The sequence below is a fragment of the Adiantum capillus-veneris genome, chromosome 8, assembly GCF_014529385.1.
Source record: "Adiantum capillus-veneris isolate H3 chromosome 8, ASM1452938v2, whole genome shotgun sequence".
Taxonomy (NCBI): domain Eukaryota; kingdom Viridiplantae; phylum Streptophyta; class Polypodiopsida; order Polypodiales; family Pteridaceae; genus Adiantum; species Adiantum capillus-veneris.
In genome coordinates, this window is record NC_140938.1 from 49,221,952 (window position 1) to 49,366,130 (window position 144,179).

Consider the following 144,179-nt stretch of genomic DNA (forward strand, 5'->3'; position numbering starts at 1 on the left):
CTATGGATGATGGAATTAATGGTTATATTGTCTTGTGGGTGACTACTTTGGGTCTATACCTTGCACTTTCTTTCAAAGGTGAATTTGGGCTTATCTTGGATTCATTTAGGTTTACTCTATTATTGAAACATTCAATATAGTTGATGGGTGGCAGTGCCCTGCCACCCAAATGTTTTTACTCTCGGGCATCGCTATAAGTTTCTCTATATAAGGCTCTCCAACGTTGCTATGAGCGTTGCTATAGGAAACCTGCAACCGTCGCTATCTGTGTTGCTATCTGCATCGCTATATAGAGACGCGTATAGCGACGCAGCTAGCAAAGCGTATATCGACGTTCTCGTAGTGATGCTATTAGAGACGATCTTAGCGACTCCAGGGAGTATAAAAACCCAATGTATTTCCGTCACTAAAAATGTCACAAGTGCACAAAACCTCTTGTAGTGTGTGTGTATGTGTCAGAGAGAGAGAGAGAGAGAGAGAGAGAGAGAGAGAGAGAGAGAGAGAGAGAGAGAGAGAGAGAGAGAGAGAGAGAGAGAGAGAGAGAGAGAGAGAGAGAGAGAGCATGACATAGATAAGGTGAGAAAGAGCCAGCCCTCTTCTTCTCTATAGCACATGATAACACATTAGCTTGTGTGTGGCTCATAAATTGTATATTTATACAATTAAAGGCTAGCAGGCATCAGTTAGTGATGGATGGAGAACGCCCAACCTACATAGGCAACAACCCAACATTCTCCCACTTTATGGCTAATGTGGTAGGGTGTAAAACTATACAAGTTATATAATTAACAAACAATATTGCATCTTCAAATGATGCCCATCAACTAACAGCAATGCTAAAACTAATTGTTGGAGAGAATCTTAGTGAGTGCATCCACTGTGTTCTCTAATGTATGTATCTCCACCAAGTCAAGATTTTTTTTTCCATGCAATCGCTATTGAAGTGATAACACACATCAATATTTAAATCCTTGCATGAAACATTGGATTCTTAGCCAAGGCAATAGGATTTTGATTGCCACAATGAAGAAGTGGTATCTTCTGCTCTAGTCTAAGATATCCCACTAGATTAGTAAGCCATATAAATTTTTTGCATGCTTCACTCAAAGCAAGATACTCTCTCTATAGTGGAAATTGATGTACAATCTTGAAGAACCAATCTTCAAAAAATAGTAGAACAAGAAAAAGTGTAGATCCAACCAGTTGTTAATTTACGATTGGCGACATGTCTACATAATCACTAGCAACATATCCCCTAATGGATAACTCTCCATGACCATAGCATAATTGTTTATCCCTTGTGCCACTCAAGTATGGGAGAATCAATTTGAGAGCATCCCACTTCTTTCCACAATTGGACATATGTCTGTATGTCTGCTAAAAACTCCCACTACATGCACTATGTCAAGTCTCGTAGCCACCATGGGATACATGAGGCTGCCACAAGATGAAGCATAAGGAACCATATACATCATGGACTTTTACTCATCAAATTTGGGACAATCCTTCTTGTTGAGTTTCAAATAGGAAGGAAATGGAGTACTCTGTGACTTCCCCTTCTTCATATTTGAAACGTTCAAGCACTTCTTGCACATACTCTTTTTCAGACACGTACAACAATTTGTTTTTACGATCTTGAGTAATGCACATACCCAGAATATGGTTGGTATCACCTAAATCTTTCATGTAAATTGACTATGTACTTCCTCTTTAGGTCAGCAATGTCCTTTTTAGAATGACCAATAATGAGCATATCATCCACATAAAGAATAAGCACAATAAGATGTCCATTGTTTCTCTTCGCATAAAGACATGGACCTTGAGTACTACGCATAAATCCTTGGGACTTCATAAAAGTATCAAACTAATGATACCACTTCTTGGATGATTTCTTTCAACTATAAAGACTCTTCTTTAGTCTACACACCAAATGTTCTACACACATTCATCCCATCCTTGCCAATTTAAATCGTCTTCGTTGTTGGTAAAAAACTCCTTTTGGTACATGACTTGGAAATGCTACCAAGTTGTAGGTTTTTTGTATGTATTTAGTGACATCCACCACTTGTAAGCCTTGCCTTCCAGTGCCAAACTCGTTTCAAGAAGCAAAATACATGTGGGGTGTCTTGTAGCTGATGGATGTTTGTCAATTTGTTGTAAAAAATTGTCTATTGCATCTTTGTTGCGCTCGTTGATGGGGTTTAGATTGCACAAAATAAAACAGGTAGGGTTGTGCATCCATCGTGGCATTGCCTCATTTTCTTGCAAGTGGAGAGATTATTTTTGTTGGTGGACCATTGCGATTGCACGATGCAGCATAACAAGAACTCAAACCAACATAAATATGTCAATCCGAGGACGTAGCCGACCCAACTAGTGCATGGAAGTTTTGAATGCAATGCTCAAACAACGACTCACTAAGGAGAGAGGTTTCACTCTCAAGCAAGGAAGCAATTAAGTGGAAAATGCCTAGTCTCCCCTGCGATCTAACTAACGCTCAAATGGTCGTAGAGGGGTCAAATAATCTCCAAATGACATGAAACTTAAAATTTGGGGTCTCTAGGCTATAGGCAATAGATTTCCATCACAAGAACCTGCAAAAGTTACAATCGGATACGTGAGCAATGGCCACTATTTCCACCTCTCCACCTCACCAAAAATGACAAATGAGGAGTCGTTTGACTCCTCCTAAGGCCTACTTGTCCATGCTTAGATTGACTTAACACCATTAAAAACACAGAACAAGTACTTGTTAAACACACTAGGCAACCTAGCGCTAAAATTGCTCATTGAAGTGCGCGCACACGTGCACACACACACACACACACACACTCAAACATAGCACATTGAGTATGTACATTATGCCAAGATCATGACGAAGCAACACAAAGTTTCATTAGCAATGCTTACCCGTACATAAAGTAGTACCGAGCATGCAAGCGTAGATGTACTCTTCACTACGTGAGATCCAAAGTAAAAACACATCTTCCATAATTATAATTTTTGGCTTATATACATAAGGTAGAAAATTGGTCTATTTGGCTAGAAAAGGATAGTTCCTTTAAAGATTTGATGGGCTCTAGCATCTAGCCTCTTCATTAAGTACATAATGGTTCAAGAAATAATCAAACTCTTTTGAGTTCAACATTTACAATGCCGACTGGGAGGATCATTGACGCCAGACTTACATGCCTTTTTGGACTCACATTGGGCTGGTTGTTTTGACACGTGAGTGTCCACAAGTGGTTTTTATTTCATGATTGGAAATTCATGTATATCATGGTTGAGCAAGAAGCAATCTACTGTGGCCACTTCTAGTTGTGAGGCTGAGTACAGGAAAGCCTTCACGGCTATGGTTGAGTGTGTATGGCTCAGACGCTTTATGGATGATTTGGGTGTTGGATAGGACACTGCCAACACTATCTACACTGACAATCAGAGCGCATTGTAAGTTGCAAGGAACCCAATTTTTCATGCTCGCACAAAGCACATTCAGATACATTACCACTATGTCAGGGAGAGGCTCTCAATACGAGAGGTCGGCTTGGCTAATGTGCCAACACAAGACAACCTTGCAGATCTTTTCACAAAGGCATTGTCTTGTGAGAAGCTCAAAGATTTCCGCAAAGCTTTGGGCTTACTCCCCTTTGTGGACTGATCATGTCCTCAGGGCATGGCACTTCCCTTTACTCATGTGCCAGCTCTCGTTCACCGCATCACTCCAGGGGGGATTTGTTACCATATACATGTGGTAGTGATGTGTGTGAACACATTAGGACCGTTGGGGAATTTTTTCCCTCTTTAGGAGGTTTTTTACCCCGTGCATTGTATATACACCCATCACTCTAGGGCTATCTATCTTTCCATTGCACACTAAGTAATATACTCTCAGTTGTGTTCCTTGAGCTTCCTTTGTCTTCTCCAAGCTGTGTGTGTTTCTCTGCAACCCTAATTCCAACATTAATCTTGCATGCACTAAGCCAGTTAGACATCTTTTCTCCCTCTAATGTAGCAAGTTTGACAGCTCCACTTGGTGATAGATCTTTTCACACATGGACCCATACCTCGCCTTTTTAATTTCTTAGCATGTTGTCTCAGGGTATACACCAAGACGTAGTCCCCTATTTTGAAATGCTTTATTTCCACATTCTTATCAAAGAACTCTTGTTGTTGGATTTATTTCTCTAAGCTGGCCTTGATCATGTAGTACGGTACCACATCATAACCATCTTGATCACAAAATTTTGTAGTGGGACTCTCTTCAACAACACACACATCCAAGGTTGCCAGAATGTGTTCCCATCCTAAAGTCTCTAGTGCTTCTTCTGGAAAGGTCTCTGGGATGTAGTATTTGTCTTCTTAAACCCTTTCTATGATACACTCCTCACGCTTTAAGCTTCCACAAGCTGAAGCTCCACACATCCATAGTTGTTTTGAATTACCTAATCATTCTCGAAGTTCAGATCTTGCTAATGTAGTTGATCAAACTCCTCAACATGTGTTCTTGTTACATCCTTGTAACTATGGCCTTTTAGGTTTATCTTTGTTGTTGTATCCATGTTTCTTAGGTGCATATGGTCATAACCCCAATCTTGGACCATTTTTAATTGTCTCATGAATGGTCTTCCAAGTATGATGTAGTAGTTTTTCATCTTGCCAAAATCGACAATAGCAAATGTGTGCTCATATTCAATTCTACAAGAGGTGACAATTACTTTCACTAGAAGCCCTAGGGGTTTCTCCATATACCCATCTACAAGCTGTAGTTTCATTTGTGTTGCTTTTAAAGCCGGTTTCTCCCTTTTTCCATGTTTCTTTAATAGCAATGGCTACTCTTGCTCCATTGTCAAGAATTGCCATCATGGTGATACCCTGAAATTGAGATGAAATTGCTCTGAAAGAGTCATTTTTCCATCTTCTCCTTCACAGTACTCTCCAACTTTGTTTCACGATACATGTCTGGTGTTTAGGGTAGGCTTTTCAATTTCTCAGATTCCCTCTTGAAGATGAAGGATCCTTCACACCAAACTTTTCCAGATAGCTTTCTACCATCATCCACATACTTGATTGTATTCGTAACAGCTCAGCTAGCGTTATTGTGCATGTCACTAGCGTTGACAAAATGTCTATCAGCTCCTTAGAGGTGTTAAATTTTTGGAAGCAAGTCTGGGATGGGATTGCGACCACCTTTGATTTGGCTTCGTGCTCCCATATAAGATGGTAGTGTTCTTTGCGAATGGGGTTGGGTACCTTTGGTTTGAGTAGATCCTTGGTCTCCCCAATACGATTGCACTTCTAGATTCATTTGAGATCTAGACTCAAACTCCTCCATCGGTGGAAGAAACACCCCTCTTTCAGACTCAAATTCCTCCATCGGTGGAAGAAACACGCCTCTTCCATCACCAGTCTGATTTACATGTTTTCTTAGCTCACTAGCTTCTCTGACTTGTTTCCACAGTTCATCAAGACAATCTATTTCTCTACACTCCTCTAGTATACCTGGGTGGAATCCCTCAAAAGAATTATCTGTGGTATTCATCACTATCTTTGGTTCTTTTGCTAGGTCCTTGAGCTCTGGTCCATACTCGTGACTAGATTTTGGCTAGGATTATTGGTGCTGATGGGACAAGGATCGCATCCTCAGGTTTTCCAACTAGTGGTTCTAGTAAAGCTTGGGCGGTTTGAATCATTTTTTGGTACATTTCAAGCCTTTTCTTGTCTAGCTCCGCATATGGATACATCATCCACCTTTGTTCTTGAATTTGATTGTTTTTGAGTCGTGCATCATAGGATTTAAGGAGGGTGTCTTATGCTTCATTGACCTTTTCTACCAATATTTATCCTCTTGAACTAGCACTTTTGGGTACTATCTCAAGGGTTCCCTTTTCCTTGTTTGTTTTTACTTCTAGTTTTCTCAATTTTTCTCTTGTTTGTTTTAGCTCTTCGACTAAGGAAGTCTATTCATGTTCCTTCCTAGATTTCCTACCTTTTCACGATTTTTGATGACTTCTTTGTTCAATGCTAAGTGCATCGATCTTTGGTTCTTCTATGATGGGTTTATCTACTGCTTTTTTAGCTTGGGCTCTTGTGATCATGTGGATTGGTATCACATTTTTGTTTTCTGATCCACTACTAGATGGAATTGCCTCGAGTATATTTAAAGTTATTTTTTCTCCTTTGTTAGGGTTCTTTGGGCATTCAAAAATCAAATGAGTGATCTCACAATCAAGACAATATGCATTCACTCTTATGATCTCCATTTGAGGACAATATTTCATTAGGTGGTCACCACCACACTTATAACAAAGTCCCTTGGGTTGTTAGGAGCTCCTTGAGAAGCCCTCTACTTATAAGCATGTATCAATCTTGCTAATCCCCCATTTTCTATGAATAGCAATGTGCATTCATCCAAGCTGTATCTACCTTCTTCGGTAGCATGTGCAATAGTTGGTGGTCCAACTAATCCAATCATGCTCCATGGTTCCAGCACTTTCGGTTCTTCAGGTGGATAATATCCTATTTTGTTCATATATCCACTAGGATCTTTGTAATATGTAGGGATTGAAACTAGTGCTTGTTCCTCATGCTCTTCTACAATTGGTGTATATGTGACTCTTACATGTCCCGTTTTTGGAAGTGGAGGTTTTTTTCCTAAGACTGGTTGTGGTCTTTCAACTCCTATTGACCCTGGAAGAATTCCCATTGTGTATCTACACACTGGTGGTGTTTGTGCTTGTGCTACTTTGGCTTGGGGGACATACTAGCATTCTTTTACGTATCCCTTGTTGTTATAGCACTCTTCAGTCGTGTGATTTGTCCATTTGTGCTCTATCACACACCACTTTGGTTGCTTAACATGTGGTTTAGCAAACGGATTGATCCTCTTGAGCACCTCTTCAATGAGTTGTTCTTGATTTAGAGAAGATTTGGATTTTTGTTCTGACTTGACTGATTTGGATCCACTATGCTGTGATGAAGAATCATTGTCTAAATTCTTGTATTATCCTTGTAGACAACACAATTATCTACCAATTAGAGAGCCTCTTTCATCAACTCATTCAATGTGGGGGCTCTTTTTCGTGTGAAGGTCCCTCTGGAGATTTGCATTCCTCAGTCTTTGGATAAGAATGAGCATTAGCCTTGACCGGGTTGACATATCTTCTATTGGGTAAAACTTCATGTATCTTTTCAGCCTTAAGAATGCTTTCCGTATGGATTCTCCTTCTTTCTGCTTGAAGTTGTGGATTTGCGAGACGATGTTATAGGCTATCCCTCTTTGAGAGAATTCCTCGATAAATTTTTCAAACTCAAAATCTTGGCGTTCTACGAAACGAAACCAGGTGGCGGCATCCTCTTTATTCCAAACCCTGCAAACTGTGTTGGAAAGTCTAAGACTTCCTCAACTCTAATGACGCACACAAATGCTGCCACGTGATCCCTCAGATCTCTATTTCCGGAATATTTCTTGTTAACCCATTTTTGAACTTGAGATGGCCTAATCCTATGGTGGCCCATCAAGCTAAGCATAGCATCTCCCAATCCTCCTCTATGAGCCCTTTTAGGCCTACGGTATAGTAGGTGTTCTTCCCCAAAGGGTGCTCCTAATCCATAATTCCAGGTTGATCTAGCTGACAGTTGTTCCTCTCCTCAGACCCTTCTTTTTTCTCTTGTTCTCGTTCTCAATGTGGTGCTTCTGTTCTAATTGGATTTAAAGTTCTGGTTCTACTCTCATCCTAGTACTACTGATGGAGTGGTTTGGTGGTGCTCCTAGCCCTAACATGGCTTGATATCCACCTCTGTTTGTGTTCTGTTCTGGTGTTGCATGCAATGTTCGATCCATGCTTGAAATGATATCAGTGTGTCTTGCGAGTTTTGAGGGTTGGGCAATGACTGTCTATTTGTACGCGATGTGGTGTCATAAACATCTAAGAAGGGATTTGTAGACTTGCTAGGGGTTTGTATGGGCTTTTTCTTCTCTTCAAAAGCCTATGCTAACAATTCTGGATTATCACTCTTGCTACATCCTCTGGGTAGGTTCTTGTTGTAGAGTCTTATGAAAACAAGTACAAGACTTTGTCCTTGCTTAATTCATTCACATGGGGTTCCATGAAATGGCAGTAAGAGATGACTCTCCCCTCTTGTGCTTGTAAATCCCAATATTCTCCCACTCTTGTTGCTCTCTTATCATGAATGTAAAAGGCTCCAGGAAGGTTAAGTTTAGGAGGCAGTTCTTGGGTCTCCATAACCATCTTCCCTTTTTCCATGTTGTCTCCATAACGATTGTAATTTTTACGGTCCTTGACAACAAGGTAGTGGTTCCCCTCTTCCTTTCAGAATCTATCACCATTGTTGTTTACTAGGATTAATTATAATCCTTTAGTAGGCCGTTCTTCAATACAGATTCATTGTCGTCCTCTAACATCTGCATACACTAGGGCTCCATGGGCAATTATCGTGTATTTTGATGTGTTTAAAAGTTTTTGGGAGGTGCTAGTCCCTATAGTGTCTTGATGCTAAAAGCCTCCTAGTTACTACTAAAAGCGTTTGGGAGGTGCTACCCCCATAGTCCCTTGCTGCTAAAGGCTCCTAGTTGTTGGTTATCCACCCAATGATATGAATTGTCCGAAGAGGTTTCAGTATCATTGTCCTCCTCTATGATTGGTGCTAAGAGATCTATCTTGTCTTGATTTACACTCTCCTCAATTTATACTAGGATTCCTTGGTCCGTTGCTACACTACCTTCTTTTAGAAGATACCTACCCGGTCTCAAATACATAAAACAAGACAGATACTCTTTTGTAAAATCCCAACCTCTTACATGCAAGGTCAGCTAGCTCTTTGTGCCCTTTTGCATTTGATAACTTGGATACCTTTATACACAAGATCAAAAACTTTGCCTCTTGGCCTTTTGAGCGATTAGTCCAAATTTCTCTCTGGAGTCCTCACTGAAATTCAAAATTTGCAAAAAAATTGAAACCTGGGTCGAGAATTTGACAAATCAAAGCCTATCCTTGAAAAGATCTTTGAGAGTGATTTTGGAGTTTGTTTCATTCAACCAAGGTATTTCTAGAATCTTCACAAGGTTGGTAGGATCAAATTTCCCAGCTGGACTAGATGGTAGCTATCGTGATAGTTGACACTGGTGGAAATTTTGAATCTAGTCACTTTGTGATTGTTGATATTTACTTGGTGAGTCTTTTGACAACCTTTATGAAGTGTTTTGACACTTTTTGATGATTGTTGGGTCAATTATCAGAAGTTGTCCTTGGACATTCAATTTCTAGGTGATTAGAGGGAAGTTTACTGGTCCAAATGAGCCAACGAAGTATATTTGGGATCCTTGCACTGCTAGGAATCAAATGACACCAACTTGGTCGTAATTTGACATAGGTAGAAACTATCATGGCAGCTAGCTTTTGTAGAATTTTGGACTTTTGACACTTCTAGTGGCTTCCCAGTCACTTGTATAGTCTTTTGCACCTATGTGCCACTTGCAATCTTGGATTTTGACCTATCAAAAGGCAAGTTAACTCCCCGCGTTTGGTCACTTAAATTTTTTTGACCGTTTTACCCCATTTTTGAATCTTTTTGACTTGTGGAATGTGGATTTGGCAAGTATGGAGTTTGTGGGTCTTGTTGGTATGCCTTGGCTGTGAAAAAGTGATAGGTAAAAGAAATTGCAATAGTTACCACTAGGGTTTGATCTGGACCTAGTCACTTTCTCTGGTTTCCTTACCTCTGGGGCTTCCCCAATGATACCCTGCATGACTTAAAATGATTGCTTTTTGGGCTCTGCCCAAAGTTTCAAGTCCAACTTGGCCAATTATTGCAAAATCTGCTTTAACTCACAATTGATGACTCAAAGTTTAATTGAAATTTCTAGATATGATCCACTAGAGTGCATGCAAGTGTACAAGCAAGAATTCCTGAAACCACACAGTATGTTTTCAAGTTATGTACACTTCTTGCATGTTCAATCACTTTTGCCATCAAAAGTTGCAATATGGCATTCAAAAGAAACTTTGGCTCATCCAAGAAATACCAAAATGTAATGTTAACCTAGCTACTACTCCTACACCGAATCTAAACAACAAAACAACAAAATATAAAGAAAAAGAAAGTAAAGATAAGTGATAGCAGAATTTCTAAATCCCACCTCTACTTACCACAATTGCCTACCAAACACAATCTACAACAAGTCTCAAAGGCGGACCCAATGCACAATGCACTGAAATTGACGACTAAGGTCATCCTAACCTACAAAGCAGCCAAAAGAGAACAAACTTCTCTTCAGTCTTCCTGAGAAATCAACAAGCCTCACTGACCCTCCTACCTAAAGATAAATGTGATAAACTAACACTTGGGCACTGGATAAATAAGAACCTCACCGTGACCTCCTCTGCTAGTGTAAGTCCTATGTCCCCGCCGACAATGAACATCGCGATGTTGGCGGACCATCACGATCGAACAATGCGTCCTAGAGAGAACTCAAACCAGCATAAATATGCCAATCCGAGGATGTAGCCCACCCAACTAGTGCATGGAAATGTCAAATGCAATGCACAAACATCAAAGCATTGAGGAGAGAGATGTCACTCTCAAGCAAGGAAGCAACTAAGTGGAAAATGCCTAAGTCTCCCGTGAGGTCTAACTAACACTAAATGGTCGTAGAGGGGTCAAATGAACACCAAATGACATGAAACTTGAGATTTGCAATCTCTAGGCTATAGACAATAGGTTTCCATCACCAAAACCTACAAAATTCATAGTCGATGATGTTACCATATACATATGGTAGTGATGTGTGTGAACACACTAGGACCGCCGGGGCATTTTTTCCCTCTTTAGGAGGTTTTTTCCCCCGTGCATTGTATATACGCCCATCACTCTAGGGCTATCTATCTTTCCATTGCACACTAAGTAACACACTCTCTATTGTGTGCCTTGAGCTTCCTTCGTCTTCTCCAAGCTGTGTGTGTTTCTCTGCAACCCTAATTCCAACAATTGGTATCAGAGCAGGTCACGTCCTCCCGGGCTTAGTCGCCAGCTGCTCTAGCACACGCCTGCTCACTTTCTCCGATTTCAGTGAGCTTTGGCGAGCGTTTGCAGGTCGACAAATATTTTGGGAAAGCTCTAAGAGCTAGGTCTGCTCAGAATTTTGATTTGGGCTCATTTCGGCCTCCGTTTCCACTACGGGCAGTACTGCACAGGCTATTTCGTCATTTTGTGCAGATTTTCTGTTAGTGCCGTTTTTTGCATAACAGGTGCCTTATAGTCTTCTACGGTTTGTGCTATATAGCACAAGTTGTTCCCGCTCCATTTCTCCTATTTTCGGGCAATTTTCACATCAGGTGCAGCATTTACCATGGCTGACAACAACAACACAGATGTGTTCAAGATGTTTGCTGCTGAGGACAGGTTGGATGGGGACAACTACCCTATGTGGGCTTATATGATGCAACATGTTCTTGTGTCAAAAGGTGTCTGGAACATTGTGCAGGGCATTGATGTACGTCCTGGTTCTGAAGATGTAGGCGATATTGAGGATGTTGCAGGTCTTGCTGCAAGGATTGCAGCTGTTAGAGTTGTTTTGCCTACGACAGAACAAGCTCGTTGGGATATTAAGGATGCGCAGGCTCATGCATTGATTGCGTTGTCTGTGAAGCGCACCATTATTCCTCACATCCGTTCAGCAAAATCTGCAAAACAGGCTTGGGATATTCTAGCAGGTCTTTATGCAAGCCGCAATGAGGCTAAAATTGCTTTGCTGCGTAAAGAGCTAGAGTCAAAGATTATGCATGAGGAAGATGATATGGACACTTTCCTTGCTAGTGTCAAGGATATCAATGAGCAACTCATTTCTGCAGGTGAAGTCATTTCGGACAGTTCCCTTGTGCAGACTGTTCTTGATGCCTTACCAGATTCCTACCAGACTTTTGCTAGTACTTCGAGACTGATGACCCAAGGAAATCCTGAAGTTGTCAAGTTTGATGCATTATGCACATTGCTGTTGCAAGAGTCACTTTCTAGAAAAAACAGGACTAGGCAGCGTGCAGTTGAACAGGCTTTTATTGCTTCTCAAAGAAAGGGTGGTAACAGTAATGCAGCCACTTCTTATGGTTCTGCTGCGAGTGGCAAAAATTCTGTTCCTAATGCTTCTGCTGGCAGCACTTCGTCTGGCAATTCTGGTGATAAGGGCAAAAAGAAGATGCGTTGCCATTATTGTAAAGCCAATGATCACTTGATCAAGTCGTGTCCTAAGTTGAAGGCCAAAGAGGCTAAGAAGAAAGAGGGTGGTTCCACTGCAAATGCTGGTTCCACTACAAATGCAGCCATTGTTGAGTCTTCTGTGAAAGGAGATTGTGATGCTGATGTTGATGCAGAATGGGCTTTTAGCGCAGAGTGCACTTACAATCCTGCTGTCCATGATGCATGCTTGTCAGTTGCTGTAGATTCACATGTGTGGTATTTCGACAGTGGTGCTACAAAGCACATTACCTCACATCGTGAATTGTTTACCTCTCTCGAGTCTGTCCCTCATGGGAATTCAGTCACTTGTGCCAACAACGCCTCTTATCCAGTTCAGTGAGTTGGAAAGATTGTGCTCACTGCTGCTAATGGCAGTTCCTTCACACTTGTTGATGCACTTTATGTACCTGGGATCAAGAAGAATCTCTTGTCTGTATCCGCACTTGCTAGACTTGGACTTGTAGTCAAATTTGTGGATGACAGATGTACAGTTCATGATCTCAGTTTTGGTGATGAAATTGTTGCATCTGGGCTTTTGTGCCGTGGGCTGTATAAGCTCACTTTGTATGACAAGTGTGGACAAAATTTTGCAAATGCTGTTGCAGATTCAAGGGCTATTTCAGATGCAAAACTTTGGCATGCACGTTTTGGTCATCTGAATTTTGCCAGTTTGCTGCGTTTGCAGAAATCTGATATGGTTGATTCTTTGCCGCCTCTTGAAGCACCTGTCAAACATGTTTGTGAAGGCTGTATTCTGGGTAAAATGCAGCGTTCTAAGTTTCCAAAGGATGGTTTAGTTAGGGCCACATGCAGGTTGCAGCTTGTGCATAGTGATGTTTGTGGGCCCATGCAAACTCCGTCCTTGGGCAATTACCTGTACTTCGTGACTTTCATTGATGATTACTCCAGGCATGCATGGGTATTTCCGCTTAAAGCGAAGTCCGAAGTTTTTATGTGCTTTAAACAATTTTTGGCTATGGCTGAAAATGTCTCAAAATGTACTATGGGCACCCTCCGTTCCGATCGAGGGGGGGAGTATATGTCTCATGAATTTAATGCATTTCTGGCTAGTCGTGGGATAAAACACCAATGTACAGTGCCTTATACACCTCAGCAAAATGGTGTTGCTGAGAGGAAAAACAGGTCACTAACGGAAATGGCACGATGTATGGTCAAAAGTCAAGCTTTGCCGCATTCTTTTTGGCTTGAGGCCATTATGTGTGCCACTTATGTACTTAACATGTGTCCTACGAAAGCTTTGCAGTCTATTACTCCATATGAAGCATGGCATGATAGAAAGCCTTCTATTGAGCACATGCGTGTTTTTGGCTGTTTGGCATATGCTTTGGTGCCACAAGTGCAACGCAAAAAATTGGATGATAAGGCTGTCAAATGTATTTTTGTTGGTTATAGTGCTGAAAGCAAAGGTTACAGGTTGTATCATCCGCAAACAAAACGTATTCTGGTTTCACGGGATGTAGTGTTTGTGGAAGACTCTGTTCAGCCCTTGCTGTCATGTACTAGAGACAGTAATGTAAGCTCACAGGATATTTATGACACTTTGTTGCCTCTTTTCAGTGGTGGAAATACGAATGTAAGTTCCAATGAGACAAATGTACAGCCTATGGGGGTTTCTGAAAATGTTTTAGAACAGCCTATTACTGATGTAGATGTACATGATGTACTTGATGAGGAAAGGGCTGAAAATGAGCAGGCTAGAGGTATGCCAAAATGGCTGGTGCACACTTTGCGTGACAGTAAATTGGATGCACCTTTATCTAGTCGTACTCGTTCAGGCTCTCGCCATGCATCTTATGCATCAGATTGTTATGCTTTGGCTGTGTCTAGTTTACATGATGTTGAGGAGCCTCTGTCTTTTGATGAAGCACAGAATTCAGAAAATTGGATTGCTGCCATGAAATCAGAATATGATGCACTTATAGAGAATGACACATGGACTTTATGTGATTTGCCTCCTGGCAAAAAGGCCATTGGTACGCAGTGGGTTTACAAGTTGAAACGCAAGCCGGATGGTGAGATCGATCGCCATAAGGCTCGACTTGTTGCAAAGGGTTATGCACAGCAAAAAGGCATAGATTATGAAGAGACTTTTTCTCCCACTTGTCGTATGACTACTGTGCGTTTTCTATGTGCATTGGCAGCTCATTTTGGTTGGGATGTACATCAATCAGACATTGTTACTGCTTTCTTTAATGGTGACATATTTGAGGAAGTTTATGTAACGCAGCCTTGCGGTTTTGTCATAAAAGGACAAGAGGACAAAGTGTGCAAATGTAAGAAGGCTTTGTATGGGTTGAAGCAATCTCCTCGTGCTTGGTATGAGAAAGCTGACACTCATTTGGTTAAACGAGGCTTTTGTAACAGTCCAACAGAAAGCACATTGTATGTAAAGCGTGAGGATGATGTATTTCTCATTGTGGTTCTTTATGTTGATGATTTGCTGATCACTGGACCAAATGAGAGACATATTGCTGAATTTAAGGCTGATTTGAATGCTACTTTCAAGATGAAAGATTTGGGGCTGTTGCATCATTACTTGGGTATACAGTTTAAGAAGTGTGATGGTGGTATTGCCTTGTGTCAGAAAAGTTACATAGAGACATTGCTATGTAAGTTTGGACTTGAGGATTGCAAACCTATTGCCACTCCCATGGAAACAGGTTTGAAGTTGAGTCTACATGATGCTGGCGATCCTGCTGATGTCACTCTTTACCAAACTGCTGTTGGCTACCTCATTTATGTATGCAACACGAGGCCAGATATTCAGTTTGCAGTCTCACAGGTCAGCAGATTTATGCATTGCCCAGGGTCTAAGCATTGGCAGGCTGTCAAGAGGATTTTCCGCTACCTTAGTGGCACTTTACATCTTGGCTTGTTTTATCCCAAGGGGGGATCATTGCCGCCAGACTTACATGCTTTTTCGGACTCAGATTGGGCTGGTTGTTTTGACACGCGAGTGTCCACAAGTGGTTTTTGTTTCATGCTTGGCAGTTCATGTATATCATGGTTGAGCAAGAAGCAACCTACTGTGGCCACTTTGAGTTGTGAGGCTGAGTACAGGGCAGTCTTCACAGCTACGGTTGAGTGTGTATGGCTCAGACGCCTTATGGCTGACTTGGGTGTTGGACAGGACACTGCCAACACTATCTACACTGACAGTCAGAGCGCTTTGGCAGTTGCGAGGAACCCAGTTTTTCATGCTTGCACAAAGCACATTGAGGTGCATTACCACTATGTCAGGGAGAGGCTCTCAGCAGGAGAGATCAGCTTGGCTTATGTGCCAACACAGGACAACCTTGCAGATCTTTTCACAAAGGCATTGTCTCGTGAGAAGCTTGAAGCTTTCCGCAAAGCTTTGGGCTTACTCCCCTTTGTGGACTGATCCTGTCCTCAGGGCATGGCACTTCCCTTTACTCATGTGCCAGCTCTCGTTCACCGCATCACTCCAGGGGGGATTTGTTACCATATACATGTGGTAGTGATGTGTGTGAACACACTAGGACCGCCGGGGCATTTTTTCCCTCTTTAGGAGGTTTTTTCCCCCGTGCATTGTATATACGCCCATCACTCTAGGGCTATCTATCTTTCCATTGCACACTAAGTAACACACTCTCTATTGTGTGCCTTGAGCTTCCTTCATCTTCTCCAAGCTGTGTGTGTTTCTCTGTAACCCTAATTCCAACATATGAGAAACCACAATTGTTTCCACTTCTCAAATTCACCAAAAATGATGGATTAGGGATCATAAGGCCTACTTACCTGTGTCCATGCTTAATTTCACTTAAAACACCATTAACAACACAAAACGAGTACTTAAACACACTAGGCGACCTAGAGCTAAAATTGCTTATTGCATCTCTCTCTCTCTTTCTCTCTCTCTCTCTCTCTCTCTCTCTCTCTCTCTCTCTCTGTCTCTCTCTCTCACACACACACACACACACACACACACACACACACACACACACACACACACACACACACACACACACACACACACACACACACACACACACACACACACACACACACACACACACACACACACACTCAAACATATCACATTGAACATGTAAATGATTCCAAGAGCATGAGGAAGTAGCACATGAAGTTTCATTAGCAATACTTACCTGTACAAAGAGTAGTGAGCGTGCAAGCGTAGGTGTACTATTCACTATGTAAGCTCCAAAGTAAAAACAAATCTTTCTTAACTACAATTTTTGGCTTGATGTTTGTTGTGTATAAAAATGTATAAAACTATGGGGATATTGTATTGTATGTGGATTTGGGTGCATTAAATCACATCACCAGCCATTGTGAATGGTTTAAGGATCCTTAAACCATTCACAAGCATCTGTTTTCTCCCACTGACTCCATGAGGATCATCTCATGGAATGTGCAGGGATTAGGAGGGCCCCAGTATTAGCGTCAGCGGGGTCGGCTATGTCAGGAGCTTTAGAGATGCCTTGTGGGTGGTGAGATTGACATTCTTATGCTACAAGAGCATCATCTTTGTGAGAGTTGTGTTCAGCGGTGTGATCAAATTTTGTGTGGTTGCGCTATGAGCTGCCACAAACCTTAATCTGAGATCTTTGTGGAGTCCATCGCAAAGTATCCCGAATAGAATGCCTCCTCAAAGGTCTACATGTAGTGGCTAGGCAGGAACATGATCCTTTAGAATAATCCATAAATTACCTTCATCTTGGGGGTATCATTCAAATTGACTTTAGTGGCCTCTGTGTTCCTGGAAGTGTTGATGCATGCTGAGAGCATATAGCATATTTTTAGCATCATCTTGCATGTGATGTTTGGCTTTCCTTGAACCAGGATGATCATGCTGAGAGCATATAGCATATTTTTAGCATCATCTTGCATGTGATGTTTGGCTTTCCTTGAACCAGGATGATCATTTGCTTTATGGCCTTCCTCATGTAGGCGAGTGAAGGTGCCTCTTGTGGTTTGATATATACTGGGTAATTTAGCCATGTTGGGTGAGATATAAGCAACTGCTCCTTCTCCTCCTAATGATTGGACGATATGCTAGATCGATTTGAAGGTGGTTGGTAGCGAATGAATTTATTGTGATGGCTTGATTATTCTCCTCCATAAAATTTTCTTCCCATTCTGGTCTTGCTTCCTTGATTTATTTTGTGGTCCATTCTGAAAGGTCTACGTCTTTGTAGCTTCCCTTGGCATCTCACAAAATTGATGGCAGCAGTTCTTTCTTCTTCTCTGTTGTTAGCCATTTGAGTGGTGGATAGGGAAGTTCTGGCTGAAGAACCTCCTCTCGTAGCTACTATGGAGTGATGTACTTTAATAAATTTGATTTTAATAGATGGTGCTCATAGGGAGGTTCCTGGCCACAACTTCCAATGTTCTTCCGGTAGATGTGAGTAATCTTGAGTCAATTTGTGGGGTTCAGTTGAAGTACCCACATCTAGCGGGCCTTCAAGCTGCCTGTCCTCTTGCTCTGTTTCCTCTTCTATTTTCTCAAACTTAGGCCCTGCTCTAGAGTGATGTACTTTGATAAATCTGATTTTAATAGATGGTGCTTGTAGAGGAGGTTCCTGGCCACAAATTCCTTAGTCACTACCCAATGTCCCTCCAATAGATGTGAGTACTTTTGAGGCAATTTGTGGGGTTCAATTGAAGTACCCACATCTACCTGGCATTCGAACTACATGTCCTCTTTCTCTGTTTCCTCTTCTATTTTCTCAAACTCACACCTTGTTTCTAAGGGTCCTTTCTCTCTAGGTGCAAGGTTTTGAAATTGCTCTACCATTGATAGCTATTTTCTCAACTCCTCTACTTCCTTTATCAGTATCTCGATGCTCTCGCCCGTTGCTTTTTCCTCTTGTACTATGACTTTGCTCTTGGTGTGTAGGGCTTCTTCTAAAGTGATTCTCATTGTTTGAGAAACCTCCAAGGCATGTTACAATTCCGCTACCTACTTCTTGTAGATATCAGTCTGCTCAGAACTGCTTGTTGGGATGAGCAAAGGATCTTCCATGAATGCTTCTAGATGTCTGTTCTGATTAGCTATTTGGCTTTTTAGTACATCTAGTGAGATCCTTTGCTTCTTTAATTTAGAGACATAATGTCAACCCTTGCTTTAGGGAAGAAAGAGGAACCATTCACCTTGGAGGATGGTTATCTTCTCCATGGCAATAGGCTATGTGTTACACATTCCCTTAGTGAGAAAGTTATGCATGAATCCCATGCTCCTCCCTATGCGGGGCATATTCAACCTTCTCTTAGAGGAGTAGAGACATATTTCTATTGGCCTACCATGAAAGTAGACATATAAAAGTATGTTTCAAAATGTGTAGTATTCAAAAGATCAAGTATGATAGAGGGAAGCCGCACCTGGATTACTTCAGCCATTGCTTATCCCAAATTCACCATGGGAGAGTATATCCATGGATTTCATCTTTGGATTACCCAAGTCTATTGACGGGAATACGTGAATATGGACAATAGTCGACAGGTTTAGCAAGAAAGCACACTTTATTCCTATCAAAAAGACTATTAAGGCACACCAAATGGCAACTTTCTTCATATCATAGATTTTCAAACACCATGGATTACCAACATCCATTATGTCAAATAGAGATCCTAGAATGACCAATAATTTTTGGAAAGGTATCTTTGAAATTCTAGAAACAAGATTGAATTTCTCTTCGGCCTATCACCCACAAACGGATGGCCAAAGTGATATTTCCAATCTTATGATACTCGATCTACTCAAGCCTTATGTTATCGAAGTAGATCAACACTCACATGGGAAAAGTACTTGCCTCTTGTAGAGTATGCCTACAATAATATTGTACATACTTCTACTGAAAAATTACCTTTTGAGATTATTGAGGGAAGACCTAAAAGTCCCTTGTTACTCAAAGTACATGGGAAGATCTTTGTTGCCGATGAGTATTGCCGTTACCTACAAGAATCTTTTCAAAAGATTAAGGAGGCTATACCCATCTCTCAACAACGGAAAAAAGCTACTGCTGACAAGCATAGAAGGTCCTTAACGTTCAAAGAAAATTATTGGGTCTTACTTAAGTCTCCTAAGGCTCAATTAGGGAAAACGATGGGAAAAAACCTACGGGTCATCAAAAGTATTATGCTAAGAGAGCAAAAATATACTATGGTCCTTTCCAAATTTTGAAGCATATCAATGACATGGCCTACCAACTCAAGTTTCCCAACCATTGGCTCATACACAATGCTTTTCATGTGAGCCTACTCAAGCCCTACAAAGGAGAGCCACCAAGTGAACCAATTATTGAAGACCCTCCCGAAGTTGAAGACCCAAAAGAGGTGCTACAACCTGAAGCTATCCTTTGGCATGAAGACAAGGTACTAAGACATGGTAAGATTATCTGACGGTGTCTTATTAAGTTCAAAAATTATCCTTTTGAAGATGCTAAATGGATGTAAGGAATATAGCTTAACAATAGTATGAACCTTGTCAATGCTTACAATGCTACATTAGAGTAAGCAAATGTACAAATTTCTTTTAAATGACCTGTGTTTTTGTCTTATAAGACTAGTTCTCTTTTTAATTGTGCACAAATTTAAATAGTATGCATGCTTAGAATTGTGTTTGTGATGATGACGTCTCTCAAACACCAAGTAAAATTTGTCACTCTACTTTGGGAGAATGAAATGGACTACAGAGTAGACATGCTTGCAGCAGCTATGTCTCCCAAGCACCAAATGGGTTATTCATGCATCCTGGAAAGATGTCGTAGGGTAAAAAGGGATCCTCTACCCGCTTTATCTCTTCTACCTCATATTCAAGGATGACTATGATTATTCATGCATCTTGGAAAGATATCGTAGGGTGAAAAGGGATCCTCTACCCGCTTTATCTCTTCTACCTCATATTCGAGGATGACTATGATTTCAAGAGACAGGTAATGTCATAGAATCTAATATCTAACCAACCCAAATGATTTTCTCATTTCAAATTGATAATTTAATGTGAGAGAATAAATGGAAACAAGGGTTAAAATATAGACAAGTGCTTATAGATCTATCTCAACACGGGGCCAAGGTAAAGGGGCCCAAATGAGATATGGTCTATCAAAGAGCAAGGCTAATCAATGGAGCATAAGACCTTAGGGTAAGCTTCATTGAAGACCTCCAATAGCTAGTGTAAAAGTCCTTTGACTTTAGGTAGGCTAGGACTGAGCTTGAGGTGGGAACCCGGCCCAAGCTTAAGGTGCTTGTCGTGATTGATGACTAAGGTGCTTGAGAAGCTTGAGGTGCTTGATGAATGAGTTTCTTGAGATGCTTGAGGTGCTTGATGATTGAGATGATTGAAGTGTTTATCATGCTTGAGATGCTAGGGTTGTACTTGAGGTAAGAACCCAGCCTAATCTTGAGGGGCTTGAGGTGTCAAAAATTCAAGATCCAATCCCTAGAAGGAGGGGGCGATCCCTACATGAGGGGGGGATGAGAGAGAACACACACACACACACACACACACACACACTCACGCAAGGCATGCCTAGCACAAAGAAAGAAAAAGAGACACTTGTCAAGTTCCCCCTCATGTTTCCCTCATGGTGTGCGTGAAGCCTATTGGTTGGCCACCCAAGGGGTCCAATCATAATTTAGAAGATTTAATTAATTGTCTTTGCATTTATCAAGTCCTCTCTTTCAAGGGGGAAAGGGGGACACTTGTCCCAAGGCTACCCTTGCTGCTTGTAATGCCTCCTGCTTGTGATTGGCTAGGCCTAGAGGGGTCCAATGAGCTTCAAGCATGAGCTACAAGAGGGTGTCGACCAAAGTAAGATAGGGTTTTTTTGAGGGGTATACTCTCCTACACACACTCACACACACTCTCATTGTGCATTGTGCATGCTTCAATGCTTAAGCTTACCATCTTCTCCATATTAATTACTATGCTATTATGTATGCTAGCAAGAAGAGTGATGATAAGTGAGGAAATTAGTCTTTCTCATATGAAATGTTTCTTCTTCCTCTTCCCTACCCTCATTCCCTGCTAGCTCTCGACACCTTCGAAGGTGTTTCAGGTCTTGGGACTGAGGCTTGGGATAGTTAAAGCTTTCCACAAAGTTTATGTTATGATTGTGATGCATGAAGCTTTCCATCTTCATTGCATCACCTAGGTCACAAGGAACACAAAGATTTTATTGTAACAAGTCTCTCTTAATGGGAGAAATCATAATACAAATCCTATTGGAGTAGGGACCAGCTCCACATAAATCCGGTCCTCAATTGTTTTCATATTCTCTAAATTCTCTCTCTTGCAAAAGTATTGTTCAAGCCAAGTTATTTAATTGCTATGTCTATGTTGATATCTTCAATTATGATCACCCACTATGCTCACAAATTAATTTCTCAAAAGTACTCTCATTAATTTTCGCTACTCTCAAGTCATTAGGCCAATTACATTACATTAAAAAAGCCCTTTATATAGTCACAATTAAAGAGGGCACATTAGTGGACCAAGAATCACACATAAGTCCACGATTAAGACTCAAATAAGAAACGGGTCTACAAAAATCCTTAAATAGTTTAAGAGAGCGCATTAGTGTTCTAGAAAGTCTTTTTCATAGATTGATACTTTTATGAACATTCAAGGATTTATGCGTAGTACTCAAGATCCATGTCTTTACGTGAAGAGAACGCAGAATGGACATATTATTGTGCTTATTCTTTATGTGGATGATATGCTCATTGTTGGTCATTCTAAAAAGGACATTGCTGACCTAAAGAAGACGCTACATAGTCAATTTTACATGAAAGATTTAGGTGATGCTAACCATATTCTGGGTATGTGCATTACTCAAGATCGTATTCTCAAAATTTTATACATGTTTGAAAAAGAGTATATGCAAAAAGTGCTTGAACATTTCAATATGAAGAAGGGGAAGTCACAGAGTACTCCATTGCCTTCCTATTTGAAACTCAACAAGAATGATTGTCCCAAATTTGATGAGTAAAAATCCATGATGGATATGGTTCCTTATGCTTCATCTTGTGGCAGCCTTGTGTATCCCATGGTGGCTACAAGACTTGACATAGTGCATGTAGTGGGAGTTTTTAGCAGACATATGTCCAATTCTGGAAATGAGTGGGATGCTCTCAAATTGATTCTCCCATACTTGACTGGCACAAGGGATAGACAATTATGCTATGGTAATGGAGAGTTATCCATTAGGGGATATGTTGATAGTGATTACGTAGACCACGTCGCCAATCATAAATCAACAACTGGTTGGATCTACACTTTTGCTTGTTCTGCTATTTTTTGAAGATTGTTTCTTCAAGATTGTACATCAATTTCCACTATAGAGACAGAGTATCTTTCTTTGAGTGACGCATGCAAAAAAGTTATATGGCTTACTCATCTAGTGGGATATCTTAGACTAGAGCAGAAGATACCACTTCTTCATTGTGGCAATCAAAATCCTATTACCTTGGCTAAGAATCCAGTGTTTCATGCAAGGATTAAAAATATTGATGTGTGTTATCACTTCAGTCGCGATTGCATGGAAAAAAAAATCTTGACTTGGTGAAGATACATACATTAGAGCACACAGTGGATGCACTCACTAATATTCTCTCCAACAATTAGTTTTAGCATTGTTGTTAGTTGATGGGCATCATTTGAAGATGCAATATTCTTTGTTAATTAGACAAGTTGTATAGTTTTACACCCTACCACATTAACCATACAGTGGGAGAATGTTAGGTTGTTGGCTATGTAGGTTGGGCGTCCTCCATCCATCACTAAATTATGTCCACTAACCTTTAATTGTATAGATATAAAATTTATGAGCCACACACAAGCTAATGTGTTATCACGTGCTTCAGAGAAGAAGAGGGCTGGCTCTTTCTCACCATATCTATGTCATGCTCTCTCTCTCTCTCTCTAACTATCTATCTATCTAGCTTGCATGTATCCAACTCTACTCTTTTGCTTCCCTTTAGATATGTAGCCAAGCACTAAACCTATAAGAAAACCATCATATAGCCTTAGTCAAAGTGAAGCTAAAGAGTTGGAATTTCAACTAGCTAAGTATCACAATAAAGGTTTCATTAGACCTAGTTCTTCTCCATGTGCATCCCCACTACTTTTGGTAAAAAAGAAGGGTGATTATATGATGCATATGTGTGTAGATTCTCAAAGTCTCAACAAGGTTACCATAAAGAATAAATATCTCATGTTTGAAGTCGATGAGATTTTTGACCAACTATATGGGGTTGTATACTTTACAAAGATTGATTTATGATCATGATATCATCAGTTATGGATTAATACCAAGGATATTTCTAAAAAAACTTTCTAAACGTGGTTTTATTTTGAATTTCTTATGCTTATCTTTGGGTCAACCAATGCTTGAGCTTCATTCATGACACTTATGGAAATGGTCATATGAACTTATTGGGATAAATTTGTACGTGTTTTCTTAGACAAGATACTTGTTTACAAATATTCTAAGGAAGAACATTTAGATCACTTGAAATAGGTTTTTAATCTATTTAGGAAGCATAATTTTATGCTAAGAAGTGTAAATCTTCCTTTATGAAAATATAGGTGTAGTATCTTGGTCATATTATCTATGTTGAGGGTCTCAATATGGATAGTACCAAAGTCAAGGCTATTTTAAAATGGCTTTCTCCCAAAAATTTAAAAGAGCTTCAATTTTTTTAACGCATCATTGCCTATTTTCGCAAAATCATACAAAATTATGCAATGGTAGTTGTGCGTATGGCTGACCAATTGAAAGATTAGAGTGGTCAATTTACCTAGCAAGAAAAATAGTAGAGTAGCTTTGATAAGCTAAAGACCGCTTTAGCTACTGCTCCCATATTCCACATCACTAATCTAGCAAAACCTTTTGTTTTGAAGACTAGTGCCAACAATAAGTCTATTGGTGCATTACTACTTCAAGGGGGTAGACCAATTGCCTTTGAGAGTAAAACATTTGATGGTGTTGAACAAAATCACTTTCTGTATGAGTGCAAGTTGTATGCCATTATACATGCCCTTTAAATATGGAGGCATTATTTGTATGGTTTAGATTTTGAAATTTTATTTGACCACTAAAGCATTAAGTGGTTTTTTGATCAAATTCACTCAAAGGGTCACAAGGCTAGATGAGAAAAGATCCTTCAAGAGTATGACTGCTCTTTACAATATCGTAAAGGTCATTAAACATGGTAGCCAATGCTTTAAGATGCATGCTAAAGATTAGTGCTCTTTCTTTCATGGAAATTAGGAGTGAATTCTCTTTGAGGTAAGTGTGAGCATAATTGCTATATAGTACAATGTGGAGTCATGTAGAAATGAGAGATCTTTCTCACTCTCATTTGAGTGCACACCAGCAAACTGTACCCATAGTTCTACTTTTTCCCAAGCAAAACTACAACAACTGAAGAAATTTTTATATTGAGGATGGGTATCTGCTCCACAAGTTGAGAGTATGTGTACCCAAGGACTTAGACATTAAGAACCAATTTTTTTTTTGGTGTCACAATAGTCTAACTACGGGTCATTTTGGTATTCAAAACATATATGCATTAGTTAGGAGGTAACTTTATTGGCCAAGTTTACACAAGGATGTACAAAAGTGATGAATTTCCAAACATGTTACGTGAAAAAAGCTGAGAGTCTCAAGGTAGCAATCTGTTATAGCCATTAGAGACCCCAAACAAAAAACAAGAAATCATCTCTATGGATTTCATCATCTATATACCTATGATAGTTTGTGGCCACGACTCTATTTGGGTTGACCAACATGTGTAGATTTGTCACTACAAAGAATAGTACTGTCAAAGCTCCAAAATTAGCAAAGCTATTCACAAAAAATGTGTTTAAGTTATGTGGCCTTCTGTCTAATATTGTTAGCAACAAATACAAGAAATTTGATGGCTATTTTTGGAGAGCAATGTTCCATAAACTTGAGTATAACTGATCATCCTTAGAGAGATGGAGAAACTGAGCAAGCAAATCAAGTAGTAGATTTGAAAGACCATTTGCTGATTTTGAAGGTTGCTTACAAGCCTAATTATGGTCATATATGATTATCAACCTCGATATCTAGTGGCCATCAGACTTGCGAATGAACCCATACATTTGGCACAAGATTTCCTAAAGGAACATTTTAATATGCTGAACATTGCTAAGAGCAATGTTAAACAAGCTCAAGATCGTTATAAGAAGTTTGCAGATGAGAAAGACCACCAAGTCTCCTTCATGAAGGGAGAGTGGGTATTTCTCAAGGTTCTAGAGAAATCAAAAAGTTTCAAAATTGGGCCCACACCTAATCTTTCACCTAGGTATTGTTGTCCATTTTAGATTCTTAGGAAGATTGGCAAACATGCTTACAATTGAAACTTGGTAGCACAATCAAGAGTTCCTCTTGTATTCCGCATTAGCATAACTATTTGAAATATCATGAGAGTTACAAGGCAGAGGAAAGTCAAAAATTTATTCAATGGTGTTTGCAATATGTGTTTCCATATGTGTTATGTACTATCAAGGAAGTTCTTAAGGATATTTTTGACTTAGGACTTCTTGTCATAGAGATTTCTCGTGCCTTTTATAGCTACACAAGGGAGCATGCATGGTCAATCCAAGCTATAGATGTGGTGAGAACACTCCTTGCTTCATGGAGAGTTCAAACAGAAGAGTTGTTTGGCTCCAACTCATCTATGTTAGAGCATGTGGCATGTGTTATGTACTATCAAGGAAGTTCTTAAGGATATTTTTGACTTAGGACTTCTTGTCATAGAGATTTCTCGTGCCTTTTATAGCTACACAAGGGAGCATGCATGGTCAATCCAAGCTATAGATGTGGTGAGAACACTCCTTGCTTCATGGAGAGTTCAAACAGAAGAGTTGTTTGGCTCCAACTCATCTATGTTAGAGCATGTGGCATGTTTTGTTTGCAAGAGTAAGAGAGATTCTTGATGATATTATTCATCATGGAAGCCATGATATCCTATGGTGCTGTATCTTTGAGAGGATGGTCTCTACCGACTTCCGAGTGAGAACAAATCATAAGGAAGATGAGATGTGCTTCATGAATTATTACATGTGACTACTATTTACATGGGTATTCAAGCATGCACAATTAGAGAAAGATAGACTAATGCCAACTCAGAGGATACACACATATCTTCATAAGAGTCTTATAGCACCTGATGGCCACTTTGTTGACAATGAGAACTTACTACAATGTTTCTCTTGGCATAGTAACAATACTTTTAAAGTCTCTTCTCCAAAGAAAACTAAATCTTTATGGGCTTCTTTCACAAGATTGAAAGTGGTCTTTCACAACGTGGTTGTCTCTTGTAATAGAGATCATATTCTTGCACTATCTGTGGGACATTGGAAGGCTTGAATTCTAAATTTCTTTTCAATGGATCACAATGGACATTTAAGGATCTTCTTTGGAGCTAATAACTACCACCGGATGATCACTTCTATTGAAGACAAAGAGATTTTGCAAATAGATAGCACCACAAGTATGATTATCATACAACAAAAACCTATGCCTTATTCATGGGATTGTATAAGGACTATAGAGTCATTGCTTTACAAGTTTATTCCATTCTATTGTGGAAATCATATTATTGCATATGAGACAAATGAGTTGGAGCTTAGACAACAATTGATTGAGCCTGGGTGTATTGACTCTATTCCACCTCGGATTGAGGAGAATGAAGTATTTCTCTTGAAGCGAGATGTTGCTGTGTTATGCTTTTCTATCGAGATCTAGCGTTGCATGGCTCAAAAAAATTGTGGTGCACTCTAGAGAAAAGTGATGGAAGGTTGCAAAAGAAGATGAAGAGTGGAAGACTTGGTGGTTATTTCATGAGTACAAATGAGACTTGGGTAGTTCTGCAAAGAATAAGAATGATTATTGATGGATTACTTAAAGTTGTGCCCATGCTTTGGCAGTCACGACTATCTAGCATGTAAAAGTTTTACCTCCATTCCAAGTACTTTTTTTTATATAAAAATTCATAGCCTGATCTAAAGTGGGTTGCTTCATTGTATAGCTTGACCATGGATGGAATCACCTTGGAGAGCTTTGAAGCTTTGGTGAATAATCCACAAATGTTGGAGTTCTTAGAGGCCATGGTATCAAAAGCAAAGAGTGCACAAAATTATAGACAAGGTACATATTCGAATACTTGCACATTTTGGTATAAAGGTTCCATTTGGTAAACTCTTCTAAGATGTAGATGGATTTTATCTTTGCAATGTTTTGAGCAAAAAATCGAAGAAGTTGTAATTCCATAATGTCATCAGCTCATCTTGATTCCCCTATAGATGAAGATGGTAAATTTTATTAATGCTAGTGTAAGTGTTAGAGCTCCACCATATGTTGATATTTTTTCTCCTCAAAAGGAAAAGATAGAGATCCAAACAAGCTTTATGGGAAAGAGCTTTTAAAAAAGAAGTTCCCACCTCACTATCATGCCATAATGCTTGATAATTATCACACTGTGCATCGATGGTTCCGTAATGTCTCTTTGCTATTTCAACAAGAGGTAATCAATTTTATCTAAATGTAAGCGTGTTTTTTGGCAAGTCTAGTAAATATAATTGAGTTTTTTTACAATCATTATAGTTGGGTGACTTTACATTATGTGAAGATATTGAGAGGACACAAATTTTTAATGATAATATTGATATACTATTGCTAACCTTTTGTTCACTTTCAATTTAGTATATGTAGATAAAGTTGTCAGTTTACTTTTAAATAACATGACGATCTTGATAAAGGAAAGCAAGAGTACACACTCTTTGATGGCCTATTAGAAGTAAGTTCTATTCACTTTTGTTATGTGGTCTTTCTTTATATATTATTTTCATTATTCTTTAAAGTAATTTGTATTTTTTATGGTTTAGATTGACAAATTTGTAATGGAAATGAGGAGATTTGATGGGCTTCAAAGATACAAAGATGAGGTGTGTCATCAGGTGTGTTACAGGATGTGGATGCATTGGATAGTGATTTACAATTTTCCTATACGAAAATTTTACACAATGGTCAATCTAAGAGGGTCCAAGCAAATAAAGATATTTCGTCTTTGGATGAAGTTCCTGAATGTGATGAGGTATTTTAATTAGAGTTATGCTGGAAATGTTTGAGATTATTTAGATTGTTATGTTTTAATGTCTTTGGTTGCATAGTCACATAAAAGGAGTCTTGGGTTGTCTTATTACAGGGAATCTCATGTGCATGAAAGACCTCTAGGAAGAGGAAGGTAGACATACGATTATGTGCTTATCTTTTTAAGTGTTGGATAGAAGCTAAATTACAATGTTGTTTCAACCTCATAGTTCATATTTTTTTTGGATAGATGACTGAGAAAACAAAGTCGCTTTGCTTGATCGTGCTTGCAAAACCTCATCTTCAAAAGAAAAGGTACCATATCTATATTTGATAATGAATATATTTGAACATATTATCACTAGGCTTGTTCTAATTTTGATATTAGGCTGCATGCAAGCATGTAAACGATGCAAATAACGATGGTGATGAAATATTGAATGTAAGTAAAATGTACTAACGCGTGGTTTCTTTTTTTTGCACACTTAATGTCACTATAATTAAAGATCCGTCTTATAAGAATTATATATTTGTTGGCATAGGTGAATTCCTATAATGAGCAAGATATCGTGCTCCTCTACATGTCAAAAAAAACAGTGTAGTGATATGTAATTTTCACTCCGAAAGACCTATGTGCATTTGAAGAAGGAAGACAAGAATTTTTATAGCTTTTGCAAGGATTCAAAGAGTCCTAATAGCCTTTTGATGATTAAACGTACCTCATCATGGCTCATAGAAATGAAGAAGATAGTAGTGAAGGGTTGCACTCTTTTGAGTGAAAAAGATGTTGAACTTCTTTCTCTTTAGTACTTTGCAAATTTTTGTGCAACAAAAGACATGTTAGGTTTATGGATGCACGTACTCCTATATGAGTGGGAAGGATGTTCAACTTCTTGTTTTTAAAGACTTTTGATTCCAATGACATGTTAGGTTTGTGTTTGTGCTCAATGTGGAAACCATTTAGTCATTGATGATGGTTTGATTTCTTGGATACTAGAGGATATTGACTCTATTAATGGATTGCTTATTTGACTATATAGAGTAAGTCTTATTTAACTATTTGACTATATAGAGAGAATCTTATGTGGATTTGGGCCCTTATGAGATTGCCCAACTCAATCGGAATGGGGTCGGTGAGCTTCTTGTGTGACAAGTAGAGCTTTCCTAGCTCTAGAAAAATGATGCAAGTGCATGAAAAATTATCCGGTGATGAGAGTTTTGAAACGCCCGTCTCCATCACACCAAGTGGATTTGTGATCATTGCCTCCATCGGCACTCCTGCTGTCAGCTTCACATCCATCATAGACACAAGTAAGCCTTAATTATGAAATTGTATTTGGACATTAATTATGAAATTGTATTTTGTGATTGTTTTGGGCAACGATCTTTTGTGGAGCCAATGCCTTGTGAGCATTGCTACGAGCAGGACTCCAGCTCCATCTTTATGCAGTCCCATTCCTCCAACTACGAGCAAGCCCCATGCACCAACACTCTCTGTTCTGCTCTTTATCCAAGATCTAAGTGTAGTTGCTTGCCGATCGGCACCTGCTCCTACAGCTCCTTCTCCTACAACTACGGGGATCGGTCATTCATACTTGGGGAACTTTAGCCTGAGATAGATATCAGCCTCTGCATCCTAGGTAGCATCCACGTTGGCTTGGAGCAATGAATTTCATTGCTCAATTTTTCCTTGAGTCACTATGAGTAAAAAGTAGCCGAGCGTCCCCACCCATTTCAAAGGGAAAAGTAGTGGCACCTTACCCCTGGCATTGAAGACATGCCCAAAGCCTGGAGTGCAAATTGCATGGGCCTCTTCATTGTGCGCTGCTGACTCATGAGTCGCCCTACTGCATCCTATTTCATTGCAACAGGGTGAACTGTGGAGTCTGAAGGGCACTCCTCCTAACCCCCCCCCCCCCCCCCCCCTCTCTCTCTCTCTCTCTCTCTCTCTCTATGGAATCATGCCTCCTAGCCATACAAAATGGTTTCCGTGGGAAGAAGCCACATTGGGCCATCAAGGAGAATTCCAAGGCACAATTTAGCCATTTTGGAGAAAGCTCTCGTGGAATGGAAACTCCGACTATTGATGCAAATGAGCAAAGTGCGCATCCGAATTGCGAAGAACCCATTGTGGTTACGCCAATTGAGATTGGGATGGACAATGCTCGATGAGCAAGAGGCAAAGATCCAAGCGTGAGCAACCAAGCATGGCTTCGAGGGAAAATTCCAAGTTTGTCGCATGGCTTTGGGGCAAATTCGGATCCACTTGAGGTGGCATGGCTTTGAGGGAAAATTCCAAGTTCACCACACGGCTTTGGGGTGAATTCGGATCCACTTGAGGCGTCACGTTTTTGGGGCAAATTCCAAATTCGTAGGGAGAACAACGAGGTGTGTAATTTACTTCCTTGTTTCTTATGCGGGCATTCTTACATCGATTAAGTGTTAAGTGTGTGTGAGGAGTACGGTAGAAAATTCATGCATTAACACACTTTGGAATTGGGTATGTGTGATTGTAGGACATTTGAAAATGTAGTTGTCTGCCAATCCAATTTTTTGTAGAAAAGAAAGGGGATTTTTGAAGGGCTATGAGAGAGAAAAAGGGGATTTTCAGAGGGGTGTCATACAATTAACCATTAGGGTTTGTTTGTATGTGTGTGCGCGCACACACACACTAGAGGGGAGAGAGGGGGAGAGAGAGAGGGGGAGAGGATGCTAAAAGTGCAATTGGCCCAAGTTTTGGCCCTAATTTGAAGCATAAAATTTGCCAAGACTGTTTTGAATTTTCTTGCAATTGGAGCTTTGAGGTGGTTGAATTGTGCTAATGTTTAATGTTTTATGGAAGTAGAAACAAACACCCTAAATCTTTGATGATATTATGATTATTTTACTCTTGTGCTCTAAACATAGCCTCATGTTTTTTTGTATTAGCTTGAAAGAAGACTTGGTTATAATGGTGAGAATGTTGTAGTATTGACTTTCTTATTGCGATTAAGGGACGGTGCATTGGCGTGGGGTTGATTTCATGGTTCAAATTTCTGTGTGTCTATAAACCAAGCATCATGCTCATGGAGTTTTAATAAGTGCTCGTGCATGCTTACACATTATGTAAACCATACATTGCTCAATATCTTCATGATAAGTGAAGGATACGTTTTATTGTGTCTATGCAGTACAAGCAAATCGTGTACAAATCAAGAAATAAAAACTTTTTTTATTGCAAGCGATTTGAGTGCAAGGCTAAAAAAGCTAGGTTCCAAGGCATCATTGGCAGAGCAAGCATGGTATGCCACTTTGCTCAAGAACACAACACAGGGGTGTCAATTCCTTATTTGCTATGTAGGGAAGTGGTCTAGACGAGAGAACGATTTTCATGTGCAATGAGCTCGAAATGCTCTTTGCATGTATGATTCAAGTCTTCCTACTCACTCTAAATTTTCTCAATTCTTTGTGGCGGGATAAGCAAATTGAAGGTCCGAAGCTTGAAGGTAACCCCCCTTTCTTTCTATGTTGTGACTGTCTGTAAAGGCTTCTCTTTTAAATTTATGGTATATATATATAAAGGCTTCTCTTTTAAATTTATGATATATATTGTTCATTGTTCTTTTTGTATGGTGATATTAGACTTGGTGACTCCTCCTTCCAGAAAAGGTGTATGTGTTGAGGATGACCTAGTTAAACCTCTTTCCATGGACACGACGTACAAATTTGATAACGAGAACCACGACCAAGTCGCAAGTGATGGTATTAGGCAATCAAGTAGCAGGTGAAACCACAATATGTGATAACTCCAAGAGGAAATGCAAAATGCTTCAAAATATCAACGACATAGTGCCTCATAGGATATCTACTAGACTCAAAGACATTTATTTCAATGTAGCTTAAAGTTTCTCTTCTATGTCCACCAACCTTGTTATTCTTCTTTTGAATTCAAAGCAATTGTAACTCTCCTATTTTATGTATGGCTCCTAAATTAAACTGGAAAAGGAGTTCAAGCATGGTTCCCCGGCTTGCTCTTTTGATTAGAAAAGTGTGTGTGTGTGTTTTGGGTGGAGAGAGAGAGAAAGAAAGAGAGAGAGATTTTATGTGCCCAAAGTGTGTGTGTGTGTGTGTGTTTTGGGGAGAGAGGGAGAGAGAGAGAGAGAGAGAGGGAGAGCATTTTGCAGGGGGTTGTGATCCCCACTACTTGCAAGATTTATATGTCTATTGAATTCATAACAAAATAAAATTGGATGCAAGCAACACTTAAATAAAGGTAGACAATGGCACTATAGCCACTCACTCCATTTATATTTCATGTCAATATCTTTGGTACCAAGCTTAACTCCAATTATAAATTCCATGTGAGAGGAATATGTTACTCAAGTCATTAGATTTACTTTGGTAACATATTACTCTCACATGGAATTTATAATTGGAGTTAAGCTTGGTACCAAAGATATTGACATGAAATATAAATGGAGTGAGTGGCTATAGTGCCATTGTCTACCTTTATTTAAGTGTTGCTTGCATCCAATTTTATTTTGTTATGAATTCAATAGACATATAAATCTTGCAAGTAGTGGAGATCACAACCCCAACCCCCCCCCCCCCCCCCCCCCCCCCCCCCCCCCGCAAAATGCTCTCTCTCTCTCTCTCTCTCTCTCTCTCTCTCGGGGGGGGGGTGGAGTGTCTACAAAGGTGAGTTTACATACACAAAATGTAGGAGAGAAAGGGCACAATGAATTAATTGCAAAACTTGAACAAAAGATACTAGGGCAGTTTAGAAACAAATAAATTATAGGAGATTGCCACAAGCCAAGACCTCAAGACGATTCTACATTTGTGGTAAGCTTCTTGGCTTTTGCATCCAAATTTGATTTCATAGAGACTTTGTGTTGATTTTTTGTCTTTATGAAGGATTAGACAGTGGGGTCTTGGTGCTTTTTTCCATACTTCCTCTTAAAAAATGGTTGTGCACACCTGAGTGTGTTTCCAAAACCGTCCTCCATAGTGATGAATCCCACATTAGCTTCATCGTCCATCTTTTTGTGTGCCTTCACCAGGTGCACATGACCTAAGGTCCACTTTAGTCCTTCACATGCCTCCTTTATGAGTACCTTGTCCTCTCCCACTAGGTCAATCAACTCCTCAAAAAAATTCTTTGAAGTGATTGAATGCTTGTGGCGTGACATTTCCACCATACTAGGATCCCCTTCCAAGACATTTCAATCCATGGCAGGACTTGATGCCTCATGACCACTTTCTGTCCTTGTAAGTATGGCCATGTTTTGTATCGGCCTCGAAGACATGTTTAAAACACTATATATGAGCAAGCATTGTGCTATTAGTGATGAATGGTAATTGCCTTTTATAAGCATTACCTTGATTTGGTTCTTGCAAACGTTTTCTTGTTCAGCAATGCCCTTGCGTTGAAATACTCTGCACCAATGCAATACCTGAAGAAGAATCCATATGCTTAACATATCCATCAGGAATTCATAATGCTCGTTGGTAGGAGTTCTCAATGACATTCTCTATTGCATTGTTGCACTTGAAGCCATTTTATTTCACTTTTTGCATCAACCAATAAAAGGGTAGGCACGATATAGTTAGCTTGTGTAGAAGCCAATCAACTCTGTGTGCCAATAATCTCTTTGATGAGCCTAAAAACTTGTACTTGAGATGTCAATGGTACAACTCAATTGCACCGTTTGTGTCTTGCCCCGCATGTGGGAAATTGCGTGCTGCACGTACCACATGCCTCTGTGCAAAATCATGAATCTTATGAGACGGATACAATGACAGTACACAAAAAACAAATAAGAGGAAGTTTATTGTGTACCTATCTTTGACTCCCAATATGTTTTCAAGTACAGCGTGAACTCCTCCTCTTCCTTGTACTTTGAGTAGAAGGACTCCAACAAAAGCTTTGCATCCCCTTTTGTGGCATCTTTGATAAGGTAGGCTTTCACTCCTCCTCTTCCTTGTACTTTGAGTAGAAGGACTCCAACAAAAGCTTTGCATCGCCCTTTGTGGCATCTTTGATAAGGTAGGCTGACCATAATATTCATAATCAATCCCAATGCGCAAAAAATATTTTCCCTTGTTGGCCAATCCTTCACCTTCTTGATGATATGCTTTACCCAACACCTCTTGACATGCCATAAACATAACAAAATAGGTACATGTAATACAATCCTGCAAAAAGTATGTGCATACGTGAGACTTATAAATGGAATTGTGGTCATTTACATTGATTGTGACATAAAAGGTGGACATACCGTAAAGCACCAATTTCTATTTCAACATCGTCAAAGCCCCAGGCTCCCAAGACTTAAAGTGAACTAACATATGGTTTCTAAAGCTTGTGAGCCATGTACATGTTTTTTCAAATGTGCCCAAAGAAGTCAAAATCCATGCAATGAGAACGCCATTGCGATGACTATCAAAGACTAGTATAGTGTAGAGATAAAACTACAACACAAGAGTGCTTGCCAGTAGAATACAACAAACTACGTAGCGAACTTGATCAAGCATAATATGAAAATGCCAATAACACCCACCTTGTACTTATTTGTTCTGAAGGTTGCATCCATTGCTAGAAGATTTCCATTTTTGTACTTGTAGCAAATATCTCTTTGCCATGGAGTTTGGATTCCCAGCATAAACTCCACATTGTGCATTGGATCTTGTGATTGATATATGAATAGGTTGATCGTATTTTCATTGCACCAACGCCGCACACTTTCAACATCACTATCATGCATTTGATATTTCTCAATGGAGAGCTTGGTACCTATATTCATGATATCACATATGCACAAGAAGTCATCCCTCACCATTGTGTAATTATGATCCTTTTCCTTTTAGGTGTGTAGTGCTTGTATATGCTTCTCCATGACTTGTTGGGGAGAAAAACCACGATAAAGCATACTTGACACCCATATTTTTTTGTGCAACGAAATCCAAGGGGAGAACCTCGAAGATTCATCTGAATGAGAAGAACCATGACATACCTCATCCGCCCTATTGGTGTGATAGGGATGGATGTAAGATATCACACCTACATCTAGCTCATTAGCCAATTGCTTAACACTAAAATGGCACTCGCAACCTTTGAGAGTAAGCCTTTAGTGAGCGGGGCATGCCTCTTCCTTGTAGTAACGGGCACTGAACTTGACGAATCCCCAATGCGGTCTTCTCTTTCAACCTCACTTGGATGGTGTGGTGTTGTCTCCGATGAGTCTTTTGTCCATATGCACACCAGAACCTAAAATCACACACCAAAAAATGCATTAAATTTTCACACCAAAACCGCAACCAAATTGGAATTAAAACAATAGAAAAGTAAAATAAACTCACAATTTTCTCTCTATCCAAGTGTCGCCTATGATGAGCTTGAGTTAACGTGGAAGCGTACACTGATGGTGTGTGTATTTCTTGAAGGTCGTTCGATAATCGGTGGATTTGGCCTCCCCAACAATGAAATCGCTCACACGCAACCACCGAATTTGTGCTTCATAGACAATCTTGTATCTAGATTGATCATTACGTATGTGCAACCACTGAAGTGAATATGAATTAAAAATACCGGAGCTAAGAATTTGGAGATCCATGGTGTATCTTGGAAAATGGCGGCTACCTAATTAGCTCCATCAACATGCATCAAGCAAAGTTCAAGGAAGAGACCCATTGTGTGTGTGTTTCTGTCTTCCATACTATCAACATAAGCTTTTAGGCCAACATTATGTGGATATGTGAGAATGCTCAAAGAGAAGAGATCCATTGTTTGTGTGTGTGTGTGTGTGTGCGCACACGTGCGTGCGTGCGTGTGTTACCTTTTCAATACCATTAGCTTAATTGGTGGTTAAGCATTGAGGGAAAATCCATTGTGTGTGTGTGTGTTTTTTTTTTTTCTTAAAGCCACTTTCACAATTGTTGAATTTGTGGAAAAGCATTTTGTGGACACCCTTTTTCATTTTGTGTGTGAGTGTGTGGAGCTGCAATTTGAGAATGTATAAGATATATGTTTCTTTTTTTTTAAATCACCCACACCTTATAAGGAGTTCACATGAGTGGGTGAGTGTGAGTAAAGTCTTTTAAGCAAACTCCACTTGGACCCTTGAGGTTTAAACAAAAGGGTTGGAAGCTTTCTAAATTTAAATGCATAGCTTGGATGCTTCTAAAAGCAGCACTTGAGGACTCAGGAGCATTAAAATTAAAGAGAGAGAGAGGGGCATGCTCATTAAAATTGAAGGAAGAGAGCGAGAGGAGGCGTGATGGGCCCATTGTAAAATGGGCAAGGTAAAGAGTGCGTGCGATGAAAAATGTACGTGCACAAAATACAATTTCTCAAGCTCGTTCATGTGAATATGTGTGTATAATGTACCTAAGTGTGTATATGTATACGCATCTGCTAAAAACAACTCTCTTTCTCTTCTTGATTTGACCTTGTTGGAGAGCTTATGTGATTGCATTTGAAGAGACACCCTCACTTTACATCTGTTGAGAAACGCCCAGAGATCCTTGGTCCTGTCCAAGTTGGGTATATCTTGCAATCAGTGCATTCCAAGAGACAACTTCCCCAACAGAAAGCTCATTAAGAACTTTTTGTGCTTTATGAAGCGCACCACATTTGGCATACATGTTGACCAAGGTAATGCAAAGCATAAATTTTTCTTTTAACAACCCCTAACTAACACTATCATCGTGAATTTTTTTGCCCATATCACCATCTTTGTAATGCCACGTGCCTTCAAGGTGCAAGTGTATGTGATTGCATCTGGAGAGATTCCCTCTCTCTGCATCTACTGAAAACAGCTCTCTCTCTTCCTGACCTGACCCTATTGGACATATCCTGCAATCAATGTACTCTTTGAGCCAACATTGCATCTTGAGAGACACCCTCGCTTTGCATAAGCTAAAAACAACCCAAAGCGTATGTGATTGCATTTGAAGAGACACCTTTGCTTCGCATTCGTTGGAAAACGCTCATAGCCCCTTGGCCTTGTCCAAGTTGGGCATATCCCACAATCAGTGCATTCTAAGAGATGACATGCCGAATAGGAAGCTCCTCAAACATTTTTTGTGCTTTATGAAGTGCACCACATTTGGCAGACATGTCGACCAAGGCTGTGCGTGTGTGTGTGAGAGAGAGAGAGAGAGAGAGTGAGAGAGGGGAGGGGGGGGGATGGAGAGAGAGAGAGAGAAGATAGAGCATGTGTGTGTGTGTGTGTGAGAGAGAGAGAGAGAGAGAGAGAGAGAGAGAAAGAGAGAGAGAGTGAGTTACAAATGTCCTACAAACTAATCACTTCACCTACAATATTTAGTTGCAAATGCCAATACATGGATGCTTAGTCGAAAACCCATTATATAATTTAAAAACTACCCGTACAAAAAATAAAGACCTTTGCCAAATTGATGAACACCCAAGTATAAAAGTAGAAAAATCAAACAATATCGTTGAAATTTCTCAAAAATCAATAGAAAGAGCTACCTACAAAACACTAGCAAGGAACCATAAAAAAATACCTTGGGTGAATTGATGAAGATGCAAACCCCAAAATGGTGAGCCCTTCTATCGCGAATCAAAGACGAACCAAGGTAGAACTGAAAAGAAATTGAAAAATTGGTTCACATTCCGAGATCTTCAAGCTCTCTCTCTCTCTCTCTCTCTCTCTCTCTCTCTCACTCATTCTCATGATCTGCTTTTCTCTCTCTCTCTCTCTCTCTCTCTCTCTCTCTCTCTCTCTCATTCTCATGATCTACAGTCCTCAAGAAACGTGGAAGCGAGAACAAAATAACATCTTATTGGTATTAGCAACAATGCGTGACAAATAATTTCTTTGAAAAGCTTGAAAGACCTACTAAAGGTCCCACAACTTTAGAGGTAAATTACTACTATATTATATCTTGCACATCCCACATGGAAAGACTAATATTTTGCAATAGCGCTCAAAAAAAATTTTTCATACTAATGGCAGCACCAAGCATACACAATTTTGGTTTTGGGTTTTTTTTTGGTTTTCTTTTGTGTGGTTGGTGGTGTGGGGGAGGTGGGTTTGGAAAAAAAACTTTCTTCTAAAAACTTGAAAGACCTACATAAGCTTACATAATTTTAGGGGTAAAATTCTATTATATTGTATCGTGCGGTATCTCTCTCATGGAAATACTCATTTTATTCCTAGTAATGGAATCAACCTTTTTTTAAAATGTTCTTAAAAACCTTCAACAAAATGGTAGCACAGAGCAAACACAATTTAAGAGAGAGAAGGAGGGGGAGGGAGAGGGAGGGAGAGAGAGAGAGAGAGAGAGAGAGAGAGAGAGAAGAGAGAGGGCGATTTTGCATGGGAGGGGTCAATGTATGTAGGAGTCAAAAAGTGTTTGATTTTTGAGACAAAATCAACTATCCCTACCAACTCTCCCTTTGCGTCTTGCGCTTTCAAAACTACCAAGTATGTGTCCCCGATTTCGTAAGTAGGACACATTAAACGACATCTTGGGAGATCCTTTCGAGAATTTTGAAGTAAAATGGCGGGCAGCAACCAGGTGGAGGAGAGAGAAAATGGCGTGTCGGTAGGCTACGAGTCAGTCGAGCAGGGTGATATTTTTGCGTGTCGGCAGGGTGTGGAGGCAGTATTCGACTCCTGTGTTCAATGCGCCGGTGCAACTGAAGCGGGGTGCATTCAATGGGGTAGTGCAGTTGAAGCGGGCATAGATAGCCTGAGAGAGACAGAGAGAGACAGATCGAGCTTCACTTGCATGGGAACATGGTATTGAGAACATGGTGGCTTGACCACTATAGAATTTCTTGCTTTAACAATTGGCAAGTCTCACAAAATGAACCTTTTCTAGTGAGCATTGGAAATAAAGTACACCAGTAGGTAGCCAAAACGAGTTTTTTGCAAACCATTAAGTAATTAGGTTTTTTTTTTTTTTTTTTGGGTGGGGGGGGGGGGGGGGGGGGGGGGGGGGGGGGGGGCCCTAAGGGCAGCCAAGGCGAATAGCTTAGTGGTTAAGCTTGTCTTGCCCCTTGTCTCTCTTTTAGCTGTGCTCTTTTTCTCTTTCTAGTCCATGGTTGTTTGGTAGCCTTCAATTTTTGCCACCATAGCCTGATCTTCCTAATTAGTCTTCCACCATGGCCTTGCAGCTATAGCATAGTTGCTCCAACCCAACACACTCGCTTTTGGAGTTGGTCATGTGTCTCAATTGGCAAGTTCCAACATGCAAGTGGGTGTAAAGAAGTTTATTTGTTTAACACACGCCGTCTCTCTATGGCTTGCTAGTAGAGCCCTTCATGCTGATGTACCATGCACGTCATGCTTGTTACTGGTATCACACCTAGTGTAGCTCTTATAGCAATTGGTGTCGCACCAGGTCCAATAGTAATTGCCATAACCAACATGGCAATTGCCTTTGCTGGTTTACTTGCGATACCTAATTAATGTGTAGCTTAAAGGTTGTGGAGATGATGAGGATAGAGTTGCATGTGACATAACAGTACGTCGTATATGTTGCTAGTGTCAACATAGTTGTTATGGCTACTGCAATGGAAACCGCCTCAAGATGGTACTCTCTCTCTCTCTCTCTCTCTCTCTCTCGTCTTTGCCTCCCACAATTCACACTAAATAATGTGCCTCTTCACCTCTTCCTAGCCTGTAATGGCTCGTCTGAGTATCCTCGTGATTCACCCGCCCCTTCATAATGAAGTAGTATAGATTAGTGAATGCAATTGGCTTGTCCTCAATATCGATAGAATATTGGGTATCTTTGCTACTCCTAAGGCCAGTATAGTAATTGAAAATATGTATCATGGCATATCTTATCTAATGTAAGCTCTTGGTCCTTGCTAGAGATGGTGGGCCTAACATACATTGGAAACTCGTTTCCATATTGATGTAACTTCCCTTTTTCAATTGCCATAACAATTTAAGTGGAAGCTCCGAGCACACGGTATACAAATCTAAATATGTATCCCTTTTCCTCAACCATTTAGGAACCCAATAAAATTCAAAGTGAATAGGCAGCTAATACACAAAAACAACCAAGTACACATTCCAATTTTCCCTAGTTGCTCTCCGTATGCCTACCGCCTATTGGAAACTACCAAGTACTAAGAACATGGTGGCTTGACCACTAATTCATCACGATATTGAGAGAGTGGAGGCGACCATCACGATCATGAGTGCTCAGAGTTGCATTTCAATCCCCTAAATATAATCTCTTCACCTTTTGTAGGAGGGCCTCGCAATCACCAATCCTCTCTCTCTCTCTCTCTCTCTCTCTCTCTCTCTCTCTCTCTCTCTCTCTCTGGTGCATATTCATCTCCAGGAAATCTCCCTTGCTCTGCCTCCTGCTTGCACATGGTCCAACTATCGCCAAGCGCTTGCACTGTTGGCCACGTGGACAGCCTAAAAACCCTTTGGCTTAATAGAGTAATATAGAAATATAGATATAGATGGTGCTGAAAATTAGAGAGCCCTAAGCAAGGGGATAATCATCAACAACAAGGGTTGGAGAGGGTATATTCATGGACTAGTGCAGGAACATTGGGATTGGCACATGAGCAGTAGCACGAGGTGGTCGGGCTGGGTTACCTCCAAGAGGGACATCATCAACATGGGCTAGCTTAAAATCAGGGTATAGGCAAGGAGGGGCAACGTCATCAACATGGAGAGGAGAATACTGGCCATTGATACCATGTAGGAGTGAAAGGCAAGGAGGTCTCCCACTTCAGAGGCACAGGGAAGCATCACATGTGTGAGAGAGATTACTTTGTGTGTGTGTGTGTGTGTGTGTGTGTGTGTTACACAGAGAAAGTGAGCAAAAAGGGAGAGAGAGAGAGAGAGAGAGAGAGAGAGAGAGAGAGAGAGAGAGAGAGAGAGAGAGAGAGAGAGAGAGAGAGAGAGAGAGAGAGAGAGAATACACACAAAGATAGGTGGGTACATGGCTCGGGAAAAGACAGGCTCACTTTATCCAAAGCCTTTCAAAACGAAAAACGATCGGTTCAAATTTGAGCAAGAAGGTTCTCATGCCTATTCAAATCATGGAATTTTTAGTTATAATATGAGGATTTTAGTGTGATTATCCCTCTCAAATTAAGACTTAACCTACTCGTATGCATGTGAAAAGGTTCCAAGCCTGGTCCACAAAAAATGTTTTCGGAGTCCTGGGTGGGTAGGCGGTTGTATTGATGGCTGTGTTGAACGTGTTGATACAAGTTAGTTATGTAGGGTGATAATCAGGGATATGAACGGGTGCTCGTACTCTTTGGCTTCTTGAGGCATGACATCTGGCATAATTTATTTTATTCCAACACTATTGAGGTATGAGGAAAGCCCATGGTGATTGGCACATGCATTGCTGTTGTTCGTGCTTCTGTTGAGGCTCCATTCATATTGAAGAGAACCTATGTCTCTAAGGTCAAAGAGTGAGGGGATGGTGGGTCATGATGCAAGCGTGCACACAACAGAGAAATATCTCAACATTTTCAACTGCCCTATTGCAGTCGGAATGGATGAGCTCAACTCGTTGTGCCCTAGCCAAATCTCTTGTAGCTGTGTGCATACCGTGCACAATATTGTCGATAGGAATAGAATGCTCTGACAATGTACCTGCTCGACACGCAAGTGTCGCAAGTTGCAGCTATTTCTAGTAGTCAGGTGGCCGAATGGAGTCAGTAATCATGTTGTGCAAGCTACGTCTCAACAGAGCATCAGGGCAACCTCCTGCTTCCCATTTGATGGCCAAGCTCTAGCTAATTCCTTCGCGACGGCCTCACTGCTACTCTAATTTCAAGTACTGTTGGCGGCATCATGTTGTATCTCAATGAGTCATGGAGCAGTGAGCACGATTGCTGCACTTAGAAGGGAGTCACTATGGGAATGCGGGGAGCGCAGCCTCCCTTTGGAAGAGCGTACATGTGTGTGCTCCTCACATCGTGCACAGGTGAAGATGGCACATGCACACGCGAGCGAGCGAGAGAGAGAGAGAGAGAGAGAGAGAGAGAGAGAGAGAGAGAGAGAGAGCAACACAGAGAGGAGGAAGTGTGTTAGAATGACATGTTCATTAGGCGTCGGTTATGTAAGTAAGATTGTGAATTCACAAGGAACTTTAGTCCCATTCCTACATAGGAAAAAAAAAGATTTTCCTGCATACAAGTAGAGAAGTCCAAACCAGTAAAAAGGAACCTTTTCCTACATTGTTATCTAGCAAACTAAAAGTCTATACATATATATATTCTAGTGGACTCTAAGTGGACTTTTCTCAAAATGTATATATAAAAAATTTATTCTATATAGCAAAACAAACGTTATTTACTATGGAAGCTCTAATAGAAAAGGAAGTTTTGACTTAGAAAATCTTGTTTACTTACACAAACATGATTGACACCATTACATACCTACATTGGCAACTACAATTTCAAATGGAGCTGAAGATAAGAATCACATGCGACCAGAGTCGTTTGATCCTCCTTTGAATCAAGGTATATTAAGTCCACACTAACGTTTCCACTAAATAGTAAATATTGACTTGAGGATACCTACAACAACTTCACCATTGTGACAAGAAAGAAGATCCCGTAACCAAAATTTGCAAAAGATTGGACGATGAGGAACCCATCATGAAAATGTACATTTATGATGGAGAAAAATTGATGCAAAGAACATGGAAACAATGCAGACAACAGTATGAATTGGGGTAGATTAAGTCAATATCATGAGACATTGACATGTCAGCGCCATAAAATCAATTCTCAAACATTGGTGCACCCAAAGATTGTCGACCCAAGGAGAAGCGAGCGACACCTGTGTGAAAGTTAGCAGGTTGATGACTCAATGCTTGAGCAGCTACTAAATGCATGGTACAATAAGCACCATCAGGATGTGTATGCAAGATGTGGCGTTTAGCACGTCAAAGATGCTATTCCAACTCAACTGGTCGGAGAGATTGAAGGTACCAAGGGTCGATGGATTTATCTCCACAACGAGGCTTGGTATGTATGCAGAATGGGTGCTCCAATTTGGCAAGCTCGAGCTCTTTGGGTACTTGAGGGTTGATGGCTAGCAAGTCTCCACCTCGGACCTATATCAAGGAGTAGAAGCTTCACTCGATGGACGGTCGTAGCGGTCGTCGTCCCTTCTGGCTGAAAATTCATGACCTTCAAGGGGCACTTTAATGAGGTTGGCTATGTCCACAAGGGCTCTAAAGTTGGAGCAAGAAAAGCAAGCTTCGTTTTAGCAAACATGATGTCGACAGTGGGAAACGTGTGAAGTGGGGCTAAGCAAGATTTTTTAAAAGTAAAGGCTTGGAGTTAACAGCAAAAAAAATTAAAACAAATTCTCCTGCATGGTAAGGTTGATCTGCTTGACGAGCGCAGTTCTTGCCTGAAGCGAGCTGCAGTTCATGAGAGAGAGGGCCACCACTTGCAGACAAAGGAAGGCCAGTGCATGGGCCACATGCAGAAGAGGACGGGCCTTCAAGGGCGCTGCAGGAGGGCCTCTGACATGGGGGTCTAGGAGGTAAAGTGTTGCTTTGTGCTGCATGGGGGGGGCGTCAGTGTTTCGAAGACCAAGGATCTTGCTACAGTTGATGGTCGCTGGTGATGAGAGGTGTTGTAAGCTGCTGCAGAAGCAAAGGAGGCCGCCATATCAAAACGGAGTGCCAATTTCTCAAGAGGGGAGGCCGGGAGCCGCATGAGGAGGTCCAAGTAGCACTGCACAAGCAGAGTGGGGTGTGCTATCTGTAAAGAGGGACTAGCTGAGTTCAAAAAAGGGGGTTGGCAGCGCTGCATGCAGGGAAAAGATGCCGTGAGCTACAGATGTTGGGATAAGAGCTCCATTGGGGGCACTACATGAAGAGGGTGCCGCCTTGAGGTGAGCAAGGCCATGAGCAATCACAAGCAGAGCAAGGGCGACAGATTAGAGGCCAGGGCTCGAGAGACTTGTGCGACTTTGGTAACGCAGGGAGAAAGAACAAGGCCAATACTAGGACTGGTTGTGTGCAGGGCTGAAAAGTGTAGAGGGCGCCACGTCAAGGTGAGCAGGCTTGGGGAACTATTGGTGTGAAGGGGCGAAACAAGGGAAGGAGTAGAGGAAAGGGGCCAAGAGCTGCAGTCGGGAAGAGACAAAACATTGAGTTGATGTGCTTATATAGGGCCTCCAAAGAGGGGAGTTTGTATGCTAAAACCACTGCCACAGGAGGGCCCGGCGGTAACTGAGCAGGGAGTGCCAAAGAACTTACTATGAAGTAGAGCAGTTGTGCAGGAGTAAGGCTTGTGTTCCACCATCACCAACGGAAAAAAAGCATCATTCTAGACATCTCTAAAGCATAGCCAATTGCCTCGATATTGGCATAACTTCTATATTCTCGAGGTTTAAGTGGATATTTTTCCTTGTCTCTTTCTCTCGTGTTTTATGGTGTATCGAGTGTGTGTCCAAAGTGAAAATAGTGTGTGCAAAATAGATGTCGGATTAGAATCAAAGGGGATGCTCTTTTCTATGGTTGTGGTGGGTATCTTGAGCATGATAGCTAGCGGGAAAGTTTGAGTCTGTCGATGATCTTGGGTGTCTGCGAGTATCGGGTCTACCCATATGCGAGTGTATGGTGCTATCAAGGATCAGAGGTTGAGATAATTTATTGTATGCTTTGCGACCGAGTGTATACAGTTGGGGTTGATTGGGAACGGGCTTGGGCATTGATTGTTTGCAGATTGTGTATCGAGGTGTGTATTTACTAGGGGATAGGGGTGCTGTGGAATCACTGGGCTATAGAGAGGCAGGCATATTGTGTGCCGGGTGTTTTTCTCATCTCCCCCTTTCCAACGCCATCCTTAAGGGTAGTTGCTTGTTACAAGATTGCCTAAACTCAATGTTTACAATTGACGAGTTTCCAAGCGTCACCAGATATGCTTCTTGCGGCATCAACAAAAAGCCTTCATTAAAATCTACACTTCTTTGAAACATTTCTTTCCACATCAACAATCCATATAAGAGCACCAAAGAAGCTATATAATTCAAGATCAAATAGACAGGAACCTACTCACAAAGACATTTAATGAGTAACAAAGATGCAAAGAAGAGCTGTATCCAAAGCGCAACACAACTCTTCACTATGTCATCGGATAAAAGTGAAATCTCAAGCCACTTCCTCACCATGAAGATCTTGAAAAGTTTTTAAACAGCTGGAACACAAACAATTTAGATATTCACAAAGCTTTAAAAAACACATAATTGTTCACCCCAGAACACCCCTACATTTTTCGCTCACCTTAATTCAACTGCTATCTGCCACCCTTAGAGGGAGTGACATCTCCAAGCATGAAGAAAAAGTAAGCCATGCTCGGTCTTCCCCAAACTACAAACTATAAAAAATCAGCAAACATGTTCAACAACCAATGGGAAGGGCTCATCCATAGTTCTAAAAATCCTTTAAAAGAAAATCCAACCTCAAAACTGTAATTGAGAGCCGATAAATGTGATTGTAAGTGTGAGCCAGTACTTCATCAGTTTTCTAGAGCACAAATTGAAATACCTTAATATTTAAATTAATATATGCTTCAACAAAAAGCAGCATTTCAATAAATACAGGCTGCAACAAAAAGCAACAATAGTTCAGACGGTCTTGTTACCTTAGTGGCGGCGTAAAGACTTGCCGGGTGGTCCATCCTATCATCCCCAAAACAATGGGACCATAGATCAACATGATCAATTAAATGCCAATTTTCATGCAGAAGTGAGACAAGCCCACATAAGCACATGCCTACCTTTGAGTTCAGGCAATACACACTACCTGATGAGGCATACACAATGGTAGACTTCAAGTTGCTGGTCTACAAGATAAGAGAAAGCGCTAATATTAATTCTATTTTTGGAGCATGGCAGTGTCCAAACACAACAAGTGACAAACGATCATGTACTTAATCATGCCATTTCAAGCTTGACATTTGGTTCATTTGATGTGCACCAAAAGATATGGTTAATCAACTCCTATTGACCTTGCACTGTTCGAGCAGAGTGACAAAGCCACCCACGTTACTCCGACACCCCATGAATAAGAAGACATGCTACTGAATCCACGTGGATGAAAAACCTGTCTCACAGTAGCACCAAATGTTGTTCCACTTGCAATCCAATCCTCTACATAATTCAATAGTAATTGTAGGTCCATCAGCTTTTTGTCACAAATTTTCAAGTAAGACCTTAAAATAATTATTATGTTATGATCACCATCATTTTTCATAAACAAAAACTTTTTCATATCCAAACATTTGCATTCCATGAAAATATTACCGACTCTACCATCATGGCTTTGACATGACATGAAGTTAGATATCCCTCTTGGTCGTGGCTATCATTTATGTCCTTATTTCAACAACAAAGTGCTTTAGGAACGAGAAGATTGCTAAAAGAGATCATCGTAAACAAAAAAAAAAACAAAAAGACTTGCAGAAAATAAAAATCAAAACATGAGACGATTTTGTGCTACGATCAACAAGGAAATTGCAATTCTCTATCGTGTAGAAATTGCACAAAAAAGCCTTCAGTCAGCTATTCATAGTGTCTGCCGCATAATGTCAAACAAAAAAAAATCAAAACAAAAGCAAGCTTAGGTACGTACTGTGCTTACATAGCTCATGGTTTTGTAGATCATCCGATCACGATTAGCCATGTTGCAGGGCACTTTTGACCACTCTGAAAACCATTCTTTTCCACCATCATTTGGATTCGAAGGCTGTTACCGCTGTTGCTGCCATTTGTGGAGAAGCTAGGGATGGTGTGTGCCTCTGTATTTGCACTCAAAGCCCTATATGCTACCTCTACGGCTTGTGTGTTTTCTTCAAAATTAAAACTCTCAGTTTTTAGGCCAAACTTTTCCTAACGAAGGGCAAAATTAAAACTGTTTTCAGTTTTTATAAGAACAGATTTTGAAGAATATTCCCATATTACACTAAAGCCTCTCTGTGACACGTCCGCCTGGACGTGTGTGGAACTGAGATGGCACAAGGTGATTGCCTGAAGGTCATGTCCATTGGTCCACAAAAATGAAGTAGACCCCTCACCCATCTTCGCTTCATGGCGAACACGTTAAAAAAGCAACAGCGCAAAATGCACTTACTGGGGTGGATTAGACAACGTCATGAGTCAAAGAATAGTGCTTTACCATCTGTATTGCACCCATTCATTGAAAATATATTCTAAAAAATAAGGTTTTATTCTTTATCCGCCATATGTGATAGAAAATGCGCCCAAATTTCCCTATCAGAGCCTATCTGACACCGGTGTCTTATAGGGGCCTAAAACTTGCAAAATTTTGCTTGTTTTCTTCAAGGCAAGCTTAGAACCTAGCCAAGATTTTGAAATTTTAGCCCATTAAAAATACACTAAATATTTTGCAATTCACAAACGTTGAATTCTCCCGCTCATTGGTAGTGCTCTTGCAAAGACTATGCATAAAAGAGATGTTCTATGCGCTATGAATCCCATACCCTCTCTCGATGCTGCTTGCTATTGCCTACACGCTGCTTACTTATGATTTTTTTTTCCTTCACACTACAATCCCTCCTATCTTGCATTGGGTGGCCTTTAGCGTGCATAATACTCCCCATTTGGCATGCACATCGACCAAGGCATTGCCTTGCACGTCATTCATTTGTAGCAGCGCTTGCCTAAAAATATAACCGTGAATTTTTTTGCTCACTTCAATTTCTTGGATAGTGCCCCTTGCCTTCAGGATGCAAGTAAGTGATTGCATTTGGAGAAAGACCTTCCCTTTGCATTCGGTTGAGAACACTAGAGGTTCTTTGCCACAGCTTGGTCAGGCATATCTTGTAGCCAACGTTCTTCTAAGTGTGTCACCCCTAGCATAAATATATGCTAAAGCATTATCTTCGAGCTCCATTATTGCCAACCAAACACTACCAATCACCACATTAGCCATACATATCAACTACAGTAGTGCTGCTGGCAGTATACCCCATTTTTAATGCATTGTATGAGGTGAAATTCCGATCAAGATGCTCCTCGAGCACTTCCTACCCTCTACGCATTGCCAAGAATAACCTTTAGGGTACATCGCAACTAAATCATGATTGTTAAATTACCATATTTCTAGTCATAAAATATCATATCTAACCAACCCAAATGATTTTCTTATACTAAACTGATCATTCAATGTGGGAGAATAAATGGGACCAAGGGTTATAATATAGGCATGTGCTTATGGATCTGTCTCAACACGGGGCCAAGGTTAAAGGGGTCCAAATGAGAGATGGTATGATAAAGAGCAATGCTACCTAATGGAGCTTGAATACCTTAGGGTTAGCTTCATTCAAAACCTCCAAAAATTAGCGTTAAAAAGTCCTTTGACCTTAGGCAATCTAGGGATAACCTTGAGGTGGGAACCCTACCCAAGCATGAGGTGTTTATCGGCTTGCTAACTAAATTGCTTAAAGTGTTTGTGGGAACCTTGTCCAAACTTGAAGTGTTCAATTCAAAGATAGAGTCTCAAGAGGCATAAAAGGTTTCTATGCTTGATTGACTAAGTGCTTGAAGTGTTCAATTCAAACCAAATGATTTAAGAAGCATAAAAGACACATGTCCATTCCGAAGGGAATGGGGTATAGGAGGGCCTCTTTATTTGGCAGTTTAAGGAAATTCTTAAAGCTTAAGTCAAGTTTGACCAAGCCTAAAAGAGAGGGCAAAAAGGCCTATGCTGAGATTTTTAAAAGTACCATTTGTATATTTTGTATTTTGAAAATAGGCTACTTTAACACAAAAGAGAGGTGGGTAATTGAATTTTAAAATGTCTTTCCCCATCTCTCTCCTCTCTCTCTAACATATAAAACACTCTGTCTCACTTAGTTCTCATTAAAAGAAGCACTTTTCAGCCCCCTGCCAAAAAAGTAGACTTTGCATATTCTCTCTCTGTATTCTCTCTCTAAAATGTGAGCCAACTCTTTCTCTTTCCCCCCCTTTTCTCTCTTGTCACTTCCACCTTCCAATCATCAAGAGGACATTCTATGCTGCCTACATCTGACAGAAAGTGCAGATCCTCCAAGGCTGCAAATCTACTCTCTCTCTCATTCTCTTTCTTTATGTCTTTCTCTCTCTCTCTCTCTCTCTCTCTCTCTCTCTCTCTCTCTCTCTCTCTCTCTCAGGCTCTCTCTCCTCCTATTCCAGCTTCAAGTGAGAGCAATGGAGAAGTCCATCACCTCTGTGTGCAGCTACATTTCTCTGTCTAAATTCCTCATGATCAATATTTTGGATTCAAAAGAGATTGATCTACACTCCCTCTCTTTCTTCCCTCCACAACATAATCCTTCTCTACTATCTCTGAGAACCTTCCACTTTTTCCCTCCATAGCCAGATTTTCCTGCTTGCAGCAGTCACCATTACACATTCTCTCACTATTTTTCTTGATTAGCTAACAAACATGTCATCCAATCTCCCTCCACTGCAAGACATTACTAACATGCCAAAATGATATCGATTAAACGTTGATTTGGAGTAGGAGTATACTACTGTGCGACTTGGCACATCAAATCCCAATGCTGTAGATCGGCTACAAAGCATTGTGTGCAAGGAAATCAGCTTATGGGTTGATGGCCACATTTACCCAAGTGATCCAACAACTAATGCACCACTACCCTTTTGTAATGTCACTGAGCTTCTGCATTTTATTGGAGATGGAAGAGGTGGACTGTTTGGCCAACTGCTGGAGATTGTATTCAGCTTTTGTCAATGAAAGGGAAGCAAGTAAACATCTCTTGGCTGCCTATTGATCACTACAAGAGAAGTCTGCGAAAGATCTACAACAAGTTAGAGAGGAAGCCAATAACAAGATGAAGCAACTGAACGATGAGATGGCGAATCTCAATGAAAAAGTACAGCAACAAAAAAAAGAGCAGGAGCGTCGACTAGACGATTATGTTCAACTACAAGACACTTCACGCAATATGCATCAGCAAATCGATCATCTCACACACATTCCCCTCGGCTACCACATTCGTAAGCGCAAGAGACAGGCGAAGTCCTTCCTATCCTCAAGTGGTGGAGCTCGAAAGAAACGTGTCCGTCAAACTCGGTAAGAATACTGATACAAGATTCTAATTTCCTATATGTTCTACAGGTTTGTAACAGTAATTCAATATGCAAAAACTTGGCTCGAATGATGATGGGAATTGATCCCGATGCTCAAACAACCGGATGTGCTCTGCCAAAGTATATCATCAAGCCAAAGGAGTTGGTTGAGCTACTAGATGATCCATCCAATGCTGGCATTGCTAATGTTTTGTGGCAGAAGTATTTCAGTGAGATAAAGAACATTGTGTTGCCTCAAGAGATTATGGAGATGTGTGAAAGTGTAGGAATAAGTTTCAAGGCCTATGAAGCTTTATATAAAAGTGTCACACTCGGTCATCGGACAAAAGGTTTGTTTTGATTTCTGCCAACGCCTTACAGTGTCAGTGTTGCAAAAAAGTGCGCCAATAATGATGTTGCAAGCTTGTTGGGAGGATTTCAGAATGTGAAGGATGACATGCCATTAGATGACAACAAATTATTCCGCTACAAGTTCAACAATGTGTATGTTGACTTGTGGGAGCTCCAAGAGTCAATGATAAGATTTTATGGGTTGACACAAGAAGAGTGTGATGGGAAAGTGATATTTGTTATGAAGCTTGATGATTGCCAAGTTGTTAAAGGTCAACGGCTCGAAAGGGTAAGTGTTACATTGATGAGCACGGCCTTGGTGGGTGTCAATGTGGCGCTAAATGCCAATGAGAAGGAAAACACTTGTTTAGGTGTTCAGTCAGAGAAAAATATTTGGTGGCTGGAAGCTTTTCATCTCCCACATGAGACTCTCAAATGGTATTTCAATCACACAGCAATCGTTGATGTCATTCGACAACAACAAGAAGGACAAAGATTGCATGTTTTAGGTCTTGGAACGTTCCAAGTTGAGTGGCATTTGGCAGGAGACTTGAAAACACTCAAGTGTATGTTAGGGTGCAAGAAAAGTGCAATGACCCTCTTTCCATGCATTTATTGCTTCCATAGTAAAGTCTCAATGGGAACTGATGGCAAGGGTGCAAAGGCCAGCAAGTTGAAAGGTGGTAAGGGTAAGGGAGGCAAAGCTACAGTCAACTCTGCAAAAGGTATACCCACTACACAAGCAGTGGGAAAGCACTACAACAATGGTTTCAAGGTATCCTCAGTTGTGACCAGCAAGAACCTCCTAATCAAAACATGGATGATCCAAATTGGGATCCTATTCTTTCAATACCACTGATAAATGTGCATGTGTGCACCCTTCATGCCCGCCTATGAATTCTTGACAAGTTGCTTATGCTCCATATTAATTACTCTTGGAATATGAAGCCTGCATAAATTAGAGAAGAGTGTATACGAGAACTAGAATCTATTCTATTGAGTGTTTGTCTACATGGGGGTGCAGTTGAGCTATCAAAAGACAAGAAGGTGAATGGAAGTACACAAGATCGCCCTAATAAAGTTTGTATGGGTGGTAGTAAAGCTAAACATTTGCTTTAAAACTATTCAGACTCCCATTGGGACTCAGTTGTGGAAAAAGGTGTGTCACATTACCACCTACAAAGGTAATGAAGCAGCCCTAGGAATTAAGTGTGCTCGTGTGTGGCAGTCTACTGATGATATTTTTCGTCTTCTTGAAAAGGCAAAGCTAATCGATGATGAGATAACCACCCTAAAGTTTGTAATCAATAGTTTTACATCACAAATGGTGGATGCTTGGGGAGAGACACACATAACACGTTACATGGTGTGTTGCACATTTGATATTTTCAATCAAAATACATCTGTATGCGAAACTAAAGTTTGTTTTTTTCAGCACATTCTTTTTGCACATAATGCTTTTTTCCTCGACACTTATGGTTCATTAGGCATTTGGAGCGGCCAAGGGTCACACTATCAAGCAAAAGCAGTGTATTTTAAAAATACACGACATGGAGGTGGAAGAAAAAAGAGCAATGCCCTTCATGAGATGTTTAATTGGTTCTACAGAGTTTTAGCAGGGAGAGAGAGAAAGAAGACAAGAGAACAAATAAGTTTAAAATGTAGAATAGAAAAAGTGGTTAGCTTGAGGCGATCACAATCATATCATGCTTTGAGTGCAAAAGATTGATTCCGACACTGGTTGGAGACAAGGCGGCTGATGGCAGGTGTTGGGTGGAAATTAAATTTCCTGTTGACACTAACCATTTCTATTGTAAACATGCATTGTCATGCAAAGTGATTTGTAAAAGCGACAATAATTAGTCCCATGGCTCAAGTTTCATCTATTTTGTAGTCTTTTTTAATTTTTATCAATTTTATTGAATTTTTAAATTTAAAAAAAAAGTTTTACTATATAAGTCAAAACTCACAACTCAAACTTCATTTCTTGTTTGCACATTTTAGAAGATCCTCTCAAGCCCAAACGTACACGCACTCATATCTTGCACAACATGGATGATACACAAGAACACACCACCATGCACAACGATGACACCACTGCCACTGACAACACTGCAAATCCGCAACCAGCACCTCGTACAGAATCCACCACTTCAAATCCACAGCCACAACCACGAGAACCAGCTCCTAACACCCAACCACTCCCCCAACCTTCAACTACAGAGGATCAAAACACCATGCGACAGATTTTTGGTGATCTCCAGCCACTACAGCATGCGAATCTATAAGGTCTTCGAATTACACACAAGTTCTATTACGCATTTGAATTTTTCAACCATCGCTTATTATTTAAAATATTTGAGTTAAAATTATGAACCGTAGGGTGAGAAAACCTAGAATTCAAAATTCACAGTCCAAAATTATGACATGTTTAGCTATACGAATCACTATCTAACTTATTGCAAGACTTATTTACTGATTATAGAATTTTCTCTTACTACTATAAAGTTAGTCTAAGACTGTAAAGTTTAACTTGAAAATGTAAAGTAAGTTATCATTAAGGAAATAAATAAAATAATTATAAAGTCAAAAGATACACATGGATGACACATGAAGGCACATGGACTTACCTGAACTCACATAGGAGGGGACAAAGTGGGACACACAGTCACATGAAAAGGAGAGGCTAATCTTGACTAATCTTAATGAGGGGGGGCTGTGTGGCCTTATCTCTTGATGATGAAAACAAATTGGTCAAGCTGATGGGTACCACAAGGGGACCAAAAACGTGGGTATGAATTTTAGAAAAAAAATTATTATTTTTAAAATAAAATAATTTTTTTTTCGAAAAAAAGTTGGATGCTTTCTTTTCTGCTATAAATAGAGCATTCATACTCACACTTTAGACATAGAGATTGCCTCTATAGCGCTCACGAAGTGTTGTCACTTCTCTTAGAGAGAAGACGTCCACAAGCCACTAAGAGAGCAAAAACTCTAGTGGACTAATAAGGTACGTATTAATTAAGCATTCAATTAGCTTTAGAAATGATGTGTGTATTCTCGCGTGCTCTAATCTCTCTAATGGATTAGCAAGATTCAATAATCTTTAAGAAGGATGTGTGTGTGTGTTATCTCTTACTCTAATCTCTCTTGTAAATTAGTAACACTACAAGAGGCTATTCATATTAGCGACGCTCACACAGCGACGCTCAAAAAAAAATTCCCGGCATCGCTATGAGCGTCGCAAATTTCTTTGTAAATTTGCGACGCTCATAGCGACGCCGGCTGGGCTAAAAAAATAACCGAGCGCGCCCAAAAACTCAGATCTCAGATATGAGTTTTTCGGCGCCCTCAAGCAAAGAGCAGGTAATGCTCTCCCTCTCTCTCTCTCTCTCTTTTTCTTCTCCACACACACACACACACACGAGGAGAGGAAGGAGAGCCAGGTATGCTCCTTCCCTCTCCTCATTCTCATGTTCCCTTCCCCTCTTTCTCTCTCCCTCTCAATCTCTCTCTCTCTTTTTCTTCTCCACACACACACACACACACACGAGGAGAGGAAGGAGAGCCAGGTATGCTCCTTCCCTCTCCTCATTCTCATGTTCCCTTCCCCTCTTTCTCTCTCCCTCTCTCTCTCTCTCACACACACACATACACACACACACATAGTGTTTTTGAGAGAGAGAGAGAGAGAGAGAGAGAGAGAGTATAAACAAAAACAAAAACGCACACACACATACATAAACAAAGAATGCACACACACATTGAGAGAGAAAAAGAGAGAGAGCATGCATAAACAAAAAACGCACGCATTGAGAGAGGAAAAGAGAGAGAGAACATGCATAAACAAAAAACGCACACATTGAGAGAGGAAAAGAGAGAGAAAACATGCATACAATCCAAAAAAACGTACACACATTGAGAGAGAAAGAGAGAGAAACTAATTTAACGTCGTAGGAAACTAATTAAAATTAAAAGAACTAAAGATCTAGCCGACGAGGAGTTGAACTCAAGACCTATTATTCAAGAGGGAAATGGCATAATCAATCTATCATACTTGGCATGGGTGATAGAAAGGTTATACCATTTATCTTTTTTTATTGGCACACACATCCACACACGCGCACACACACAAGAAGAAGAGAGTTATAACGTCGTAGGAAACTATCTTAAAAGACGTTAAAGATTAGGTTATATGTAGACTTACATTAAATTAGATTTAGGTTTATTTTTAACTAGATTTACGTTTATTTACGCTAGATTTAGATTTACGTTATATTAGATTAGATTTAGGTCTCCATAGACTGCGATGCCTGCATGAAGCGGGTGAAGAAAGCCCTCAATGGAATATAGGGTATTGCTGCCTTCACTCATGGTGGGCTCCGTCGATCCAAAAGTACTGGTGAAATGTCTTCAGAAGATAGGGAAGAAGGTGGATCTTCAGGGCGGCAAGAGTCACTACATCCCCGACACAATGACTATCTAGACAACCTCTAGTCATTCAACAGCAACTTCAAAGTTAGTAACAAGAGCAAGAACGGTCTAAAGGGCCAATTGCTGTCGTCAGATGTGGATGGAGATGAGGCAGCGTCACCGCCGGAAGTTAAGTCTCACTTCTTTAGTGATGAGAATGCCAACTCTTGCCGAGTTATGTGCAAAATTATGTGTTAAATCAGTTTTAAGGTTCTTATAATCCCTGTTAGTTTAGTTCTTTGTTTTTAATATAACATAATATATTTACGTTAGATTTAGATTTATGTTATATTAGATTAGACTTAGGTTTATTTAGGTTTACCCACACACACACACACACACACACACACACACACAAGAAGAAGAGAGTTTTAACGTCGTAGGAAACTATCCCAAAAGACGTTAAAGATTAGGTTAGATGTAGACTTACGTTAAATTAGATTTAGGTTTATTTTTAGTTAGATTTACGTTTATTTAGATTTACGCTTATTTACGTTAGATCGAGTCCACGCAAGAATTACTTACGGTTTAGGGTTTAGAGTTAGACAAACAGTGAAAAGATCTACTATGAAAAGATGTTAAGATGCTGTGAAGTGCTACAGCTAGAGAAGAGGCAAAGGGGTTTTGTCCACTACATGCAGTATCATGTAGACGTGGGTGTGTAGATTTCTTGTACCCACAAATATAGGTATTGACCAATAAAGACGAGATTATAACCCGGTGGTTCTGATCTCCGTGCACCTCTAGACTGAGGTGTGCGGGGATTGGACATGACTAGAGAATGTGAGGTAGAGAGAGAGAGAGAGAGAGAGAGAGAGAGAGAGAGAGAGAGAGAGAGAGAGAGAGAGAGAGAGAGAGAGAGAGATAAGACGAAGAATGCCAATAGAATATTAAATTTGTTGTCCAGGTTATAAGTTTTTTATCCTCATTATGAGTAGCGACGAGGATGTGGGACCGTCCAACCGAAACACCTATCTCTCAACGAGGGTCTTATGTCCTTGTAATCAATGCAAGCATGCTGTGCGACGGACAAGACGTGTTTCTTTGCAGCACGTTCGTGAATTTGGCGAGTTCGATCCATCTATTATAGATCGAGTTGTTGCCAATTATAACTCGTCGGACTCTGACGCTGGCCAACAAGCAGCAATCTTGCAACCCAATAGACGTGTTCGTAGGCGCTTTGGTCAAGCAGCATATGTGAGGCCACAAGATGTAGCCTCTGACAGCTCGGGAGATGATCATGCAGAGCACATTCCCAACGAGGCAATGTTTGAGCCCGAGATTGATGAAATGATCGAGACGATCATGGATTCAGAAAGGCTTATCTATGATGATATGAAAAGTGAAGCCGATACGCCATTGTATAATGGAGCACGTATGTCTAGATTGAAAGCACTCCTGGTTCTTCTCAACATGCAGGCAAAGTTTGGATGGAGTGACACTAGCGTCACAGCGCTTTTCAGGTGATCTATTACAATTAGTTTACTTTAATAAAACTCTAAATGTATAATGATCTGATAGATTTTTACACGACTGTATCATATTTTTATGTTGTGTAGATTGCTGAAAGAGCACATACTACCAGCTCACAATGTGATGCCAGATTCCCGAGATGAAGCAAGAAAGATTTTGCGAAACTTGGGGATGGATTACAATTCTATCCACGCTTGTCCTAATGACTGCATTCTTTTCAGAGGGGAATACTTAGACATGGAGAAGTGTCCGAAATGTGATTCCGAAAGATATCGAGTAGATCTCCACGGGACAAAAATTCCACAAAAGGTTTTGCGACATTTCCCTCTGCTTCCTCGCATCAAGCATTTCTTCGAATGTAAGTCCATGGCCGCCCTAGCATCATGGCATGAGGAGAATAAATCTTCGGATGGTGTGCTACGAATTCCTGCAGATTGCGTAGCGTGGAAACATATAGATGGAACATGGTCGGATTTTACCAGGGAAGCTCGAAATTTGCGCTTAGGCCTGGCTATGGATGGCGTAAATCCATTTGGTCAAAGATCAACATCTTACAGTGTATGGCCCGTTGTCATCGTCAACTACAACATTCCCCCGTGGTTGACTACGAAGAAGGGGCACCTATGGCTAAGCTTGATTGTGCCAGGGCGATATAAAGTGGGGAATATGGACTCATGATCAATCACTTGCTTGATCCAATGCACATATTCAAGAATGTGGGTAATCTACTATGGGACCATCTGACCGGCAAGAAAGATACTTTGGGAGCCAGAGTTGACCTTAGAAATGTGGATCGTATGGAGCAATATTGACCGCAAACAGCATCTGATGGATCGATAAAACTCCCTAAAGCACCATGGATTTTCACAGGAGCCCAAGAACGCAAAGTAAAAGAGACCATTCGATCTTTGCGGACCCCCACTGGCGTAATGCACTCGCTCCGAACGTGTTTTACTAAAGAAGGAAAGCTTACCGGTTTGAAGTCACACGATTGGCATAAAATGTGTCAGGTACGTTCATAGTGGACTTTAATATCATTGCATAAAATGTGGACTTTAATATCATTGCTGCACATACTTTACAGTTTATTTTACTGGTTGCCATTGAGGGATGTTTGTCTCTCGACATCCGTAACACAATCTACAAACTTGCAAAGCTGGTGCAATGGATCTCACAAAAGGAGATCAACGTAGACTCCATACCTTTCGCCAAACTAAATGCTGCGGAGCTTGTGTGCATGTTTGAGAAACATTTTCCTACTACAATGCTAACCATTCAGGTGCATCTTCTTGTTCACATAGTTGATGAGGTGGAAATAGCTGGCACAGTTCATTCCAGATGGATGTTCTTCTTAGAGCGTTTCATGAAAACGCTTAAGGGATATGTGCGTCAAAAGGCACGTCCGGAGGGTAGCATGGTAGAAGGTTGGTTGGTATCAGAGTCCCTAGTGTACATTGGAGAGTGGCTAGACGGATTTGATAAATCCCGGGACACGCTATGGCGAACCATAGATGATGAGCGCATATCTGGGATTGTCATGTGCAATCTCGGTGTTGAGAAGAAGATGACGGAAGATCTAGAGGCTAAAATCAACCGATTTTGCATGCTTCACAATCCAGTGATGCAAAAGTGGATTTCACAATATGAGGATGCAAAGCAAGAGCGACAAAGGGCACGAATCGAGTGGAGATGGGGAAGACGACCACCGATGCACTATCCAGCGGTTCTGGAGAGCCTACCAACCTTCATGAGCTTAAGATGGTTGCACAACCAATTGAAAAGCGCACAACAATGCGGTGACGAAGTGACTGAAGAAGAGTGGGAGTACTCTCGGGGTTGCGCGACCAAGGTAAGTTTGCAATGTACGAGTAGCAAGTGACTTTATTTATAAACGTTTGAACGGCCACTCATAATGTTTGTTCGTTGTAGTATAATTCATACACAGCAGCATGGTGTAAAGGTCGACATTTTAGGGTGGAACGAATCGACAAAAAGCGTTTTACTCAAGATTGTGGAATCATGGCAAAATTTGAACAGTCTAGTCGACGACGTTCCTCTGATGCAGATCCTGTGGTGGCGGAACTCACTTACTTCGGCACGCTGCAAGAGATTTTGAGGATCGATTACAGAGGATTTTTTGTCGACTTGTTCGACGTGCAATGGTTCAAGATAATCATGGAGGGTCGCAACGCTACTGTGCGTAGAGGAGAGTCTGGTTTTCTTGAGGTGGATTCTACTAAGAAATGGACTGACCTAAGAGACACTTTCGTACTACCCGAGCATTGTGAACAAGTAAGTATGTAAATAGTTAACATCCCCCTTTTACAAGTTATGTGCTTGAAAGCTCTCATGTAAGTTATGTGGCTCTGGCAGGTAATATTTCATCCTACAAAGTCTACATCAAACTGGTGGTATGTCATAGAGGTAGCCCCTCGTAGTGCAAGGACGTATGAAGGCTACCATGTGCCAATCACAACGGCATCAATGGAGGAGATCAGAGAAGATGCTCAATCAGAAGCCGCTGCGGTGGTGCCAGACGAGCATCAAGATGCTACTACTCTATATGGGGTGCATGCAGAGGAGCTACAAAATGAAACAAAGGATATGTGTTTAAACGGAGAGCTCTATATAGATATAGGAAGTTATGCTGAGGTATGCGAGGATGAGAGAGAGATCTCTTAAAGCCACAAATATTGTATTTGAACAATTTTGCTCCGTGTTGTAAAACCTCTGGCTCTCTAAGTACCTTCCATGGTGTATAACGCTCTTTTCTACTCGTGCTCACATCTTTTGATTGAAAATTCTGAGTTTTCGACTTGCCTCTTCTATCACTCAATTCATTGCGTCATTGTATTTATATGCGTCATTACGTCATTGTATTTAATGGTCTTTGCGTCATTGTCTACTCTATTCATTCAATATTAAGTTTAAATATTCGTGTGTTTAATGCAGGTATGGATGATGAGGAGTTTCTTTCTTCTTTGTCACCGCAGCAGAGACAGTGGTACGTGGAGCGTCATCGCTCTGGCGCATCATCGCGCGTTCCTACTCCATCCGCATCTCCCTCTCTTTCGGAGCATTCGGCGCGCTCCGAAGCTTCGGCGTCGACGAGACGAGCTTCACACTCGTCTAGACACCGGCGCTCTAGTGGTGGCGGTGGTGGTTGTTGTGGGGATTCCGCCACCGATGCCTCCGCACCGCCTCGTGTTCGACGAAGCTCTTTACCCTCCCCTTCTTTGCCCGCCCCCACACCAGCCACAACATCGCCATCTACGCCAGGTTTTGCACGGCTGACTGTTCCTAGAAGCTACACACCTCTACCTACTCCGCCAGGAGCCACCCCACTCGACACTCCTCGCTTCGGGGCCCAGACGCCGGTGGAGACACCTGACGTCCGTACCCCCATCGACATGCCGCTAGAGACCCCTGCTGGGACACCCAGGTTCACGCGTCACCGGCCAGAGGGCTTGCCTTACTCCGTCGACATCAGCGGCGGTATCATCATGGATGATGACGGCAAGAAGGTGATCTCGCGCATGCGTGGTCTTTGCTCTCAGCTGTTTAAACACTACATACTAAACAAATGGAGTGAAGTACCAAGTGATTTAAAAAATAGAGTCATCAGCATACTTCATGATGAGTTTCCCGTTCCAACACGGGATCAGCGCTTCAATGAAGACCTGATGAAGATTCGAATGCGCGAATACTGCAAACACAAGCGTTCCAAAGTGCAAAAAGCAATCAAGAATGGGTGGAACAGGCCAGATTGGCTGGCCAAAGAAGATTGGAAGAATGCGAAGAAAGCAGCGCGCGAGAATCCCGACAAGTGGAAGCAACAAAAGGATGCAGCCAGAGCGCGAGTAGAGGCAGGGAGCTCGCACCACTTGGGGAGCGGTGGATGGGCATCATTTGAGGCCGATTTTGTAAGTGTTTTCGCATTGCTCTTTATGTTCGATAGTTTAGGGTTTATGAGTTTTTTAATTCTAACACAATGAAATCTTTGTATGTTTTGACAGTGGTCGATGACAGGACGTGATCCCACACCGTACGAGCGCGAGTACGCAGGCAGGAAGGGCTTAAACGCCCTGATGGACATTCTCAGCTCTCGCGGCGGCATGGTTAGTATTAGGGTTTACTCTTTTTTATTTTTTGTATTGTTTTATAAATGTCGTTATATGTTTATACTTACTAAAAGCTGTCTTATTGTCTTTTTTTGCAGAATCCGACAGATACGCCGCTTGGACGCGATGAGACGTCTGACTAGACGACGTTAGTTTAGCTGTAGCTAGATAGCATTAGTTTAGGGTTTCTCATAGCTTATGTATCATGAGACGAATTTTATACGTCTTTTTGAACCATGTATATTGTCACTGCAGTTCCTTTTGCCAATCAATTCTTTATGCCTATGATGTTGTACAATTGTCATTATTACATTTGCCAATCAATTCATTTTGCCTATGATGTGTACAATTTTCAATTTTGCAAACAATGCGTCTTGTGGGTGACTATTTTGGGTCTATTATCTATCCTTGCACTTTTTTTAAAAAGTGAATCAAGTACAATATGGTTGATGGGTGGCAGGGCATTCAATGTCTTGCCACCCAAAAAAAATTCTCTCGGGCGTCGCTATAAGCGTCGCTATTTATGGCTCTGTAGCGTCGCTATGAGCGTCGCTATAGTCTTCTGTGTAAACGTCGCTATATGCGTCGCTATAAGCGTCGTTATGGGCGTCTCTATGGGCGTCTCTATATAGCGACGCATATAGCGGCGCCTATAGCGACGCTCGTAGCGACGGTTTTAGCGACGCCGGAGGTTATAAAAACCCAGTGTATTTTCGTCGCTAACAGCGTCACAAGAGCACACAACCTCTTGTAGTGTAAGATTCAATTATCTTTAGAAAGGATGTGTGTATGTTCTCTCTTACTCTAATCTCTCTAGTAGATTAGTAAAGTTTAATTAGCTTTAGAAAAGGATGTGTGTGTGTTCTCTTTTACCCTAATTTTTGGAGTGGATTAGTAAGATTCAATTAGCTTTAGAAAGGATGCGTGTATGTTCTCTCTTACTCTAATCTCTCTAGCGGATTAGTAAGATTCCATTAGCTTTAGAAAGGATGTGTGTATATTCTCCCCTACTCTAATCTCTCTAATAGATTAGTAACGTTCAATTAGATTTAGAAAAGATGTGTGTGTGTTCTCTCTTACTCTAATATCTCTAATTATACCTACTCTCTCTAGTTTGCACATCTTAACTATTAACTTATATATAGTTAATTGAAAGTTAATACATAAGAAGTACTCATTACACTCTCATTATGCATGATAAAATTCTCATTCACCAATTTTATTATCAATTAAATTAATTAGTATTTTGAATAATAGTAAAAATTATTTAGTTGAAGTATATAAATTGAAGTTAGAATTGGATTAGAAATGTCATGAATAAAAGTAATACACTTCTAAACTTTCAATTTCATAGTTTACACACTTAATTTTTGATTAATTAAGATTAGGAAATATTTTGATATATATAAATTAGGTGTAGTGCAACAACACTAAGTGTGAATCCGAGTTGGCGAGGGTTCAAGAAAAATAACAAGGCTACTTATATGTAAAATTGACCTTAGATTTCAAGGAAATTACTAGGAAAATTGACCGATTTAAAGTTCTAAGTGTATAACTTAAGTGTAGTACAAAAAAATAGGTCCAAAGCGTGCTCGAACCCAAGCACAAATGATCATGAAGCCGGTACAAGTAACGGACACTACAAGAGGTTGTGTGCTCTTGTGACGCTGTTAGCGACGGAAATACACTGGGTTTTTATAACCCTCGGCGTCGCTAAAACCGTCGCTACGAGCGTCGCTACGAGAGCGTCGCTATCTGCCTCGTTATATGCGTCGCTATATAGCGACGTTCATAGAGACGCTCATAGCGACGCATATAGCGACGGTTACACAGAAGACTATAGCGACGCTCATAGCGATGCTACAGAGCCATAAATAGCGATGCTTATAGCGACGCCCGAAAGAATTTTTTTTTGGGTGGCAAGACATTGAATGCCCTGCCACCCATCAACCATATTGTACTTGATTCACTTTTTAAAAAAAGTGCAAGGATAGATAATAGACCCAAAATAGTCACCCACAAGACGCATTGTTTGCAAAATTGACAATTGTACACATCAGAGGCAAAATGAATTGATTGGCAAATGTAATAATGACAATTGTACAACATCATAGGCATAAAGAATTGATTGGCAAAAGGAAGTGTGGTGACAAATGTAATAATATACATGGTTCAAAAAGACGTATAAAATCCGTCTCATGATACATAAGTTATGAGAAACCCTAAACTAATGCTATCTAGCTACGGCTAAACTGACGTCGTCTAGTCATACGTCTCATCGCGTCCAAGCGGCGTATCTGTCAGATTCTGCAAAAAAAGATAATAAGACAGCTTTCAGTAAGTATAAACATATAACGACATTTATAAAACAATACAAAAAATAAAAAAGAGTAAACCCTAATACTAACCATGCCGCCGCGAGAACTGAGAATGTCCATCAGGGCGTTTAAGCCCTTCCATCCTGCGTACTCACGCTCGTACGGTGTGGGATCACGTCCTGTCATCGACCACTGTCAAAACATACAAAGATTTCATTATGTTAGAATTAAAAACCTCATAAACCCTAAACTATCGAACATAAAGAGCAATGCGAAAACACTTACAAAATCGGCCTCAAATGATGCCCATCCACCGCTCCCCAAGTGGTGCGAGCTCCCTGCCTCTACTCGCGCTCTGGCTGCATCCTTTTGTTGCTTCCACTTGTCGGGATTCTCGCGCGCTGCTTTCTTCGCATTCTTCCAATCTTCTTTGGCCAGCCAATCTGGCCTGTTCCACCCATTCTTGATTGCTTTTTGCACTTCGCAACGCTTGTGTTTGCGGTATTCGCGCATTCGAATCTTCATCAGGTCTTCATTGAAGCGCTGATCCCGTGTTGGAACGGGAAACTCATCATGGAGTATGCTAATGACTCTGTTTTTTAAATCACTTGGTACTTCACTCCATTTGTTTAGTATGTAGTGTCTAAACAGCTGAGAGCAAAGACCACGCATGCGCGAGATCACCTTCTTGCCGTCATCATCCATGATGATGCCGCCGCTGATGTCGACGGAGTAAGGCAAGCCCTCTGGCCGGTGACGCGTGAACCTGGGTGTCCCGGCAGGGGTCTCTAGCGGCGTGTCGATGGGGGTACGGACGTCAGGTGTCTCCACCGGCGTCTGGGCCCCGAAGCGAGGAGTGTCGAGTGGGGTGGCTCCTGGCGGAGTAGGTAGAGGTGTGTAGCTTCTAGGAACAGTCAGCCGTGCAAAACCTGGCGTAGATGGCGATGCTGTGGCTGGTGTGGGGGCGGGCAAAGAAGGGGAGGGTAAAGAGCCTCGTCGAACACGAGGCGGTGTGGAGGCATCGGTGGCGGAATCCCCACAACAACCGCCACCGCCACCACTAGAGCGCCGGTGTCTAGACGAGTGTGAAGCTCGTCTCGTCGACGCCGAAGCTTCGGAGCGTGCCGAATGCTCCAAAAGAGAGGGAGATGCGGATGGAGTAGGAACGCGCGATGATGCGCCAGAGCGATGACGCTCCACGTACCACTGTCTCTGCTGCGGTGACAAAGAAGAAAGAAACTCCTCATCATCCATACCTGCATTAAACACACGAATATTTAAACTTAATATTGAATGAATAGAGTAGACAATGACGCAAAGACCATTAAATACAATGACGTAATGACGCATATAAATACAATGACGCAATGAATTGAGTGATAGAAGAGGCAAGTCGAAAACTCAAAATTTTCAATCAAAAGATGTGAGCGCGAGTAGAAAAGAGCATTATACTCCATGGAAGGTACTTAGAGAGCCAAAGCTTTTACAACACGGAGCAAAATTGTTCAAATACAATATTTGTGGCTTTAAGAGATCTCTCTCTCATCCTCGCATAACTCAGCATAACTTCCTATATCTATATAGAGCTCTCCGTTTAAACACATATCCTCTGTTTCATTTTGTAGCTCCTCTGCATGCACCCCATATAGAGTAGTAGCATCTTGATGCTCGTCTGGCACCACCGCAGCGGCTTCTGATTGAGAATCTTCTCTGATCTCCTCCATTGATGTCGTTGTGATTGGCACATGGTAGCCTTCATACATCCTTTCACTACGAGGGGCTACCTCTATGACGTACCACCAGTTTGATGTAGACTTTGTAGGATGAAATATTACCTGCCAGAGCCACATAACTTACATAAGAGCTTTCAAGCACATAACTTGTAAAAGGGGGATGTTAACTATTTACATACTTACTTGTTCACAATGCTCGGGTAGTACGAAAGTGTCTCTTAGGTCAGTCCATTTCTTAGTAGAATCCACCTCAAGAAAACCAGACTCTCCTCTACGCACAGTAGCGTTGCGACCCTCCATGATTATCTTGAACCATTGCACGTCGAACAAGTCGACAAAAAATCCTCTGTAATCGATCCTCAAAATCTCTTGCAGCGTGCCGAAGTAAGTGAGTTCCGCCACCACAGGATCTGTATCAGAGGAACGTCGTCGACTAGACTGTTCAAATTTTGCCATGATTCCATAATCTTGAGTAAAACGCTTTTTGTCGATTCGTTCCACCCTAAAATGTCGACCTTTACACCATGCTGCTGTGTATGACTTATACTACAACGAACAAAGATTATGAGTGGCCGTTCAAACGTTTATAAATAAAGTCACTTGCTAGTCTACTCAATATCTTTCAGAATCACATTTCGGACACTTCTCCATGTCTATGTATTCCCCTCTGAAAAGAATGCAGTCATTAGGACAAGCGTGGATAGAATTGTAATCCATCCCCAAGTTTCGCAAAATCTTTCTTGCTTCATCTCGGGAATCTGGCATCACATTGTGAGCTGGTAGTATGTGCTCTTTCAGCAATCTACACAACATAAAAATATGATACAGTCGTGTAAAAATCTATCAGATCATTATACATTTAGAGTTTTATTAAAGTAAACTAATTGTAATAGATCACCTGAAAAGCGCTGTGACGCTAGTGTCACTCCATCCAAACTTTGCCTGCATGTTGAGAAGAACCAGGAGTGCTTTCAATCTAGACATACGTGCTCCATTATACAATGGCGTATCGGCTTCACTTTTCATATCATCATAGATAAGCCTTTCTGAATCCATGATCGTCTCGATCATTTCATCAATCTCGGGCTGAAACATTGCCTCGTTGGGAATGTGCTCTGCATGATCATCCCCCGAGATGTCAGAGGCCACATCTTGTGGCCTCACATATGCTGCTTGACCAAAGCGCCTGCGAACACGTCTATTGGGTTGCAAGATTGCTGCTTGTTGGCCAGCGTCAGAGTCCGACGAGTTATAATTGGCAACAACTCGATCTATAATAGATGGATCGAACTCGCCAAATTCACGAACGTGCTGCAAAGAAACACGTCTTGTCTGTCGCACAGCATGCTTGCATTGATTACAAGGACATAAGACCCTCGTTGAGAGATAGGTGTTTCGGTTGGACGGTCCCACATCCTCGTCGCTACTCATAATGAGGATAAAAAACTTATAACCTGGACAAAAAATTTAATATTCTATTGGCATTCTTCGTCTTATCTCTCTCTCTCTCTCTCTCTCTTTACCTCACATTCTCTAGTCATGTCCAATCCCCGCACACCTCGGTCTAGAGGTGCACGGAGATCAGAACCACCGGGTTATAATCTCGTCTTTATTGGTCAATACCTATATTTGTGGGTACAAGAAATCTACACACCCACGTCTACATGATACTGCATGTAGTGGACAAAACCCCTTTGCCTCTTCTCTAGATGTAGCACTTCACAACATCTTAACATCTTTTCACAGTAGATCTTTTCACTGTTCGTCTAACTCTAAACCCTAAACCGTAAGTAATTCTTGCGTGGACTCGATCTAACGTAAATAAGCGTAAATCTAAATAAACGTAAATCTAACTAAAAATAAACCTAAATCTAATTTAACGTAGGTCTACATCTAACCTAATCTTTAACGTCTTTTGGGATAGTTTCCTACGACGTTAAAACTCTCTTCTTCTTGTGTGTGTGTGTGTGTGTGTGTGTGTGTGGGTAAACCTAAATAAACCTAAGTCTAATCTAATATAACATAAATCTAAATCTAACGTAAATATATTATGTTATATTAAAAACAAAGAACTAAACTAACAGGGATTATAAGAACCTTAAAACTGATTTAACACATAATTTTGCACATAACTCGGCAAGAGTTGGCATTCTCATCACTAAAGATGTGAGAGTTAACTTCCGGCGGTGACGCTGCCTCATCTCTATCCACATCTGATGACAGCAATTGGCCCTTTAGACCGTTCTTGCTCTTGTTACTAACTTTGAAGTTGCTGTTGAATGACTAGAGGTTGTCTAGATGGTCATTGTGTCGGGGATGTAGTGACTCTTGCCGCCCTGAAGATCCACCTTCTTCCCTATCTTCTGAAGACATTTCACCAGTACTTTTGGATCGACGGAGCCACCATGAGTGAAGGCAGCAATACCCTATATTCCATTGAGGGCTTTCTTCACCCGCTTCATGCAGGCATCGCAGTCTATGGAGACCTAAATCTAATATAATATAACGTAAATCTAAATCTAGCGTAAATAAACGTAAATCTAGTTAAAAATAAACCTAAATCTAATTTAATGTAAGTCTACATATAACCTAATCTTTAACGTCTTTTAAGATAGTTTCCTACGACGTTATAACTCTCTTCTTCTTGTGTGTGTGCGTGTGTGTGGATGTGTGTGCCAATAAAAAGAGATAAATGGTATAACCTTTCTATCACCCATGCCAAGTATGATAGATTGATTATGCCATTTCCCTCTTGAATAATAGGTCTTGAGTTCAACTCCTCGTCGGCTAGATCTTTAGTTCTTTTAATTTTAATTAGTTTCCTACGACGTTAAATTAGTTTCTCTCTCTTTCTCTCTCAATGTGTGTGCGTTTTTTTGGATTGTATGCATGTTTTCTCTCTCTTTTTCTCTCTCAATGTGTGCGTTTTTTGTTTATGCATGTTCTCTCTCTCTTTTCCTCTCTCAATGCGTGCGTTTTTTTGTTTATGCATGCTCTCTCTCTCTTTTTCTCTCTCAATGTGTGTGTGCATTCTTTGTTTATGTATGTGTGTGTGCGTTTTTGTTTTTGTTTGTACTCTCTCTCTCTCTCTCTCTCTCTCTCTCTCAAAAACACTATGTGTGTGTGTGTGTATGTGTGTGTGTGAGAGAGAGAGAGAGGGAGAGAGAAAGAGGGGAAGGGAACATGAGAATGAGGAGAGGGAAGGAGCATACCTGGCTCTCCTTCCTCTCCTCGTGTGTGTGTGTGTGTGTGGAGAAAAAAAAGAGAGAGAGAGAGAGAGGGAGAGAGAAAGAGGGGAAGGGAACATGAGAATGAGGAGAGGGAAGGAGCATACCTGGCTCTCCTTCCTCTCCTCGTGTGTGTGTGTGTGTGTGTGGAGAAGAGAGAGAGAGAGAGAGAGAGAGAGAGAGAGAGAGAGAGAGGGAGAGCATTACCTGCTCCTAGCTTGAGGGCGCCGAAAAACTCAGATCTGAGATCTGAGTTTTTGGGCGCGCTCGGTTATTTTTTAGCCCAGCCGGCGTCGCTAATTTACAAAGAAATTTGCGACGCTCATAGCGACGCCGGGAATTTTTTTTTGAGCGTCGCTGTGTGAGCGTCGCTAATATGAATAGCCTCTTGAAGTGGGAGGAACTCCTACGAAACATGCTATGTCTCCACCAATCGGATCAATCAGAGCTATGGTACATGTTAGTATTGCAGTTTCAAGTTATGCATCACTGCATATGCGAGACCATAGAAAGATATTATTTACTTTATGAAAACAAAACACGGACCAAAACCAAGGGGCTTAACTCCGAGAAACTCGATATATGTTTGACAAATAGGAAAGAATGTCTGGTTAAACTGGTTTCTATAGGAAAGAATGTTTGTCCAAAACCTTTGGTATGGTTTCTCTCAAGTCTCTCTACTTATTAGGGCTGGCATTATGTGGCAGTTGCCGAGGCATGAGATGACGCCCAGGATGGCATCACTAATGTTGTGGTGGGAGTACACCTAGATTAGCCCAGTTGGATACTGCAGTTTTGTTTTGCCGTGGCATGAGGATGACGCCTAGATTGGCACCCTTGTTGCTGTGGCAGGAGTACGTCCATTATAGCACGACGAGTACTTGTCAAGCAGTATGGGACACTCAAGATGACATTAAGGGTTTTTATAAATAATGTATATATCGATTGGACATAATAGCGCCAGCAGAGATTCTTAAGTGAACCTAATCCAAGGGTTGTTGGTTTAAAATTGGATGACTTCTTGTTTGACTATTGTTTGTAATATTGTTTGAAGGGTTATTTTAATGAATGAGTATCATAAATAAAGTAAAGGAACATGTATGTTTAAACAGTGTGGTAGTAATTAGATAAAAAAATAAGGGTGAGTGTGGTGTGAAAAGTTGGAGAATGATACCCTCATGGTATCATTCTATGGATGGGTGGACCCGATGAGTCGGATAACTTTCCAACGCTAGAAACTATTTTTTTTATATAGTCATAAATCTTAAAAGAGACAAACCTTGGCGGCTGTGCTTCTGAAACATGGGGAAAAAAGCGCACAGGTTGGTCACTCTAAGATTTATTCCTTTGGGTATAATTGATTATATATAGTTTCTAGATAGGGTTATGGTGGTCATGCTAAGCCATAGCAATATATGAACCAATCCTTCATTAATGGTTCATGCCCATGGCTACGTAGTAGCTAAGGCAATGTCTTTTGGTTTTTCTTTCTCAATATTGGAAACCTATCAAAGGTGCTCCGCTCCTCTCGATAAGGGGCAAGGACCTCACACTGGTATCAGAGCTTAGGCTAAAGCTCGGGGAGATTTTTAGATTGATGTTTGGAACATGAAGGATGTGAATGTTTAAAATAATAGAAAAACCTAGGAAAATTATTTTGAATGTTTATATGGTATTGAAGATTGAACTTTCCTGATACAGGAAAATGTTCATTCGGCCTACCAAAAATTCCAGGTATTCACCAACATGTTCAAAAATGCATGCCAATCACCAAATTATCAGTTTTGAAAAAGGGTGATGATGATTTTGGATAGGGTATTTGCACCACCTATCCCAAGGGTGCATAGAGGATGGGGTATCAACTAGAGTCCATCTGGAGGAACCTATACCATTGATGTTGACAAGATATGGTGCATGGATACCAACCTCAAGAAACTTTGATGGGCAGAGGAATTAAAAGTCATCGAAGTTTATCTTTTCATTGGTACTAAGAATCCGGATGCTACCATTAACTTGGGAGGAGAAAAGATATCTCAGAATCAATGGGTCTATAACCAAGTTACAAAAGTTATCCATGGTGGTATGTGTATCTTGTAGCTTTCAAGGGTCAAAGGAAAATTTATTATTTTGATCCTTTAGCTTATCCTTTTGTAATCACTAAACTCAAAATATAGGAATATTTCAAAGCCTTGTACCTAAAAACTACCAACCTTGGTAGCAAGTAATGTGTGTATGAATAAAGTTTGGATCAATATTATTGACTTTTGCCTATATTATTGTTTGATCAAGTCTTGTCTTAAAGTGGATTAAAGCTACTGTATCAAATAAAATTTCACTTAATCTATATTGCATAGAGTGCGGTGTACAAATCTTTTCAAGAGAAAAAGCTACTTCTCAAGCAAGATAAAATTCCCTCTTTCAAGGGGGAAGGAGCCCTAGTTGAGCGCGATGCAGAAGTGTGGCTCAAAGAGATGGAGGATTATTTTGCTGCTGCTGGTACTACTCCCGATAACCAAGCATTGTTGGCTATGTTTGATCTCACGGGGGATGCCAAGCTTTGGTGGAAACAACACTGCAAAGATAATCAAGTAGCTCAAAACACTCAAACTTGGGAAGACATTAAGTATGTTGTCAAAGGACGTTATCTTCCACCTGCACACGAATCCCTTAAGATGAATGAATTCTTCAACTTAAATCGGTTTCATCTTACAGTGGAAGAATACTACTCCAAATTTGTAACTCTTAGGTGCTATGCTCCGCCAATGACCGCAAATCAACAAGTAACCCGTTTTTGCCAAGGGCTAAATGCTCCTTTAAATAATCGTCTAGAAGCCATGAGGCCTGTAAATTTGCAAGATGCTCTTTTAAGAGCTAAACCCTTAGCTAAAGAGATGTCAAACTCTCAAAGGGTACGAAATGGAAATATAAGGAATGCTGGAAGGAGAGGACAACCTATGATGTGGAACCAAAGGCAAGTTCACCAAGTTCACCAAACTCATCCGATAGTTGCAGCTTCAGCAAATGGAGCTCAAAATGAAGATCTTAGATGCTATGAATGCAATGAGCTAGGACATTTCAGGAATGTATGTCCTAAGAAAGTCCCTGCAACAAATATACCTAATCGAGCTAGAGGGCGAGGTCAAATAATAAATCGTGGAGGAAGAAATGGAGGACGAGGTCGCGGAATGGCTGCCATAGTCAATGCTATCATAGGAGAACCAACATTGGGAGAAGAACAAGAGGAAAGAGCAACTCTACATGCTGCAATTGATAACCCAAGAGCAAGACAACAATATGCTGTCATTCAAACACCTGCAAATCACCAAGGTGAAAAATTTGATCTTCTTATTGATTGTGGAAGTACTCATTCTTTCTTGTCACCTAAATGTTTAAGGAGATTAGTACTTAATCAACTCTCTGCAAGAAAGATGTGAGTTGAATTAGCCAATGGAAAGGAGGTGTTATCTCAATACACTGTGGGAAAAATAGATTTCAAGTTGGGAGAATACTCTACTTCTGCTACTTTTTGAACCTTACCCATAAGAATCTATGACGGAATTCTTGGAATGGATTGGTTAGCAAGTCATAATGCCAATATCCATTGTGCCCAAAGAAATGTTACTTTTGTGGACAACCAAGGTCAAGAAGTCACTATTCAAGGCCAGAATGGACGACCAAAAGCTTACTTGGTCAAAGCTAATCGTCCTTTGAAAGGGTTACGCAAGGGTCAAAAAAATTTTGTAGTCAAACTAAACAAAGTAGAAAAATCTTCTTTCAACCTTGAACCAATGTGGCTAGAAGAATTTTTGGATGTTTTCCCCACAGAACTTTTTGAACTACCACCACCTAGGGGAGTAGACCATGAAATTAAAAATTTTCCAGGTAGTGAACCAGTCTGAAGAGCGCCATACAAGATGTCACTTCCAGAGGCTATAGAGCTCAAGGATCTATCCAACCTAGTACATCTCCATGGGGTGCACCTGTTCTCTTCCAAAAGAAAAAGGATGGCTCTCTTCAACTTTGCATAGATTATAGGGAATTAAATCAGGTTACCATCAAGAATAAATATCCAATTCCTCGTATTGATGGGATGCTGGATAGATTACATGGAGCCAAAATGTTCACAAAGATTGATCTTCGACCTGGCTATCATCAAATTCGAATCCAAGAAGTTGATATCTCTAAAACAGCTTTCAACACGCGTTATGGTCAATATGAATTTACAGTAATGGCTTTCAGACTTACGAATGCTCTTGCAAATTTCAATCATCTGATGCAAGATATCTTTATATAATTCTTGGATTATTTTGTCCTAGTATTCTTTGACGATATATTATTTATTCCAAATTAGAGGAAGAGCATGAAGGACATGTTAGGAAAGTGTTAGAGCTTTTATGCCGAAATACGTTGTATGCAAAGAAAAGAAGATGTACCTTCTTTACCCCTAAGGTCTGTTACTTAGGGTTTATCGTTTCACCTAAAGGAGTCTCTATTGAACCTGACAAAGTCAAGGATATTGTGGAATGGCCTCAACCACTTCACAAACCGAAGTTAGAGGGTTCTTAGGTATCACAGGGTGGTACAGGATCTTTGTAAAGGACTATGCTCTTAAAGCTGCACCACTAACTGACTTGCTAAAAAGGAGCTAGGTTACTTTGGGAAGAATAACATGAATCTTTCTTCAAACATCTTAAGGAGTATCTTGCATCAGAACCTCTCTTAAAACTTCCATACTTCACCCAAGAATTTGAGGTGATCACAGATGCTAGTAACCCTGCATTAGGAGGAGTCCTTACTAAAGAAGGAAGGCATGTAGCTTACACTTCTCAAAAGCTTAGGATTCATGAAGTGAATTATGCTACACATGATTTAGAATTGCTAGTAGTTATTCACGGCTCTCAAGCTATGGAGACATTATCTGTTGGGATGCAAATTCCAATTGGTAACAGATCACAAGAGCCTTAAGTGGATTTTTACGCAACCTAACCTTAACATGAGACAGAGGAGATGGATAGAGCTCATGCACGAATATGATTCTGATATTAAATTTAGACCAAGTAAGGATAATGTTGTGGCAGATTCCCTAAGCCGTAAAGCTTTTCTGGGGGCAATTTCCATGGCTAACAACCCTATTTTAGACAAGGTCTCAGATGCTACTGTAAAGATGCAAATTACCAGATGCTTTCTAGTATCCTACGTGAAGAGAGGGTATCATCAAATCAGCCTAAACATCTACATTACTCCTTAGAAGATGGGAAAGTTTACTGTAGGAATCGATTATGCATACCTAAGGATTCTACCCTAAGGAATGCTATCCTATATGAAGCACATGATGGCCCAACTTTAGGACATCCAGGTTATGCCAAAACCATTAATGCAATTCGTAGAAGTTACTATTGGCAAGGTATGAAGGGTGATGTCCTTCGCTATGTCAAGCAGTGTTTGTCTTGTCAAAGGATTAAGACAGAGAGACAAAAGATGCCAGGTAAATTACATCCTTTAGATATTCCCCACATGAAATGGGGATGTATTAGTATGGACTTTATCACTGGGTTTCCTTCTGTTCAAGCTGGCTATGATTCAATCATGGTCATAGTTGACTTTCTTACTAAGGTGGTTCACTTAATCCCAGTCAAGACAACCTTTATAGCTTCAGATATCGCTCGTCTATTTGTGAAGGAGGTTTTAAGATTCATGGTTTACCCAAGAGGATTGTCAACGATCGTGATGCCAAGTTTACTTCAAAGTTTTGGGTATCATTGTTTCAAGCTATTGGAACCCATTATGTTTTAGTACTAATTATCATCCTCAAACTGATGGCCAAACTGAAAGAGTTAATTAAGTAATTGAAGACATCCTCAGAGCCTACTGCAATAGATAGCCTCGCAAGTACCTACCCTTGGTAGAGTATGCATAAAATTTCTCTACTCATAGAAGTATTGGAATGACACCTTTTAATGCTCTTTGTGGCCAAGAATGTTTATCACCTCTTAACTTTTCTGACCCCACTGTAAGGGTAGAAGCCTCAAAGAAAATGCTCGAAGAAATGGAAGCTCAAACCAAAGCTATTCAAAGGGATATTCAAGCGGCTTAAGATCGACAAAAGAAGTACGCAGATTTGAAAAGATCTGATCGGATTTTCAAGGAAGGTGACAAAGTTTTCTTAGGAGTAAAGCCCAAAAAGAGAAATCTGTCTCTTGAAAGGTATAAGAAGCTTAGCTACCGATATTGTGGACCTTACGAAATAATCAAGTTTGTAAGTGATCAAGCTTATAGACTAAAACTCCCTTCCCATCTCAAAGTGTATGATGTATTTCATGTAAGTCTGTTAAAATCTTATGTATATAACCCTGATCATGTCCTTAATGATGAGCAAATCATTTTACATACTCAAGATGTTATATAGCTTCAACTTGATACCATCCTAGAAACTCGAGAAAAAAAGCTTAGGAATAGATCTATCAAAGAACATCTTATTTTATGGAAGGATTTCCCTGTAGAAGATTCTACTTGGGAAGATGAGACAACCCTTCAAGGATTACCCTTCACTGTTCTTGAGATGAGGGCATCTCAAATTCTAAGTTGGGGAGATTGTGAGGTCTCTACTTTCAAATTCCACACAAGTTCTATTACGTATTTGAATTTTTCAGCCTTCAAGTTCAAATTATGAACCGTAGGGTGAGAAAACCTAGAATTTAAAATTTACGGTACAAAATTTTGACATGTTTAGCTATACGAATCACTAACTAACTTATTGCAAGACTTATTTACTAATTGTAGAATTTTCTCTTACTACTGTAAAGTTAGTGTAAGACTGTAAAGTTTAACTTGATTATGTAAAGTAAGTTATCATTAAGAAAATAAATAAAATAATTATAAAGTCAAAAGATACACATGGACGACACATGAAGGCACATGGACTCACCTGGACTCAAATAGGTGGGGACAAAGTGGGACACACAGTCACAAGAAAAGGAGAGGCTAGTCTTGACTAATCTTAATGAGGGGGGACGGTGTGGCCTTATCTCTTGATGATGAGGACAAATTGGTCAAGTTGATGGGTACCACAAGGGGACCAAAAACGCGGGTATGAATTTCAGGATTTTTTTTTTATAAAAAAAAATAAATATATATATTTGGAAAAAAAGTTGGATGTTTTCTTTTCTACTATAAATAGAGCATCCATACTCACACTTTAAACATAGAGATTGCCTCTATAGCGCTCACGAAGTGCTGTCACTTCTCTTAGAGAGAAGGCGTCCACAAGCCACTAAGAGAGCAAAAACTCTAGTGGACTAGTAAGGTACGTATTAATTAAGCATTCAATTAGCTTTAGAAATGATGTGTGTATTCTCGCGTGCTCTAATCTCTCTAATGGATTAGCAAGATTCAATAAGCTTTAGGAAGGATGTGTGTGTGTGTGTTATCTCTTACTCTAATCTCTCTTGTAAATTAATAAGATTCAATTATCTTTAGAAAGGATGTGTGTATGTTCTCTCTTACTCTAATCTCTCTAGTAGATTAGTAAAGTTTAATTAGCTTTAGAAAAGGATGTGTGTGTGTTCTCTTTTACTCTAATCTCTCTAGTAGATTAGTAAAGTTTAATTAGCTTTAGAAAAGGATGTGTGTGTGTAGGGGATTAGTAAGATTCAATTAGCTTTAGAAAGGATGTGTGTATGTTCTCTCTTACTCTAATCTCTGTAGTGGATTAGTAAGATTCCATTAGCTTTGGAAAAAATGTGTGTATATTTTCCCGTATAATCTCTCTAATGGATTAGTAAGGTTTAATTAGCTTTAGGAAAGATGTGTGTGTGTTCACTCTTACTCTAATCTCTCTAATTATACCCTCTCTCTCTAGTTTGCATATCTTAACTATTAACTTATGAATAGTTAATTGAAAGTTAATACATAAGAAGTACTCATTACACTCTCATTATGCATGATAAAATTCTCATTCACCAATTTTACTATCAATTAGATTAAGTAGTATTTTGAAATTAATACTAAAAATTGATTTAGTTGAAGTATATAAATTGAAGTTAGAATTGGATTAGAAATGTCATGCATAAAATTAATACATTTCTAAACTTTCAATTTCATAGTTTACACACTTAATTTTTGATTAATTAAGATTAGGAAAGATTTTGATATATATAAATTAGGGATAGTGCAACAACACTAAGTGTGAATCCGAGTTGGCGAGGGTTCAAATTACATACTCTCTTTAAAAAAATTTAGTAAGGTAATATTCAAAAAAAATAACATGGCTACTTATATGTAAAAATGACCTTAGATTTCAAGGAAATTACTAGGGAAATTGACCAATTTAAAGTTCTAAGTGTACAACCTAAGTGTAGTACAAAAAATGGCTCCAAAGCGTGCTCAAACTCGAGGCGCTAATGATCATGAAGCGGGTACAAGTAACGGAGGAATTGCTGCGGTGTCAAGAAGTGCGCAGTGCGACTAGGAAAGCTCCTGGCCTCTGACCGTGAGGATTCGTAGAAAAATCAAGCAAGGCGCAGACGATTTGAAACCAAAAACACACTAAAAAAGAACAAAACTCCATCCATGAAAGCTCCACTTTAAAAAATAACCAATACTAACTCAAAACTCTTGTGTGTGTGAAGATTAGGTGTAGCCTCGCTCCCAATTGCACAGATGCAGTGCTCATTCGACCTGTTAAAAACCCTAAATTTACGCTTCGATTCTTCGTCGTGACCATTTCATGGAAGCTTAATTACTTCATTGGAGAATCCCAAGTAGTTATTTGAGGGGGGGAAACCCTAATTGGAGGCCTCAGAGCCTCAACCATGTAGTGGAAGCTGCACGGGACTGCACTAGCACCCTGTAGAGGAATGGCTATATCTCCTTGCTCATGTGCCCAAATGAGCTCATTCTTGGATCTAAAAATTCCCACACAACTTGAGTAACAACTCCAGCCTCGTTGATGTGGAATTTTGAGATTTTTTGAGCATTTTTAAGGCTATTTTTGACCATTTTTAGCCCAAAAATGTCACTTTTTGTCCGTAAAAAGCCCAAACGAGTTGGGAAAAATCCCTAAAATTGTGGAAAAATCCCATTGGGCTCAAATTTCACATTGAACCTCATTTTACCACTTGGTACGCACTTCGGACACGTCTTTCACACCAGCGCACGAAACTTGCTATTTTTGGCCGAGATTGCCCACATTGAACTTTCTAGGCAAAACGAGTGTGCCACTTCGAAACACTTGACATTTGTACATTCCCAAAGCAAATTAGGCATATATTTATGTGAAAAATCATTCCATGGTGCCACGTGTAGGGCCTCGCTCGCCCGGCAAGGTATGTACACGACTGCAACCGTGACATCCATTTTCGCATATATCACACTATGTACGTTGTAGCATTTGGTCCGACACATCATAAACATTAAGAGTGAGGTAGATAATTTAATTTCACATTATGAATGTGCCATGGCACGACATCCATCCCCTCTAAACCTGCAAATCCTCCGACATGTGCCACATATATCTTTTGCAGGTCCAGTCTTCATTTAAGTCAACATTCATGTCGATTTCATCATCGCTTGCAACAAAATCTAATGCATCATTCTCTTGTTCTTCATCCACATCCATACCATTTTCATCAGAGCCTTCATTTTGACCTTCCTGTGAATCAAAGGGATCTGTATCACCTCTTCTTTTGAATAACTTGATTCTTTTCTCTGCAATGGGAATCTTCATTTTTGTCCCATCTAATTCATGCAAGGTATAGGTTGCATTCCCATGTACATGCTGAACCACATAAGGACCAAACCATCTCTTTGAAAGCTTTCTTATTGTTGAATGTTGGTTTTCAAGACTACTGTCATACACCAAACCCAATCACCTTCCTCAATAGCTTTAGGTCTGAGCCTATGCCTCTTATCAAATTTTTCCTTATTCTTTAACCTTGCATCTTTCAATCGTGCTACTGCAATCTCAATATCTTGGGGTCTTCTTTCTAACTGTTGTATGCGCAGAGCAAGAAGGTCTTCCCTACTCATTCCATCTTCCCAAGGCAATACATTCCATGTGGGAACTACATCCTCAATCGGCATTATAGGTTTCTGACCATACATCAACTCAAAAGGCATATAACTAGTAACTGAGCTATGAGTTGTATGATCAGCCCATAAAGCATAAGGCAATAACCTAGGCCACTCTCCCATTTTACCTTTGCAGGCCTTAGCCAAAGCTTTAATGATAGGAGGATGCCCACGCTCCGATTTTCCATTTCCCTCAGGATTATATGCAGTAGTGAGAGCAAGTTTAATGCCTAATCTAGAGAAAAACTCCCTTGCTTTGTCAGCATCCAACTCACCCCTGTCCGCTGTTATTTTCCCAACACAACCATAACGGCTAATTACATCATCCAAGAGGAACTTACATACCCCTTCTGTGCTTTTCGTTCTTAGAGCACGACCTTCAACTTGGTTGGTTAAATCTTCCCGTGCAAGCACTATGTATCTCATTTTCCATAAGCCCAATGGCATCGTAACCAGATCTACTACCCACTTGTAATGCATGGCCAATGGGTAAGTAGGGTGCAACCCATCACGGTGACGTACATTTGAATACATTTGACAGGTTTCACAGGACTCCACAAAGTGAGATACATCTGTATACATACCTTTCCACCAATACCTCTCTTTCATTTTAGTAAAGGTGGCCCATACACCTCTGTGTCCAGCATAAAGACTCTCATGAAACTTTTTCATAAGCTCATTTTGAGCGTCCTTATCATTCACCACTCTCATGGGCATTCCATTTCTTTGTTTTGGACGCTTCCATAAGTACCCATCTTTCAAAAAGTATCCATAGGCCTTTCTCCGTATTCTTTTGAACTCTTGATCAGTCCACCCTTCTTGCCTTGTTAAAGTGCTCAGATAGCGTCTAATGAGCAACCAGTCACCTTGATACAGGTCCTCTGTAAACGACTCAAGTGCATTTGACAGGCAAACATGATCACCCTTGGCATGAGAGATACTATAGAACTGTGTGCCTACATCATCGCCCTCGACAACCATGTCTTCTTCTTTTTCATACCTTGCTCTTGAAAGCATATCCACAACTGGATTTATCTTTCCCTGCAATATGCTTAAATTCTGGATTCAAGGACTTTATGTAGGCAATCCATCTCAACATAGCAATGTCGGGAGTTGAGCAACTTGTTATCATTCCAAGAAGGGGTAGACAATCATTCTCCACTATTACATTTGCTCCTACCGAATACTCTTTGTCACATTTCAAAGCTGTGACTACTCCCCATAACTCTCTTTTTACCTGTGGATAGTTGCGTTGACGAGCGCTTAGGACTTTTGCTCCAAACCTCACCACATATCGCTTGCCATCATTATCATCTTGCCCAATCGCCCATCCAATTCCTGTGGGCCTAGTATCCACTGTCACAATTACATATCTTCCACATTCATAGTTTGCTTTTCTCAAAGTTGGAGACATAAGCAACAACTTCTTTAATTTCCTCATGGCATGTGTATGCACTTCTTCCCATTGAAACTTTTGGTTCTTTCTCAAAAGCTGATACAAAGGCTGTGCTACATGTGCATAATGCGGAATCCAGATAACATAAAACACGCATGCACGCACCCAAGAATATTCGAACCTCAGTGACATTTATACATTTCTCTTTCATTCTCTGGATTACATCAATCTTTGCAGGAAAAGGCCTTCTACCATATGGCCCGCACATATCTCCCACAATAAGAACTTCATTCACACCAAACACTGACTTTTGGCCAGACAAGGTAAGGTTCACCTCTTCCAACCTTGACAAGATATTATCACAATCATTTATATGGGTTGCCACATACTTTCGGCACCCCCTTGAGTCTAGAGACACATCTTAATCACTTACATCACATCCTTTGATTGGCACATCATCAAGGAAAGGCATTGTAGTTTGCGGTATGAAGTCACTGAGGCGGTCCGGGGCGGGCAACAAGAGAGGCGACCTCTAAACACCCCTCAAGGCTCCCGTGCTGCTCAATTGCGGCTGGGGCAACCACAAGCACATCGCAACAACAAACCCACAGCCAAACACAAACAAGATAGGGGCACCACCTAGTTATGGTATGCGAACTAGGACGCAAGAGAGATTTTGGCACAACCAAGAAGATGCACCACACAACACACACAAGCAACCTCACACCAAGACACACATGAAATGGACCAGAGAGAGCTAGAGCAAAGGGAAGAGAGAGAGGAAAGGATCTTGCGTAATACCTTATTTGTGACTTGCAAATGGAGATGGTTCGTTATGATGCTATCGTAGAACTTGTACAAAAATCACTCAATGCTTAGTGATTGCTAATCATTGCCAAAACACACACACACTGTCTTAGGGTGTGGGAGACCTCTCACCACAATACCCTCTTACAATGGACACAAAACTGGCAATGAAAAACACACTAAAACACTTTCTAAAATCAAGATCAACCGATAAAACTCAAAATACACAAGTCACCTTGAATTCACCAAACCGTATTGCACAAATGGAAGGACGAAGATTTGAACGTCGAATCACGCCTTTGATGCACCAAACCTCAATTTATTGATGATGAAGGAGCATGTACAATAGTGGTTTTGAGATTTGTGGAACTCACGCTCTCTCACTTGCAATGTGTAGCTTGAAGGCTTCTCTCACACCAAGAGTGAAGCTCACAAGTGGTTGCTACACCTAAGTCTCTCCTCACGCATAGAGTGTTGGGGTGCTATGTGAGATGTTGGAGGTTGTTTTACAAGAAGGAGAGGGGCCTATTTATAGGTTGGAGACCCCTCATTAGGATGATTGGAAATCCTAATTTACAAGCTAACAAATCAGGATTATGATTTTTTTGAATATCAAAACATTGTGGGCCTTCTTTGTCTGCTTGAGTCATGGGTGTGGGCTCAAAAGAGAGCATTATTGATGGTAGATAAGGTGAAAGTAAGTAAGGAGAGAGAGAGAGAGTTACTATACACATGTCTTGAGGTGAGGTGTCTTTTATGGTTAGGTCAATGGCTATTTTGTGTTAGTATGTTAGTGGTTAGTGTTAGTAATCACTAGAAAGTTAATGATATATTTACAATGGGTAGAATGGGTGGGATGGTTGGAGTAAGATGGTTGAATGAAGTGAGCAAATCCTTGTGATGGTGAAGCTTGAAGAAGTTTTGGACTTACTTGTGTAGGTTCTCAAAATGACCATCGATCTTCTTCTTCGTCTTCTCTTCTTTACGCCACCACTGCCAAGGTTGATCATCGTGATGAAAATGGTAATTCCGTTGATGAGATCTTTTGATTTGCAGAGGTTAAGCATGGTACACATGCTGAATTTATGTATATATATAAGGAGTAAGATGGAATCGTACTTTGGAGATAATAGACAGAGGCATAGAGATGGTGTATGTACATGGAGAGCTCATATGAGAGCTATGGGAGTAAGTGGGGAGGTTAATGGTGAAGAAGGTGAGAGAAACCATTGAAGGTGCAGGTTTGAGTGAGGGATTGAGAGAAATGTGTGTGTGTGTGTGTGTGTAGAAGTGTGGAAAGAGGTGAGAGAAGACTATGGGCTACTTGTGAAAAAAGTGGGCAGACTGGGGTCCACTCAAAAAATCATAGCTCACCGCTGGTAGCTCCAAAAATCATGAAAAAATTTGAGGTGACTATTCAGAGCGTGGGCTACATTTTCTCTTTTGACCACTGCTCCAAATTCGGAGTGGAGATAGGTGCCAAAATTCTCACCAAAAAGCCTGTTTTTATGCTTGCAAAAGTCTTTTAGTGGACCCCTCCTTTGTTGAATTTGTACAATGCATCCAAGAGTGAGCCCCTCCTTTGTCATATCATAATACAAAGCATCCAAGTTGCCCTTGACACATGCATGGAGGAGGATTATTGGTGAATAAAGAAATATATACATGGTGGGACTAGTGTATGGACTATTCATGGACTTTAGCTCAATGAGCACATGGTGTTAGAATAATGAGTAAAAATAATAATAAAAATATGGAGGAGTTATGGATATGGAAAGATATTGGAATCATATGATATGGTCCCTCTTTGAATTATTTTGGGTGAAAGAGGAAAAGGTATGCAAGTAAATAATATAATAAACTTGACCAATGAGTAGAAATCAATTTTTTGTTTTCACGAGGGTGAGGGTGAAAATGTGGGAGTGATTTGTATAAAGGAAAAATATAAGGTTAGAGTATGTACATATTGGCAAAAAATATACTTATGGTGTAAGAGGATGAAAGAAGGTGTACATATGTTTAATAAAACACACACCTAAGTAGAAATATTTAAATAAAATACCAAAATAATTATAAAAAATCCCTATATTTAGGCCATATATACAATGAAATATTTACACACAAAGAGGCCATAATATACTTTTATTTTTTATTTTTATTTTTATTTTTTTTGGCTCACCTAGCCCAGTGACTAGCTAGCTGAGGGTTTTTAAGAAGATATGGGAAAAGCCCCCTAACTCACACACGCCTATGTACAGTGAAATGGTAAGGATAGCCATAGCGTTTGGGTGAATTTGGTAGGGTGGAGTAATCTAGTATGGCAATTATGGAGAGCCGAAAAACGGCTATCATCACGTAGGACTTTGTTCATACCATTCATCATGTGTGCAACTGAATTCGTTGCCCCTTGAGGTAAGGTGCACATCCTTACTAAACCCAAGGGTGTCCTCATGGTAGTCAGGTCCCTGCTTTCCATTGCTAGTTGGAACTGATCATACCCTGAGTACAAATCTCCCATAGAATATATTGCCCTCCCTGCAAATGCCTCTGCAAACTCATCGACAATTGGCCCTATACCCACATTTCTGATTGTCACCTTATTTACAGGTTGCATATCTTAAAGCGCAAAGAACCCTTTTTCTTTGGAACAGTGAACCACCTGTTTGAATATGGAGCACAAGAAGGCTCCAAGATACCCATCTTGATCTTGTCATTAAGGAACTCAATGAGCTTTGGCAAATGAGCCTTTGGAACAGGAATAGGCCTCAAGTTCCAAGGTACATGAGGGATAGTGAAGATCACCATAGGAGCAACAATGGATGGATCAACACACCCTATCTCATAAGGCTCAAATGCAAAAGCTTTTCCGTGTTTGGCAAGCATATCTTTTCAGCTTTTGTCAAACTGTCCTCGCAACCAACCTTTAACTCTTTCAAAGAATCCTTTGTGAACTTGTGTCCAATCTTGCTTGGGTCACGAAGGCTAGGTTGCAAAGAAGCTTGTTCCATCTTATTTGTGCAGTCTTTTGGTAGAGGTAATGCCACTGGTTTTACTTTCTCTTCCACGGACTTATACTTAGTCTCCACTCGTACATCAACACCTTGAGCATTTTGAAATCCTCAATGACTTTGTACATTTCTATTGAGCATACTTTCACAACCTCACTTCCCATATGCAAATTGCAATCCATTAAAGACTCCAAATCTTGCATAGTATCCACAAAAGAACACTCATCAAACACACCTGCAATGCATTCTTCCTCTTCTAGCAAACCATTCATCTTCAAACATCTTTGTACACTATTTGCATGTTGTCGTTCACCCCGCTTTAAGTCCTCACACTCTGTAAAAGCAATAGATCCATAGTCTGATAATCTTACAAAACCTGTAGAAAATGTATCCTTTGCATATACATCATGCGAGAACCTTTCTCTTCTTGTACCACTGCAATCCCGCTCTACAATGGTACATGGCCAAAACCCCTCATATTCCTGTAGTCCTTGAATTCTTTGTTCGTCTTTGGCAAGGGTTGCTCTCTAAGACTTTCACGGTTCCTTTCATGGTCTACACAAACAGTAAGGAACTGTACTGCACGCTTTCCATCCCTGCTCCTTATTCTTGCATAAGCTGACCCATCATCCATCACCTTGGTTTCCATGCGAGTAGCAGTGATGTATGACTGCCCAAGAATAAGAGGATATGTAGACATCTCCTGTACAAAGAAATTTTGGTCATCTTTCACATCCCCAATAGTCACCTTTACATTTGGACAAGCTCCGTACAACTCCCCTAATGAGTTGTTTGCTGCACGAATCATCTATCCATGATTTATATCAATTGGCCATTTCCCTTTTTGATAAAGACTCTTTGACATGAGGTTAATTTCCGACCCATGATCTATCAACGCAATGTATGGCTCTTCTAAGTCTCCCACTTTTACCAGCGTCTCAGTAGTTGCTCTTTCCCAGTGACTATTCAAGTAGTAGCTCTTGTGAGTGGTCTCCACTTCATCTTCATCATCCAAGAAGCGAACGTGTTTTACTCCTCCCCTAGACTTGTAGCATCCAACAATAGATTCATCACCTTGTTTGCCATAGACCTGTACACCCTGTGCATTTAAAGTCTCTTCTTCACCCTGTACATGGATAGATTCAGTAAGAGACTGCCGCTTCCTCTTTATGATATCAATTATTTCTTTGTGGAATTCCCGCTTTGCTATACCAAGGACCTCACCCAAGGTAAATTCGACCTTACTATTTAGAATCCTCTCTTCCAAAACCTTTTTGAGATCTGTTGCTGCCTCTATATCGGATTGGAGTTTGTAGGCCGGACCCTTTGCTTTGGATTTTGTTGCATCCTTCTTCTTGTCTTTAGAGGCTTCTTGCATAGGCACTTCAGAGACAGGCATTTGTTGCGGGGAAGGTGATCTAGGAAGCACTGTGTCATTTCTACCTCCACTCCTCGTTGCCCGCTTTGAAGGCCCTTCATCCCCATTCTCGCGCCTACGTTTCTCTTCAACAATGGCCTCGTTTGCTTGACATTTGACAATATATGCATGCACTGACAAAGAGTCCACAGGGTCATTCCAACCTGTTTCAAGCCGAATGCAATCTCCAGCTTCATGTAAAACCTCTGTATTCATTTTACCCTTCATAGCAGACTCTATAGCGCATGGCCATAGCTCTCCAATGCCATTAGATTCCTCTTCTCCAAACTTGATTGATCCTTTTCTTCTAATAGGATCCACCTTCAACCCATAGGCGGCTGCCTCAACCATTGAGATGGCATGGCTAGTAGCCATGTCCTCAACTAGTTTCTTCATCCCACCTTTGCCAAAGTTTGTTCCCAAGAGCTTACCTACTTCACTTAAGTGATTTTTTCCATCTTTAAAGATAAGGAGCTCCTTTTTCAAAGCGTCTTTAAAACTTTCACAATCCCTCCTTCCATGGTCAGTACTATCACACCATATGCATCTATTGACAAATCCTTCTCTAGTTTGCGGTCGTTGCCCTGTAGATTGACCTAATGGTTGCCCCTTTTCTTCTAGCCTTGTAAGCTTTAACTTGAGCTCTTGCATTCCTTTGACAATATCATCTAGGATGGATTTTTCACTCTTTGGAACCACAATCACAGGCTTTATAGGACTCTCAGAAACACTTGAGGATTGAGTAGGGTTGACTATCATCTTATCTCTTCATCGTTGTGGCTTAGCTAGCAGTGAAATGGCATCTTGGACCTCATTCCAATCAGTCTTCAAACCCTGTTCTGCATCCTTATCCTCAAGTAGTAGCTCTCACTTCTCTTGAATCTCTTTTCCTGTTGCCTGCAAAAAGAGCTCTGTCTTCTCTGAGTTTAGCGTAGCCTTTTCAGTCCTTGACAGTTGATCATAACGACGTTTGAATTCCCTTAGCAGTTCGGTAGGCGAGAGCCCCTCTTTTGGCCGAACTACCCACTCTAAGAAAGTCCTCTTTGTTACCCTTTCGGAGTCCTTCATGAAATACTCTTCCTTCAAGGCTAATTTGAATGATTCCCAAGTTGCCCCATGCTCATTTCTAATTCCCCTTACATGCTCTCTGATCTCGGGAACCACAGCAAGTTCAAAACTTTGCACCATCTCTGCTTCGGGCACTCGATGAAGCTCCATCTCCTTTACATACCCACAAAGATACTTTGTTACATCTTTACCTTTAAATTGGTCCAATTTCTTCACCACAGATTGAAGCGCTTTGGTTGATGAAAGCTCCCTCCTTTCTGTAGCTTGCTGCTGCTGCATAAACACTACAAAAGCTTGAAACATTTGCATCGTGACTGGATCAAACCGAACCCCCTATTGCTTCTGTTGCTCCATACCTTTAAACCTTTCTTTTGAGACCTTCAATGAATATTTTTAACTCTCACCCTAGCGTACTTCGCGTCGGGTTCACCAAAAACGTGTCAAGAAGTGCGCAGTGCGACTAGGAAAGCGTCGGGCCTCTGACTGTGAGGATTCATAGCAAAATCAAGCAAGGCGCAGACGATTTGAAACCAAAAACACACTAAAAAAGAAAAAAAATCCAGCCATGAAAGATCCACTTTGAAAAAGAACCAATACTAACTCAAAACTCTTGTGTGTCTGAAGATTAGGTGGAGCCTCGCTCCCAATTGCACAGATGCAGTGCTCATTCGACCAGGTCGAAAATGATCTGGTAGATTATTTACACAAGTGTACCGCATTTTTTTTGTTGTGTAGATTGCTCAAAGAGCACATACTGCCAGCTGATAATGTGATGCCAGATTCCAGAGAAGAAGAAAGAAATATCTTGTGAAACTTGGGGATGGATTACAATTTGATTCACGTTTGTCCTAACAACTGCATTCTTTTCAGAGGGATACATAGACATGGAGAAGTGTCTGAAATGTGATTCTGAGAGATATCAAGTAGATCTCCACGGAACAAAAATTCCACAAAAGGTTTTGCGACATTTTTCTCTGCTTCCTCGCATCAAGCATTACTTACACAACTCTAGATGTATAATGATCTGATAGATTACTTACACAAGTGTACCGCATTTTTTTTGTTGTGTAGATTGCTCAAAGAGCACATACTGCCAACTGATAATGTGATGCCAGATCCCAGAGAAGAAGAAAGAAATATCTTGTGAAACTTGGGGATGGATTACAATTTGATTCACGTTTGTCCTAACAACTGCATTCTTTTCAGAGGGATACATAGACATGGAGAAGTGTCTGAAATGTGATTCTGAGAGAAATCAAGTAGATCTCCACGGAACAAAAATTCCACAAAAGGTTTTGCGACATTTTTCTCTGCTTCCTCGCGTCAAGCATTTCTTCGAATGTAAGTCCATGGACACCCTAGCATCATGGCATGAGGAGAATAAATCTTCAGATGGTGTGCTACAAATTCCTACAGATTGCGCAGCCTGGAAACATATAGACGAAACATGGCCGGATTTTTCCAGAGAAGCTCAAAATTTGCACCTAGTCCTGACTATGGATGGCCTAAATCCATTTGGCCAAATATCAACATCTTATAGTCTATGGCCCGTTGTAAGCGTCAACTACAACATTCTCCTGTGGTTGACTACCAAGAAGGGTCACTTGTGGCTAAGCTTGATTGTGCCGGGGTGGTATAAAGTGAAGAATATGGATTTGTATCTTTGTCCACTATTGGAAGAGCTACAACAATTGTGGATTGGAATAGAAGTGGTGGATATGAGCCGACATACATGTTGACGGAATGCTTTGATCAGAGGCATTCTAATGTGGACCATGCATGACTATCTCGGACTAACAGAATGCTCAGGTAATTTACACTCAAAATCAAACACTGTAAATCTTGGGTTTTCTCAAGTTTATCTATTGTCATGTGTATACACGCAGGGCTTCAAACAAGCAGATACAGAGCATGTGTCACATGTGGACCTAGACTGAATGCACGTCGGGTGCCCTCATTGAAGAAGCAAATAGAGGTCATCAAGCGTATTTTCTAGAGAATCATATGTTACGCGATGAACTTTTGGAAAGAAAGACACGGAGGATGTCTGCACAAGTATGGTTAGAGCAGAAGGAGATGTGTGATGATCGTTTGTCCCCAGGCATGAAGAGACTCTCTCTATGGTACGAGTTACTATATTGGCCCCGACTCATGATCAATCACTTGTTCGATCCAATGGTATGGAGCAATGTTGGCTGCAGACAGCATCCGATGGATCGATAAAACTCGCTAAAGTACCATGGATTTTCACAGGAGCCCAAGAATGCAAAGTAAAAGAGACCATTCGATATGTACGGACCCCAACTGGCATAATGCACTCGCTCCGAACGTGTTTCACTAAAGAAGGAAAGCTTACCGGTTTAAAGTCACACGACTGACATAAAATGTGTCAGGTATGTTTCAAGTGGAATATATCATAGTGGGAATTGTGTAACAAATTAATGTGTGGACTTTAATATCATTGCTAGACGTGTTTTGCAATTTATTTTACCGGTGGCCATTGAGGGATGTTTGTCTCCTGACGTCTGTAACACAATCTACAAACTTGCAAAGTTGGCGCAATGGATCTCACAAAAAGGAGATCAATGTATACTATATACCATTCGCCAAACTAAATGGTGTGGAGGTTGTGTGCATGTTTGAGAAACACTTTCCTACTATCATGCTAACCATTCAGGTGCATATTCTTGTTCATATAGTTGATCAGGTGGAAATAGCTGGCACAGTACATTCCAGATGGATGTTCTTTTTAGAACGTTTCATGAAAACACTTAAGGGATAACTGCGTCAGAAGGCACGTCCGGAGGGTAACATGGCAGAAGGTTGGCTGGTATCAGAGTCCCTAGTTTACATTGGAGAGTGGCTAGACGGATTTGATAAAGCTCGGGACACGCTATGGAGAACCATAGATGATGAGCGTATATCTGGGATTGTCATGTGCAATCTCGGTGTTGAGAAGAAGATGACAAAAGATCTAGAGGCTAAAATCAATCAATTTTGCATGCTTCACAATCCAGTGATGCAAAAGTGGATTTCAAAATACAAGGATGCAAAGAAAGAGCGACAAAGGGCACGGATCGAGTGGAGATGGGAAAGACGACCACCGATGCATTATCCAGTGGGTCTGGAGAGCCTACCAACATTCATGAGCTTAAGATGGCTGCAGAACCAATTAAAAAGCGCACAACAGTGTGGTGAATAAGTGAATGAGGAGGAGTGGGAGTACTCTCGAGGTTGCGTGACCAAGGTAAGTTTGCAATGTACGACTAGTGACTTTTTAGATGTTTGAACGGCCACTCGTAATCTCTGTTGGTTGTAATATAAGTCATACACAGCAGCATGGTGTAAAGGTCGACATTTTAGGGTGGAACAAATCGACAAAAAGAGTGTTACTCAAGATTGTGGAATCATGGCAAAATTTGAACAATGTAGTCGACGACGGTCCTCTGATGCAGATCCTATGGTGGCGGAACTCACTTACTTCTGCACGCTTCAAGAGATTTTGAGGATTGATTATAGAGGATTTTTTATCGACTTGTTCAACGTACAATGGTTCAAGATAAACATGAAGGGTCGCAACGCTACTTTGCGCAGAGGAGAGTCTGGTTTCCTTAAAGTGGATTCAACTGAAAAATGGACCGACCTAAGAGACAGGTTCGTACTACCCGAGCATTGCGAACAAGTAAGTTATGTGCTTAGAAGCTATTCAATTTTAGAATTTATGTGCTTGGAAGCTCTCATGTAAGTTATGTGGCTTTGGCAGGTGATATTTCATCGAACAAATTCTGCATCAAACTAGTGGTACATCATAGAGGTAGCCCCTCGTAGTGCACGGATGTATGAGGGCTACCATGTGCCAATCACAGCGGCATCAATGGAGGAGATTGGAGAAGATGCTTAGTTAGAAGCCGCTGAGGTGGTGCTAGACGAGCATCAAGCTGCTACTCTCTATGGGGTGCGTCTCTTTCACCCGATCAACTAGATCTAGTGGAGGGGCGAGCAACATCTATGAGCAGAGACAGATCACCTCCTTTGCGATTGCAGCCTCAATCTCCATCGCACTCAGAGCGCAGCGCTTTTACAAGATACGTAGAATGTACACGGGAGACAAATTCATAAAAACTTCATAGGAATCTCTCTACACAGGAATCTCTCCCTCTTTATGAATCCTCTCTCTCTCTCTCTCTCTCTCTCTCTCTCTACTTATCCATGTTTTCTTCTCCATTCAATATTAAGATTAAATGTTCGTGTGTTTAATGCAGATATGGATGATGATGATTTTTTTTCTTGTTTGTCACCCTGGCAGAGGCAGTGGTACGAGGATCGTCATCGCTCTGGAGCACCATCACATAGTTCTACTCCTTCAGCACGCTCCGAAGCTTTGATGCCGACGAGACGATCTTCACCCTTGTCTAGGCACTGGTGCTCTAGTGGTGGCGGCAATGGTTGTTGTGGGGATGCCATAGTTGATGCCTCGACACCGCCTCGTGTTTGACGAGGCTCTTTACCCTCCCCTTCTTTGCCCGCCCCTACACCAGCCACGGCATCGCCATCTATGCCAGGTTTTGCATGGCTATCTGCCGTCCCAGCTGGCTACACACCACTACCTACTCCTCTGGGAGTCATCCCAGTTGCCACTCCTTGCTTCGGGGCCCAGACTCGAGTGGAGACACCTGACGTCCGTACCCCCATCGACACACCGCTAGAGACCCCTACCGAGACACCCAGGTTTACGCCTCACAGGCGAGAGGGCTTGCCTTACTCCGTCGACTTCAGTGGCGGAATCATCTTGGATGATGAAGGCAAGAAGGTGATCTTGAGCATGCATGGTTTTTGCTCTCAGGTGTTTAGACACTACATACTAAACACCTAAAGTGAAGTACCAAGTGAATTAAAAGAAACAGTCATCAACATGATGCATGACGAGTTTTCCGTGTCAACACGGGATGACCGCTTCAATGAAGATCTGATGAAGGTCCGAATGCGCAAATACTGCAAGCACAAGCCTTCTGAAGTGCAAAAAGCAATAAAGCATGGGTGGAACAGACCAGATTGGCTATCCAAAGAAGATTGGAAGAATGCAAAGCAAGCAGCACGCGAGAATCCTGACAAGTGGAAGCAACAAAAGGAGGCAGCCAAAGTGCGAGTAGAGGCAGGAAGCTTGCACTGCTTGGGGAGCGGCGGTTGGGCATCATTTGAGGCCGATTTGGTAAGTGTTTTTGCATTTCGCTTTAGGTTTGGTAGTTACATCTATTTATACTTTTAAATTCTAACATAATGGATTTTCTGTATGTTTTAAACAATGGTCGATGACAGGAAGTGACTCCACACCGTACGAGTGCGAATATGCAGACAAAAAGGGCTTAAACGTCCTGATAGACATTCTGAGTTCTCGTGGCGGCATGGTTAGTATTAGGGTTTACTCTTTTCTATTTGTTGTATTGTTTTGTAAATTATATGTTTATAATTACAGAAAGCTGTCTTATTGTTTTTTTTGCAGAATTCGACAGATACGCCACTTGGACGCCATGAGACGTCTGATTAGACGACATCAGTCTATCCGTAGCTAGATAGCATTAGTTTCCTTTTGTCATAGCATATGTATCATGAAATGACGTGTATACGTCTTTTTGTAACTATTGGAAAACCATGTATATTTTCTCAATAATGACAATGGTAATGTAACTATCACATTTGCAAAGCTTAACAATCAAGCTATTTTACCTCTGATGTGTACAATTGTCATTGATTACTTTCATCAATTTACTTTTCTCAGTTTTGTATCTTTATTCTGCAAACAATACTATGGATGATGTAGTTATTGGTTATATTGTCTTGTGGGTGACTACTTTGGGTCTATACCTAAGCTTGCACTTTCTTTCAGAGGTGAATCTGCACTTATCTTGGATTCATTTAGGTTTACTTTATTATTGAAACATTCATTATGGTTGATGGGTGAATGCCCTGCAAACAATACTATGGATGCTAGAGTTAATGGTTATATTGTCTTGTGGGTGACTACTTTGGGTCTATACCTAAGCTTGCACTTTCTTCCAGAGGTGAATCTGTGCTTATCTTGGATTCATTTAGGTTTACTTTATTATTGAAACATTCAATATGGTTGATGGGTGAATGCTCTGCCACCAAACATCTTACTCTCGGGCGTCGCTATATAAAGCTCTGCCACGTCGCTATAAGCGTCGCTATAAGCGTCGCTATAGGTAGCTTGTAAGCGTCGCTATACAACGATGGCTATAGTGACACATATAACGACGGTTATAGCAACGCTCATAGAGACGTTCTCATATCAACGCTATTAGCGACGGTCTTAGCGATGTTGGGGAGTATAAAAACTCAATGTGTTTCCATCGCTAAAAACGCCACAAGTGCACACAACCTCTTATAGTGAGGGAGGAAGAGAGGCAGATGGACAAGCAGTGAAGAAGCAGAGAGCGGGATGGGGAGGAGACAAGGGCAGGAGAGCAAGATGGGAGACATAGATCATGCAGGTGTAGGGTGGGAGAGGGAAGGTTGATCGAAGCCGAGGAGGTGGAAGGAGAAGCTTGGAAAAATTGTTGCACGTGAAAGAGGGGGGAGGGGATATTCGCTTCTATTGATTTTAATTTGATACTCGCCAGTATGTACCAGTGTAAGTATTTTAGAAGGGGAGAAGAGAATATTTCAAGCCGGCCTCGTGATCATTATGTCCTCTCTCTCTCTCTCTCTCTCTCTCTCTTTGCGGTGCCTGCTCACCTCTAGGCAGTCTCCTTGCCGGCTCTTCAAACCTCTACATGTGTGTGTATGTGAATGAGTGTGTGTGTGTGTGTGTGTGTGTGTGAGTGTGTGTGTGAGAGAGAGAGAGAGAGAGAGAGAGCAGCTTAGCATTCAGCATGAGCTGCAATATGAGAGAGAGAGAGAGAGAGAGAGAGCAGCTTAACATTCAAGATGAGCTCCGTGTGTGTGTGAGTGTGTGTGTGAGAGAGAGAGAGAGAGTAGCTTAACATTCATCAAGCCCACTGTCATGATTCATCACAATATTGAGAGGGTGGAGGCAATCATCATGATCATGAGTACTGAGAGTTGCATTTCAATCCCCTGATCTCTTCACCTTTTGCAGGCGGGCCTCACGATCACCAATCCTCTCTCTCTCTCTCTCTCTCTCTCTCTCTCTCTCTCTCTCTCTCTCTCTGGTGCCTGTTCATCTCCCGACAGTCTCCCTTGCTTAGCCTCCTGCTTGCACATGGTCCAACTATCACCAAGCACTTGCACTGTTGGCCACGTGGACAGCCTGAAAACCCTTTGTCTTAATAGAGTAATAGAAAAATATACATATATCTAGATGGTGCTGGCAATTAGAGAGCCCTGAGCAAGGGGATAATCGTCAACAACAAGGGCTGGAGAGGGTATATTCATGGACCAATGCAGGAAAATTGGGATTGGCACATGAGCAGTAGCAAGAGGTGGTCCGGTTGGGTTACCTCCAAAAGGGACATCATCAACATGGGCTAGCTTAAAATCAGGGTATAGGCAAGGAGGGTAGCGTCATAAGCATGGAGAGGAAAACACTGGTGATTGATAGCATGTGGAGTGAAAGGCAAGGAGGTCTCCCACTATCAGAGGCACAGGGAAGCATCACATGTGTGAGAGAGATTACATTAGTGTGTGTGTTACATAGAGAAAGTGAGAGAAAAGGTAGAGAGAGAGAGACAATACACACAGAGATAGGTGGGTACAAGGCTCACGAAAAGATAGTTTCGGTTTATCCAAAGCCTATTCAAAATGAAAAACGACCGGCTCAAATTTGAGCAAGAAGGTTCTCATGCCTGTTCACATCATGGAATTTTTAGTTATAATATGAGGATTTTAGTGTGATTATCCCTCTCAAATTAAGAGTTAGCCTGCTCATATGCGTGTGAAAAGGTTCCTAGCCTGGTCCACAAAAAATGTTTCCCGAGTCCTAGGTGGGTAGGCAGTTGTATTGATGGCTGTGTTGAACGTGTGGATATAAGTTAGTTATGTAGGGTGATGATCAGGGATATGACGGGTGCTCATATTATTTGGCTTCTCGAGGCATGAGAGCTGGCATAATTTATTTTATTCCAACACTACTGGGGTATGAGGAAAGCCCGTGGTGATTGGCAGATGCATTGTTGTTGTTCGTGCTGCTGTTGAAAGTTCCATTCATATTGAAGAGAACCTGTGTCTCTAAGGTGAAAGAGTGAGGGGATGGTGGGTCATGATGCAAGCGTGCACACAACAGAGAAAAATCTCAACATTTTCAACTGCCCTATTGCAGCCGGAATGGAAGAGCTCAGCTCGTTGTGCCCTAGCCAAATCTCTTGCAGCTGTGTGCATACCACGCACCATATTGTCAACAGGAATGGAATTCTCTTAGAGTGTACCTGCTCGACACGCAAGTGTTGCAAGTTGCAATAATAAGCATGCAGCTATTTGTGCTAGCGGTACTACAAGTAGTCCGGTGGCGGAATGGGGTCAGTAGTCATGTTGTGCAAGCTAGTGTCAACAGAGCATCAAGGCACACTCCTGCTTCCCATTTGATGTCCAATTAGCTCTCGCTAATTCCTTCGCAGCGGCCTCACCTGCTGCTCAAATTTCAAGTACTGCTGGCGGCATCATGTTGTATCTCAAGGAGTCATGGAGCAGTGAGCATGATTGCTGCACTTGGTGTTGGAAGTACATGCCCAATCAGGCATGTTGATTGTCAGCCGCCCAACATCCAAGGGACACAACTCAATGATTTCACCCTTCCAGATCACGCCCTTTGGGCTCTTATAAATGTATTCAATTCAATTGACTAATATATGCAGTTATCACCTCATCTCTCTCAGCGTCCTCTCGTATCTCTCACTCTTTCTCTGTGTGTGTGTGTGTGTGTGTGTGTGTACTGGGCATGCAGCAATGTAGCGCCCTTCTCAGTTTTCAACATGGTATCAGAGCCTCCTTCTTGGTAGCCTGATGGATCCATCCCACCCTTCCCTTCTGAAGCTTCATGGTGATTCCAGAACCCATGGGGGGGCTGCTTGCCTTTCCGGTTCTTGATTCTACTGAACCGTCCTACTTTGACATAATCAGAGGTTGGTGTTTTCAATTTGCTGCCCAAAGAAGCGGCAATGCCCACAGCGTGCATAAAAACTCGGAGAATGGTGACGAATCCACCGCAAGTTCGGGGAAATATGCCGAAGGGGATGTCCGTGAACTTGGCAGTATAAATGAGAACGACGGTGAAGTAATTGCAATACCGTCAGACAATTCTAATTCATTAAGTTTAAGCACCTTTCTTTCCGATGATGATGATTGTGTTCAATCAAAATATACTCAACTTTCATCTTCGACATCCCTGAAACCCAATGTAAACTTGAAAGACAATCCCCTACCAATGTATCCTCGCCATCAATATTCAACCCCGATCACCCTTCTCTCCGTGGGCGGGGGCAAGAAATCATGCTTCTCAAGTTCGAGAATGGTGCTCGAAGCCAACCGTGAAGATGAAGCGATTGAAACAAAGACCGTACATGCCGAAAAAGTACTTGCTTCAAGCTATTAATGGAAACCATGCCATTGATCCAGGATAGCTTCGCCATCAAACAATTTATCTAGTTCTTATGCACCGCACGGTTTTCAAAACCACAAAAACAGAACGCACTTTTGTAGTTGCAGAGAAGCACAGTGTCAAAATGAAATCCGGCCTTGTCTCTCATCCCGCGATTGTCCTTGAGGGGGGCTGCCCTCGTTTATAAGTGACACGGGATCACGTTCAAGGGATCTACGGCAGGGGCGCGCTTTCGGCATTGCGTGGATTTGAGACCGTCGGATATCCGCAGCAGAGGGGGGCAGGCTTTATGTACGCGCGGACTCGCCATACCTGCACGGATGCGTGTTAGGCGAGTTGGATAGAGCGTGGGAGTCTGAGAGTGAGGTCTGGGGCTCGAGCAACGAGCGCTACGAAGGGGCGCTAAATCTTTTAGATCACGCCCTTTTGGATCAACGGTGCTCCTCACATCGTGCACAGGTGAAGATGGTGCAGGCACACGAGAGCGAGAGAGAGGTAAAATGGAGCAAGAGGTAGAATGGAGCTGCTATTTGGGGGTTCACCTTTCTCGCAGGGCTGAATTTCGAAAGATTTGCATGGGTTTGGATTGCCGGGGTGAAGTGGAACGGCTTCATAACTATCAAGCACATCCAAATTGTAAGGGTGAGGTACCTTGTTGATTATGTCCAACAAGATTGAGTAAGATTGCGGTTCATCAGGGTCGTCATCATCTGCAGCAACTGTGATCTGGATGGTTTCTGCATGTGGAAGTTCCTCATCATCGGGTTTGGATTCATTCCATAGCCTTTTATCAACTACATTAGGAGCATCCTCGACAAGTGCAGCAGGCTGCTGGTCAGTCGCATTAGCACCAGATTCACTTGCAGTGACTGAGTCATGAGGAGTGGTAGCATTAACAGCCAAATCATTCCCTTCATCGCCAGGAGGTTCGTGCAGAAGCGGAAGTTGGGCATCAGTAGCTTGCGGAGGGGAAAATTCATACAGAATTTGACTCTCTTGCATGGTAGGTGGGTTCTGGAATCCAAGGGAACCGACGTCAGCAGCAACGATATGTGAAGACTTTAACACTAGTCTTGTAATTGGACATTAAAGTGTCCCGAGACACTAAAATGTCCTGCAAACACTTCAAAAGCGGTGATTTTTTTGGAAGAGAGCATTTATGAAAACTGGAAAGCTATCCTAGGTTGCCTCTCAAGACTTGAAAAAATGTCCCGATTTTTAAAAAATCAAAAAAACCTCCTACTTAGCTTTTTTGGTGACATTTTTATGCTTTCATGGCTTTGGCTATGGAGCCTTGGAGGGGAGAGGGTTGGCAAAGAGGAGCCATCGGATGACCAAGCCTATCCAATGGTTCAAATTGAACCCAAAAAGGAGCGTGTACACACTTATTGAACCTAACAAAAATGTTTGGCTAACGTTCTACAATCGAAATCCGATTATTGCTCGAATTCTTTCGCAGGCAGGGAAACAGTTTCGGACAGCGTTGCAGATTTTCGTGCATAGAGCGCCATCGCGAGAGAATGAGAAGCTCTGCTTTCGGTTGCACCTGTGCTAGGGTGTGGTCGACCCTCCTTCCAATTTGGCATGCTTTAGAAGGTCATGAGCTACTGTATCCGGCCACAGAGTTTGGGCTTGCATGGGCAAAGCGAACCCATCCTCTTGATTGGCAAGAAAAATGTTATGTAGGCAAGATACTGTCATTCAATGCATGCAAACAATTGTTCAAATGTGTCTTTGAAGGCGATTCCATTGTGTACATGCTATCATGGGAGTCGTTGCGAATGCATCTTCTTCCGATTGCTGATGCAAGGGTGGAAACTCGTCAATGCATTGAAGATGTAAATGATGAGTTTACTTCGGCAGAGTTTTTTGCGTCACAAAAGAGCGATGCAAACAATTTAGAGTCAAATGTATTATCAAATGTGGACATGCTACTTTCGTCTGATGCGGTTAAAATGCCTTTTGAGGATGATTATGCGAGCAATGTGATGGATGCTATGGATGATGCATTGAATTCCGATGTTGTGGATATACATGAGAATTCTTTGGCTATGGATGTTTTGGGTGTGTCTCACATTGCTTCTATCGCAAGCTTGCCTCTTGTTGGAGTGCCTAGTGTGCCCTCTCTAGTTGCTAAGAGAGGTCGTCCTCCTAAGAAGAACATTGTGGGTCGAGGCGGACCAAGGGTAGTACATGCAAAAGAGTGCTTTGGTAGTCCTGTGGATGCAATTAATGTGGATGCCTCATCACTTGGTATTAGCTTTCATGCCAAAGTAGCTGTTGGGATTTCGGGTGATGAGGCTCTTGTAAGACATTGTGATGTTGGAGTTGTGGAGGTAAATGCAAGGAGGAAAAATGCTCATGCTGAGAGTAGTCATGCTCACAAGAAGGGAAAGAATATTCTCAAGAAATGGGGCACTTCATGGAAACATTCCGTAAAAAAGGGTAGACCGTGGATGTTATGCACGATGGTGATGAGTCTGGAGATGAACATGCATCCGTGGGCAAGGAAGAAGAGTGTGAAGATGAGCTTTTGGAGGCAGAAGGCCCTGTCTTGCGGGATTCCGATGATGAGGGTGATTGGTCAAATGTAAGCTTTCCAACTTGGAAGAGTGGTGATAAAATGCTTGTGGAGCCTGAAGGAACTTTCAAAAGATTACCACCGTTTGTAGATATTGTGGGTCCAGACTTGGGGCAGGTTCCAAAAGAGCTTACAGAGATTCAGCTTTTTTTGTCTCTATTTCCTCTTGATTAATTGGTAGACACTATTGTGGATGAGACGAATATATATACCATGGAAAAACGTGAAAAGGTCTTGGAAAAGCAGGAGTCAAATCGAAAATGGAATGCATTAGATAGACATTCATTCTTGCGGTTTTTGGGAGTGTCTATTGGAATGGCCTTGCAATTTATGTCAGACAAAAATTGCTATTGGAAAAGAGACACTTGTGGTGTTGTGCGGTATCCTAACTATGCTGAAAAGATTGGGCAAACGTAATATCAACAAATAAAGCGTTTTTGGCATGTACGGGATAACGCACAACGGCCTCTTGTGAAGGGAACGCGAGAGTACAAGCTATGGCAAGTTTTATCATTGGAAGAAAGGTTGAATGCCACTTTTCAATTGCACTACAATTATGGAAAGAATGTAACTGTTGATGAGAGAATAATTCCATCTAAATGTAAGCTGAATCCTTGTCGCATCTATAATCCTAAGAAGCCACACAAGGTTGGAATTCAATTGTGGAATTTATGCGACTCAGAAACTGGTTACAATTACTCTTTTCGTATTTATGACAAGCTGCCATGTCTAGAGTTGTCCTGTCATGTTGTGTCTACACTTGTTGTGGACTTGAAGCAAAGAGTTCATCATGTTTCTTTGATCGATGGTTCACATTAGTGAAGCTATTGTTGCATTTGACTGCTAAGGGCTATGGAGGCACAGGAAGATTTCCCAGAGTCACAATTACTGTAGATTGATCGTTGTAAAAGAGGTGTATCATGTTATGCATTTGATGCAGGGAAAGGACTCTTGAGTTGCATCTGGATGGACAAAAAGGCTATTTTTTTGCATCAAATGTATATGGCATGAATAGTGGTGAAGTTCAAAGACAGGCTAGAAGTGGCCGGAGAGTTGTTTTTACATGCCCTGAGATTGCTATAATGTATAATAAATGCAAAGCAGGTTGTGATGTCTTTGATAGTATGGTGTTGGGTTCTGGATACAGCTTAGAGACAAGTATCCATGGCTGGAAATGGTGGCATGCATTATTTTGGGGCATGCTAGATTCTGTATCTGTGAATGCATATATTATGTGGAAATGCTTTCATGGTAAGAAAGATACCAATCGTTTTCGGTTTATGGTGAGATTGCAAGAGCAAGTAGTGGATAATGAGGTGATGATGCTTGAGTTGCAATGATAAGGTGATTGCACAAAATTTATGGCAAGTTTATGAAGTGTTTATGTCTATGTGGTAGTGGATATTTTCATTATATTGGTTTCAAGAATTTTTGTTTGCCGATATGTTAGATTTGCAACGTGAGCATTGCACATGTATTTCACGCCCATTTAGAGTTGCTGTTTTGCTGAATAGGGACAAGAAGATTCAATTATCTAGTTGTGAAGATGATTTTTCAAGTGGATGAGAGCAACTATGTGTCATGCATTTGGTTGTAAGGGTGAGCCAAGAATATTTTTCATGTCCAATAGATTTTTTTTGAGGTGTAATCCGCATTATTGTTGATGTAAGCGTATTCTTTTGTACCATACCTGCTTTGGGATGCTTTATCGGGTTCCTAAAAGTGGATAATTCTTTGTCTAACATTTTTTAAAAATGACTTACATATGGTATAAGAGTCCCTCAAAAGGAATCAGTAGTATGGTTTTTGGAAAACGCGTAAGGTTTTTTACAAAAAACCTTAAACAGGACACTTAAGTGTCCTGTTTTGGTACCAAACTAGTGTTAATATATATACAAGTGTCAATGGTGGGCTAGCCTTCATGGAAATGGTGAAGCCCCAAAGACATGGAAAACTCTACGAGTTTCCATCATGAAGCAATTCCTTGCAAGCGATGCAAAGGACAAAGTGCTTACCGAATGGCGCAGCTTGAAGCTCCTCTCCCATGACCGGAGAGTCTATCCACAAATATGTAGACAAGTTTTGGGATTTACATCTCAAGGCTACTGTCTTTCAAAAGATAGACTTTGCCGAGCAAAGGCAGCAATTCTGCGCGGGACTACCTGAAGAGATGGCCGAATACATCAACTCTCAATGGCCTGGTACTATTAGCGAAGTAATCCATCAGACCATGGTTGCTTCATGCATCAATTTCCATCAAGGGGCTAGACATAATGTCAAGCCCATGGAAAACAAAGATAAAAATGATGCAAAGGGAAAAACCAATGCTCAAAATAATTCCCAAGTCACTTCCAACAACAACAACAACAACAACAATCGGTCCAAGGAGAAGGGAGTTTACAAAGGTAAAAAAAAACTCTCTCCTGAAGAGCTTGAAGCTTTTCGCAAGGACCATAAGTGCTCCAAGTGTAGGGAGCAAGGACATGGCTATCGTTCTTGTCCCAAGAAGAATACTCGCAATGAAACTCCCATGGCTTCCACCATCAAACCTCCAAAAGAGGATGCTCATTGCAAAGGATCATCACTCTCCTATGCTTGGGGAAAGGTAAGAGAGCATGATGCCTTCATCTTGTTTGACCCTGGCTCTACTCTCAACTTCATATCAATAGAGTTGGGCATTCAAGATTTTGAGATGGGAGATATGGTAATAGCTGGCGCATCTTTCAAGGGACAGCAAGCCTCTGTTACTCCCTTGATTGGGAAGTTGAGGCTTCATGTCCAAAGCTATGTCGACAAAGAAGATTTTTTCATCTCTCCTCTCCAACATCTGGATGTTATCCTAGGGGCACCATGGTTTGATCGCATGGCTGCCAACATGAAGTTCCCTGAAAGGAGAATCTACTTCACCTACAGGGGAAAGAACATGTATATAGATGCTAGTGAGCGTGGTCCCACTATTCCACTTGTAAATCCTCTTGCTTTTGATAAGTCAATGAAGAGCTCACTTTCTGCGTACATGATTTTTTGTCAAAGAGTCTCTAAAGGATACTAATGTTTCATCAAATGTAAATGATAGGAATCAAGAAGAGTTAGACTTGTCTAATTTTCTAAAAGGATTCCAAGATGTGTTCATCGATGATATCCCTATGGACTTACCTCCAAAACGAGGGGATGATGACCATCGTATTGAGCTCCTTCCTGGAAGCTCACCACCTAACAAGCCTCCTTATCGAGTCTCACAAGCTCAACAAGAGGAGATCATGAGGCAAGTACAAGAGCTGGTAGACAAAGGGATGGTGAGGCCTAGTTCCTCTCCCTTTTGTTCTCCAGTCCTTTTAGTGCGAAAGAACGATGGTACATACCGTATGTGTGTGGACTATCGAGTACTAAACCATATCACTATCAAAAACAGATTTCACGTACCTCGGGTAGAAGATCTGTTTGATAAGCTACAAGGCTCTACCTACTTCAGTAGGATTGACCTTAATAGTGGCTATCATCAAATAAGGATAGTGGATGAAGATATCTTAAAGACCGCGTTTCGCACAACGTTTGGTCTTTATGAATATCTAGTCATGCCTTTTGGCTTGACTAATGCACCAGCTACGTTCAATCGTTTGATGGAGAAAATTTTTAGACCATATCGTAAATTCACTGGAGTGTTCTTTGATGATATCATCATCTACTCCAAGTCTTTGGAAGAACATAAGCAACATCTCCAAGTGATTTTTCAAGCATTGAGGGAGAACAAGCTTTATCTCAACCAAAAGAAAAGCGAATTCTTCCTTCAAGAGATTCAATACCTAGGTCATATTATCTCTAAAGATGGTATCCAAATGGATCCATCAAAGTTAGAGGTAATAAAAGCATGGCCTAACCCAAGAAATCTACATGAGCTAAGAAGCTTTATTGGTATGTGCGCATACTATAGACGCTTCATAGCAAAATTCTCTCAAGTAGCAGGACCACTACACGACTTAACTAAGAAGAACGTTAAGTTTGTATGGACTGCTAAGGAGGAAAATGCTTTTGAAAATCTCAAAGAGAAGCTTACTTCCCAACCAGTCCTCGTGCTTTCGGATCTCTCAAAGCCATTCGAAGTCCAATGCGATGCTTGTGGAGATTGCCTTGGAGCAGTTTTGCTTCAAGAAGGGCATGCCATAGCATATGAGAGCCGAAGGCTCAATACTGATGAACGAGTCTTGGGCATTTATGAGAAAGAGATTTTAGTTGTTCTACATGCCCTAGACACATGGAAGCACTACCTATTGGGGACTCCATTTATCCTACGAACCGACCACCAAAGTCTCAAGTATTTCATGACGCAAACCAAGCTTTCCGACAAACAAATGAGGTGGGCAAATTTTCTTTCGCGATTTAATTTCCATATTGCTCACATAGCTGGTAAGCACAATCAAGTTGCCGATGCACTTTCACGACGACCAAAAGTTAATGCAGTGTCTATAGCTACTCACAATGATCTATCCTCTATGATAGATGAGTATGCTACTGACCTTGACTTTAGAGACATAATGTCAGCCCTTGCTTTGGGGAAGAAAGAGGAACCATTCACCTTCCAAGATGGTTATCTTCTCCACGGAAATAGGCTATGTGTTACCCATTCCCTTTATGAGAAAGTTATGTATGAATCCCATGCGCCTCCATATGCGGGGCATAGAGGTATTCAACCTACTCTCCGAGGAGTAGAGACGTACTTCTATTGGCCTACCATGAAAGTGGACATACAAGAGTATGTATCAATATGTGTAGTATGCCAAAAGACCAAGTATGATAGAGGGAAGCAACCTGGATTACTCCAGCCATTGCCTATTCCAAATTCACCATGGGAGAGTATATCCATGGATTTCATCTTTGGATTACCCAAGTCTATCCATGGGAATAGAGAAATATGAACAATAGTTGATAGGTTTAGCAAGCAAGCACATTTTATTCCTGTCAAAAAGACTATTAAGGCACACAAAATGGCAACTCTCTTCATATCTCATAGTTTCAAGCACCATGGATTATCGACATCCATTGTGTCAGATAGAGATCCTAGAATGACCAGTAATTTCTGGAAAGGTCTCTTTGAAAATCTAGGAACAACAGTGAATTTCTCTTCGGCCTACCACCCACAAACGGATGGCCAAAGTGAGATAGCCAATCTTACGATACTCGATCTACTCAAGACTTATGTTACCGAAGTAGATCAACGCACACAATGGGAAAATTACTTACCTCTTGTAGAGTATGCCTACAATAATACTGTACATACTTCTACGGGAAAAGCACCTTTTGAGATCATTGAGGGAAGACCTAAAAGTCCCTTGATACTCAAAGTACATAGGAAGATCTTCGCCGCCGATGAGTATAGCTGTGACCTACAAGAATCTTTTCAAAAGATTAGGGAGGCTATATCCATCTCTCAACAAAGGCAAATCTCTGCTGCTGATAAGCACAGAAGAGCCTTAATGTTCAAAGAAAATGATTGGGTCTTACTCAAGTTTCCTAAGGCTCAGCTAAGGCAAACGACAGGCAAAAATCCTACGGGCCATCAAAAGTATTATGCTAAACTAGCAAAAAGATACTATGGTCCTTTCAAAATCTTGAAGCCCATCAATGAGACTGCTTATCAACTCAAGTTGCCCAACCATTGGCTCATACATAATGCCTTTCATGTAAGCCTACTTAAGCCCTACAAAGGAGAGCCACCAAATGAACCAATCATTGAAGACCCTCCCGAAGTTGAAGACCAAGAAGAGGTGCTACAACCCAAAGCTGTCCTTTGGCATGAAGACAAGGTTCTACGACATGGTAAGATTATCCGACGGTATCTTATTAAGTTCAAAAATCATCCTTTTGAAGATGCTAGATGGATGCAAGGAGTACAACTTAAGGATACTATGAACCTTGTCAATGCTTACAATGCTACATTAGAGTAAGCAAATGTACAAATTTCTTTTAAATGACTCATGTTTTTGTCTTATAAGACTAGTCCTCTTTTTAATTGTGCACAAATTTAACTAGTATGCATGCTTATAATCATGTTTGTGATGACAACGTCTCTCAAACACCAAGTAGAATTTGTCACTCTACTTTGGGAGAATGAAATGGACTAAAGAGCAGACATGCTTGCGGCAGCTATGTTTCCCAAGCACCAAATGGATTAGTCATCCATCTTGGAAAGATGTCGTAGGGTAAAAAGGGATCCTCTACCCGCTAAGTAAGATTGACTAATGACTAAGGCTTTATCTCTTCCACCTCATAGTCGAGGACGACTATGATTTCAAGACAGAGGTAATTTCATAAAATCTAATATCTAACCAACCCAAATGATTTTCTCATATTAAATTGATCACTTAATGTTGGAGAATAAACGGGAACAAGTGTTAAGATATAGATATGTGCCTATAGATCTATCTCAAAACGGGGCCAATGGTAAAGGGGCCCAAATGAGAGATGGTCTATCAAAGAGCAAGGCTAACCAATGGAGCATAAGACCTTAGGGTTAGCTTCATTAAAGACCTCCAATAATGTGTGTAAAAGTCCTTTGACCTTAGGTAAGCTAGGGCTGAGCTTGAGGCGGGAACCCGGCCCAAGCTCGAGGTGCTTGTCGTGCTTGATTAAGGTGCTTGAGGTGCTTGATCTGCTACATGCTTGAGGTGCTTGAATTGCTACATGATTAAGGTACTTGAGGTGCTTTGACAAGCTTGCCTGAGATGCTTGTGGGAATACCCCCTAGTCCAAGTGCTTAGTCATGCTTGATGACTAAGGTGCTTGAGCACCAAAAGTCAAAAGGATCTCTACAAAGAGGGGGGCGAGCCCTTTTCCTAAGGGCTAGAGAGACAACACACAGTCACACACACAAGGAAGGCCCAAGCTTGAAGAGGCAACAGGGGCATATGTCAGGCCCCTACCTATGTTACCTTCATGAGATGCCTGAAGCCTATTGGTTGGCCACCCAAGGGGTCCAATAGTAATTTAGGAGATTTAATTAATTGATTTAGCATTTATCTACCCCTCTCTCTCAAAGGGGAAAGGGGGAACACTTGTCTCAAGGCTACCCCTACTGCTTGTAATGCCTCCTACTCATGATTGGCTAGGCCTGGAGGGGTCCAATGAGCTTCAAGTATGAGCTACAAGGGGGGGTCGACCCAAGCTAGCTAGGGGGATGTTTAGGGGGTATACTCACCCACACACAACTCACAAACACTCTCATTGTGTGCTATGAAAAGTGCAAGAGCTCCCTCTCCAAGCAAGTAGAGGTAAAGAGCCTACACCAACACTCTATGCTATGGAGTGCAAATCCAACCAAGAGCCATGCTTCAATGCTTAAGCTTGCCATCTCCTTCTTCTTCATTACTATGCTATTATGTATGCTAGCAACAAGAGTTATGATAAATGAGGAACTAATTCTTTCTCCTAAGAAATGTTTCTTCTTTCTCTTCCCTACCCTCATTCCCTGCTAGATCTCTCCACCTTCGAAGGTGTTTGAGGTCTTGGGACTGAGGCTTGGGATAGCTAAAGCTTTCTTCAAGTTTATGTTATGTTTGTGATGCATGAAGCTTTCCATATTCATTATTGCATCACCTAGGTCACAAGGAACACAAAGACTGTATTGTAACAAGTCTCTCTTAATGGGAGAAATCATAATACAAATGCCTATTGTAGGGGGGACCGGCTCCACATAAATCCGGTCCTCAACTGTTGTCATGTTCTCTAAATTCTCTCTCTTGCAAAAGTATTGTTCATGCCAAGTTAACTAATTGCTATGATTATGTCGCTATCTTCAATTATGTTCACCCGTTATGCTCACAAAGTTATTTCTCAAAAGTACTCTCATTAATTTCCGCTACTCTAAAGTTAAATAGGCCAATTCCATTACATACCTGGTCTAAAGAAGAATCTGATCTCAGTAGGAGAGCTCACCTCAAAGGGCATTACAATTTCTTTCACGCATTATAAGTGCATCTTGCATACAATTGACACAAATCACAAGACTTTCTCTATATCTTGCCCCAAGGAAGGACGCTTGTATCCTCTCGGCTCTAGCAAAGTCCAAGCCAAAGCACTTTCAACAGTCATCGGTTTTCCCAAGCAAGAGGAAACACTTACTTGGAACTACACGCTAGGTCATGTCTCGCGACAAGTGCTCAAAGATATGCAGCAGAAGGAGCTAGTGGTAGGTTTGCCAACCACAATTACACCAATTACATTTTGTGAAGCATGCGTATTGGGCAAAGCTAAGCATTTCAAGTTTCCAAGGTCAAAATCCCATACAGCTTAACCTCTTGAGCTTATCCACTGGGATTTGTGCGGCCCAATGCAGACACAATCACTCACTGGTAGCAAATACTTCCTAATCTTCATCGACGACTATACAAGGTACACTCATGTCTATTTCTTGGAAGATAAAGCTGCCGTGGAGACACAACTGGATCGCAAAATCAAGGCACTGAGGACAGACAATGGTGGGGAATAGAAAAGCAACGAGTTTCGACAATATTGTGTATTAAATGGAATTCGACGGGAATTTACAATTCGAGATCACCCTCAGCAAAATGGAGTCGCCGAGCGCAAGAATCACACTTTAGTCGAAGCTGCACGCTCAATGCTAGCCCTCGCTCGACTTCCTATTTCTTTTTGGGAAGAAGCCATAGCTACCACCACCTACATTGAGAATCAAGTCCTCTCATCCGTCAATCCACAAAAAACTGCTTACCAGCTATGGTTCAACCACCCACCCAACATAACCCATCTCAAGATCTTTGGTTCCCCTGCATATCCTCTACTCACTAGTCCTCAACCCAAATTTTCTCCTAAGAGCATCCACACTATCTTCTGCGGATACGGCGACCCTCATGGCGTTAAGGCATATCGTCTTTAAGATTTGAAAACAAATAAGTTTTTATTGTCAAGGTTAGTGGTATTCTGTGAATTTCTTCTCTTTAATCATCCCAACAATGCTCCGCCCTCATCGACCACTGAGCCCCTTCTGCCTACCCCAGATACACTATCCAGTATGTACCCTGCGGCTACTACATGTAACAACTCAGTGAACCATGGTGTGAATACACCCTTAACCAATTCAATTCAATCTCAACACCTCACAACCTTAAAATTGCAAGCTTCCAATTGCTCACAGCTTGCGCATAATAAAAACCGCCAACCCCCAACCCAGCAGGTAGTGCTACTGGCTCCTAATCCACTTGCGCCAATTCATGGCCTGCACACACACTCTATTACTCTCTCAAACACACTACAAGAGGGCCACGCACACACACACACACCATTTCAGCCCTCTTTATCATGCCATTCCTCTCCTCATAAGCTCCACTTCTCGAGCTCCATTGCACCATCTCCTGCTCCAAGAACAATCAGCCCCTTACCTCAATCAAAAATGTCCCCAAATAGTTCTCATTCATCTGGTCAACTTCTCCTTCCTCACCTCTAAGCATGGCACACACACCTATTGTCGCATCCTCCTTCTCAACCCCGCCTACTTCTACTACTCATAGAAACACCACCACTCCCATCACTATTTCCTCTTCTTCCTCAGCCCTCAAGGCATCCAATCATCATTCTTTTCAACCCTCCGGATCAGCCTCAATGGATGATGAAGGGATATCGCCTCCCCCTCGCCCTCAACACCGCTCTCTCGAAGACATCTACGAAGCAACTTCCTTCGCCTCATTCTTGCTTTAAGAAGAAGAAGACCTCTCCATAAAAATCCCCAACCCACTCGAAGAGAACACACTCTCAGTCGAAGACGCCATTGCCTCTCCCAAAGGCGAACAATGGATTGAAGCCATGAAGGAAGAGCTTCAAGCACATGAAGCAGCTCAAACTTGGACTATCACGCCAAGGCCCGACGATGCCAATGTCATTGGTTGCCGATGGATTCTCAAGAAGAAGCATCACCCCAACGGTTCTGTCAAATGCTACAAAGCAAGGCTTGTCGTGAAGGGCTATACGCAACAACATGGTACAGATTTCAGTGATACTTACTCTCCCATCATGGGTATCACATCATTTCTCATACTTGTTGCATTAGCCGCTTTCTTTGACATTCCTCTTCATCACATTGGCATGCGCACTGACTTTTTACATGGATGGATAGATGAAGTCATTTATATGGATCAACCACCCTACTTCTATTGTGATGATCCCACTATCTATGTATGCAAGCTACATAAGCCTATATACGTCTCAAGGAGTCTGCACGACAATGGTTCAAGTGCTTGCATGCTTTTCTTATCAAATGGGGATGGGTTCAATGCACTTCTGACCCAAAATTATTATATCATACTCTCTTTCATGGATGGGCAATCATTGGTGTCTATGTCGATGATATTCCTATCATTGCTAGTGATGAGACATATGTCTCACATGTTGTGGAAATGTTCAAGGAGGAATTCCCAGTCCATGACAACGGCCCTATGACCTACTTCTTGGGCATAGAGGTCAACAGGGATCCAAATGGAAGATTCATCAAGCTTTCACAGCGGAAATGTATTGAATACATATTGGGTGAGTATGGTCTTCTCTCTTCTAGTGCACAACTCTCTACACCAGTACTTGTCAAGCATAAATTATTCACTTCTATTCCACCATCTGATGATGATACTTATTCAATGTCAAGCTTTCCTTACGCTCGCTTAATCGGCCAGCAAAAGTACCTCATATCATGCACAAGACTTGACATTAGCTTTACAGGTCATGTATTATCTCGCCATATGAAGGCACCTCACAAATTCCATCGTCTCGCTGCCAAGAGATCACTGCGCTACTTATGCCACACTCGCCATCATCCTCTAACCTATTATAGTCAGCGCCACTCATCGCCACTGCAAATCAAAGGTTTTGTTGATGCCGACTGGGCCGACCAAGACCCGAATATGCATAGCATCTCTGGGCATGTAATTCTTCTTGCAGGTGGTGCTATTTCTTGGCGAAGCAAGCGCCAGACTTCACTTGCTCTATCATCTGCCGAGGTAGAGTATATAGCAGCATCCCTTGCTGCTCGTGAAGCATTGTGGCTTCACCAACTCCTAGAAGAACTGCAGATTCCATGTGCCACTTCGCTAATCATTCTACATTGTGACAATCAGTCAGCAATTGCAATGGTGAAAAGTCCTCAGCTTACCGAGTGCACAAAGCACATCAAACTCGCGTATCACTTCATCAAGGAGCAAGTAGAAGACAATTTCATCCACCTCAAATACATCTCTACCACAGAGAATGTCGCCGATTTCTTACCAAAGCAATTCCTCCTGAAACGCACCTTCTTTGCTCAGCAAGAGCCGGTTTGGAAGCTCCTTAGCTTCATCTTCAACAACACTCATTGTATTTCAGCATGGTTTTATTTTGTATTCGCATTTGAGGGGGGATCTCCTCACAAATGCTCTATGATTTCTGTTATGATTTCGGTTTGAGGGGGGATGTGGAAAGTGAAATGCACTTTACATCTAAGCAGAGTTCAAACCTCACCACATACACCTTATCCCTACAACAGCTAGATTGCTTATCCAAGCCTATAAAAGGAACTCCCCTTGTATTGTTCCATAGCAGTTGTTGTATGCAATCCAAATTTGAATTTCCCCCTCTACTTGGTGTCAGCTCCCCCTTCCCTTCTCTCTCACACCCCTCTCTCTTCTCTACCACCATCTCTCCTCTCTCACTCTATCTTCTATATAATGCTCAAGTTCACAGGATAGTTGCTTCACCAAGGACTGAAGTGATAGGGTGTTCCACAGCACCATCGGCCGGTCCTTCATGATTTGTTTTGTCTGCGCAATCAGCAGTCAAGGATATATGAAGTAGGTACATCTGTAGCATCATGTGCTGGATTGAGTATACACAGGGACCATCGCAATGGTATTGGGTTTACATGAGCAACACCAAAGGACTGGCGAGCTGGGGTTTTGCCAAGTGGTCCAACTTTTGCTGCGTGGCAACTGGAGTAAGAGCAGGGCAGGCTTTTGCGCATGACTCGTTTGGGCGCTGCAAGAGCATTGTGTGCTTGAGAAGCACTGCGAAGATAGCTTTGATTTGTAGTAATTGCGGCCTTTGTGGGATCTTCAAGATTCCGCTCATGGTAGAAGGGCTTGCGAGGCAGTCTAGATTCGAAGAGGTTTGCTGGCACAACAGATGGTGTGCAAGCGCATGGCGAGGGGCAGGTTTCCCACCGTGAGGCCAGGGGAACCACTGAGGATACCATGTAGGAATGCGGGAAGCGACTACATGCTCTTATAGAGGGGGGTTGTGCATTCCTGCAGTCACCTGCACCATGTCCTCCCCATCCCCACCACCCAGCAGGGATTTTGTGAAATTTTGGACTGGTTGCCCTCGTGGCAAAGGTAGCCTCGCAGGTAACCAGTTGAGTGTAGCCCACTGGGAACTTTTTATTAAGAGGTCAATATGTGGGATACACGCGCTCTACTCGAACCCACAACCTCGTGGCATGAGGCGCTAGTTATACCACTGCGCTATCTACGTACATACGCCAACTGAGGTATGCTTGTTGTATGTATGTTGAAGTAGTGTGATGCGCCCCCAAAAAGTGACTCAACCGGCTACGCAGGTCATGGTGACCTACATGCAGCCAAGCGAGCTGATATTTAATTAGAACCCACAAGCAAGAGTGCCAAAGACATTAATAACAATACAGCTAGCAGTGAAGCTGGTGCCTATGCCCGTGTGACAACCCTCTCTCTCTATTTTTACAAGTTGTCTATACTCCCATCAGTAGAAACATCATCTTTGGAGTCCCTCTAATCTGCCTAGCAGACAAGCCATTGCTGAAGAGATAGAGTTCTCACAGATCCCTACAATTTACCATATAGTAAAATTTTACTGTATAGAAAACTAGTATATGGAGAAAATGGAAATTGGCTTGCAGGGTTTGTAGATAGGAAATGCTTCACTTTCTCTACTTTGGACTTTCACTACTCATGTGTATCCAAACTAGTGAAAGTGTATGGAGAATATATTTTTTTTCCTATGTAAGGAGCTTTTAAAGTTCCTTGTAGGGAAGCAGTGAGTTGCACGAGAGAAGGACTGTCCGAGACCCTGAGGGGACGGACTGAGCTGAGAATACCGCTTAAGGGATAGATGGCAAAGTCGTCATCCAAAGAAGAGACCAAGATTTGAAGAAGACAAGAGGATAAGGGGATTGAAGAGGAGGAGAGAGTGCTCTGAAGAACATAAATGACCACCACCTCCATTGTATCTAGAGTTTTTTTGTGTGCATAGTATTATCTATAGCTTCTTTCAATGGTTTGAGTTTGGGGTCAAAGCATGTTTAGGTGGTACCACTTTTTGCACCTTTTGGTGGTACCATCAATAGCACGTAGGTGGAGGGATATTCAATGTTTTTCAAATTTGGAAAAGAGGGAGAGGGAAATTCTAAATTTGCATGCAATATAATTTATGTACCTATAATCTGGATGCATGCAAGCCATTGTGGGCTGGAGTGGGTCCCCTTTTTTTGAACTTACAGTCATCATTGCCGACACACTCCTTGTCCTCTTTCTCCTTTCCTCTCACGCAACTAGCTTGTCACTCGGACGCCCACCTGTACCTGTGTGCTCGCTCTGCTCCCATAGCTCGTGCTCTCCCCATTGCATGTTCACTACAAGAGGTACTTCACATTAGCAATGCTCGCAGTGCGATGCTTAAAAGTGAAAATTCACGGCATCGCTATGGGTGTCACTAGTTTATTTGTCACATAGCGACGCTCATAGCGACACCCATGGCGACGCAGAACGACAGGGGTTACAAAAAAACCGAGAGTGCCCGAAAACTCAGATCTCAGATCTGAGTTTTTGGCACTCAAGCAAGCAAAGAGGTAACACGCGCTCTCCCTCCCTCTCTCTCTTTCTTCTCCACACACACACACACACACACAGACATACACAAGGAGAGGAAGGAGAGTCACGGATTCTCCTTCCTCTCCTCTCTCTCATGTTCCCTTCCCCTCTTTCTCTCTCTCTCTCTCTCTCACACACACACACATTGTCTTTTAGAGAGAGAGAGAGAGAGAGAGAGAGAGCACATGCATTAAAAAAAAACACACACACACATAGACATGCATAAACAAAGAATGCATACACACACACACATTGAGAGAGAAAAAGAGAGAGAGAGAGAGAGAGAGAGAGAGAGAGAGAGAGAGAGAGAGAGAAGAGAGAAGAAGAAGAAGAGAGTTTTAACGTCGTAGGAAACTATCCCAAGAGACCTTAAAGATCTAGCCGACGAGGAGTTGAACTCAAGACCTGTTATTCAAGTGGGAAATGGCATAACCAATCTACCACACTTGGGTGATAGAAAGGTTATACCATTTTTCTCTTTTTATTGGCACGCACACACACTCCCACACACACACACCCGAGAAGAAGAGAGTTTTAATGTCGTAGGAAACTATCCCAAGAGACCTTAAAGATCTAGCCGATGGGGAGTTGAACTCAAGACCTGTTATTCAAGAGGGAAATGGCATAACCAATTTACCATACTTGGGTGATAGAAAGGTTATACCATTTTCCTCTTTTTATTGTCACACACACACACACCCACACACACACTCGAGAAGAAGAGAGTTTTAACGTTGTAGGAAACTATCCCAAGAGACCTTAAAGATCTAGCCGATGAGGAGTTGAACTGAAGACCTATTATTCAAGAGGGAAATGGCATAACCAATCTACCACACTTGGGTGATAGAAAGGTTATACCATTTTCCTCTTTTTATTGGCACACACACACACACACACACACACACAAGAAGAAGAGAGTTTTAATGTCGTACGAAACTATCCCAAGAGACCTTACAGATCTAGCAGACAGGGAGTTGAACTCGAGACCATTTATTCAAGAGGCAAAAGGCATAACCAATCTACCACACTTGGGTGATAGAAAGGTTATACCATTTTCCTCTTTTTATTGGCACACACACACACACACATGCACACACATGAGAAGAAGAGAGTTTTAACGTCGTAGGAAAGTATCCCAAGAGACCTTAAAGATCTAACCGACGAGGAGTTGAACTCAAGACCTGTCGAACAAAGAGAAAGAGAGAGAGAATAAAAACCCAAAGAGAGAGAGGGGGGGAGAAGACGAAAGAGAGAGGTAAAGCGAGAAAACAAAGAGAGAAAGAGATTATGTTAAAATTTAAATTAGATTAGGTTAGATTACAGTTAGATTTATGTTTATGTTGAGTTTAAGATTAGGCTAGATTTAGATTTACGTTAGATTAGATTTAGGTTTATTTTGGTTAGATTAGATTAGATTTAAGTTTATTTTGAGTTAGATTTATGTTAGATTAGATTTAGCTTTATGTTTATGTTGAGTTTCAGATTAGGTTAAATTTAGATTTACGTTAGATTAGATTTAGGTTTATTTAGGTTAGATTAGATTAGATTAGATTTAAGTTTATTTTGCGTTAGATTTACGTTAGATTAGATTTATCTTTATTTACGTTAGATTTAGATTTACGTTAGATTAGATTAGATTTAGGTTTATATTGAGTTTAAGATTAAATTAGATCTAGATTTATGTTCGATGGACTAGGTCTTTTTAGATTTAGGTTAGATTTTAGTGCATGTCAATGAAGGTGCGCTCATGATGTTAAGCATTGTACGAAAAACACTTGCTCATATGAAAAACACTGAAAAAGACTCCGTTTTCCTACATGAGAAAAATTTATGTGCTCACAGCCTCGACAGTCCATACGGACCAGCAATTCCACCTACATGTTCGACTGCTGTTGCCATACAATAAGCAATCATGATCAGCCAATGGAAGAGAAAATTGAGCCTACACAGAAATTAGTGATGCAAGATGACGATTCCAAGGGTCACACACACACACACACACACACGCACACACTACACAGCCCGTCAAATCTAGAGTAAGAATTAAGTGCTTTGAGCAGGCATCATCTACATTGCAAGAATGAGGTACTTGCATGCTACAGACAAAGATCTACTGTGAAAAGATGTTAAGATGTTGTGAAATGCTACAGCTAGAGAAGAGGCAAAGGGGTTTTGTCCACTACATGCAATATCATGTAGACGTGGGTGTGTAGATTTCTTATACCCACAAATATAGGCATTGACCAATAAAGACGAGATTATAACCCGGTGGTTCTGATCTCCGTGCACCTCTAGATCGAGGTGTGCAGGGATTGGACATGACTAGAGAATGTGACGTAGTTTACAGTGTGAACAAAGAGAGAGAGAGAGAGAGAGAGAGAGAGAGAGAGAGAGAGAGAGAGAGAGAGATAAAATATTAACATAGAGAGAGAGAGAGCACACGAGAGCAAACAAAAAATTTGAAATTTAATATCGTGTTATGAAGTGAGGCCCATTCACATGTACGCAACTAGTAGTATGTCTTTTACCCTTCAATGGAGGATAGATATAATTCTACCCTCCATGAAGTGTAAAAATAATTCTACCCTTCAAAAGAAGGATATGATTCTTGATGACTAAGGTGCTTGGGCAAGCTAGGCATGTGCTTGAAGTAAAAGCTAATCCAGGGCAAGCCCTTGATGCTAGGGGTATGAGAGAGAGAGAAGCCATGCACTTGCTAATCCTATGCTTGTGACTAAGATGCTTGAAGTGCTTGAGCATGTTGGGGGCCAAGGTGCTTGAGGGATTGAAAGTCAAAACAATGCTTACAAAGGAGGGGGCAAGCCATGAGAGTAGGGGGTACCCAAAAAGGGCACCCCTTGCTCAAAGAGACAAAAGGGACACATGTCAAGCCCCTAGCTAGGTTGCCATCATGGTGTGCCTAAAGCCTATTGGTTGACCCTTAGAGAGGGCCAATATGAATTTAGATTAATTAAATTAATTGTTTAAGCTTTTTCCAAGCCGTCTCTCTCAAAGGGGAAAGGAGGACGCTTGTACAAAGGCTACCTCTATTGCTTGAATTGACCTTGACAGCACATTTTAGGTGATCTATTACAATGTATTTACTTTAATAAAAAACTCTAGATGTATAATGATCTGATAGATTTTTACACAATTGTACCACATTTTTTTCGCTATGTAGATTGCTCAAAGAGCACATACTGCCAGTTGATAATGTGATGCCAGATTCAATAGAGGAAGCAAGAAAGATCTTGCAAAACTTGGGGATGGATTACAATTGGATCCACGCTTGTCCTAACGACTGCATTCTTTTTAGAGGGGAATACATAGACATGGACAAGTGTCCAAAATGTGATTCCAAGAGATATCGAGTAGATCTCCACAGCACAAGCGTTCCGAAGTGCAAAAAGCAATTAAGCATGGGTGGAACAGACCAGATTGTCTGGACAAAGAAGATTGGAAGAACACGAAGAAAGCAGCACGCGAGAATTTCGACAAGTGGAAGCAACAAAGGGAGGCAGCCAAAGCTCGAGTAGAGGCAAGGAGCTTGCACCACTTGGGGAGCTGCGGGTGGGCATCATTTGAGGCCGATTTTTTAAGTGTTTTTGCATTGCTCTTTAGGTTTGATAGTTTTGGATTTAGGGATTTTGGAATTCTATCATAATGGATTCTTTGTATGTTTTGACAGTGCTCGATAACAAGACGTGACCCCACACCGTACGAGCGCAGTACGTAGGCAGAAAGGGCTTAATTTCCCTGATGGACATTCTAAGTTCTCACGGCATGATGGTTAGTATTAGGGTTTACTCTTTTTTATTTGTTGTATTGTTCTATAAATTATATGTTTATACTTACAGAAAGCTGTCTTATTGTTTTTTTTTTTGCAAAATCTAACAGTTACGCCGCTTGGACGCGATGAGATGTCTGATTAGACGACATCAGTCTAACCGTAGCTAGATAGCATTAGTTTTCTTTTGTTATAGCGTATGTATCATGAGATGACGTTTATACGTCTTTTTGTAACCATTGAAAAACCATGTATATTTTTTCAATAATGACAATGGTGTTGTAACTATTACATTTGCAAAGTTTAATAGTAAACTGATTTTTCCTATGATGTGTACAATTGTCATTGATTTACTTTCATCAATTTACTTTTGTCGGTTTTGTATCTTTATTCTGCAAACAAACAATACTATGGATGATGGAGTTAATGGTTATATTTTCTTGTGGGTGACTACTTTGGGTCTATATCTAAGCTTGCACTTTCTTTCAAAGGTGAATATGGGCCTATCTTGGATTCATTTAGGTTTACTCAATTATTGAAACATTCAATATGGTTGATGGGTGGCAGGGCATTCAATGCCCTACCACCAAAAAACATTCTCTCGAGCGTTTCTATGAGCGTCGCTATGAGGGTCACTATAAGGCTCTGCAGTGTCGCTATAAACGTCGCTATGATCATCGCTATAGGCGTCTCTATATAGCAATGGCTATAGAGACTCATATAGCGATAGTTATAGCGATGCTCATAGTGATGTTCCCGTATCGATGCTGTTAGCGATGGTCTTAGCGTCGTCGGGGAGTATAAAAACCCAATGTATTTCCATCGCTAACAGCGTCACAAGTGCCCACAACCTCTTACAGTGGTTGTAGCCGTTGCACTCTACCCCCCATTATACCCGATGCGCTCTGCCATAGCCCTCGGGGGTCTCTGCTCCCATTTCCCTCGACACGGAAGCATAAAGGCTGCAGCAGCACCCTCTGTCTAGAAATGACTCCCAAGAAGAACACTCCCTCCGAGAAGCGCAAAAACCCGACTCAAAGCATGGAGGCGGTACAGCAGGCGGCCCCTGCAACAAACAGCACAGCACATAAGACCCCCATAATAGCCACCACATAGCAGACCCTCGCAACACATATGACACAGCAAACACCTTCAACAACCACGACACAGGAGTCCCTTGCAACCAACACAACGTTGTAGACCCCAACGACAAATATGACCGCAGAAACTTCCCTCTCTAAATGCCTGTTGTTGGCTGAAAAATATGCTCAAAAATGTGAGTTCTACATTGTGTTTTGGTCGTGTCTATGAACCTCATGGCAATGCATGGCAAAAATCCTATTTTTCAGTAGTAACTACGAATCATTTTTCTCCATGGCTTTGCTTGCAGCATCGGTGGAGTATCCGGTACTTTCAAGGTTTTGCTATTCTGCATTGCAGTTGCATGAGGAATATGGACTGAGCATGGAGGGCAAGCTGCCCAAGGTTTTAATAGAAAAGTACCTACCACCTGAAGAGTGTTCAGGTGCCAGAGAAGAAGAAGACTAAGATCTTCCTCCACCAAGTGCATGACCACCTTTATGATGCATGAAAGATTCTGTATTAGAAGGTCTACCAAGCTGCGCCCTCCAACGACAAGCTCATAACGAGGTTTGTAAGGGGGTTTTCATATGAATGCTGCGATGCTGCCAAAGCAGACCCCGACAGCCATAAGATTGCATGGGCTTTGGTTGGGGATCAAGTATTAGAGAATGTCAAGAGCCAGAAAGAGGGGCTCAATCGGAAAATACAGAAGTTCATGGCTAATTACGGTGTGAAGGAAGCCCCCAAATTTGAAGGACTGATAGAGAATGCTATGGATGCTCTTGCAGCATCCAGCCTCCCTCTACAACACATGTGGACAGCCTCTCAGCTCCTCTACACAGCATGGGTGGATAATCTTGCCGATGACCTTGAGCAGCAGGCAGTGAAGGCAGAAGAGAAGGTGAAGTCTGCAAAGACAGTCCTGGCTGCAAAGCAGGACTTATGTTTGTGCAACGAAGATACCTCCTCAGCTTGTGCAACCATCACTGCAAAGGTGTAGAGCTTCAGATAGCAGGAGGTGAAGAAGCTGAAAGCCTCTCTAACAAAAAATGCAGCTATGATTTCCAAAAAGGAGGCTAAAATTGGAGCCCTTACAAGGGTACTCTCCAAGTCCTTTGGATTCAATGATGCTACGAGGATGAAGGGGGAGGTGTCAGCCATGCAATTACTCCAGTTTTTTCTGTTTATAAAGTGTATAAAGTGCTAGAAAGTGCTAAAAGTGGTTGAGAGGGCTCACCTTTTAAGCACTTGCAAGCACTTTGAGCTACCTACAGGCTCTTTTAAGCACATGCAAACCCGTCCGTTTTGTATATCTGTCTCCTCCCTTGTCTGACTCATGGTCACCGCGTTCATTGTGGTCACAATATATTATGCTACCGAGGTATTGATGCCTATAAGGAGGATAGTGTAGCTGACATAGAGGATCCTGAAATGAAATAAACCCTGCAATTTGTAGCGGTGGAGATGCGGAAGAAGAGAAAGAATCAGGTGGAGGACGAGCTGTCCCAGGACCCCAAAAAGAGTACTGGCATACTCCCCCCAAAAACCAGAGCATGCAAGAAGCTTTAGCTTCTTGCAGCTTTGTATCTTTTTCTTTCATGCTATCTTTTTTACATTGCAGCTTTGTATCTTTATTCCCGGCAATATAAACTTAAGTATTCTCTCTTAGTTTCTGTCCATTTGTGCTCTGTAGTTAAAATTTGTGCGGTTGGCTCGAAACCCCCACCGCCCACTGATGAGGTAGATCACACTGATTGCCAGCTTCCTTGCTATGAACCAATGTCTCGCTTCCCTTTCCATAGAGATTTGGTAGTAATTATAGACTTCAACAATGTGCTTGCTTGTGTGCATGATAAGTGCAAAGGATTGGAACCCCCAGATTTAAACACGCTGTACTTTGACAAAGTACAGGGGGGTGATCACATCACCTACTATGTACGGAACGATGCAAAATTTGAGAGTTTCTGTTTTTGGAATCACTACAGAGGTTGATGCTTATGTGATGCCAGTAAAGGGAGAAGGATACCCCCTTATTTTAGGACAACCTTGGCTCATGGGTATAGGAGCTAGGCAAGATTGGGCAACAGGAGACTTGGAGTTGAGGCCTCGCATGGGTGGCCATAGTCGGAAGGTGGTTTATAACCTAAAGAATGGGCGACAAGAGAACCTTGAACTAGAGACGTCAGCTGATGAGTGGAGCTCAAGTGGATGCTCCTCATCTATGGACGAGGAAGAGAGTTCAAGTGAAGAGAGTGATAGCACTCTCGAAGTCATGGGCGTCACCATAAAGGAAACTACCTCATCAGAAGAAAACCCAAGGATCCAAATGGAGAATGTGTGGGATGCCAGCCTAGAGGAGATGTTATCCAAGGATATAAAGGAAGAAGAAAAGGAGGGTTATGTAAATGTTCTCAAGAAGCATGCATCATTGTTTATTTCTGATTACACTCACATTACAGGTGTCACTGCAGTGAAGCATCATATCCATCTAAAAGAAGGGAGCAAGCCAGTAGTACAAAAACTAAGAAGATTAGGAGTTGTGCAACAAAATGCACTGTTGTCTGAGGTGAAGAGACTCTTAGAAGCAGGATTCATATACCCAGTAGAAGATTCAGAATGGGTCTCCCTAGTAGTGGTGAGGCCAAAGAAGAATGGTAAATGGCGAGTGTGTGTGGATTACAAGCCACTAAATGCTGCAACAAAGAGGGACCACTTCCCTCTCCCATTTCAAGATGAGATTCTAAATGAAGTAGCAGGCCATGAGAGATACACAGTGTGTGATGGCTACTCTGGCTACTTTCAAATACGCATTGCAGAGGAGGACCAGAAAAAGACTACTTTCATCACACCATGGGGATGTTTTGCATTTCGAGTCATGCCTTTTGGTCTCACCAACGCTCCAGCCACCTTTCAACGATTCATGAACATGGTCTTCCAACCTTACTTTGGTAAGTCCATAAGGGTTTTCATAGATGACTTTTGTATTTACAACTCCAAAAGTATGCATCTCGGCAAGATTGATGAAGGATTTACTCGTTTAGCTAAGCTGGGTGGACAACTAAACAAGGACAAATGTCACATTGGGGAAAGCAAGGTTACACTATTAGGGCATGTAGTGTCCATTGATGGAATCGAGGTAGATCCTGAAAAGATAGAAACATTGCTAAATCTACCTTCCCCAACTTCCATCAAACAATTAATCTCTTTCTTGCAAAAGCTAAGATATTTGAGTAGATTCATACACTTACTCTCCCAAGTGATATTTCCTCTACAACAGCTGACTCGTCAAGAGACGCTTGTTTGGAGTGAAGAAAGTGATGGGCATTTTAGAGAGATTAAAAAAATGTTAGGGTCACTCCCTGTAATCCTCCAACCTTGTTGGGAAGAAACATTCTTTGTAAACCCTAGTGTGGGAGAAGAGGCCATTGGTGCTGCCCTCCTACAAAAAGATCCAAAAACATCCTTTATGAGGCCTGTGTATTTTGCTAGCCGCCTCATGGAAAACATAGAGAAGGCCTACACCCTGATGGAACAGCTAGTGTTAGCTCTCATGTTTGCGGTAACCAAATTTCGGCCATACTTCCTGCCGAAGAGGTTTGTAATTATCACTGTGGAGGATATGTTTCCCTATGCACTACAACATATGGAAATCTCTGACAAAATAGCAAAGTGGGTGGTGCGACTTCAAGAGTTTGATTATACAATACAGGTTGAAAGAACAACTCGAGCATGCTTAGCCGACATTTTAACAAACAAGTGCTATGAAAAAGTTTTCCATTTGAAGAGAAAGGAACTTCCACCACCTCCAGCTCCAGAGGCTTTGGTCAATGCTTATAGCCTCTACTTTGATGGAGCATACAAGAGAACCAAGGATAAGGCAGCTGCAGGCATCGTGGTCTTATCTCCATTGGGAGAGAGGATCCATGGTGAAGGGATCACTCTAGAAGATGTCCACTCCAACAATGAAGCAGAATATCATGCTCTAATTCATGGCCTTTGTTGGTGCCTCGATAATTCAATTAAGAGATTAAACGCTTTTGGTGACTCCATGCTTTTGGTAAGGCAAATGCAAGGTACATGGGCTTGCAAAAATGCCCGTCTCTCTACTAAAATGAGAGAAGCCAAGGCTCTTATGAGGAGATTTAGGGAGTCACAAGTACATCATGTGCCAAGAGACCAGAACAAGGATGCAGACCACCTAGCATCATCAAAGTTAAATGAGTCAATAGTGGGAGCAGTGGCCATCAAACTTCCACTTCGGCAAGGCAAGGAGGACTTGGAAGATATTATGCACATTCTGGAGCAAGGAGAGGCTCCTAAACACTTGAATGCAGGGGAAAGGCGATGGTTAGCTAGGAAGGCTACCAGGTATCGCATAGTAAATGATGACTTGTATTGTCTTGGTAAGGATGATGTGCTTAGGAGGGTGCCTTTGAAGAGTGAAATTGAAGAGATTTTAAAAGCTTGTCTCGATGATATGTGCGGAGGACACTTTGCACACGAAGTCACTAGTAGAAAGGTTCTACAAGTTGGGTTTACTTGGCCAAGTCTTCATCGTGATGTCAAATACTGGTGTCAAACATGTGATGAATGTCAGAAAGCAGGACCACGACGGCTCATAGCTGAACCTCAGAACCCAATAAAGGTATATGGGCCCTTTGAGAAGTGGGGAATTGATGCCATAGGGCCTCTACCATGCACTCAGTCAGGTAAAGAGTACATCATCATGGGAGTAGACTACATGACTAGATGGGTTGAGGCTATGCCGACCAATAGAATTACTGCTAAGGATGTGAGTCAGTTCATCTTTGACCACATCTGTTGCCGGTTTGGCACCCCTCTTGAAATACTATCTGATAGAGGACCAGGGTTTAGAGCAGACTTGGTAGGAGAACTCATGAAGAAGCTAAATATTCAGCATCAACACTCTACTCCTTACTACCCTCAGTGCAATGGTTTGGTGGAAAAGGTAAATGGAATCATGTGCAAAATTCTCACCAAACAGGTACATGTCAGGCGCCAAGATTGGGACAAACACCTGAATGGAGCTCTATGGGCCTATAGAAACTCCTTCAAAACCACATTAGGGTACACACCCTTTCATTTGGTTTATGGAAAGGAGGCCCTTTTGCCCATTGAAGTGAAGCTAACAAGTCTTCGAATATTGGGTAGCCAGGTAGGCTCTCAAAAGGAGAAAGTACATCAAAGGATCATGGATCTAGAGAGGCTGCAATTGGATCGTGAAGAAGCCATCAACCACTATTCTCAAGAAGCAGAGAAGCGCAGAAAAAATTTCAACAAAAATCTAGCATCCAAAGACATCAAAAAGGGATCTCTGGTGCTTCGATATGACAATCGCTTCGACACTCGTAAGGATGGAAAGTTTCTTTTCCGATGGGAAGGCCCGTTCTTGGTCACCAAAAAGTTCAAAAATGGCTCTTACAGACTTCAAGACATTGATGGTAAAGTGCACAAGACCAGGACAAATGGATGGCGTCTAAAGCCTTATCACATCAGGATAAGGTCAGCTCAAGATCAAAGAAAGTAGGCTAGAGGCATAAATACCCCTAGCCAGGTTTGGGGGGGCTATGATCCGAGCCTATCACAAATTTTTGTTTATTATATTTTGTTGGTTTTCCTTGCTTCTAGAGGTTTACAATAAAAGAAAGAGTGAGAACAACCTCTTGGAAATTTTTTTTTAAAAAAGATTTGATAGGAATTTTTTCTTGACTAGTTCACCGGAGGTGAAAGGTAGAGGGAGAACCTAGTGGTAAAGGGAAGGGAAAATATGTAAATGTGGAAAGAAAAGATATGATGTGGTTGTGGAGCCATGCACCCATGATTCAAGGGTCATGAGTGGCTCATATCATCATGGCTTTGGAGCCATATGATGATTCAAACAAATGGGACCCAAGTGGAAGACTTGGTAAAGGAAGGAACCAGACACATGTTTTTGCTGAATTTTTAAAAAATACTTCCACTCCGATCCAAGAAAAGTTGTCTTCATCAAAGTTGTAGCTGATGAGCTGGAGATTCTGGCCATATTTGTTTTATAATTTTTGCATCTACGGTCTAGGAGATATGGCCAAAATGGCGGACGCCAGTTTTTTCAACAGTGGTGGAGACCACCCCCTCTACCTTTACACACACACACCCTTCCTTTTCCACATTGAGACCTTCTCTAAAAATCAGCCATTAGTCTTCTCACCCTCCTCTCCTTCCTCCTCTCTCTCAAGCTCAAAAACCCATCAAAATAGCTCTTCTAATCACCTCTCAAGTCATGCTTAATCTTGTTGTAATTCATAAGTTCTCATTCAACCCCTTTCTATTATTACTAGATATGTATTGATTTCATGTAGATTCTTTACATTTTAAAATAAGGAAGCTCTTGGACTCAAGCTATGGAGGAAGGAGTGAAGACAACACAAGTGATGATGGAGCTAATTGGTCAACAAATCACTTGGAAGGAGCTTCTTCATTGGTTGAATGTCCCTAATCAAGCTTCATTTGTACAAATTACACTTGGATCTTAACCTCACTCCCAATCACTCTCTTTCCTATATAAAGAGGCCTTCCCCTTTGTAACTTCAAGCCTCCCTCAGCCCCATTGAGTCTTTGTATCACTCACCATGATCCCATAAGCTCATTCATTCACTCTATTCTTGCACATTCTAGAGTGCAAATTGTTTCATGCTAGTAACCTCTCCTTCTCTTACTTATGTTAATTAAGAGAAATCTTTTATATATGTGTGAGAGTGCTTGATGTGATCTTGGCTAATCCTTGAGTGGTTGTTTGGTAATCTACATGCTATTTGTGTTGGGAGTGTTTGAAGTCATCCATTCCTTGTACACACACTAAGGTTAATGTTTCATTCATAGTGATCTCTCTCTCTCTCTCTCTCTCTCTCTCTCTCTCTCTCTCTCTCTCTCTCTCTCTCTCTCTCTCTCTTTGTGTAGCGGTCCTAGCCCACGCTTCCAAGACTAGGTGGTGCCCTTACCTCATTTCCCTTGTGGCGCAATGGAGTTTGTTTTGGTGTAGAGGCCGCCATTCCAAATTTCCTTCGTCATAAATTGGTGCCCCCACTGAGGAGTTCTCAAGCAGCGCTCTGTCAATCCTATGAAGGAAGATCCATCAAATTCTCCGAGACTTCCACTATGGTCTCCCCAAGAAGCTCGAGAAAAGAAGAGTCTTTATCGACAAACGGCACGTGTGCGGGTAAAGAGAGTTAACTACACACACCCTTCTTTGCTTCAAGGAAAATCTTGTAGTCATCAAGTCCCTAGGTCAAAAAATTGTGTTGAGTGCTTTGTGGCTAGTGTGAAGACACTTCCTTTGAAGCCTCGACTTCAGGTGGTGAAAGCACTCTCACACTCGGGTATTAACAAGTTTTTGGAGGGGTTGCTACACATCAATGGGGTGCGGTATTGGCAAGATGCTACATATGGTGATGCACTCCAACTACTACTAGCAAGAAGGCTCAAGGTGGTTGAGAGGGTAGCCATCGAACCCTATGAACTCTACAAAGCTGAAGATGGTCACACCAAAGCTAGGCTAATCACTGGTGAGAAAATTCTTCGCATCTCTCAAATGGTGGGATCCAAGAGAGCTCAACTTCAATGAAGTGCTTCATGGAAGTTTGTATTTAATTCACCAATGAATAATCCCATTTTCTACAACTTTCAATCAGTTCAGAATGTTAGGGTGAATGTGCGCATTGATAGAAAGATTTTTTTCCAACAAAGATTGGTCTTCTATTTTGGAGCTGAGAGGTTGAGAGAGATATTGTTGTCCCCTGACCCTATAATATTTCCTATTTTGGAGTATAATGTATCTTTTGATGTTCACATCTTCATCTTGCTTTAAGCATAATCCATGAATCATAAGGATTTATATGGACCTTTCCAACCTCTTGCTAGACAAACTGTGCATATAATAGCTAGCACAAAGCTTAGGTTCCAAAACATCATAAGGAACTTACTAGGCCCTCGTCGTCTAGCTGAGATTAATGCATCTATCAATCCATTTATTCTACCCTTAATAAGATATGATTTGGGCCTAGATGTTTTCATCTTTGTGCTGTATTGAGAGGAAGGCAACCCATTTTTATGATGGCTTTCCCAAACTTTTTTGGGCGTAGCGGGGAAAATGCTGGGGATTTTTTGGATAACTTGGAGATGGCTTTCCTTGTCTCTGGGAGGGATGACGAAGCATTGAAATTGAGAGCTTTTCCTTTGGTGCTCAAAGAAGAAGCTAGGGTATGGTTCCAGGCTCTAGATCCAACCCAAAGAATTGATTGGGAGGGATTGAAGGCGGCTTTCCTACGAAGATTTCAACGAGCCAATTCGGCAGAAGAACTATTTCAACGGCTTCTGGCCCTTCATCAAGTTGACCCTCATGGTTATGCAACTTATGAGGAAGGTTTTCTGAAACTTTGGGGGCAAAGGTCAGACTCACTAAACCCTGGTGAGCGAGCTCCCAATTGCCTCCAAAAGGATCGATTTATCTCAAGTTAGGACCGCCGGGGCATTTTTTCCCTCTTTAGGAGGTTTTTTTCCCCGTGCATTGTATATATGCCCATCACTCTAGGGCTATCTATCTTTCCATTGCACACTAAGTAACACACTCTCTACTGTGTGCCTTGAACTTCCTTCGTCTTCTCCAAGCTGTGTGTGTTTCTCTGCAACCCTAATTCCAACAATTGGTATCAGAGCAGGTCACGTCCTTCCGGGCTTAGTCACCAACTGCTCCAACACACGCCTGCTCACTTTCTCCGATTTCAATGAGCTTTGGCAAGCATTCGTAGGTCAACAAATATTTTGGGTAAGCTCGTAGAGCTTGGTCTGCTCATAATTTTGATTTGGGCTCATTTCCGCCTCTGTTTCCACTACAGGCAGTACTGCATAGGCTATTTTGTCATTTTGTGCAGAATTTCTATTAGTGCCGTTTTCTGCATAACAGGTGCCTTATAGTCTTCTACGGTTTGTGCTATATAGCACAGGTTGTTCCTGCTCCGTTTCTCCTATTTTCGTGCAGTTTTCACATGAGATGCAGCAATTACCATGGCTGACAACAACAACACAGATGTGTTCAAGATGTTTGTTGCTGAGGACAGGTTGGATGGGGACAATTACCCTATGTGGGCTTATATGATGCAAAATGTTCTTGTGTCAAAGGGTGTCTGGAACATTGGACACGGCATTGATGTATGTCCTGGTTCTGAAGATGTAGGCGATGTTGAGGATGTTGCAGGTCTTGCTGCAAGGATTGCTACTGTTAGATTTGTTTTTCCTACGGCAGAAAAAGCTCGTTGGGATGTTAGGGATGCGCAGGCTCATGCATTGATTGCGTTGTCTATGAAGCGCACCATTGTTCCTCACATCGGTTCAGCAAAATCTGCAAAACAGGCTTGGGATATTCTAGCAGGTCTTTATGCAAGCCGCAATGAGGCTAAAATTGCTTGCTGCATAAAGAGCTGGAGTCGAAGATTATGCATGAGGAAGATGATATGGAAACTTTCCTTGCTAGTGTCAAGGATATCAATGAGCAACTTATTTCTGCAGGTGAAGTTATTTCAGACAGTTCCCTTGTGCAGACAGTTCTTGATGCCTTACCACTAGACTTTTGCTAGTACTTGGAGACTTATGACCCAAGGAAATCCAGAAGTTGTCAAGTTTGATGCATTATGCACATTGCTGTTGCAAGAGTCACTTTCTAGAAAAAACAGGACTAGACAACGTGCAGTTGAATAGGCTTTTATTGCTTCTCAAAGAAAGAGTGGTAACATCAATGCAGCCACTTCTTATGGTTCTACTACGAGTGGCAAACATTCTGTTCCTAATGCTTCTGCTGGCAGCAATTCGCTTGGAAATTTTGGTGATAAGGGCAAAAAGAAGATGGATTGCCATTATTGTGGAGCCAATGATTGCTTGATCAAGTCGTGTCCTAAGCTGAAGGCCAAAGAGGCTAAGAAGAAAGAGGGTGGTTCCACTGCAAATGTTGGTTCCACTACAAATGCAGCCATTGTTGAGTCTTCTATGAAAGGAGACTGTAATGTTGATGTTGATGCAGAATGGGCTTTTTGCGTAGAGTACACTTACAATCCTACTGTCCATGATGCATGCTTGTCAGTTGCTGCGGATTCACATGTGTGGTATTTCGACAGTGGTGCTACAAAGCACATTACCTCACATCGTGAATTGTTTACCTCTCTCGAGTCTGTCCCTCATGGGAATTCAGTCACTTGTCCCAAAAATGCCTCTTATCCAGTTCAGGGAGTTGGAAAGATTGTGCTTACTGCTCCTAATGGCAGTTCTTTCACACTTGTTGATGCACTTTATGTACCTGGGATCAAGAAGAATCTCTTGTCTGTATCTGCACTTGCTAGACGTGGACTTGTAGTCAAATTTGTGGATGACAGATGTACAATTCATGATCTCAGTTTTGGTGATGAAATTGTTGTATGTGGCCTTTTGTGCCGTGGGCTGTATAAGCTCACTTTGTATGACAAGTGTGGAAAAAATTTTGCAAATGCTGTTGCAGATTCAAGGGCTATTTCAGATGCAAAACTTTGGCATGCACGTTTTGGTCATCTGAATTTTTCCAGTTTGCTGCGTTTGCAGAAATCTGATATGGTTGCTTCTTTGCCGCCACTTGAAGCACCTGTCAAACATGTTTGTGAAGGTTGTATTTTGGGTAAGATGTAGTGTTCTAAGTTTCCAAAGGATGGTTCAGTTTGGGCCATATGCAGGTTGCAGCTTGTGCATAGTGATGTTTGTGGGCCCATGCAAACTCCGTCCTTAGGCAATTACCTGTACTTCGTGACTTTCATTGATGATTACTCCAGGCATGCATGGGTATTTCCGGTTAAAGCGAAGTCTGAATTTTTATGTGCTTCAAACAACTTCTGGCTATGGTTGAAAATGTCTCGAAATGTACTATGGGCACCCTCCGTTCCGATCGAGGGGGGGAGTATATGTCTCATGAATTTAATGCATTTCTGGCTAGTCGTGGGATAAAACACCAATGTACAGTGCCTTATACACCTCAACAAAATGGTGTTGCTGAGAGGAAAAACACTTCACTGACGGAAATGGCACGATGTATGGTCAAAAGTCAAGCTTTGATGCATTCTTTTTGTCTTGAGGCCATCATGTGTGCCACTTATGTACTTAACATGTGTCCTACGAAAGCTTTGCAGTCTATTACTCCATATGAAGCATGGCATGATAGAAAGCCTTCTTTTGAGCACATGCGTGTTTTTGGCTGTTTGGCATAGCTTTGGTGCCACAAGTGTAGCGCAGAAAATTGGATGATAAGACTGACAAATGTATTTTTGTTGGTTATAGTGATGAAAGCAAAGGTTACAGGTTGTATCATCTACAAACAAAACGTATTATGGTTTCTCGGGATGTAGTGTTTCTGGAAGATTCTGTTCAGCCCTTGCTGTCATGTACTAGAGACAGTAATGTAAGCTCACAGGACATTTATGACACTTTGTTGTCTCTTTTCAGTGGTGGAAATACGAATGTAAGTTCCAATGAGGCAAATGTACAGCCTATGGGGGTTTCTGAAAATGTTTTAGATCAGCCTATTACTGATGCAGATGTACAGGATGTACTTGATGAGGAAAGGACTGAAAATGAGCAGGCTAGAGGTATGCCAAAATGGCTGGTGCACACTTTGCGTGACAGTAAATTGGATGCACCTTTGTCTAGTCGTACTCGTTCAGGCTCTCGCCATGCATCTTATGCATCAGATTGTTATGCTTTGGCTATGTCTAGCTTACATGATGTTGAGGAGCCTCTGTCTTTTGATGAAGCACAGAATTCAGAAAATTGGATGGCTGCCATGCAATCAGAATATGATGCACTTATAGAAAACGACACATGGACTTTATGTGATTTTCCTCCTGGCAAAAAGGCCATTGGTACGAAGTGGGTTTACAAGTTGAAACACAAGGCGGATGGTGAGATCGATCGCCATAAGGCTCGACTTGTTGCAAAAGGTTATGCACATCAAAAAGGCATAGATTATGAAGAGACTTTTGCTCCCACTTATCGTATGACTACTGTGTGTTTTCTATGTGCATTGGCAGCTCATTTTGGTTGGGATGTACATCAATCAGACATTGTTACTGCTTTCTTGAATGGTGACATATTGAGGAAGTTTATGTAACGCAGCCTCACGGTTTTGTCATAAAAGGACAAGAGGACAAAGTGTGCAAATGTAACAAGGCTTTGTATGGGTTGAAGAAATCTCCTCGTGCTTGGTATGAGAAAGCTGACACTCATTTGGTCAAACAAGGCTTTCGTAACAGTCCAACAGAAAGCACATTGTATGTAAAGCATGAGGGTGATGTACTTCTCATTGTGGTTCTTTATGTTGATGATTTACTAATCACTGGACCAAATGACAGACATATTGCTGAATTTAAGGCTGATTTGAATGCTACTTTAAAGATGAAAGATTTGGGGCTGTTGCATCATTACTTGGGTATACAGTTTAAGAAGTGTGATGGTGGTATTGCCTTGTGTCAGAAAAGTTACATAGAGACATTGCTATGTAAGTTTGGACTTGAGGATTGCAAACCTATTGCCACTCCCATGGAAACAGGTTTGAAGTTGAGTCTACATGATGCTGGCGATCCTGCTGATGTCACTCCTTATCAAACTGCTGTTGGCTGCCTCATTTATGTATGCAACACGAGGCCGGATATTCAGTTTGCAGTCTCACAGGTCAATAGATTTATGCATAGCTAGCCCAGGGTCTAAGCATTGGCAGGCTGTCAAGAGGATTTTCCGCTACCTTAGTGGCACTTTACATCTTGGCTTGTTTTATCCCAAGGGGGGATCATTGCCGCCAGACTTACATGATTTTTCGGACTCAGATTGGGCTGGTTGTTTTGACACGAGAGTGTCCACAAGTGGTTTCTGTTTCATGCTTGGCAGTTCATGTATATCATGGTTGAGCAAGAAGCAACCTACTGTGGCCACTTCGAGTTGTGAGGCTGAGTACAGGGCAGTCTTCACAGCTACGGTTGAGTGTGTATGGCTCAAATGTCTTATGGCTGATTTGGGTGTTGGATAGGACATTGCCAACACTATCTACACTAACAGTTAGAGCGCACTGGCAGTTGCGAGGAACCTAGTTTTTCATGCTCGCACAAAGCACATTGAGGTGCATTACCACTATGTCAGGGAGATGCTCTTAGCAGGAGAGATCAGCTTGGCTTATGTGCCAACACAGGACAACCTTGTAGATCTTTTCACAGAGGCATTGTCTCGTGAGAAGCTTGAAGCTTTCCGCAAAGCTTTGGGCTTACTCCCCTTTGTGGAATGATCATGTCCTTAGAGCATGGCACTTCCCTTTACTCATGTGCCAGCTCTCATTCACCGCATCTCTCCAGGGGGGATTTGTTACCATATACATGTGGTAGTGATGTGTGTGAACACACTAGGACCGCTGGGGCATTTTTTCCCTCTTTAGGAGGTTTTCCCCCCCGTGCATTGTATATACGCCCATCACTCTAAGGCTATCTATCTTTCCATTGGACACTAAGTAACACACTCTCTAGTGTGTGCCTTGAGCTTCCTTCGTCTTCTCCAAGCTGTATGTGTTGCTCTGCAACCCTAATTCCAACAGGTAAAGTGGTTCAGGGGTCTGGTAACGTGCTGGTCAACTGGCCAATTGCTCAGAAGTGCTTTCAAGTCTTTTAAAAGATGTCTTTTATCACTCTATTGAGAAAATTTCCATCTATTCAGCACGTCTAATTAGCTGTAATTTTAAGTAGTCGGGTGATCCCCCTGCCCCCCTTCAGCTTTGATGTAATCCTTCCTCACTCTCTTCAATACAGTTCACTGCCTCCGTTTCTTTTTTTTTAAAAAGTGCTAGTTATTGTTAAAAGTGATGGCCAAGTCCTCGTGTCAAATTTACAGAGATAAATCTTACAAGTTCTCCTCCGGGGTAGATTTTCTTGAATATGTCATTTGACATATCATATACATTATGCTCACCTTCCCTCAGGGACATGGAAAACCTGATGCATCACACCATATAGGAGTAGACTAGAGCAGTGGTCTTGTAGTCCAAAAGGACATAAGCATCATCTCGGCAATTTACCTTGTCGTAGAATAGGCCCTCAACCACATAAGAATTTTTCTTAATGATGTTGTGCCATTGATCCTTTTCCTCTATTTTCACCAGGCACTTTGTGTTGGTGTATTTTAGGACGTAGAAGTCTGCACTTGCCTCCTCTGCAGTCACTGCAAAGTTCTGACCAACCATCAAGGCATCGCTCAGGTTATGTGGTGGCTAGCATACATGGGGATGTATTCATCCTCATCCTCGCTTGACGCTTCTCCATTTCTTTCATCCGAAACTATGGGTTGTATTTGCAAGTATACCCACCCCTGGACATGATCTCTGTTAACACATCTCCTCCATTGACCTTTAATGCATGTACTGCAAAATCAAGAGAGAAGTCTGTGCCTTAATCTGTGCATATTTGTCTAATTGTACAGTGCCAGAATCGAGACCTTGTCATGCGCTTGCAATCCCATGCTATAACTCTATCAACATCACCGAACTTAACCTCCTAGAAAGCACGATCGACTTTCTTGCATGTCTATGGGCATTGATTTCTAAGAGTTGCATTGAGGAATACAACAACGTTTGAAGCGTTATGCAACTCCACCCATCACATTTCAACTGCTCGTGTGTGAGGGCTCTTTTGACCTCCACTGCACCAGCCCCATCGTGTTCACCCTTTCCATATACTAAAGCAAAGAAATTGTGTGTCATTTCGACACCTATCATATTGAAGAATTGTGCAACAAAATAGAATGGCCGCCTTGCTTTGAATTGTGATGTAGCACCATCCGACCACACCAAATGTCGTGTCTTTTTAGCCATTCATTGTGCAAAAGAAAATAGTGTTGCACAAACAAAGTGTCATGTGTCTTGTCATTAAAGATGTAGAAGTGAGTCGTCTTTTGTATAGCACCAAGGGCATCATGTAAGTATGAATGTGAACAAAGATTGTGACCTGAGATAAATACCAATGCATTGACTGGATCTCATTCTGCACCTTGAAGGAGTAATTTATCTACAAAATACACCACTACATCGTCACGAAAATTGGCAAAACACTCCTTGAACTGTTGAGCTTGCCACCTGTACAAGTAGTTGTGCTTGATGAACTTCCCTAGTTTTCCTCGGAGCATAGAAATGAAACTCATTGGACTAAGCTGCTGAACCAGGAGGTCTTTTTGACATTTAGCTACACCTTCTTTATCCTTTTCCTGTGTGGGAACCTTGTCAAAAATCTTGACAATCATTCTGGAGATACCATCACTCTCTTCGATGGGACACAACAAGAGCCTTTCAATCCCGCAATCAGTGCATGTTCCCAAAATACATTTGCTACTTTGAAAAGCACTATCAATTGTCTTTGGACACAATGCAGACTCCCATAGTTCTATCAAGGATGAGAAAGTGGCTTTTGATGCTATGCATTGTGCTATTACACCACTACACACAAGACACCTGCAAAAGCATGACGTTCCATGTAGCCCGTATCTTCCATGGTGCATCTGATTTAAGCCTTCCTTCAAGTAAAAAAGCTGAACACGATATTCACAACAGCAGGTGTTGCGGTACTTCAACTTGCGTACGAAGTATGGCTTTAGACCCTCAAAGCATCTAAGGGACATCCTAACGTTAGGATGAGCCTCCTGGAACCGCATGTACAAATCCCTCTACCACATAAAAGACATTTAGAAATACTATAAAGTACTGAAATCTAATTGCAACACTTACCTACTACCACCTTGGGGTGTATTTTCACAAAAGTAGGTATGAATTCACCTTTTGTCCACAAGAAAAGTAGGTATGTCATTTCTCCACCTTTTCAACCAAAGTGAGGTGGGGTTGGTTAATCAGTTGGAGTTGGTGAAGAGTGGAAGTTGGTGTCTATCTCTAGAAATTCACAGTTTCTTCAATTTTTTGTTTTGTTGAACTTTTGTCCACTAGTGAAGCACTTCCAAGTGCCCCAAAGTGCTCTAGAAGAACACTCCGAAGCACTTTCAAGCACTCTGCAACACTTTAAAGCACTTTGTAGCACTTTCAAGCACTTCAAGGCACTTTCAAGCAACCTGTCATGCACTTTGGTGCCCTTTGAAGCACTCTGTAGCACTGTTAAGCACTTTGGGGTACTTGAAAGAACTCGAAAGCACTTCAATGCACTTTACCAACACTTTGTTGCACTTTGAACTACTTTGGTGCACTTTGGAAGCACTCTAAACTACTTGGTGGCACTTTAAAAGAACTTTCAAGCACTTTGTGGCACTTCAAAGCACTATGAGGCACTCTCAAGCACTATGAAGCACTTTATGGAAGTTTCAAGCACTATGAAGCACTTTGATAGCACTTTGGTGCACTAAATAAAACTGTGTGGCACTTTGAAGCACGTTGAAGCATTGTGAAGCACTTTTTGATGTTTTCAAGCACTCTGAATCACTCTAAAGTATTTTGAAGCGCTTTGAAGCACTTTGCAACACTTGAAAGCACTATTGGGCACTTGTAAGCACTCTGAAGTGCACTTTAAGGGCTTTTTGAAAGCACTTTAGTGCTATGTAAGAGCACTTTGTGGCACTCTACAGCACTCCAAAACACTTTAGAGTTTAGAAAGCACTCTAAAGTACTTTCTGGCACTTTCAAGCACCATGAAGCATTTTAGTGCACTTTGGAAGTGCTCTGAAATACATTGAAGCACTTTTTGGTGCTTTCAAGCACACTGAGATGCACTTTTTTGGCGCTTTCAAGCATTTGCAGGCTCTAAGTGATGCACTTTGAAGCACTTTGAGACACTTTTAGAAAGCATTTCAAAGCTTTTGCAATCACCCAAAATTACTAAGTAAAGCATTGAGACACACTTTGAAGATGTTCGGGCCGATTTACCTGAGGTAAATCGAGGAGATGCACCAAATGCACCACATGTACCCTCTTGATGATTCTCTTTCGAACAACATCTTTCTTGTTCGGGGAGATGTGGGTTTCCATTGACCATAATTGAAACACGATTTCTCTAATTTTGATTGTTAAGGTACTGGTCCTATGTTGTTGAAGTTGACACGTGTCTAAGGGAAGTGACCCCTCCTTCATATCAATTTCCAACCGAAAATTGGCTCACACAACATTTCTTCGATGAAGTCCTAATGCCTTCGCAACATCATTATTGCTCATTACATTGTCAACCCCATTGACTCCATTTAGGCATGCCATGACAGTAGCCCGTTTCAAAAATAGCTCATTGTTTGAATGAAGAGTCTTCACCTCAGACAATGTATGACAAATGTTAGAGAAAATCAGCCTCCCAATTGTCTTTGATGTGGGTTGCAACACTAAGAACGTTGGATGACCGTAAAGTTGTTGTAAAATGCTCCATTGAAGACCCTTGGAAAGCCTGTTTGTTTGATTATGCCAACACTTAGCAATTTACCTGTAGATTTTCTTTGCCTCCTTCTCATCAATGTCACCATAGTCTCATGCTCGTGCCATCCTTTTTTGCATGTTTCTTTGTTCCCTCTCTTTGCAGCCCAGTAGTTTTGTAGACTCGGCAGTAGATTCACTTGGGATATGATGTGTAGCAGATAATGGAGGAAGGTAAAGGGGATTTTTACTGCCATTATGAGTATTATGTGATTCCATGTGGAACGTACAAGGATGCTTATGAAAAGACAATTAAGACAGTCAAAACAGTGTCATAGTACTCACACACACACACACACACACAGAGAGAGAGAGAGAGAGAGAGAGAGAGAGAGAGAGAGAGAGAGAGAGAGAGAGACGGACGGGTGTCTAACCTCACTCCTATCTTATTGCAGACGTAGCAAGAACCACGAATAAATTGTCAATTGATGGGACGAAGTTGACTTGACTAATGCATAGAGGCTACAAGAGGTTATGGTCTCAAATCTCACTTTAGGTCAAGTGCAAAAATCATGATTATTAATACCAGTGAGTTTTTGACTAGTTGTTTTCGACTCAGAATGCATCTAAATGCTTAGCAATGGTGCCACAATACCCCACCTATACTTAGTTTTTGATTTTGAAGTGTACATCCCTACTTATGATGAGATTAGTTCGTGGGTCGTAGGTCATGGGTCGGCGACGCCAAAAGCTACAAAATACCGTGAAATGCTTACGTCAATACGTAGAGCTCTTACCTGCGGTTGCAACGCAATAGATGCAACTGCAATGTGACAATCGGGGAGGGAGTAGAAAGCACAAGAATTAGAGAAGTGAGCGTTGTTAGCTCACGCTGTGTTTCTATTATCCAAAACTTATGAAAAACTTAAAAAAATTGGCTTTTATACCTTAGCCAAGTTTTTTGGTGGTCAAAACTAAGAATTTGGGAGCTCTAACTAAGGATAGGTTGATACAATGTGGAAGCTTGTATCCTTGGCTCATGAATTACAAAGTTTATCCGGAAAGTAGGAGTTACAATGTTACCGATTCATCACAATAGTAAATGTTTTTACAATGAAAGCTCCAAAAAATGTGATCCGAGTTAGCTTGCTGCCAACATTCCCCCCCTCCTTACCCGTGTCGTCCCTTGACACAACTTTATGGGCTGAAGTAATCTTTGGGTTGACGGTTGGTGAGGTGGTCTTTCAGTGCATGTAAGGATTTCTCATATTTGATCTTTCTTTCTTTGTCTGGAACCTACAAGAACTGCATGGTGACCCTGTTTTGAGCTCAATGGCTGAGTAGCCAACAAATCTGGAGGTTAGGTTCCTGATCACTGGCCCGAAACCTTTGTTCCCCAAGTGAAGAACCCTATGTAAAATGCTTCCTCAAACTAGAATCCGTAAAGAACTTCTTTGGAAGGCTGGCCACTTAGGTCGTAGCAGAGACCCTTATTACCCTCGAGGAATGACATCCATGGTTCTCCTGCTTGCTCTAGCTCATGAAAAGCTTCAATGCATGTGAGCAGCATTCGACAAATTTTGTAGAGCATGGCACATGAGAGATCAGGGAGACTTTTGAAGAATGTCATGGCACACGTTAGGGTTTTCACCATGTATTTCTCTATTGATGTTCCCTCCTATGGATCTGGCAATCTTGGATAGTTGAGCCATGCAGGACGCTTCTTAATCAGTGCTTCAGGTGCTTTCCATGTCCTTACCCGTGTTACAGGACAAAAGGTTGGGTCTTTCTGAAGGGCCACAGGTGCTCTTGTGAGCAGAATCAAATATCTGGGATTCTTGTTCAGCCAGCTCTTTCTCCACTTGGGGTGGACTTCCTCTGCGCCTTCTGCTTGCATGTCTTTGTATAATCTTTCTTTGACTTGTAAAAGCTCTACCTTGATCGAGGGATATGGCAATGATTGTTGATGCCATTGTGCATTGATTGGTTGGGAGTGAGTTGAGTAACATTGACTGAATGGAGAACCCTCAACTCCCAATCCACCGCTGCTTTCCATTGTTCATCTGTCTCTTGAGCAACCTGCTCCTTGAGTGCATCTTCTTCAGCTTTAGACAGTTGGACCATTGGCACTTGCTCAGCATCTGTTAGTGGTACCTGGAAATCTTCCTCTCCTACTAGCTCTTCTGTCAGCTATGTTTCCATCTCAATGAAAGAGACTGAGAGAATTTCAATGCTTGGTTGCTCTGAGGTACCAGCTTCTTCTTGCGTCTTTGGTTGTCCATCTCGCAGCAGCTGATTGACTCGCTTGAGCTCTACTATCTCCTTGAGTAGCTGTTCTTCTTGTTGTACCGGCATCAATGCAAGGTCTCTTTGTTGTGACTGCTCTAGCTTTAGCTCGAGTTCAAGATCTTTATTCTTCTTTTCCAAATCCTTATATACTTCATCAATACCTTTGATCGAGCCAATTGCGGGATTTTTTCTTATCTATCTCAAGAAAGCTTCCTGATCATTGATCCTTTTCTCTGAATATTACAGTGAAGCATTCACTACATCGAGCTGCACTTGGATCTTTTGTACTGACAGAGTTGTGGTTAAGAGTTCATTTTTTACCTCTATCAGCTATTGGTATTTGACCTTGCAGGCATCTGTTAACTTGTTGAGAAGTTCACCGAGCTCCTCCATTTACTTTTGTTGCTTCTCTTTTGCTAGTTGGTGTTGTTTAGCTTCAGCTCTTAGCTCTTGAATTTGTCTCTGCAGATCTGAGATGACATTCATTGTGCCAACTAATTCTCCTTATAGAGCATCAATAACCATCTCTAGCTCTCTAGCCTTAGCACTACGGCTAGGTGTTGTTGTTCCCAATTTCTCAGTCATCTCCTACATCTACTTGGAATATTCATTCACCTATATGATGCCTTCATTGTTTGTCTTCCACTCTTTAGGCTCTATAGGCTGCTGAGATGTTGTAGCAGTCAGTGTGTGTGGCTCCTTGCGTGGGGTTGTGGTTGCATGTGGTTACGTTGGGTTTTGTACCTCTCCTTGAGGCTGTGTGGTTGCCTCGGCTGATTCGATCGCTTGAGGCCTTGTGGTTGCCTCTGTGGTTTCTTGATGGGTGGTTGTAGAAGGGGTGGCCTTTGCCTCTGCTGCCTTGGGTTTCTCAAAACTTGCCGCCTCCCTCTGGTTCAGGCTCCTTCTCTTTGGCTTTCTCGCCCTAAGTGGGTCTAACTGCTAGAAAAGGGGGAGGGCTTGGCATTGAGTAATCCACCTGTTTCGTAGCAGGTGAAGTCGGCTTCAAAGACATTTTCTCCTAATACTATTGTGCTCCGCTTTGTGCAGTAGCCTCTGCTTGAGTTTGTTGCTCTACTACCTCTTCTCGTGCTTTTCTCTTAGCTTCTTGAGCTTCTTTCAGCTTGAGTGCTTCTACCTCTGCATACATTTTTTCAAGAAAATATGTGGGGTCCTTTGCTTCTTTCCTTGCAAGATTCTTAGTTTGGGGACCCCTTATCTCTTTAGGAATCCACTTTTTTGGGTCCTCTCCTGTAGCTTGGCGGCTTCGTTCGTGAGTGTGTTTCTCTCTTTCACACCTCGCCTTCTTCTGCTGAGGTTCCTCTTGGTGTGCAACCACTGCTTTTTTCTTCATCTCTTTAATTCTGGCTCGCCTTTCCTTGTTGTCTGAGATTTTTCTGCTATGTGCTTCATGAGAGCTTTCTGCCGACTCTTCATCAGATTTGTAAACTGTCTTTGTTGAGCGTGTGGTTCTTGGAGATGGCTGTGTAGACACAATCCATGTGTTCTGAGCTGAGGCAGGTGGTAAATTGTCTTCCATGCCGATAGCATGGTACGCTATTCTTGTTAATACCTCAGGTGCACCTAGATATGTCATCTTACCCTATTTCTTGGTGCCCTTCAGTGTTGATAGCACATACTAAGCATGATCAATCGGTTGCCTGGTTGTCGACTTCAACACTTGTGTGAATGTAGTCGCAATTGCATGATTAGGTGTTGTGTACCTTGGCGGTCTCTTTGCTAGAAAATGGAAGTGCTGATGATATAACCGTTCTTGTTCTTCCACTTGCTTGTGGATGAGGTCGGCAAAGTTTGCCACAGTAGTCTCCTTGGTGAAGGTGCCTACTGTCTTTCTGTCTTGAGCCCTCCTTGTCATCCCCTCTGTTGGAAACTTCAAATCCTCGGCCACAATTTCCTTTGTGATCACTACTTTGACTTTCTGCCCTTGTTGGTTAGTAATTTGGGCTGATCCATCTTCCTTAATTGTAGATAGTACCTCATAAGCTTTCTAGAAATCTATGCCACACGGTTCTTGGTCGTAGAATTCTTTGAAGCTGATCCTTCAGTTGGCCTCCTTTGTGTCTGGCTTTTCCGTGACATCATATATTTTTTTTGGTAGTAATTGCAACTCTACTTGATGTCCTGCTTCACTTTAAAACTTGCCTCTGAAAACCGTGGTGTTGTTCTCTTCAAGCCGTTCTCTGGACAGAGATGTTTCTTTGGCCGTCTTTATTGAACGGGGGTCCAGTTCGTATGGTGGGAGCTCTTGCAGCTTATCTTTTTGAGAGACCCTCTTCTTGGTCTTCTCTGCAACTTGCATTGCTCCTATTAAGTGAATAGAGTGCCAAAGATAGAATTTTTTTCCAATTTCCGCTCTGAAATGCCCTTCAGTCTGAATTGCTAACAAATTGAGTCCAATTTGCTTCAAATCAATTTTGGAACATGCATAGTTGCATAAAAACATGTAAATGTCAAATTCATAATGTCCAAGCAAAAATTTACAACAAAAGTAAATACTCGCAATTATTTACAGCTGAGAAATTTTTCCAACATTTTGCATTTTTGGCATCATAGGCTTGAAATATATATCAATTAGATACTCTGAGTGAAGTGTGGCCTCATGATTTGAGTGCACAGGGTGAAAATGGTGCAAGATTTAGGTTTTTCGTCTGTGAAACAATAGATATAGAGGAATTTTGAGATTTTGAGCTCCAAATTTGTTCAAACTTGGTCAGTGGGCTTAGGACATGACGTGTTTTGGTCCCATGAAGTCAAAATTGCAATTTTCCCCCATCTTGGCAAAAAAGTAAATAATCGCGATTATTTCATCAAAATGAACATTTTTTGCTTGCAACCTGGTTCTAGGGATGATGTAAACTTTGTATATGAGATATGAGGAGATTTGGATCAAAAAATGTGACAGATAACTCAAAATTTGGATTGGAAGGACTTCCTTGCGTTTTTTGACAATTTTCTAAGTTATCATTGATCATTTTGGCTCATGCTTGAAATGTAGCATGTAATAGATGTGTACAAGTGATGGGTGATGTGAAGGTACCATTTTCAAGCCAAAAATTTGCAAAAGTAAATAATCGTGATTATTTACAACAATCAATTTTTTTTGCTAAATTTGACCTAAACATATTCAATACACCTAAAACAAGTCCTAAATTGAATTTGGTAAAGTATTGTCTTGTCAGCATCACTTCGTGCTTTGTCGACTCTGAATTTACCGATTTTTGTGACTACATGGCCTGTGGAGTTGGTTAGTCACCTTTGAAGCTATGAACTTGTCCGCTACATGGTCCTGAAGCTACTCATCCAATTTTGGCCCATTTGGACTCAGTTTGACTTTGTATGTCAAATTTGACGCTTTGTAGCCTTCGAGCTATTTTCTGCTTTTCAAAAGATTGCCTTGATTGATTTTATGAAACCAACCATATACATTGTGTATAGACCCAGTCTGTAAGCTGTCTTTAGAGTCAGAATCCAATCCTGGCATCTGCCAAAACCAAGATTTTCTACTTGGGACTCCCCCTCGACCCCTACCGAATGGTCATCTGGTGATATAGAAGTGTTTTATTGTATAGGGGCATGCTACAATTCAAGTTTCGTCCGATTTGGTTGAGCTGACAAGCCGCTATGGTCCGTTTTTAGTCGTAGGATTTCGTGCACTGCTCAGATTCTAGGGTTTTTTCTTTGGGCTTAGACTAGCTATCAGCCATATAGAATGGATCATTGATAAGTATAGAACTTACCTCTCATGTCTCGTGTGAGACGGCGCTGTAAACAGGCGACTGTGGACTCCGAAAATCGCGCGTGAAGAAGGTAAAAAAGCTCTCTCTACACAAGGACAACAAGTGGAAATGAGGTGATTTTAAACTACTCTGGATATCTATACTCAAACTTCCCAAACCATTTTCTCCTAAACTTCCCTGTTAGTCCTACTAGGCCGTGAAATCTATGTTAGACTCAAAAATTTCCTCAATCGGATTCCTGTAGCTCATTCTGCAAAAGTAGGTCTTGGCCTCCTAATTTAAGCTTCCCGCTTCCATCTACCGATTGGATTGAAATTTTTGTACCTATCCGCCTTATCCTTTTGATCATCAACGTATCTTCAATTTTTCCATCTGAGCTCAATTGCTATTTATTATTAATTTTTGACCTGTTTATTGAAAAAATCAAAGAAAATAATAAAATGTGCTAAAAAAGCAAAGTGAAAATCCAATCATTAAGAAAATCCCTTGAAAAACATAGATATATTGTTTTTGGTTGGATTTCTTCATTTTTAAGTCCCAATATCAAGAGAAATGATGAAAAATAATAATAAAAGACTAATTTTTGATGATTTTCTCATAGTATATACACTATTTACACTCATCTAGGAGATGTTATGAGCTAAATATCCCTTGTTGATGATTTGTAAGGGCATTATTAGGTAATTTTGCAAAAATTTCACACGTTAACATCAAACTTTGTCCTCCCTCTTCAAACATTGCCCTTAATTACTTAGTTCCCTTCCACCCCTCTTAGATGGCGTACTCTGGGACGACTGTGTGCATGGGTTGAACAACCGTGTTTATGCATAGCCTTGGTTGTCTCTACCATTCTTTGAAGATCAATGCAGTTAAAACCATCATGTTGTGCAAGAGTTGGGTCTTGAGCAATTAACTCAAGGGTTTCTTATGCCGAGGTTTTCTTTTGGTGTCTTCCAAAGAGAAAATCTTGTAGCTTGTGTGCTCTTTGCTTGATTGTACCATCAAGTGCTAGTGGATAATGCTGAATGGGTGATCCCTATAGTAGTCACCTCAAAGAAAGATGGGCGTTGGAGAGTATGTGTTGATTACAAGCCACTAAATGCGGTGACGAAGAAAGATCCTTACCCTTTGCCTTTTATTGATCAATTGCTAGATGTAGTGGCTGGTTTTGAGAGATACAATGTCTGTGATGGGTATTCAGGATACTTTCATCTTATCCTTGCTCTTGAAGATAGGAAAAAGACTACTTTTATCATGCCATGGGGTTGTTTCTACTTTTGTTGCCTTCCTTTTCGGTTGATAAATGGGCCAGGAGCCTTTGAAAGAAAATTAGATTGGGTCCTTACCTCGTTCCTTGGGAAGTTTGTCAAAGGATTCATAGATGATTTCTGTGTATACAATTCAAGGAAAGAGCATGTTCAAAAGCTTGAAATGACTTCTTCTAAGTATGATGAATGCGGGGGTCAGCTCAATCCTAAAAAATTTCATTTGGAACAGCCACGGGTGAATCTTCTGGGGCATGTAATTTCAGAAACTGGGATTGATGCAGATCCAGAGAAAGTGGAGGCTTTGTTGTTATTGTCATCTCCAAAAGATACCAGACAGTTGGCCACTTTCATACAAAAAGTTACAAATCTATCTCGCTTCATACCCTTTGCATTGCAACTATTATATCCATTGCAGCAAATAGTCAAGAATGATCCCTTGAAATGGTCTTATGACTGTGACGAGGTTTTTGACAGAGTTAAAGAGGTTTTGAGTACGTTACCTATTATGCAAGCTCTTGACTGTGAAAAAGAGTTTTATGTCAACCCATCAGTGGGAGATGATGCTATTGGAGCTATGTTATTGCAAAGGGGGAAGGAATTTCTTTATATGAAGCCCGTTCATTATGCTAATAGAGTGAAGACTCCTCATGAAAGAGATTTTTTTGAAATTGAATTGGTAATGACCAGTATGTTTTATGCTTGCAGACGATTCAGACACTACTTGTTGCAAAAGTCATTCACTTTTCTCACCAGTTATTCATTGCTTCCCTAGTTGTTCAATAATTCAAATATATAAAAAACAATGATAAAATGGGTTATTGAGCTTCAGGAGTTTCAGTTCACCGTTTTGGTGGAGGAAAGTACTCGAGCTATCCTGGCAGATCTTCTCACTTATAAGGATACTCCGGTTTTAGTTAAAGAAGAGGTGGTGCAAAAGAAGGAAGTCGAGACTTCTGCCATTTCTAATGCTTCATTGTTGTACTTTGATGGTTCTTATCAAAGAAGTCATGATGCTGCTTCAGGAGGCATTGTCATTTATGATGCACAAGGGAAGCTTATGAGAAAGGAGGGGCTGAAACTTGATGTGAAAAGTAACAATGAAACAGAATACATGGCTCTTGAAGGTGGTTTGCATATTTTCTTACAATTGGGAATTAGACACTTGCAAATTAAAGGAGATGCTTTGTTGGTTGTGAAGCAAGTGTTGTGAGTATGGAAGAATAAGAACCCTAAACTAAAAAAATTATGCTTCAAAGCGAAAGTGTTCCTCAAAAAGCTCAAAGCTTGGAGTTTGCAGCATGTTGAGAGGTCTCAAAAATGAAGAATCTCATGATGCTGCCTAAGAAATGATCACTTGTGTGTTTGTGGTAAAGGAAGATGCCCCTTTATATCATGGGAGGAAAATCTTATCAAAGGAAGTGGATTTTATATTAACAGGTGTTCTACCTGAAGGTTTGCCATCTTCTAAAAAGTATGTGTTCATAAGGAAAACTAGGAAATACAAAATTCTTGATGATGTGCTTTACATGAAAGGAGGTGATTTTGTTTTGCGTCATGTGCCTTGGAAAGAGAAAATTTACAAAATCTTGGAAGAAAATCATGAGGAATCTTGTGGAGGCCATTTCTCTATGAAGATCATGTTGCGTAAGGTCTTGCAAGAAGGTTATATATGGCCGAGTATTCAACGGGATGTTAATCATTGGTGCAAGTCGTGTTTGTCTTGTCAAAGAATGGGAAAAATAAATTTGAAGCCTGAATTGCGAAAGATAATGCTAGCTTTTGATGTGTTTGAGAAATGGGGTCTCGATGCTATTGGACCCTTACCTATGATTAGCAAAAGAAATTCTTACATCTTGACAACAGTGGATTATTTGTCACGATGGGCAGAAGCCAAGGCTGTCAAATAGATTACCAGTAAAGATATGGTAAAATTTGTTTATGAGTATATATGTTGCAAATTTGGTGTGCCACTAGAGCTACTTTCTGATAGAGGAACATGATTTAGAGGAGAGCTATTTGATTTTTTATGAGAAAAGCTCAATATAAAGCATAGGTATAGTTCTCCCTATTATCCACAATGCAATGGTCTTAATGAAAGATTCAATGGAGAGTTGGTAAAGATCTTGACAAAGATGACGTAGACACATGGGAAAACATGGGATTCAGAGTTGCCTTGTGCATTATGGGCCCATAGAACTACTATCAAAACGACCACATGATTTTTCCCTTATCACTTGGTTTATGGCAAGGAAGCTTTATTTCCAATTGAAGTGGAAATTCCTGCTCTCAAGTTGTTGTCATTGGAAGATGAGGACCAAGCAAATGCATGGCAGAAAAGGTTATTGGATTTACAATGCTTGCAATTGGATAGAGTTTCAACTAAAAGCCAATGAGTGCGTGAAAGATAAAAAAAATTGAGAAGGGTGATTTGGTGTTGCGATACAATAGTAAATTGGACAATACCTTTCAGAAGAAATTTCAAATCAAATGGGAAGGTCCTTTTACTATTGTTAACAAATTTGAGAATGGAGCATATCAATTGGCAGACTTGGATGATGCATAGCATAAATATCGTTTCAATGGTTATAGATTGAAGAAATATGTGGCATGTTTGATGACAGTTGTGACTGATGAAATGTTGTCAATAGAAGG

The 144,179-nt window shown here is 41.3% G+C and overlaps 1 protein-coding gene and 2 pseudogenes across 1 annotated transcript; 2 read left to right on the forward strand and 1 right to left on the reverse strand.

Moving 5' to 3' along the window:
- Positions 1-33,274: 33,274 nt before the first annotated feature.
- LOC147452108 (uncharacterized) lies at positions 33,275-94,880 on the reverse strand (annotated as a pseudogene).
- Positions 94,881-94,904: 24 nt separating this feature from the next.
- Positions 94,905-95,459, forward strand: LOC147452109 (uncharacterized). Its single transcript, XM_086519205.1, has one exon. The coding sequence runs from the start codon at positions 94,905-94,907 to the stop codon at positions 95,457-95,459; it is 555 nt and encodes a 184-aa protein (XP_086375331.1).
- Positions 95,460-97,516: 2,057 nt separating this feature from the next.
- LOC147452110 (uncharacterized) lies at positions 97,517-98,036 on the forward strand (annotated as a pseudogene).
- Positions 98,037-144,179: the final 46,143 nt, after the last annotated feature.

Excerpts from the sequence above, each read along its gene's own strand:
- LOC147452109 (XM_086519205.1), top strand. The coding sequence starts at position 94,905 with ATGGTGATTCCAGAACCCATGGGGGGGCTGCTTGCCTTTCCGGTTCTT.